Source organism: Chiloscyllium plagiosum, unplaced genomic scaffold, assembly GCF_037043375.1.
Source record: "Chiloscyllium plagiosum isolate Xiang-an unplaced genomic scaffold, Cpla_swu_hap1 HiC_scaffold_8, whole genome shotgun sequence".
Taxonomy (NCBI): Eukaryota; Metazoa; Chordata; class Chondrichthyes; order Orectolobiformes; family Hemiscylliidae; genus Chiloscyllium; species Chiloscyllium plagiosum.
Window position 1 is genome coordinate 112,437,922 of NW_028270146.1, and position 144,179 is coordinate 112,582,100.

At 44.7% G+C, this 144,179-nt stretch overlaps 1 protein-coding gene across 1 annotated transcript; it reads left to right on the forward strand.

Annotated features, from left to right (window-relative positions):
• The first annotated feature begins 10,306 nt into the window (after nucleotides 1-10,306).
• Nucleotides 10,307-79,197, forward strand: LOC148149510 (uncharacterized). Its single transcript, XM_087990230.1, has 4 exons — nucleotides 10,307-10,499; nucleotides 14,241-14,959; nucleotides 77,465-77,606; nucleotides 78,971-79,197. The coding sequence occupies exons 1-4, from the start codon at nucleotides 10,307-10,309 to the stop codon at nucleotides 79,195-79,197; spliced, it is 1,281 nt and encodes a 426-aa protein (XP_087846356.1).
• Nucleotides 79,198-144,179: the final 64,982 nt, after the last annotated feature.

Consider the following 144,179-nt stretch of genomic DNA (forward strand, 5'->3'; position numbering starts at 1 on the left):
ATATTGGGCAAAGTCGCCATGCTGAATTGCCCATGATTTTCAGGCGAGTGTAGGTCAGGTGCAATAGACAAATAGAAGGGAGCGCAATGGGTCTGAGTGGGTTAATATTCGAAGGATCGTGTGGGACTTGTTGGGCTAAAAGCCCTGCTTCCACACGTAAGGGATTCTGATGCTAAGACTTCACATCAGAAATTCAGGGAGAGCAGCAAAAGACATATTGATTGCATTGAGGATCTGTGTATGATTCCTAAATCAGGTTGGAAGAAAATAAACACTTTCCAACGCTTTTAGAATGGAAGACGAGGGACATTGGAACACGACAGACCAGTTTCCTTGCAATTTACAGCTCGGAATTTGTTTGAAACTATTATAAAGAATTGTATATTGGACACTTAGAAAGTAACAGCGAACTTTAAGAGAAAGATTATGCATTTATGTCAGGGAAGACATAATTTGCAAACGCTTTTGCTTGAAGATATCACTTGTTGACATAAAGAGTGGATAACTAATGGATGTGATATTGTTGGATATTCAGGAAGTCTTTTCAAGAGTACACACAAGCAATTAGCAGAAAAAATATAAAGAAAAGGGTATTGGGACAAGTGCAGGCGAATGTTCGAAGGTAAATGTTTGCTCTCTCTCCATGGATACTGTCTGACCCGGTGTCATCACGACATTTGTTTCTTTTTTCTGTACACCAACGGCAGTGATTTGCTCCAACAAGAAGGACTGACATCCTGCACCAGTTACATAGAGCTGTTGTTGAAATTGTACAGGAACATTGTATACAAGTTTGGTGGCCTAATCTAAGTATAATATACTGATCACATATCCTGAATGGACATTCAACAGATGAATCTCTCAGATGGCAAGCTTGTCTGATGAGAAAACCTAGTCTGTGTTCTCTCATGTTTCAAAGAATGAGAGGCGATCACAGTGAAACTTAGAAGATTCACACAGCAGGGACTGACTAACATAGTGGCATGAAGATGTGGGAGCAGGCAAGGTGAGTGCGAATCCCAAAATATTCTGCAAGTACATTAAACAGAAAAGAATAACCAGGAGCAATTAGGCCCCTTTAGAAAGCAAGGGACAATCTATGTGTGTAGCTGGAGAATATTAATCACTTCTGTTTCATTTGGGAGAATGGGGATGCAGGCACAGTATTCGAAATGATGGACTGTGAAGCTCTTGAGCAGATTCATGTAAGATATGAGTGGATTTGATGCTTTGAAATACAACGAATCCCATGTCCAAATGAATTGTATCTCAGGCTGCTGTGGGAGACAAGAGAGGAAAGATCCTGACCCAAAAATTTCAGTAAAATCTAATCACAGTGGAGGTACCAGCGGACGCGAGAATACGCTTTATTGGAAGGGCTGTGAAAATAGTCCATTGAACTATAAATCAGTGAGTATCAGATCAGTGTTAGGGAAACTGTTGTAGAAAAATAGAAAGCAGAAAATCAATCGACAGTTAGAGGAGCAAAGTTTGATCAGGGTTAGTCAGCACAACGTTTTCAGTGGGAAGTCATAGCTGACGAATTTTATCGTTTTGTTTTTACATGGAGGTCGTTAATATGGTTTTGCAGCAAGACCTTTAACAATGCACCACATGTTAAAGCAAGCAAAATCTCATAGCATCAATGTAAACTTGGCTAGTTACATCCGCAATTGTCTTAATGGCAGGAGACAGAGGGTGTTGGTAGAAGACTGTTTGTGTGACTGGAGACCAGAGACCCCGGCACACGGAATTCTGGAGAATTTACAATTTAACATGTAGTCCAGACGCTAGAGTAGCTGATTGCCTGGATACAAAAACAGATTTGAATGCGAAATTTGAAGTTTAAGTTATACACCTCAAAAACAAAATCCAATCAGGTTTGAATTTAATATATTGGCAATATTAAATGCCCCTGACGCAATCCAATGCTTTGGGGTAATCGACTGGGAAAACTTGAACTGTGGAGAGAGAATAGCCATGCCAATTACATCTGTTAAATGTGCATTTGTCTATAAATGACCAGTAGAAGAGGAATCCTAAGAAGAAGAAAATCTACAGAGGAAGATTTAAAAAAAATGGAAGAGTCAACAGCTGCCTGGGCTCGAAAGTTGAATTTTATTTTGGTTTTGTCAGACTAGTAGTACAGGAGGGAACATAGCGATATATTATTTGAAGGAGTTATAAAGAGCTGTCCGTTATATATTCTCTGTTATACTTTAAGAAGTAAAGGTGTTACTTTTTACTTTGAATAGTTCATGGTCTCTCGAATTTTCAAGATTTCTCTACGGGATAAATGTTTTCTGTGTTGCTGTTTTAAATTAACAGGCGAGGTTTACCCCGTGTCATAACAGCAATGAGATGGAAAGTCGCATTTTACAAGAAGATACAGATGGAATGTACAGATGGTCAGACCACTGACCGATAGAATATATCCCTGAGATATATGAGGTGATGTGCTTTGGAAGAAGGTACCTTACAGGGGAGCATTCGATGAATGGCAGCACACGAAAAAGCTCAGAGAATATTTTGCCACAGAGTCCTGAATGTGACTGCATAAGTTAGTTGTCGAGTTCAGAAGTCACATTGGAAGTGAGCATAGCCTTTATACATTGAGCCGCAGATTATGTGAGCAATACAGACATTTGTTTCTGTCGAAATGGAAAACTGTGCTCTGTTTTAGGAGCCAAATTACAGGAAGGCTGTGATTGCACTGGAGGGGGTTCAGAGGAGAATCACCAGGATGTCCCTGGCATGGAGCATATCACAACCATTGGAAGGTATTTGCATGAGAACTTGAAGTGTCGTAACATATCCGGCCATAGACTGGTTGCATGGGAAACTGGGACTAATGCAAATGGTGCTTTATTTCTGTCAGTGCACAGTCAATACTTCTGTGATTGCTTCTATGATTGTGGGCGGTCAAACATTGAGCAGTTTAACCCAGGAATGTTTGTGATTCTGCTGTGTATATTAACAAGGTTATAACAGTGAACTATAATGGCTTCTAAATGTATACCAATGGCAAAGGTAAGAGAAAACAAGGGCAGGTTCCTTGCAGCCTGAAACCAGAGAATCAAGAACGGGGAAATGGCAGAACTATGATCAAATTACTTCAGTTCTGTGTTCAGAGAAAAAAAAGCAGAAAAAATATGTTAAATATTCCCAGCAATACGAGTAAGCCTAAGTCTGGTGACAAAAACAAACGAATGAGATTAGTAAATAGCAGTTTTGGAGAATTTATTAGACTGAAAGTAATGGGTACAAACAGAATTAACATAGATTTGTGAATTGGGAATCGTATTTGAAAAACAGAATGCTTATGGAGAATTATGGACAAGTAATGAATGCAAAACATTTAGATTTTCAGCAAGAATTTTGGTAAAGTCACAAGGCTCGTGTGCAAACACAAATCTTATGGGATTAGAACTAATATGCAGACATAGTTTTAGAATGGGAGAGCTGGCAGGATACAGACCGTTTCCTTGTTGCTGACTTTAGTGTCAGGTTAATTTTACAGTAGAAATACAAAGAAATACAATGAAACGCTTTCATTTGTCGTCATCAAACGATGAACATTTAAAGAAAGATGTAGCTTGGGGAGAGTTCATTGGTCCTGAGACAAATCGCCTCGTTTGAAGACGTCTGGGCTGCAGTCTAACCGGAATTACATTGTTGCCAGGCTGATAGTCTTCTACGCCCTACCGCCTTGTCGCCTCCTTTGCTGGACCGACCACAATCAGATTCATGTCTCCAACCAATGGGTCAACATTATCGATGTGGCTGTGATGCCCTTCCATCATCACTTTGCCAACACCAGCACCGGACAGTAAACGATCCTTAGGCATCATCTATTATGGCTGGATCTCTGTCACTGACGTCATCAATGTCGATGTTGCAGATGGGAATTCCAAGTCCTTTGCTTGCTCCAGAAAAGCAACTTGGGGCGGACTCTCCTGCACACTGGCCCCAGCTCGAGGTCGCCTCCCTGTACCTAGCTTGACGAAAGTTTCTCTGGCCTGGCTCAAGGTCCACTCCATGGGTCTGGCTCGAGGAATTGCCCATGGGTGCAGCTCAAGTCCCCCTCCCTGGCCCCGGCTAAAGATCACCTCCCTGGGTCCGACTCCTTTCTGTTGTGTTCTTCTTCGCAGAGAGTTCTGAGGCCAGAAGTCAATACTGGAATGACATTGGCACCTGATCAGTGTAAACAGGCCTAACAATTATGCAGATGCAACATTGAAAATTATCTGGATCTCCTTATAAGTCAGTACTGAAAGGAATTTTGCAGGAACAGAAAGCAGGTAGGAAAGTAAATTGCATGTTGACCATCATTTCAAGGGGATTTGATTAAAGGAGTAAGGATGTCTTACGGCAGCTTTACAGGGCTTTGGTGAGTCCTCGAGTCGAACATTCTGCACATTTGGTCTCCTTACCTAATAAAGGACAAAATTGACCTCGAGAGAGTGCAGCAAAGGATGACCAGACTGATCTCTGGGAGAACAGGCTTGATGTGGGAGCAGAGTTTAGGTCGACTGGGCCTGTATTCCGTGGGGTTTAGGAAAATGAGTGGAGATCTCAGTGAAATATATAAAACTCTGACAGTGCGAGACAGATTGAAAGGAGGGAGGAGAATTCCCCTGACTGGTACGTCTAAAACACGGGCCCAAAGTATTAGATTCAGGCAGGCCATTCTGCATTGAGATGAGAATAAATGTCCGCACTCAACGACTGGTGAACCTGGAGAATTCCCGACCACATAAGGCTATGGAAGTCAAGGCACTGAATGGTAGCTAGGCACTAAAGAGATGGGGAAAGAGCAGGGGTATGGTGTGAACGTAATGCATCAACCGTCATTATATTGAATCGGGTAGAAAACGTGATGGACTGCAGTTGCTACTTCTCATGTTTCCGATGGTCAATGACAACAGGTCATAAATGCATTGCGTGGGAAAATTGCATTGTGGAGATGTTCGGTTAGAAACTAGAATCGAGGAGGCTCATTTCCGATGATTCTGCACAGTCTGTGGGAAAGCTCTGTAAATGTTATCACAAGCTCTAAGATGTAAAGACGGAGGTCTCTGCAGGGTCGACAGGATTGTGTTTCCCGTTCCCTTTTACAATGACGAGGCCGATGCTGGACTTTCTGTCCGGTTTTATTCATTAAGGCCTCGGAGTCGGTTTGTACAGTTCAGTGTCTTACTTGGCCATGTTTCGGTACACATGGCTCTGACTGTGGCATGTTCACGCACACTTGCCACTGAACCACGATGTTATTGATGGTAATGGCAGACTGAGGGATTATCCCGGCGTAAATAGTTTCAGGTTTTGATTGTACACAATTTTGCGTAGACTGTTGCGGTGGTTACAACGCCACATCAATGCCAGGATCTCTCTTTTCAAAGCTGCAGAGCTCGATCATTCAAAATATTTAAAAAGGTTTTTTTTATATCTGGAAATGAATTTAGGGCAACAAAGAATTGTCAACGAAAGAAGAGAAATATAGTCAAAGAGTCTTACAATATGGAAACAGACCCTTTGGCTGAAATTGTCCACGCCAACGTGGTTTCCTAAACTGAACTATTCCTAAACTGAACTGTGCCTGCATTAAGCACAACGGATCTAAACTTTTACCATCCAATTGTCCTTTAAATGATATAATTGTGGTCCCCTGTACCACATCCTCTGACAGCTTGTTACATGTACACAGTGCACAATGTGAGAAACAGATGCCTCTGAAGTATTGTTTCGGTATTGTTTCATTCCACTGATCTGAACAGTTGATATAATTTGCAACTAGTTGTGGAAACAGCACTGCTGATTCTGCCCCATTCAGTTATTACTTTCTGTTAAATTAATGAAGGCTAATTTATTACTAATTGTTCCCTGCTTTCGGATCAGTAAACAGTCCTCCCTGTATTCCTGTGCTGCTGCTGTGTACGGCTGTATGTTCCCTTCCATTTCCTGTGTAAAAGGCATGAGGTTTAGAAAATCTATTCCAATTGCTGAGTGACAGCCTTGAATGGTTGAAAGAATGGAATATAACGTGGATAAATATGTACCTGTGAATTTTTCATAAAGAATAGAAGGCGTTTTGTTACACACCCGGGATTCCTTGAACATTTCAGAAACGTCTCCTTGCTTCTGGAACTGCCCAGATGACAATAGCCACGCGGCCACTCCATCCACTACCTCCGCAGCGAATAATGACATCACTTCCACCATACCGCCCCACAGACTGCAGCCTCTGCCAACCATGCCTCACCTCTGCGATTGCGGTCCAGTCAACCACCTCGACGATCGCCACGAAGGTGAATGCCTCCGTGACCACTGCAAGATCCACTGTAGCAGTGACTGCCGCAAGATCCACCTATACCGGAACCAATATATTTAACCTGTATGTCTCTTCCACCTCTGCAGTGGCCACCGCCACAGCCAATTCAGCCCCCGGTGATGCCACTCACTGGAACATTGATGAGGACACAGCCGACGTCACGCCCACGCACAATGACGTTGTTCCAATAAACACCAGACGTCATCGAGGACGGCAAGTGTTAAAGCACTTCCGCCATCGGCCTCACTTCACCAACATTTCGAGCGTCACATCCGTGGGAGGTGTCACTCCTGAAACCATGTCACAGTCTCCAGTTGCTGTCTGCGCCCCAACTCCCAGGTCCAGCCCCATCCCATGTCCTAGCTCCCAGCCTCGCTTTGTTTTAGCAATTACCCACACCTCCCCTCACTGAGGATGAGTAATTAATCCTCAGTAACGGCCTCACCTTTATCCCACTACAATCTCAAAATAATGAGTTTGACACGTGTTGCAGCATTGCACATTTCTTCCGTCACCTCTGCCACTGGGACACTTTTCCCATCAAGACACCCCCCCTACCCTTTGGGGACCCCTACACCAGCCTCCAACGCACCACATCCATCTTGACACATGTGCTGGTCTGTTACCCGCCTTTTATCTCTTCATTTCTAACTGCTGTCATGCCATAGATCGTCTCAACGTGCCCACCACCCTCACCCACTTTAAAGTCTCAGCCTCACAATGCGCAGCCATTCGTGCACTAGCCTCGACACCTCAGATACCAGGTGCCAACTCGTAGACACCTCCTCATACTGTTCCGTGACCAAGAACTCACCTCCCATCACCAAACCATTGTCTCTCAGATCATCCACAATCTCATCACATCTGAAGATCTCACATCCACAGAATACAACCAAATAATCCAAGAAACACCACACAACCCGAATTTCCCTCCAACCCAATATCACGATCCTAACTGCCCTGGTTTATCTATTGTCTCAGCCTGCTCCTGCTGCACTGAACGCATCTCTGTATATCTTGACACCGTCCTGTCCCCTTTAGTACAGGAACATCCCACCGATGTTCAGGACAACACTCACATCATTCACCTCCTCCATTCTTTCGTTTCCCAGACCCCACACCTTATCGTCACAATGGACATCCAGTCCTTGTTCACATGCATCCGGCACGACGGAAGCCTCCAGGCCCTCCGTTTGTTATTCTCATGCTGAACGATGGCTCAGTGGTTAGCACTGCTGCCTCACATCATCAGCGTCCCGGGTTCAATTCCAGCCTCGGGCGACTGTCTGTGTGGAGTTTGCACATTCTCCCCGTGTTTGCGTGGGTTTCCTCCCACAGTCCAAAGATGTGCAGGTTCGATGAATTGGTCATGTTAATTTGCCTATAGTGCTACGTGCATTAGTCCGAGGGAAATGGGTCAGTGTGGACTGGTTGGGCCAAAGGGCTTATTTCCGCACTGTAGGGAATGTAATCTAAAACCTAAACCCTCTACTGACACACTCATTTACCTGGCAGAACTGGTCCTCAACTTCTCCAACTTCTCCTTCCAATCCTCCCACTTCCTACACTCCATGGGCCCCAGTAATGCCTGCCCCTGCGTCGCGTACCTGAAAGAGTCCATCCTCTGCAGATACCTCGGCACTATTCCCCACGTTTTCCCCCGCTACATCAATAACTGTATCGGCACTATCTTGCGCTCCCATGAGGAGAGTTTAAAGATCATGAAATTCACAAACACTTTCCTCCATGACCACAACTTCACCCGTACCACCTCGGACAACTGCTAACCGATCCTGGACTTCTCCATCTCCAGTCTCAGGTCCCAACTAAATATGTACATTTCGGAAAAAACTCTCACCAAGTCCCACAGTTACCTGGACTACATTACCTCCCAACCTGCTTCCTGTAAAAGCGTCTATTCCCAATTAGTCTATCTCCACCGCATCTGCACACAGCAGGCCCATTTCCACCAGAGATTATCCCAAATGGCCTCCTTTTTCAGAGACCACTGATTCCCATCACACGTATTTGATGATGCTCTCCAGCACATTCTTCATCACTCTGCACGCCTCTGCCTTTGAGCTCCACCACTCCAATCACAACAGGGAGCAAACTCTCCGGTCCTCAACGTCCACTCAACCACGTCAGCGACCTGCAAACATACCCTACTACGAGGGATATAATTTCCCTCCTCAGCCCTATCTGCATTTCAGAGAGACAATTCCCTCAAGCAACTCCCTTGTCAGATCCATGACTACCCCACCAGCCCATATGCCCCAAGCTCCCAGAACCTTCTGCTGCCACCGCAAGATGTGCGAGGCCTCCGCCTACACCTCCCCACTCACCTTCATCCAAAGCCTCAAAAGATATTTTGACAACAGGCAGACGTTTACCTATACTTACCCACACGTCATCTACTGCATCCAATTCCACATGATGTGTTCTTCTCGACATGAGGGCGCCAGAACGCCAACTTGTGGATCATTACAGAGAATATCTCTGGGACACACACACCAAACAACGCGTATGGACACTTCAACGCTCTCTCCCACTCTACAAAGGGCATAAAAACTCCTGGGTTTCCTCCATCGCCAAATCCTAAGAAACTGACGCCCTGCAGAAGAAAGCTTCATCTTCCGCCTTGGGACCCTGCAACGTCATGGAATCAATGTGGATTTCACCAATTTCCTCATTTCACTATCCTCCACTGTAACTCAGTTCCAAGCCTCCATCTTGACCTGTCCACGTTCGTTCCCACCAATCCGCTACACCCTCATTTCTAAGTTACCACGTTCACCTCCAAATTCATCTACCTATCACATTCCCCGCAAATTGCCCGCAGTCCCACGCCCTCCTATTTATCTCTCAACACCCCAGGCCCACAAGCACCATTCCTGATGAAGCGCGCTTGACTGAAAATCAATTCCCCTGCTCCTTGGATGCTGCCTCACTGGCTGTGCTTTTCCAGCACCACACTCTCGACCTCAAATGGCTGAATGTCCTCATTCTGTTCCTGTTTTTAGCAATCGCCTGATGGGCTGAATGAACTGAGTCAGTACGGTGTAGTTGGGAATCGTGTTAACATTATCGAACGGTCAGTGTTGTTCTGGACCAGGCCAGACCCCCTCAAAATATTTGAAGGAACCCACCCATGCCCTATCTTTGGTACTTGTTTTCTGCAGGTATGTAGTGGATATCCGAGTGTGTTTCTTCCGGGTTTTCCGGTTTCCTCCCACAATCCACAGATGTGTAGGTCAGGTGTATTGGCCATGCTAAATTGTCTATAGTTTTGGTGCCTTAGTTAGAGGTAAATATAGGGTAGGGGAATGGGTCTGGGTGTAAGAGATCATTGTCCTTCTCCACTGTCCGGAGGATCACTGTGGACTGCTTGGGAAAAATGGCCTGTTTCCATACTGTAGGAATCTAATCTAAATATGTTTTCCAAAATTACTGAATAAAACACGAACAAATGAGAACAGAATACAGAATGACTTACTGTATCCGAAAACCAAACAGATTATCCCAACTTAACAATTGTGGTCCCAAACCTTGCAAAAGTCCGCATAACCACCACTTGGCACAAATGGTAAATTCAAACACAGGGTCTTACAGGAGAGAGAGTGATGGCACGGAGATTGAACATTGAACACTTTCTCCCATGCAGCTGTTTCTTGGACTAGTAGCCCCAAAACTTGACGAGTTTGTTAAAACCAAACCAAACCAGAGTCAAACTAACCTGCGAGAACTAGTCACTTCCCTTTCATTGTACATGTATCTTTTTTACCATGAATGCATTTTGGCTCAGGCAGTATGTGTTTCTTATAATCAAACTTTCCCTAAAAACCATCCAAAGCAGACCTTTTGGCAATTCAGCGTTTATGACTCCTCTGTAGAAATAAACAAGAACAACATAACCTTGTTAAAGGACCAGCATTATCACAGTGCACAACCCACTTCTGACTTTACGATGGAGGGATGGGTATTGATACTGCACATGTTAATGGCCGGCAGTCATCGTGGATCCTTAATTTTCATTTGCTGTGCCATTTCGAAGTGAGTCCTACTTCGCAGGAGGTAGAGCCAGATAACACAGTGGGCGTTGTCTTCAATATGAGCTTGAGACCTCCCCTCCGCCAGGACTGTGTGCCGTGTTCCCAGACAGAAAAAGGTAGTTTGTGACAAGTAGCTTTTTGATAACATTTCCCTCTTGTTAGGGGGTGGGGTGTGGTGGGCGGGAGGGGGAGCTTTTCCCCATCACTTCGCACAGCCTGGCTGCTGTGTATTTGAGGCCTTGCACTGCTCGGTGGGAAGTTGGCCTGCGGAGGCAGCTTTGGTGATGGGCATTGAAGTTCCACACCCGGATTACGTTGTGAATCCTTGTCATCCTCAGTGCTTCCTCTGATTTGTTTCCAACATCGAGTGGAACCCAGTTATTGCCGAGCGGTGTTGTCGAGGGCAGCAGATGGCTATCATCAGACGATTTCCTTGACCTGCTGGCATGAGATTTTCCTTTACCTGGTACAAATGCAGTGTAACTTCTTCCTTGACTGTATAGCCCTCAGGATTGGTGCCCTCAGGATTGGTGGATCCGTCCTGTATGTGTGGACAGGATTTACCCAGGCGTGATGATTGGCCTTCATGCAAAATTACCCATTATATATAAAACCAAAGATCAATATGTTCACTTAATCTTGTCGGTTTTGTCTCCAGTTGTATCGATTTTGGAAGATTTACTCTGATAGGCTCACAGTGAGAATCACGTTGGTCCCCCACTTCTTATTGCATGCCATTGCCAGAGCAACTCCCCACCCACCAGAATTCCTTTAATTGCCCAGCATCCCGGGAAATTCCACACTGCACTGGGACAAACACAGACAGTGTGGAGCTACACTGCACAGCCTTTGATATTACGTGCACAGCACGAGATATTACTGCCATCCCCAAATGCGCAATGTGGATAAGAGCATGGATCTCCTCCTGGGTGCGGAGGAATTCAGACAATACTTCCGCTACTAGGCAAAAGTGTGGACTGCTGGTGCTGAAAATCAGAGTCTAGATTAGAGTGGTGCTGGAAACGCACAGCAAGTCAGGCGATATCCGAGGAGTAGGAAAATCGACGTTTCGGGCAAAACCCCTTCTTGATGAAGGGCTTTTGCCTGAAACGTTGATTTTCCTGCTCCTCGGATGCTCTCTGGTCTGCTGTGATTTTCAAACACCATTCTAATCTAGAATACTTCCCATACCCCAGGACTAGGATGGAAGCCATGATGCTAGGCCATGCCTGCCTACTCTGAAGCTGATTCCTGAAGAAGGGCCTGTGCCCGAAACGTCGAATCTCCTGTTCCCTGGATGCTGCCTTACCTGCTGTGCTGTTCCAGCAATAAAGTTTCAACTTTGATCTCCAGCATCTGCAGACCTCACTTTCTGCTCTGAAGCTGCCCCCTTCGGTAGAATGTACTGCATTGTAAGAGATCATTGTCCTTCTCCACTCCGCCAGTGTAAGGAAAGATCGACGGAAAATCTCACCATTCCCCTTGAGAAGGACAAACAAGAGGCAACGGAATTATCTCAACATCAAGTTCTCAAAAAACATCTTGCTGAATCCACCATTCATCACGATAAAATCATCATCACTGAAATTACACAGAAACAGTTGGGCTGGAGCTTAGAAATAAAATAGTGAAACAAATATTGGTGAGAGCTGGATGTTAAAAACCAAACTGCAGTGCAGGATATGTGCATGCTATAAGCAGCGAATTCGATCTGCAAGTACGGACATTGCTGGAAAAATTCAGCAGATCTGCAAAAATCTGTATGAAGAAATCAGAAATAACATTTCAAATCTGGGGAATCTTCAGCAGAACACTTTGTGTTTCCGATCTCGAGCATGAGCAGCTGTTTGTCTTATTTTGGACAAAGAAGCATTTTGCACACAACAGTATTAATGGATGACTTGTTCTGTGAAGCAGGGGAAGGGGTGCGGCAGCAGATAGGTGAAGGTCTGAAGGTGATACAGCTGAAGGTGCTGCACATCAGTGTTTAGGCTTGGGTTGGGAGCGGGTGAAAGTGGGGAAAACTCACCTCTCAGGTGAGGAAAACTGGGTCATATTAGAGGTATCCCATTGGAACTCAGCATCATCCGGAGAGATGTTAAGGAGATGGAGAAACTGGGAAAATGCAGTCCCCCTCAACTGATCGTGTATTCAGATGGAAAGGGAAGCCTTGGCTTGATGCCCAGAATTACAAAGAACCAGAATCGAAATCGCAGCTCCTGATTTACATATTGTCTGCAACGGGATGCGAAAATACACTCAGAAGAAAGTCTGTGTCTAAACAGGGAGAAGGCAGGAGAATGATATTTAAAACATATCGGCTCTGATGAAATAGCAGAGTCAACTCAATACGCTAAATGGCTGATTTCTGCTCCTAAAACTTATGGTCTTAGGAACAGAATAAAATTTTGAGCAAATATTTCATTGCATTCCGCAAAATTTTATTCTTGATTAAAATAGCCTCATTGAGAAGTGAACAACTGTCATTCAGAAAGAGGATCGTAACTCAAGTCGAAGCATACAACATGGTGCAATTCCACCTGGCGGTACAGAGCAGTTTTGAAGAAGACGCATTTGATTTATTACAGGAATGTGGAGACATATTTTATATTCTCGAAAGGCTGTGAGTGTTTGTGTCTCAGTGGCTCAGTGTAACAGTGGAAGCAGAGATGGTGAATATTTTTTGAGAAACAGCCAAAAAGATTCATGAATAACAGTAGGGTCAGTGGATATCAGGGAGTGGTTGGGAATGTGAAGCTCAGGACACAGTCTGATCATCCAGAATCATACTGAATGGTAGATTAGGTGCGAAGGGCTGAATGATATGTCCCTGTGATTACAACAAGCTGTATCTCCTCCATGTCATGAGGCATTTTACTGACCCTTGTGATGTTTGAAACAGGGTCAAGTAGGTGTTTCTGACTGGGACAGACTTGCTGGGCAGAAGGGCATCTGTCACGTGAATATTTATGGCTCTACCGCAATCTATACCCAAAATAGACAGAGCGTTCCAAAACTTACATTCTTGGGAGCATTCCATAATGGAGATTCTCCATAACATTTTGAATCCGCCAATATCTGGAATATTCTATGCCCACCATTCCCTTGAACATTCAGCAACTGATGTTCCTCGGAGCATTCTATACCCGATATTCCTCGGAGCATTCTAAAACGACATTCCCCAGAACATTCTATCCTCGACATTCCCCGTAACATTCCATAACGACATTGTCAAGAACATTCTATACCCGTCATTCTCCAGAGCATTCTATAACTGACATTCCCCAGTACATTCTATAACCAACTAATTTTTTTGAACGGCTAGACAATTAAAAAGAAGATAAGATCCTGAAGAAAGAGATCCCATTCTGTGGAGAATGAGACACTGGTTCGAAGTCCCCTCAGACAGTTAAAAGGGGTGAATACGTTTCCAATGCCATTACCTTTCTTCACGAAACAGGATCTATCACAATTACGACGTAAAGGCAGAAATTTCCATTTCCGTTTGTCTTGAAGGCACGGGGAGAGAATCGTTCAGGACAGCAACGTTTTCACCGTCCATATTAGGAACTGGAAAGAATGACCTCTATCTGTTCTCGAGTAATCGATTGTGTGGGAATGTTCCAGAAGCCAGCTGTACTTTTCGACGTGTGTCTGTTTGGAGAGGGAGGGATTCTTGTGTTTCACATCACATTTTAGTCAGTAATTCAGAAAATCCTATTTGTTATTTCAGCTTCAATTATTTCAATAAATCACTGAATACAGTCATACATTTGAAAATCTCATTGGGTCTTCAATCAAACTGGTGACCTTGACTCCTGGCTGATATACTACATGTATGTTTTCCTTCCTCACAGTTAACGTAGTGACGATCTACGTCATGCTTTATAAAGATTGTGGGTTATCTTCATCTGTCAGACGTTACTTGGGGGCCATGGCAATCGCGGATCTATTGGTCATTATCCTCGACCTGATATTGAGACACATTCCCATTGTTTTTAAGGAACAGTATTCTTTCCTGTTGTCCATCCGCATGTGTAATATCCACTCCGTTCTGCTTTTTGCAGCCACTGACTGTTCGGTCTGGTTCACTGTCACTTTCACCTTTGATCGGTTTGTGGCCATTTGTTACCAGAAGCTGAAAAATAAATATTGCAGTGAGAAAACGGCGGCTGTGGTTCTGGGAACAGTTACTGTACTGAGCTGTTTAAAGAACATTTTCTGGTATTTTATGCTCACACCTCAGTATTGGATGGGGAACATGCCCTGGTTCTGTGCTCTAACAAATGGTCTTTATGAATCCCGTGTCTGGGTCACATTCGAGTTCCTCCACCACATTCTAACCCCGGCTCTGCCATTTCTACTGATTCTGCTGCTCAATGTTTTCACCGTCAGACATATTTTAGTGACCAGCAGAGCCCGCAGGAGACTCCGGGATCACACCAATGCAGACGCTCATTCTGACACAGAAATGAGAAATCGAAAAAAAATCCATCATTTTACTGTTTGCGATCTCAGCCAATTTCATCCTGTTATGGTCAACGTTAATGGTGTATTCTATATGGAGACGAATGTGGTATATTGTGGATACTGGTGTATTTCTACATGGTTTGTGCAGGAATTGGGCTTCATGCTGCAGCTTCTCAGTTGCTGCACAAACACCGCTATTTACGCTGTGACCCAGACTAATTTCAGACAGCAGTTGAAGAAGGTGCTGAAGTATCCCTTTACGCAAATTTATCAAGCAATAAAATTTTATCATTAATCAATCCATCCGGGACTTCCTCATTTTAGTTAAATGTTTCAGCAGTGAAGCAGCCTTTCGCTCTGGTAACACACTACAGGGACACATTTCAATGTTTCTCTCAATTCAGGGGACCGTGAGAAAAGGCACCATCCACTGACTGTAACGATCACTTCAATGTGTAAAGAATAAAAGTGTTCATTACAAATTGCCCAGCAGCAGAATGAATTTTACTGTTGGTTCTCTTTGCATTGAGAAGCTGAGTGGGAGAGAGACAAACTTGACCCTAAGTCCGGGTCCTCATGGAACGGGAGAGGATAGGACCTGAGCTCAGGAGTTGTGTTGAAGTCACTCTGGCCTTGCTCTCACCTATGGTGTTATGTACCCTGCCCTATCTTGAATCACTCGCTGTCCCTCTTGCACTCTCACTACCACCCAATCTCATATATACTTCATGCTTGTGTTCCCTTCCATGGTAATGGATTCACAGGCTATTTCTAAGGGAAGAGATTGGGGATAGGTTCACAGGTCTTTGCCGGAAGGATAGTTTAAGAGACTGTCAGTAGGAGAACAGATGGGGGATTATTCCATTAATAGTTGCTCGAGGAACACAGTACCGATGAGTTCACCGGCCGTGAGTAGAAGATGAGAGTGTCGATGGGTTCACAGGTTGTTGCTCGGTTAGAAGAATGGGGATTGTTACATAGAAAAAAGAGTAGGGATTTTAACAGAGACCGCTGCCAGGAGAACAGAGTCGGGATGTGTTCACAGGCCATTACTAGGAGAATTGAGTGCTGATGGATTCAAATGCCGTTGCCAAGACAGCGGATTGTGATGAAGTTCACAGACCGGTGCTCGGGGAAATGAGTGGGAATGGGTTCAGAGAACATTGCCAGGGGAACAGAAAGGAGATGTCTTCACTGGCTGTTTCTTGGGAGCAGAGTGCGGACAGCACCAGAAGCCATTTCCTGAAGATCAGAGTATGGATGGGGGTCACACACCGTTGGTAGGAGAACAGACTGGGGCTTGGTTTACAGGCCATTGCTCCGTGAAGAAAATGAGGATGACTTCAGAGACAGTTGCTTGGTAACAAAGTGGGCACGAGGATGCAGGCAGCTGCCAGATGAACAGAGTGCAGATGGGTTCACAAGCAGTTGTTAGGGGAACAAAGGTGATATTGTGGTCACAGGCCGTTGATGAGAGGACGAAGTGGGGATTGGTACACAGACCGTTGCTCGTGAATAGTTTGGGAATGGGTTCAAGGCCGTTATACATGAAACAGTAGTGCTGCATTCGCAGGCGGTTGCTAGGAGAAAGAGGTGTGAATGCATTCAAAGGCTGTTGTTCGGTGAAGAGAGTGGAAGTGCATACACAGGCATTTGTGAGACAAAAAGATCGAGGATGGGCTCACAGTCTGTTGGTCGGGGTACAGGTTGGTAACGGTTCACGGGACATTGCGAGGGGAACAGAGTAGGGATATGTTCACAGGCCGTGCTCGGATAACAGGAGGGGAATTGATCGAAGGCTGTTGTGAGGGAAACAGACTGGGGTGGGAACATGGACTGTTACGAGGGGAAGAGAGAGAGAGAGGATGGGTTCGCAGGCCATTGTTAGAAGAACAGAATTGTGATGGGTTCACGGGCCGTGGCGCAGAAAGCAGTGGGAATGAATTCACATGCCGTTGCTGTGGAAACGCAGTCAGATAGGTCAAAGGATCATTGCTGATTAAACAGATTAAGGTTCACGGGCTGTTGCGAAGGGAATAGAGTAGGGATGGGTCCACAGGCCGTTGCGAGTGGAGAGGATTTGGGTCATATTCATGGACCGATGCGAGGAGAAAAGGGTAGCAGTCGATTCCCAAGCTGTTGCTAGTGAAACAGAGTGAGGATGGGGTCATATGCTATTTCAAACGAAACAGAGCAGGATTGGGATGAAATTTTGTTGTTCGGATATTAGAGTGGGGATGGGTTCACAAGTCGATGCGAAGGGAATAATGTGCAGATAGCGTCGTTGGAAGTTGTTCGGGGAAAAGCGTGTGTCTCTGTTCAGAGACTGTTGTTCGGAAAACAAAGTGTGGATCTGGTCAGAGGTAATTTCTGTGGGACAGAGTGGAAATGAGTTCCCAGACCATTGCTAGCACAACACAGTTGGGATTGCTCAGACTGTTGCTTGGAGAGCAGACCGGGGATGGGTTTGCAGGGGAACACAGTGGGAATCATTTCACAAGCATTTGCGATGAAAAGAGGGTGTGGATTTGTTCACTGACCGTTTCTTGCGGAACAGAGTATGGATGGGTTAACAGGCTGTTGCGAGGACAATAGAGTTGATTTGGGGACATAGATTCGCTGCTAAGGGAACAGAGCCAGGATGGGGTCAAGGGCCATTGCCAAAAGAAGAGGGTGCAGATGTGTTCACAGGACATTGCGATGAGCCTGGTTTAAAAGCAGTTCCTCGGACAATAGAGTGGGAAAAGGTTCACATGCCATTGCTCGGAGAATAGAGTTGTGATTGTTTCACAGGCCGGTGCAACAGAATCCGAGTTGAGATCGGTCTGTGAACCCATCACTATTCTTCACCTCTCTCTCCACCACGTGAACCCATCTTCACTTCTGTTTCCCGAGCAATTGCTAGAAGAGCAGTCTCAGGAAATGTTAATCGGACATTGCCAGAAAGAAAAACACTGGTGGTGAGTTCAACGGCAATCGCAAGGAGACAAGAATGTCAATGTGTTCACCAGCTGTTGCCAAGAGAATGGAGTGGACATGTTCACAACCTGTTGCTCGGAATACATTCTGGGGATGGTTCACCAGTCGGTGCGAGAAGAACAGAGCAGGAATAGAACATAGAACATAGAACAATACAGCAGAGAACAGGCCCTTGGGCCCACGATGTTGTGCCGAACATTTGTCCTAGCTTAAGCACCCATCCATGTACCTATGCAATTGCCGCTTAAAGGTCACCAATGATTCTGACTCTGCCACTCCCACAGGCAGCGCATTCCATGCCCCCACCACTCTCTGGGTAAAGAAACTATCCCTGACATCCCCCTATACCTTCCACCCTTCACCTTAAATTTAGGTCCCCTTGTAACACTCTGTTGCAGCCGGGGAAAAAGTTTCTGAATGTCTACACTATCTATTCCTCTGATCATCTTATAAACCTCTATCAAGTCACCCCTCATCCATCGCCGTTCCAATGAGAAAAGGCCTAGCACTCTCAACTTATCCTTGTACGACCTATTCTCCATTCCAGGCAACATCCTGGTAAATCTCCTCTGCACCCTCTCCAAAGCTTCCACATCTTTCCTAAAGTGAGGCGACCAGAACTGCACACAATACACCAAATGTGGCCTTACCAAGGTCCTTTACAGCTGCAACATCACTTCACGACTCTTGAATTCAATCCCTCTGCTAGGGAACGCAAATACAACCATAGGCCTTCTTACAAGCTCTATTCACCTGTGTGGCAACTTTCAAAGATCTATGAACATAGACCCCAAGATCCCTCTGTTCCTCCACCTAACTAAGAACCCTACCGTGAACCCTGTATTCTGCATTCTTATTTGTCCTTCCAAAATTGACCTTGACAGGGTTGAACTCCATCTGCCACTCCTCAGCCCAGCTCTGCATCATATCTAAGTCCCTTTGCAGTCGACAGCAGCCCTCCTCACTATCCACAACTCCACCAATCTTCATATCATCTGCAAATTTACTGACCGACCCTTCGACTCCCTCTTCCAAGTCATTAATAAAAATTACAAACGGCAGAGGACCCAGAACTGATCCCTGCGGAACTCCACTTGCAACTGGGCTCCAGGCTGAATATTTACCATCTACCACCACTCTCTGACTTCGACCCGTTAGCCAGTTTTCTATCCAACTGGCCAAATTTCCCTCTCTCCCATGCCTCCTGACTTTCCGCATGAGCCTACCATGGGGAACCTTATCAAATGCCTTACTAAAATCCATGTACACTACATCCACTGCTCTACCCTCATCCACATGCTTGGTCACCTCCTCAAAGAATTCAATAAGACTTGTAAGGCAAGACCTACCTCTCACAATTCCGTGCTGGCTGTCCCTAATCAAGCTGTGTCTTTCCAGATACACATGAATCCTATCCCTTAGTACCCTTTCCATTACCTTGCCGACCACCGAAGTAAGACTAACTGGCCTGTAATTCCCGGGGTTAACCCTATTCCCTTTTTTGAACAGGGGCACAACGTTCGCCACTCTCCAGTCCCCTGGTACCACCCCCGTTTACAGTGAAGTCGAAAAGATCATTGCCAACAGCTCTGCAATTTCCTCCCTTGCTTCCCACATAATCCTAGGATATATCCCGTCAGGCCCGGGGGACTTGTCTATCCCCAAGCTTTTCAAAATGCCCAACACATCTTCCTTCCTAACAAGTATCTCTACTAGCTTACAGTCCGTTTCACGAACTCCTCTTCAACAATACGGTCCCTCTCGTTTGTAAATACTGAAGAAAAGTTCTCATTCAAGACCTCTCCTATCTCTTCCGACTCAATACACAGTCTCCCACTATTGTCCTTGATCGGACCTACCCTTGTTCTCGTCAGTCTCATGTTTCTCACATGCGCATAAAATGCCTTGGGGTTATCCTTTATCCTACCCGCCAAAGATTTTTCATGCCTGCTCTTAGCTCTCCTAATCCCTTTCTTCAGCTCCCTTCTGGCTATCCTGTATCCTTCCAATGCTCTGTCTGAACATTGTTTCCTCAACCTTATGTAAGCCTCCTTCTTCCTCTTTACAAGACATTCAACCTCCCTCGTCAACCAAGGTTCCCTCACACGAACATCTCTTTCCTGCCTGACAGGTACCTACATAGCAAGGACACATCGTATCTGTTCCTTGAAAAAGTTCCACATTTCAACGACATCCTTCCCTGACAGCCTATGCTCCCAACCTATGCTCCTAAGATTATGTCTTATAGCATCGTATGTACCATTCCCCCAATTGAAAAACGTACCCTGTTGCACGCACCTATCTCTCTCCATAACCAAGCTGAAAGTGACAGAATTGTGGTCACCATCACCAAAATGTTCACCCACTAAAAAGCCCATCACTTGTCCCGGTTCGTTATCAAGTACCAAATCCAATATGGTCTCCCCTCTGGTGGGACAATCTACATACTGAGTTAGAAAATCTTTCTGGACACACTGCACAAACACCGCCACATCAAATCTACTTGATGTGAAGAGCTTCCAATCAATATTTGGGAAGTTGAAATCGCCCATGACTACTACCCTGTGGCTTCTGCATCTTTCCAAAATCTGTTTCGCAATCTGTTTCTCCACATCAGTGCTGTTACTGAGGGGCTTATAGTAAACACAAGCATTGCTGCTACTGGGGGGCTTATAGTAAACACCCAACAAGGTGACTGCTCCCTTCCTATTTCTGACTTCAGCCCATACTACCTCCAAAGGCAGATCCCCCCGAACTGCCTTTCTGCAGCCGTTATACCATTTCTAATTAGCCACGCCAACCCCGTCCTTTTTTAACCCACCCTCCTTAATCTTACTGAAACATCTGTAACCAGGAACTTCAACAACCATTCCTGTCTCTCTTCTATCCACGTTTCTGTGATGGCCACAACCTCGTAGCCCCAGGTACCGATCCACGCTTTAAGTTCACCCACCTTATTTCTGATACTCCTTGCGTTGAACATAGTTGGAATGTTGTCACAGGCCATTGCAAGGGGAAAAGAATGGGGATGGGGAAACATTCCGTGCTATGAAAAGCAAAGCAAACATGGGATCACAGGCCCGTGCTAGAATAGTACAGATGGAATGGGTGCACAGGCCATTGGTGGGGGAAGACAGCGGGGATGTGGTCACATCAGGTAGAAAAGGGAACACAGAGGGGACTGGGTTGCATGTAGTTTCTCAGAGAAAAGAGCAGAAATTGGTTCAGAGTCATTGCTAAGCAGATGGTTCCACTGGCGTTGGGAGGGTTGGCTTGACAGGCCATTGCAGGAGAAATGTGTGGAGACAGGTTCATAGGCAGTTACAAGGCGAGCAGAGTGGGAATGGGCTCTCAGTCCTTTGCTGGGAGAACAGACGAGGATTGAGATCACATGGTGTTGGTAATGGAACAGAGTAGTGATGGGGTCACAGACTATTGGTAGGGGTGCAGATTGGGGATGAGAGTACAGGCCATTGCTCGAGGAACACAAATGAGGATGGACTCACACGCTGGTGAGACAGGTAAAGAATAGGGATGGGATCACATGCTGTTGAGAGAAGTAAAGAATAAGGATAAGCTCACAGGCAAAAGTAAGCGGAGCAGAGTAGTGATGTGTTGACAAGCTGTTGCTTTGGCAACAGCTTGGGGATGAGATCACAGAAGGTTGTGAGGAAAATGCAGAGGAAACGGGTCATGGGCATTTCTGGGGAAGCAGAGGGGGGTCTGTATCATAGCGCGATACCATAGAAACAGTGAGTAGGTTGGTACAGAGGCTGTCTCTAGGCTGTTGCTATGGAAGCAGAGCGAAGATGGGTTTACAAGAAGTTGCGAAGACAACAGAGTGGGGACCAGTTAACACGTAGTTGATGGGGTAGGGCGTGGGAACAGTTTGATACGGCATTGCTAGGGAAATACAGTGGCAATGGGTACAAAGGCCATTGCAGAGGAAACAGTGTGGGTATTTTTTCACAAGCCGTTGCCAGGATAATAGATTAAGATTGGGTAACAAGCAGTTGCTGGGAGAATCTACTGCGGATGGGTTCAAAGATGTTTCTAGGGGGACAGAATGGGTATGAGTTCAGAGTTGCTGGGAGAACAGGCTATGGTTGGTTTACGGGCCGTTGCTAGGCGTACAGAGCGGGGCTCCAATCACAGGCAGAACAGTGGGGATTGTTTCACAGGTGGTTGTGAGGTGAACCGATTGGGGATCAGATCACAGGGCGGAGCTAGGAGAATACTGTGATGATATGTTCACAGGCCATTGCTGGGAAAAGAGAGTGGAGATGGTTTCACAGAACGTTGCCTGGAAAATAGAGTTGGCATTGGTTCACAGGCAATTGCTGCGGGAATGGATTGGAGATGTGTTCCCAGTCCATTGCGTTGGTTACTTTGTGGTTACGGGTTCACAGGGCGTTCCGAAGACAACACAGTGGGATATCTTTCACAGATGGTGGCTGGGAAAACAGACACATGTTGTGGTCAGAGGCCGTTGTTAGGGCAGAGTGGGGATAGAGTAACAGTTCACATTTCCTGTAGAACAGTGGGTACTGGGTTCACATTCGCTTGCTTTGGGAACAGAGTTTCACACACAGTTGCTCGGGGAATAGAGCGGGAATGCTTTCACAGTTGGTTGCTTGGCGAATGTAGTGGGGATAGGTTCACAGTCATTGCTAAGCATGGAGAGTGTGCATGGGTTCACTGGCATTGATAAAGGCACAGATTAGGAATGGCTTCACAGGCCGTTGCTGGAGAAAAGTGTGGAAATTAGTTCAAAGGCAGTTAATAGGAGATCAGAGTGAAAATGGGTTCACAGTCTGCTGGGAAAACAGATTGAGCCTGAGATGACAGGCTGTTGACATTGGTGCAGAGTAGTGTTAGTGTCACAGGAAGTTGCCAGTAGAAACACTGAAGATGGGTTTTCAGACTTTTGTTGGGTAAACGAGTGCTGGATGTAGTCATAATCTGGTGCTAACGGAACAGAGGGAGTATGGTTTCACAGGAAGTTGCGATCGGAAAAGAGTGAGGATGGCCTCACAGGCGTCTCATGGAGAAGCGAGTGGGATTGGTTGACAGGCCGATGCAGGAAGAATGGAATGGAGATATGTTCGGAGGATCTGGCTGGGACAATACTTTGGTGATGGGTTCACAGGCATTTGCTGGAAGAACAGAGTTGGGATGGTGTGTCAGGCTGTTGCCAGGCAACAGAGTGGAGGGTGGGTACACAAGCGTTGCTTGGGAACAGAATGGCATATTTCAGAGGAAGTTGCTGTGAGAACAGTCTAAGATTGTGGTTACATGTTGTTGCTAGGGGTACAGACTGTGACTGGGGTCACAGGCCGTTGTTGATACAACAGAGTGCAGATGTGTTGATAGGCTTTTGCTAGAGAAAAAGAGTGAGTGGGGGATCGGACCACAGTCTGTGCCTTTGGGAACAGAACAGAAATGGTTTCACATATAGTTGCTCAGGGAAAGGTGTGGGGAAGGGCTCACAGGTGTTGCTATGGGAACGGACTGGATATTGTTTCACAGGCTGTTCCTCGTAGAGATGTGTGGGGATGTGTTCACTGGACGTGACTTGGAGAACACTGTAGTGGTGGGTTCACAGGCGTTTGCTGGTCGAAGACAGTAGGACTAGTTTCACAGAAAGTTGCCTGGAGAGCTGAGTTGGAATTGGTTCACAGGCAATTGCTACAGTAAAGGTTTGGAGATGGGTTCACTGACCATTGTTCGTCGCAATGTGGCCAGAGTGTCACAGGCCGTTGCTATGAGAACAGAGTGGGAATTGGTTCACAGACGGTGGATTGGAGAACAGACTAAGATTGGGGACACAAGCTGTTGGTAGGAGTATGGGTTCGGAATGGGGTCACGGCCGTTGCCAGTGGAATAGTGTGAACTTGTGCGATATGATGTTGCTCAGAGAATACAGCAGCAATGTGTTCACAGGCAGTTGCTAGGAGAACAGATTGTTGATTTGTTCACAGGAGGTAGCAGGGAGAACAGATTTGAGATAAGTTAACTGTCAGTTGCCAGGAAAACAGAGTGTGGTTGAATTCATAGACCACTGTTCGCTGAACAGCGAGAGGATTGGTTTACAGGTGACTGCTTGGATTCACAGGCCGTTGTTAAGGGTACGTTTGGGGTTGGATTCACAAGCTATTGCAAGCATTATAGTGTGAGGGCTGGGATCACAGGCTGTTGCGTGGGAAACACTTCGGGCATGAATTGACAAGATGTTGCAAGGGCAACAGAGTGAGGGTTAGAGAGTACAAGTTGTATAACATAGTGGGCATTGTTTCATAGGCAGTTGTAGGAGAAATGTGTGGAGATACCTTCAAAAGCAGTTGATCGGAGTTCAGATTGTGAATAGGTTCACAGTCTGTTGTTGGGAGAGCAGTCACAGCTTGAGATCACAGGCCATTGGAATTGTACAGAGTAGGATTGAGGTCACAGGCCGTTTTTAGTGGTACACAGTTGGGATGTGGTCACAGGACGTTGCCGGTAGAACAGCGTTGAAATAGGTTCACAGTATTTTGTTAGGGTAACAAATTGGGGCATGGTATTTGAGATTGTTGCTTAACGAACAGAGCGGGAATGGTATCTCAGTCATTTGCTCGGGTAAGAGAGTGAGTATGAGTTCACAAACGTTGGTCGGAGTAGAGCGTGACTACCGTTTCACAGGCCGTTGCTAGGAGAACTGAATGGGGAAATGTTCACGGGACTTGGCTGGGAGAATACTCTGTTAATGGGTTCACAGACGTTTGTAGGGAGAGGTAGGGAATGGGACCAAAGTTCGTTGCTAGCAGGGCAGAGTGTGGATGGGATTAAAGCACGTTTCTAGGAGAACAGTGTGAGCATTGTTTCACAGTGAATCACTACGAGAATGGATGGGGAGGAGTTCTCAAGCTTGTGCTAGGTGTATATTGTGGATCACAGACCGTTTGGAGGAGAGTAAAGTGGAAATGGCTTCACAGACATTTGCTGGGAGAACAATTGGGGATGGGGTCACACACTGTTGCCAGTCCAATAGAGTGGATGATAGGGTCACGGGCTGTTGCTTAGGCAACAGAGCGAGATTGGTTTCACAGGCAGTTCCCAGGAGGACCAATTGGGAATGTGCTCACAAGCGTTGCTGTGGAAACGATTCAGAGGCAGTTGCTGCAAGAAGAGGCTAATATTGTGGTTGTAGGCTTTTACTCGGAGAACTGAGTGGGGATGGATTCACAGGCTGTTGCTGGTAGAATTGTGTGTGGTTATGTCCACAGCTTGTTGCCAGTAGAAAAAAAAGTGGGTTGGGGAATCGGGCTAGAGGCCGTTGCTTTGGGAACGGAGCAGGAAAGATTTCACAGTTAGCCACTCAGCAAATTGTGGGATGCGTTCAAAGGCACTGCGAAGATAACAGAGTGGATATTGATTCACATGCTTTAGCTCGGAGAAATGAGTGGGGATGTATTCACAGGGCGCGTTTAGGAGAATACTGTGGTTATGGTATCATAGGCAATTGCGGGGAGAAGAGTAGAGACAGTTTAACAGAATGTTGCTCGGAGAACGGAGTTGGAATTGGTTAATAGGCAATTGCTGCAGGAATGGATTGGAGATGCGATCACAGAACATTGCTAGGGCAGAGTGTGGCTCCGATGTCTCAGGCCTTTGCTTGGAGTGGGAATGGGACCACAGGCGGTTGCTGGGAGATCAGACTAAGTTTGTGGTCACAGGCTTTTGGTCGGGGTACAGATTGTGGATGGGGTCACACGCTGTTGCCAAAAGAGGAATAAGAGGATTGTGTCATAGGCTGTTGCTTCGGGAACATGAGCAGGAATGGGTTCAATTGCAGTTATTAGGGAAAAAGAGTGGGGACATGTTCAACGACAGTTGCTGAGAGAACAGAAACGAGACAGGTTCACAGTTGAAAAACAGGGAATGAGCGTGTGATTGGATTCACAGTTTGTCGGGGAACAGAGGGGGGCATATGTTCACAGACGGTGGTTGGGGGGGTACCGATGGGAATGGACCCATAACCTGTAGCCTGGGAAACAGTGTGGGGAATGTGTTCACAGGCTGTTTCTTGGGTAACAGATTGGGCATGGGTTTAGAAACTGTCGCAAGGGAAACAGAGAAGGGGATGTATTGACAGGCTGTTGCTTCGGGAGCACAGCAGGCATTGTTTCACACGCAGTTTCTCGGGGAAAAGTGGGGATAGGTTTACAGGCATCGCGAGGAAAACAGATTAGGGATGGGTTTACAGGCGTTGATCGGGGAAGAGAGAGAGGATGGGTTCACAGGCATTGCTCCAGGAACAGAATGGGGATGGGTCTCGAGAAAGTTGGTGGCGAAAAAAGTGGGGATGGGTTACATAGAACATAGAACGTTACAACGCAGGATAATTCATTTGGCCCCGATATTGAGCAGAACTGTGGAACCAATCTTAACGTCATCTCACCTACTCTATTCGATTTCATTCATATTAACGCATTAATCCTTTAAATGCCGTTAAAGTGTGTGAGTCTTTATTGTTGCAGGCAGGGCGTTCCACACCCCAACTCCGCTCTGAGTAATGATACTAACTTTGGCATCTGCCCTATATCGACCAGCCCTCAAGTTAAAGCTGTGTCCCCTCATGCTAGACTTGACCCTCCAAGGAAAAAGGTTTTCAACCCAATCTACCCTCCAATTATCTTAGAGATCTCTGTTAAGTCACCTCTCAACCTTCCCTTTAACCAAAAATAGCCTGATGTTCCTCAGCCTTTCCTCCCAAGACCTTCGCTCCATACCAGCTAGCATCGTGCTAAATCTCTTCTGCACCCTTTCCAAAGCCTCTATGTGCTTTCTATCATGCGGTGACCAGAACTGCACGCAATGCAGAAAGTGCAGCCCAGCTCTGCAGCTTATCTCTGTCTCTCTGTAACCTACGACATTCTTCAGTATTATCCACAAATCCACCGACCTTCGTGTCATCTGCAAATTATGAACAAATTATTCAACGCCCTCATCCAGTTCATTTATAGAAGTAGCAAGCAGCAGTGGATACAAAACAGACCCTTCCAGTACACCACGAGTAACTGAACTCCAGGATAATACTACACATCAACCAACGCCCTCTGTCTTCTTTCAGCTTGCCAAAGTCTAATCCAAACCGTGAAATTACTCCCAATCCCATGCCTCCGTATCTTGTGCAATAGCCTATCGTGGGGTACTCTCCCAAACACACTTCTTGAATTCCATACACACCACATCAATTGCTTTTCCCTCATCCACTTATTTGGTCACCTTCTCAAAGAAATCAATAAGCTTTGTGAGGCACGACCAACCCTTCACAAAACCATATTGACTATCCCAAATCAACTTATTCATATCTAGTTAACTATATTTCCTATCTCTTATAACCTTTAACGACAATTGAATTAAGTCTCTTTGTCCTACTTTTTACGGGGTGGTCTCTACTTGCAATCTGGAACAAGGAGACAACTTTTACTATTCTCCAGTCTTCTGGCACAATTCATGTAGACAATGACGACATGAAGATCAAAGCCAAAAGCTCTGCAATTCCCTCCCTGTCTTCCCAAAACATCCGAGGACACATCTCATCCGACCTATGGGACTTATCTTTTCTACACTTTCCAGAATTGCTGGCACCTCCCCCGCCCGGGTTAAGAGGCCATTGCTGGAAGAACCGAGTGGGATGGTTTCACAGACTGTTGCTAGGAAAGCAGAGTAGGCATTTGGATCACAGGTAGATGTTACGGGAACACAGTGGGAATTGCTTCATAGAGCACAGCTTGTGGAATAGTATCGGGACTGATCAACAGGCTTTTCTTATGAGAGCAAAGTGTGGATGGGTTGACAGGCTATTGCTAGTGTACAAGAGTGGGAATGGGTTCGCGGGCCGTTGCTGTGGAAAAAGTGTGGGCATGGGTTTTCAGATAATACCAGGAGAAGAAAGTTGATATATGTTTACAGGCCGATGCAAGGAAGAGAGGTTGGATGTGGAGTAATCGGCCGATGCCCAGGGAACAGATTGGGAATGGGTTCATGGGCCGTTGCTACGGGAATGGATTGGAGATGGGTTAACAGGCCATTGTTAGGAATACAGTGTGGATATGTGGCCACAGGCTGTTGCTTGCAGAAAAGTGTCAGGATGGGCACACGAGCTGTGCTCCTCAGAATAGAATATAGAACATTACAGCGCAGTACAGGCCCTTCGGCCCTTGATGTTGCCCGAACTGTCATACCAATCTGAAGCCCATTAAACCTACACTATTCCAAGTACGTCCATATGCTTATCCAATGACGACTTAAATGTACTTAAAGTTGGCGAATCTACTACCATTGCAGGCAAAGCATTCCATACCCTTACTACTCTCTGAGTAAAGATACTACCTCTGACATCTGTCCTATATCTATCACCCCTCAATTTAAAGCTATGCCCTCTCGTGCTCACCGTCACCATACTTGGAAAAAGGCTCTCCCTTTCCTCCCTACTTAAGCCTCTGGTTATCTTATATGTCTCTATTAAGTCACCTTTCAAACGTCTTCTCTCTAACGAAAACAGCCTCTCAAGTCCGTCAGTCTTTTCTCATGAGACCTTCCCCCCCATACCAGGCAACATCCTAGTAAATCTCCCCTGCACCCTTTCCAAAGATTCCACATCCTTCTTATAATGCGGTGACCAGAACTGTACACGATACTCCAAGTGCAGAGGCACCAGAGTTTGTACAGCTGTAGCATAACCACATGGTTCCGGAACTCGAACCCTCTATTAATAAAAGCTAAAACACTGTATGCCTTCTAAACAACCCTGTCAACCTGGGTGGCAACTTTCAAGGATCTGTGCACATGGACACCGAGATGTCTCTACTCATCTACACTACCAAAAATCTTACCATTTGCCCAGTACTTTGCATTCTGGTTCCTCCGACCGAAGTGAATCACCTCACACTTGCCCGCATTAAACTCCATTTGCTACCTCTCAGCCTAGCTCCGTAGCTTATCTATGTCTCTCTGTAACCTACAACATCCTTCGTCACTATCCTCAACTCCATCGACCTTAGTGTTGTCTGCAATCTTACTAACCCACCCTTCTACGCCCTCATCCAGGTCGTTTATAAATATAACGAACAGCAGTGGACCCAACACCGACGCTTTCGGTACACCACTGGTAACTGGACTCCAGGATGAACATTTCCAATCAACCGCCACCCTTTGTCTTCTTTCAGCAAGCCAATTACTGATCCAAACTGCTATATCTCCCGCAATCCCATTCCTCCGCATTTTGTACAACAGCCTATTGTGGGGAACCCTATCGAACGCCTTGCTGAAATCCATATACACTACATCAAGCAGTTTACTCTCATCTACCTGTTTGGTCGCCTTCTCAAAGAACTCAATAAGGTTTGTGAAGCACGACCTACCCTTCACAAAACCGTGCTGACTTTCCCTAATCAAATTATTCTTTACTAGATGATTATAAATCCTATCTCTTATCACTTTTTCCAACACTTTACCAACACCTGAAGTGAGGCTCACTGGTCTATAATTACCAGGGTTGTCTCTACTCCCCTTCTTGAACAGGGGAACCACATTTGCTATCCTCCAGTCTTCTGGCACTATTCCTGTCGACAATGACGATTTAAAGATCAATGCCAAAGGCTCGGTAATCTCCTCCCTGGCTTCCCAGAGTATCCTAGGATAAATCCCATCCTGTCCAGGGGACTTATCTATTGTCACACTCTACCAGATTTCTAATACTCCTTCCTTGTGAACGTCAATTACACCTCGTCTAATAGCTTGTATCTCAGTATTCTCCTCGACAACATTATCGTTTTCTGGAGTGAATACTGTCGAAAACTATTCATTAAGTGCTTCCCCTATCTTCTCTGACTCCACACACAACTTCCCACTGCTATCCTTGATTGGCCCTAATCTTACTGTCGTCATTCTTTTATTCCTGAAATACCTATAGAATGCCTTAGGGTTTACCCTGTTCCTATCCGGCAAAAACTTCTCACGTCCCCTCCTGGCTCTTCTGAGCTCTCTCTTTAGATCTTTCCTGGCTACCCTGTAACACTCAAGCGCCATAACTGAGCCTTCACATCTCATCGTACCACATGCCTTCTTCTTCATCTTGAACAGAGATTCCTCTTCCTTCGTAAACCACGGCTCCCGCGTTCTACAGCTTCCCCCCTGTCTGATAGGAACATACCTACCTCGGACACACCGGAGCCTTTCCTTGAATAAGCTCCACATTTCTAATGTCTCCATCCCCTGCAGTTTGCTTCCTAATCCTATACTTCCTAAATCTTGCCTAATCGCATCGTAATTGCCTATGCCCCAGCTGTAACTCTTGCCCAGTGGTACACACCTATCCCTTTCTATCACTAAATGATCATAACAGAATTGTGATCACTATCACAAAAGTGCTCACCTACTTCGAAGTCTAACACCTGGCCGGGCTCATTACCCAGTACCAAATCTAATGTGGCTTCTCCCCTTATTGGCCTGTCTACATACTGTGTCAGAAAGCCCTCCTGCACGCAATGGACAAAAACTGACCCATCTATAATACTCGTACTGTAGTGTTTGCAGTCAATATTTGGAAAGTGAGTCTTTCTCACTCTTATTGAGAATCATCTATCCTATCCTTTCCTCTACATCTCTGGAGCTATTCGGACGCCAATGTAAACCTCCCAAAAGGGTGACCGCTCCTTTCCTGTTTCTAACCTCAGCCCAGTCTACCTCAGTTGACGAGTCCCCAAACAGCCTTTCTGCAACTGTAACACTGTCCTTGACCAACAATGCCACACCTCCCCCTGTTTTACCATCTTCACTGTTCTTACTGAAACATCCAAATCCTGGAACCTGCAACAACCATTACTGTCCATGCTCCATCTATATCTCCGAAATGGCTACAACATCGAAGTCCCAGGTACCAACCTATGCTGCAAGTTCACCCACCTCATTCCGGATGCTCCTGGCGTTGAAGTAGACACCATTCAAACCAACGTCTTGCTTGCTGTTGCCATTTCGTGTCCCTGAACCTTGATTTCGGACCTCCTTTCTTTCAACCTCTTCTATACTCGAACTACAATTTTGGTTCCCATCCCCCTGCTGGGTAAGTTTAAATCCAATCCAATAGCCTTAACGAATTCCCCTCCCCCACCGCAGGATATTGGTACTCCTCTGGTTCAAACGAAGACCATCTTGCTTGTAGAAGTCCTACCTACCCCAGAAAGAACCCGAATTATCCAAGAGTCCAAAACCCTCTCTCCTGCACCATCCCTGTAGCCACATGTTCAACCCCTCTCTCTCCCTATTCCTCATCTCACTAGCACGTGGCACTGGCAACAAACCAGAGACAAACAACTCTGTTCGTCCTGGCTCTAAGCTTCCATCCTAGCTCCCTGAATTTCTACCTTAAATTCCCATCTCTCTTCCTACCTATCTCGTTTTTGCCTATGTGGACCACGACTTGGGGCTGCTCCCATTCCCCCTTAAGGATATCAAAAACACAATCAGATACATCACGAACCCTGGCACCTGGGAGGCAATGCACCAACCGTGAGTTTCTCTCGTCCCCACAGAACCTATCTATCCCCCTAACTATGGCGTCTCCAATGACTACTGCTCTGTTCCCTTCTCCCTTCCCTTCTGAGCATCAGGGACAGACTCTGTGCCAGAGCTCTGTGCCCCACTGCTTTCCCCTGGTAAGACGTTCCAAGCCGTAAGAAATGCGATAATAGTCAGAATGAATGCGTGGCTTGTGAAATGATAAATTAGGAAGGGGTTCAGATTTTTGGGACATTGGTATTGGTTTTCGCGGAGGTGAAACAATTACAAACTCGATGGTCTACGCCTAGGCCGGACTGGAGCAGTTCCTTTGGGGGTGCTTTTGTAGGGAATGATTTAACCGAATGTTTCAGCGGGATGAGAACAAACTCAGGAGGTTTGTTGACAATAAGAAGGTTGTAAAGAAAGCCTGTAGGGAACTAGGTAATGAAGTCCGTGTGACGGAGGGGAAATGTAGGCAGGGAGCAGATGATTAATGTGAAGTGACAGGTGGTCTGAGGTGACTTTGCTTTCATGCGAACAGTGTAGTAGGTAAGTCTTGGATTAGAACCTGGGAGTATGATGTTATTGTTGTTACTGCATCATGGTTGAGGAATGAGCAAGTTTGGCATCGAAGTAGCACACGATATAGCTGTCTCAGGTGTGATAGAGAGAGAGGTAAGAAGGTTTGAGGTGTTGCTTTACTGTTCAGAGTGAATATCACAACTAAGCTGAAGGAGAGCATCAGCGAGAACTCGAGCAGTGAGGCAGTTTGAGCAGAACAGAGAAATAAGAAGGGTACAGTAACAATGCTGGGGTTTTACGACAGGCCTCCCAACAGTGAGCGTGAGATAGAGGTACAAATATGTAAACAGATTATGGAAAGATATAGGAGCAATAAGATGGTCGTAATGGGAGAGTTTGATTTTCCCTACTGGGATTTACTTAGAGTTAGAGGTTTAGTCTTAGGAGAATTCGTAAGGAGCATCTAGGAAGATATTATTGAACAGTATGTAAATAGTTTAACACGGGAAGGGCCATATTGGACATCGTCTGTAGAATGAGCCCAGCCAGTTGTTTGAACTTTCGGTATGGGAATAATTTGGGCATTATGAATAATTTCCCCAAGGTTTTAGAATACTTATGGACGAAGACGAGAGTGGCCCAAAAGGAAGAGTGCTAAATTGTAGAAAGACCAACTATCCCAACATTCGGCAGGAGCTAGGAAAAATTGTTTGGGTGCAGATGTTTGAAGGAAAATCCACATTTAATATTTGGAAGACTTTCAAAGAGACATTGATTGGAGTCCAGGACAGACACTTCGCTATGAAAGTGAGGGATAGAAATTGCAAGATCTGTCGTGGATGACAGATGAAATTGTGACAGCAGCTAAGAGGAAAATTGAAGCATATATGAGGTCGAGGTGAAGGAAAACAGACGAAGCTTTGGAAGCATATCGGGAATTTAGGACTAATTTGCAACGAGGACTGAAGACGGCTAACCAGGGTTACGAAAAATCCCAAAACCTTTTATTCGTGTATAAGGACCAAGAGGGAAACTATAGAAAGGGTTGGCAAACTCAAGGACAAAGGAGCGAAGTTTTGAATGGAGTGAGAGCAAATTGGTGAGATTCTTATTGAGTGCTTTGCAACGGTATTCACCGAGGAGAGGGACATGATGGTTGTTGAGTTTAGGAATCGCTGTTTGATTACTCTCACGCAAGTTGGGATGAGTGGGGAGGATAGGTATTGGGTATTATAAAAGACATTAAGGTGGATGATTCCCCAGTCCTGCTGGGATCCAGCCCAGGCTACTGAGGGAGGCAAGAGCAAAAATAACTGGGGCCTTCACAGATGTCTTTCCAGCACCCATGAACACAAGTGATATCGCAGAGGGCTGGAGAATTGTTAACATGTTCCCCTTGCTTAAGAAGTGTTGCAAAGATAATTCAGGTAAGTATAGAGTGATGAGCCTGGTGTCAGTGGTAGGGATGCTGATGTAGAAGATAGTGAGGGATAGAATGTGTTATCATTTGGAAGAAGATCGGATTATCAATGATAGGCAGCATGGTTTTTTGCAGGGAAGGTCATGTGTCACCAAATTAACAGTATACTTTGAGGAGGTAACAATGTTAATTGATGAGGGAAGGGCTGTAGACGCCATATGCATGCGTTTCAGTAAAGCGTTTGATAAGGGTCGCTGTAGTAGGACGATGGAGAAATTGAAGTTGCATGGAGTGCAGGGTCTATTATCTTCCTGGACAGCAGGAGTCAGAGTAGTCGTGGAAGGGAGTTTTTCAAAATGGATAACTGTGGCCAGTGTTGCTCCACTGGGATCCATGCTGAGACCACTGTTGTTTGTGATATGCATAAATGATCTGGAGAATGGTATAGGTGATACGATTAGCACGTTTGCAGATGACACTAAGATTGTCAGCAGAGAGCGAAGAGGACTGTCAGAGAACGCAGCAGAATATAGATAGATTGGAGATTTGGCCAGAGAAGTGTGAGAAGGAGTTCAATATAGGCAAATGCGAGGTGATGCATTCTGGAAGATCTAATTCGAGAGCGAAATGCATGATAAATGGAAAAGCCCTGGGAACATTTGTTGTTCGGAGAGACCTGGGCTTTCAGGTCCCTTGTACCCTGAAGTTGGCAATGCAGGTCGATGAAGTGCCCAAGGAGATATATGGCATACGTTCGACGGGGTATTGAGTACAAAAGTTGGTGAATCATATTTCAGTTCTTGGACTTTATTTCGGCCACGTTTTGAATACTGCACGCAGTTCTGGTCGCCGCATTATCAAACGTTATGGATGCTATGGCAAGGGGCAGAGGAGTTCCACCAGGATATTGTTGGTATGGAGTGCACGAGCGATGAGGACGGTTGAGTAGATTGGGATTATTTTTATTAGAAAGACAAAAGTTGAGTGGAGTCGAGATTGAAGTCTACGATATCTTGAGAGGTATAGACAGGGAGGATAGTAAAATGATTTTACGCAGAATGGGGAGCTCCATTAATCGTGTTCACGAGTTCAAAGTGAGAGGGGAAATATTTTTAGGAAATATGCGTGGAGCGTTCTTTATGCAGAAGGTGGTGGGAACCCGGAATGTGTTGCCAGCGGAGGTCATAGAGGCGGGCACGATGGCGTCATTTAAGATATATCTCGACAGATACATGCATGGGTTGGGAGCAGAGGCATACAAATCCTTGGAAAACAGCTGACAGGTTCTACAGAGGATTTAGATAATCGGAGGTCTGGAGGGTCGAAGGGCCTGCTCCTGTCGTGTAATTTGCCGTATTCTTTATTCTTTGAAGCAGTGTAGAGATTGGGTCACATGCTGTTGCTTGGGGCAGAGAGCAGGAATGATTTAAAAAGACGTTGCTCGGAGAACAGAAGGGGGATAGGCTCACGGGACGTTTCTAGCATAACAGTGTGGCGATGGAACACAGGCTGTTGGACGGACAACAGTATAGCTGTATGTTCGCAAGCCGTTGCTTGCAGAGCAATGTGGGGTGGGTCACGGGCCATTGGAAGGACAACAGTTTAGGTATATGTTCGCAGGCTGTTGCTTGGTGAACAGTGATGATATTTTGACAGGCCATTGCTTAGAGAACAGACTGCGGATTGGCTCACAATGTTTGCTGGAGAAATAGAGTCGGCATGAGTTCAAAGGTCATAGCGAGTGGAACAGAGTGATGCGAGATCAGAGTGGGGTTGGGGCCCACTCTGTTTCTCTGAAAACAGAGTGGTGACGGGGTGTTGCGAGGGGAACCATGCGAGGATGGCTTCACAGGCCAGTGCTCGGAGAACAGATTGGGGATTGGTTCATTGGCCATTGCTCGGGAAACAGTCTGTGTATGGTTTTACAGGCTGTTACCAGGAGAACAGGGTTGGAATATACGCATAGTCTATTTCTCAGAGAACCGAGTGGCAATGGGTTCACAGGAGGTCGCAAGAAGAACAAAGTTGTCATTGGTTCAGAGGCAGTTGTGAAGGGATTGCAATGAGGATTGGCTTATAGGCGTTTACTAGGGGTACAGTGCCGATATGGGCTTTCAGGCTGTTGTTAGGAGAACAAAGCGGGGATAAATTCATAGGTAGTTGCTGAAAGAACATATAAAGGTTGTGACACAGGCCATGGCTAAGGATACTGTCTGGGAAAGGGTTACAGGGTGTTGCTGGTGGAACAGGCGTTGCGAGGGAAACAGAGTGGGCATCGATTCAGAAGACATTGCTCGGAAAAAAATGTCGATTGATTCACAGGCCGTTGCGATGAGAACTGACTGTGTGTATGTACACACGACGTGGCTCAAAGAATACTCGGCGATGGGTTGACAGGCTTTTGCTTGGTGAAAAGAGTCAGAACGGGGTCATTCGTCACTGATAGGGAAATAGTGTAAGGATGGGATGCAGGCCTTTTCTAGAGGGATGTTCGGATAGGTCCTCAAAAATTTGCTGGGAGAGCAGCGTTGGAATGGAAGACAGGCCGTTGCTCGGAGAAGAGAGTGGTAATGGGTTCACAGGCCATACCGAGAAGAACAGAGTGGGAATGGGATTAGAGGCCATTGCTATGGAAACAGAGTGAGGTAGGTGACACAGGCGTTTGCTTGAGCAACAGAGTGGGAATTGTTGATAGGACAACACGCCGTTGATAGGACAAGAATTTGAGGACGTGTTCACAAGCCGTTTCCAGTGAAACAGATTAGGGTAGAATCACACTACATTGTTAATGAGACAGTGTGGACATGAAACGAGTGGCGATGGGTCACAGGCCATTGCTAGGAGGAACAGCACAGAAATGGGTTCAGAGGCCGTTGCTATGGGAACCGAGTGGGTATACGTTCACAGCAAGTGGCTAGGCGAATACTATGCTGATGGGTGAACAGGCTTTTGGTGGGAGACGAGAGTGGGAATGGGGTCTTAGGTCGCCGCGAGGGGAACAGGGTGAGCATGAGTTAATACACTATTGCCAGGTGAAATAAGTGGGGGTGTGGTCACAGGCCATTGTTTGTAGAGCAGTGGGGATGCGTTCATAGGCTGTTGCTAAGAGAACAGAGTGTGGATGGCTTCACTGTCCACCACTAGAAGAATAGAATTAGAGTGGATGGAAAAATGTTGAGATTCTGAAGGGAGATTGCAGAGAGTTAGGCAGAAATTTAAAAAGGAGGTCTTCAAGGGCAGTAATATCTGGATTACTCCCAGCGCTAAGAGCTAGTGAGGGCAGGAATAGGAGGATAGAGCAGATAAATGCATGGCTGAAGAGATGGTGTATGGGAGAAGGATTCACATTCTTGGATCATTGGAACCTCTTTTGGGTTAGAAGTGACCTGTACAAGAAGGACGGATTTCACCTAAATTGGAAGGGCACTAATATACTGACAGGGAAATTTTCTAGAACTGCCTAGGAGGATTTAAACTGGTGGGGGCGGGGACGGGGGAGTGGGTGTTGTGGGACACAGGGAGACAGTGAGGAAGGAGATCAATCTGAGGCTGGTACAGTTGAGAACAGATGTGAATCCAGCAGTCATGGTAGGCAGGGACAAGTTAGGACTAATAAGTTAAACTGCATTTATTTCAATGCAACGGGTCTAACAGGGAAGGCAGATGAACTCAGGGCATGGTTAGGAACATGGGACTGGGATATCATAGGAATTACGGAAACATGGCTCAGGGATGGGCAGGACTGGCAGCGTAATGATCCAGGATACAAATGCTACACGAAGGATAAAAAAGGGAGGCAAGAGAGGAAGGGGAGTGGCATTGTTGATAAGGGATAGCATTACAGCTGTGCTGAGAGAGGATATTCCCGGAAGTACATCGAGGCAAGTTATTTGGGTGGAACTGAGAAATAAGAAAGGATGATCACCGAATTGGGATTGTATTATAGACCCCCTCATAGTCAGAGGGAAATTGAGAAACAAACTTGTAAGGAGGTCTCAGCTATCTGTAAGAATAATAGGGTAGTTATGGTAGGGGATTTTAACTTGCCAAAGTTGCCATAGTGTTAAAGGTTTAGATGGAGAGGAATTTCGTAAGTGCGTACAAGACAATTTTCTGCTTCAGTATGTGGATGTACCTACTGGAGAAGGTGCAAATCTTGACCTACACTTGGGAAAGAAGGCAGGGCAGGTGACTGAGGTGTCAGTGGGGGAACACATTGGGACCACCGACCATAATTCTATTCCTTATAAAATCGCGATGGAAAAGGATAGACCAGATCTAAAAGTTGAAGTTCTAAATTGGAGAAAGGCCAATTTTGGCGGTTTTCGGCAAGAACTTTCGAAAGCTGATCGGAGGCAGATGTTCGCAGATAAAGTGATGGCTGGAAAATTGGAAGCCTTCAGTAATGAGACAACAAGAATCCAGATAAAGTATATTCCTGTCAGGGTGCAAGAGGAGGCTGGTAGGTATAGGGAACGACGGATGACTAAAGAAACTGAGAGTTTGGTTAAGAAAAAGAAGGAAGCATATGTCAGGTTTAGACGGGATAGATCGAGTGAGAGTATAAAGGAAGTAGGAGTATACTTAAGAGGGAAGTCGGAAGGGCAAAAAGGGGACATGTGATAGCGTTGGCAACTAGGATTAAGGAAAATCCAAATGGTTTTTACAAATATATTAAAGACAAAAGGGTAACTAGGGAGAGAATAGGGCCCCTCAAATATCAGCAAGGCCTTTGTGTGGAGCCACAGAAAATGTGGAAGATACTAAATAAATATTTTGCATTAGTATTTAATGTGGAAAAGGATATGGAAGACATAGACTGTAGGGAAATAGATGGTGACATCTTGCAAAACGTCCGGATTGCAGAGGAGGAAGTGCTGGGTGTCTTGAAACTGTTAAAGGTGGATGAATCCCCAGGACCTGATAAGGTGTAACCGGCAACTCTGTGGGAAGCTAGAGAAGTGATGGCTGGGCCTCTTGCTGAGATATTTGTATTATTGATAGTCACAAGTGAGGTACCGGAAGACTGGAGGTTGGCAAACGTTGTACCACTATTTAAGAAGGGTGGTAAAGACAAGCCAGGGAACTATAGACCAGTGAGCCTGACGTCAGTGGTGGGCAGGTTGTTGGAGGGAATCCTGAGGGACACGATGCACATGTATTTGGAAAGGCAAGGACTGATTCGGGATAGTCAACATGACTTTGTGCGTGGGAAATCATGTCTCACAAACGTGATTGAGTTATTCGAAGAAGTAACAAAGAAGATAGATGAGGGTAGAGCAGTAGATGTGATCTATATGGACTTCAGTGAGGCGTTCGACAAGGTTCGCCATGGGAGACTGATTAGCAAGGTTAGATCTCATAGAATAAAAGGAGAACTAGCCATTTGGATACAGAACTGGCTTAAAGGTAGAAGACAGAGGGTGGTGGAGGGTTGTTTTTCAGACTGGAAGCCTGTGACCACTGGAGTGCCATAAGGATCGGTGATGGGTCCTATACATATTGTCATTTACACAAATGATTTCAATCCGAATATAAGAGGTACAGTAATTAAGTTTGCAGATGACACAAAATTGGAGGTGTGGTGGACAGCGAAGAGATTACAGATTACCTCAGATTACAACAGGATCTGTACCAAATGGGCCAATGGGCTGAGAAGTGGCAGATGGAGTTTAATTCAGATAAATGCAAGGTGCTGCATTTTGGGAAAGCAAATCTTAGCAGGACTTATAACCTTAATGATAAGGTCCTAGGGAATGTTGATGAACAACGAGACCTTGGAGTGCAGGTTCATAGCTCCTTGAAAGTCGAGTCGCAGATAGATAGGATAGTGAAGAAGGCGTTTGGTATGCGTTCCTTTGGTCAGAGTATTGAGTACAGGAGTTGGGAGGTCATGGTGCGGCTGAAAAGGACAATAGTTAGGCCATGGTTGGAGTATTGCTTGCAATTCTGGTATTCTTCTTATCGGAAAGATGTCGTGAAACTTGAAAGGGTTCAGAAAAGATTTACAAAGATGTTGCCAGGTTAGAGGATTTGAGCTATAGGAAGAGGCTGAACTGGCTGGGGCTGTTTTCCCTGGAGCGTCGGAGGCTGTGAGGTGACCTTATAGAGGCTTACAAAATTATGAGACGCATGGATAGGATAAATAGGCAAAGTCTTCTCCCTGGTATCGGGGAGTCCAGAACTAGAGGGCATAGGTTTAGGTTAAGAGGGGAAAGATATAAAAGAGGCCAAAAAGTGGTACATATATGAAATGAGCTGCCAGAGGAAGTGGTGGAGGCTGGTACGATTGCGAAATTTAAGAGGCATTTGGATGGGTATATGATTAGGAAGGGTTTGGAACGATATGGGCCGGGTGCTGACAGGTGGGACTAGATTGGGTAGGGATATCTGGGCGGCTGGACAGGTTGGAGCGAAAGGTCTGTTTCCATGCTGTACATTTCTATGACTCTTTGAGTGAAATCACCGGCCACTGCCATAGGAACTATGTGGCAATGTGTTTACAGGCCGTTGCTAAGAGAAGAGAATGGGAATGGGTTCAACGATTATGCCATGGAACAAGACTGGAGATTGGTTCAACGGCTATGGCTGGGGACACAGTCTGGAAATGGATTCGCAGGATGTTGCTTGGGTAGCAGAAGTGCGATGGGTTCGCAGGCATTTGTGAGGAGCACAGAGGAGAATGTTTTCAAAGGACGTTTGATGAAAAAAGTGGGGATGGGTTTCAATACCGTTGCTAGGGTATCAGAGTATGGATGAGCTTAAAGTCCGCTACAAGATGAACATTGTCGTAAAGGGTTCACAGGCATCTGTTCGCAGCACAGTTTGAAGATTGCCTCAGAGACCGGTGCTGGGTTAATGGAGTGTGGATGGGGTCACAGACGTTGCTAGCAGAACTGAGTAGCATTGGGTTCACAGGCAATTGTTGGGAGTACAGTTTACGAATTGTTTCTCAGGACGTTAGCTGGAGAACAGAGATAACATGAGTTCAGAGGCCATTGCGAACGTAACACTGAGGGGACGGGGTCTCAGTCTGTGGTTCGTAAACTGTTTATGGATTCAACTGCAGTCGTTAGGGAAACACGCTCGGTTTGCGTTCACAGGCCGTTGTTCGGAGAAAAGTGTGTAAATGGGCTCACGATTTTTTAATAATAGAACAGTGTCGGGATTGGTTCACAGGCCGTTGCCAGTGGAACAGAATGGGGATCGGTTCACAGGCAGTTGCTACGGGTACAGAGTGGGAATTGGTTCACAGGCTGTAGCTAGGGAAACTCAGTAGGATTGACAGGCTGTTGTTGGGGAAACTGTGGGAGTTGGCTCACTGGCTGTCGTTAGGAGAACAGAGTGGGGATGGGTTCAAAGGCCCTTGCTGGGAGAACAGAGTGAGAATGCATTGACAGGACGTCATCAGCGAAACGTAATGTGAAAGGTTTTAAAGGGGGTTGCTATGGGGAAAGAGTAGGAATGAGTTCTGAGGCCGTTGCTGGGAGAACAGAGTGGGAATGGTTTCGCCGGTCGTTGCTCAGAGAACACATTTGGCACGTGATCACATGTATTTCCTTGGTGAACAGATTGGGGATGGTGCCACAAGCCATTACTAGACCAGCACAGTAAGGATGGGTGCACAGGACTTTGCTGGGAGAACAGAGTCCGGATGGGGTCACAGCAATTGGTCGGAGAACAGAGTGCAGATGTTTTTTTCAGGCCGTTGCCAGGGTAAGACACTGGGAACTGTTTCACAGGCTGTTGCCAGGAAAACAGGCTGCGGATTGTATCACAGGCTGTTCCGTGGGGAAGAGAATAATGATTGTTTCACAGTCTTTTGCTTGGAGAGCAGCGTGAGGATTGTTTCAGGGAATGTTGCAAAGGGAGCATAATTGGGATATGTAAACAGAACGTTGCCAGGACAATGCTGTATCGATCGGTTGACAGGCAGTTGATAGAAGAAGAGAATGGGAATGGGTTCACATGCCCTTACTTTGACAAAAGAATAGAAATGGGGTCCCAGGCAGCTACAAGGGGAATAGTGTGCATGTAGGTTTAGAGGTCGTTTTTAGAAGTACTGAGTAGGGAGGGGATGACAGGGTAGGAGAACAGAGCGTTTATGGAATCACAGGACGTTGCAAAGCGAGCAGAGTTGGGATGAGCACGGGACGTTGCTGGGAGAAAAGAGAAGGTATGATATCAAACGCCATCACCTGGTGAAAAGTTTGGGCATAGGTTCGTAGGCCGTGGCGAGGGGAACAGATTTGGTATGGGATCACAAGAGATTTCCAAGAGAACAGTGCATGAATGAGCTAACAGGCCATTATTGGGGAACAGAGTTGGTAAGGGGTCATGGCTTATTGCAAGGGAAGCAGCGTGGGGATAGGGTCACATGCTGTTGATAAGGGAACAGAGTGGGCATGTGTCCAAAGGACGTTGCGAGGAGTAGAGAGTGGAAATGGGGGCAAAGTGCGTTACTATGGGAACAAGTGGGGAGTATTTCAGTGACCATTGCTTGGGGAATGGATTGGGAATGGTTTGATAAGCAGTTGCTCGGAGAAAAGAGTTGGGACGAGCTCACAGACTGTGGGAAGGAGAACAGAGTAGGGATATGTCACAGGTCATTGCTGGGTGAACATAATGTGGATAGGCTAACAGGCTAATGATTGGGGGACACAGTTGGAATGGGATCACAGATGTTGCTAGGGAAACATCTGGTGTCACAGACTGTTACCAGGCGAACGGAGCGGTGAAGGGTTCAGAGGCCGTTGGAAGCAGCACAGAACGGAAACGGTATTGCAGGACATTATCATGGGAACAATGTGGTAATTGGTTCAGAGGCATTTTCTTGAAAACAGGGAGGATGGGTTAGCAGGTCGTTGATACAGGACGAGAGTTGGGTTGGGCACCCAGGCCGTTGCCAGGGAAACAGCTTGAGTGTGTGTTGAGCTGCCGTTGCTAATGAGCAGAGTAGGAGCGCATTCAAAGTATTCACCAACACATTCCATGGGAACCACTTATAAATACGGAGACAGTCCCGGGAGTCCCTTGTAAATTTCGACTCAATGCATGCGATCCACCTGTGAATATCAATACATTTCTTGGAACACCGATTTAAATACTGACAGTCTCCCCAGGACATCCAGAAATACCGACACATTACCCAGGCTCTCCCTGTGACAACTGAGACCTCCCAGGACGCACTTGTAACGACCAACACATTCCTCGGGAACCCCCCCAAGCCAAATGCTGACGCAGATTCCAAAATTCAGGTAAATGCTGGCACACTCCATGGGATACCATGCATATTCTAACACTCTCCGTGGGACTCCCACGTAAATATGCACACTCTGCATAGGGCATCCGCTGTAAATACCATCACACACCCCAGGACTCACATGTAAATGAGGACAGGCTCCCTGGGAACACCCCTGTAAATACCAACACACTCCTTGACACCCAGCCTGCTAATACAGACACACTCCGTCGGCCACCCTCTAAATAACAACACAGTCCCGAAGACACCTTGCAAATGTTGACATACTCCCTGTGGCCCTCTAGAAATACCGACCCTCTGCTCCATACCCCACACACGAAAATACCGACATACATCTCTGGGGCAACGCCATATCTAAAGACACACTCACCAGCACTCTCTGCAAGTGCTGACAAGATAGAACCTAGAACAGAGAACAATGCAGTGCAGTACAGGCTCTTCGGCCCTCGATGTTGTGCCGACCTTTGAACTACTTTCGGCTCGTCCTCCTACACTAACCCATCATCGTCCATGTGCTTATACAATGAGTGTTTCAATCTCCCTGATGTGGCTAAGTTAACTGCATTGGCAGACATGTAAGCCAAGCTTACAACTCTCTCAGAAAATTCCTGCCTCTGACATCTGTCTTAAATCTATCATCCCTCAATTTGTAGTTATGTCCCCTAGTACAACCTGAGGTCATCATCCTAAGCAAAAGATTTCCACTGTTACGATATCTCATACTCTGATCATCTTTTATATCTCTGTCAAATGCACTCTAAGCCTTCATCTTTCCAATGAGAACAGATCCAAGTCTCTCAAGCTTTCCTCACAAGACCTTCTCTCCAGACCAGGCAACATTCTGGTAAATCTGCCCTTCACCTTTTCCATTCCTTCCACATCCTTCCCGAAATATAGGGACCAGAATTGTGCACAGTTTTCCAGGTGTGGCCGAAAGAGTGTTTTGTATATTTGCAGCATGATATTGTGGCTCTGGAACTCAATCTCTCTACCAATGAAATCTAACACACCGACTGCCTTCTCAATAGCACTAAACATCTGGGTGGCAACTTTCAGGGATCTATGTACATGGACACCAAGATCCCTCTGCACATCCACATTACCAATAATGTTTCCACATACCCCGTAGTCAGTCTTCCTGTTATTCTTCCCAAAGAGCATCACCTCACATTTAGCTGGATTGAACGCCAGTTTCCACCTTTCACCCAATTCTGCAGTTTATACAAGTCCCCCGCAACCTGTAACATGCTTCCAAAGTGTCCACTGCTCCAACGATCTTAGTGTCATCTGCAAATTTACTGATCCATCCACTTATGCCTGCCTTAAGGAATTTATAAAAATGACAAGCAGCAATGATCCCAAAACAGATCCTTGTGGTACTCCACCAGTAACCAACCTCCAGGCTGAATATTTTCCATCAACCACCACTCGCTGCTTGTTTTTAGAAAGCCAGATTCCAATCGGAACTGTTAAATCACTTTCAATCCCATGCTTGTGCATAGTCTCCAACAGCCTACATATGGAATATTATAAAAGGCACTACTGAAGTCTATGTATACCACGTCAACTGTCCTACCCTCATTTTCATGCTTAGTTACCTTCTGAAAAAAATCTCAGTGAGGTTTGTGAGACACGACCTGCCCTTGACAAAACCATGTTAACTATCTGATATAAAATTGTTGCTTGCTAGATGACGATAAATCTTATCTCTTATATTCCTTTCCAGAAACTTCCCTACATCAGAAGTAAGACTCACTGGTCTCTAATTACCTGGGGCATCTCTACTGCCCTTCTTTGGCAATGGCATAACATTTGCAATCCTCCAATCATCTGGTACTAAACCTGTAGACAACGACAACTCTAATATCAAAGCCAATGGCTCTGCTATCTCGTCTCTAGCTTCCTAGAGAATCCTCCGATAAATCCCATCTGGCCCAGGGGACTTGTCTACTTTCACTCCTTCTCGAAATGATAACACAAATTCGTAACTAACCTCGATCCTTTCTAATCTAACATCGCGAAACTCAGTCTTCTCCTCTGCAATATTCTCCTTTACCTAAGTGAATCCCGATGAGAAATGTTCGTTTATCATCTCTCCGATCTCCACAGTGTTCACACTCAACTTTCCACTTCTGTCTCTGACTGGCCCTATTCATATCCTAGAGGAGAAAGTGAGGTCTGCAGATGCTGGAGATCAGAGCTGAAAATGTGTTGCTGGAAAAGCGCAGCAGGTCAGGCAGCATCCAGGGAACAGGAGAATCGACATTTCGGGCATAAGCCCTTCCTGAAGAAGGGCTTATGCCCGAAACGTCGATTCTCCTGTTCCCTGGATGCTGCCTGACCTGCTGCGCTTTTCCAGCAACACATTTTCAGCTATTCATATCCTACTCATCCTTTTATTCCTCACATACCTGTAGAAAACTTTAGTGTTCTCATTTATTCTATTTGCTAAAGTCTGCTCGTGTCCTCCCTTAGCTCTTCTTAACTCTCTTTTTAAATCCTTCCGAGCTGACCTATAACTCTCCATTGCCTCATCTGAACCATCTTGCCTTAACGACACATAAACATCCTTCTGCTTAACAAGAAATGTAATTTCTGCAGTAAACCATGGTTTCCTTAGCTTATCACTTCCTCCTTGCCTAACAGGAACATAACTATCAAGGACATGCAATATCTGTTCCTTCAACCAGCTCCACATGTCTATTGTCTGCATCCCATGCATTTTGCTAACACATGCTATGCGTCCTAATTCTTGCCTTTTCGCATTATAATTGCCCTTGCCCCATCGATAACACTTAGCCTGTAGCATGCACGTCTCTCTTCCCATCGCTAAACTCAACGCAACTGAATTATGGTCACTCTCTCCAAAGTGTTCACCTACAACTGAATCAAACATCTGGCCTGGTTCATTACCAAGCACCAGGTTCAGTGTGGCCTCCTCTCTTTTCGGCCCTTCGACATTCTGTGTCAGAAACTCTCCTGTACACATTGGACAAAAAACTGAACAATCCGTTTTTCTGGAGGTGTAGCATTTCCAGTCAATGTTGGGGAAGTTAAAGTCCCCCAGAATGACCACTCTTTTCCTTTCACTCCTACCCAGAATAATTTTGCGAATCCTCTCTTCCACCTTCTTGGAACTCTGTGGAGCACTATTAAAAATTCCAACAATGTGACTGCTTCGCTCCTGATTCTAACAGCGGGAACCCCTTGTAACTACCAACACATTATTCCCGTGATTCAACCTGTAAGTAGGGACATTCTTTGCGGGACACTCCCTGTCAATACCGACACACTCCCTGGGAACCCCTTCTAAATACCGACACACTCCCCGAGACCTCCTGCATGTGCTGACACACTCCACGGGGTAGGCCATAAATACCACCAAACACCCCGGGATCCACCTGTTAAAAAAAAAGAAACACTCCAATGGAAAACCGCTGCAAGTACTGAAAAACTCCCCAGAAACCTCCTGCAAATACTGACACAGTCCCCGGGACCCCACATGTAAATACGGACACAATTCCCGGGGCCCCCACTGTAATTAGGGACACACTTCCTGGGATGTAACTGTAAGTACCGACACACTCCCCAGGACCCCTATAAATGCTGACACATTCACTGGTGCCCCCCTCTGAACATAGACACACCCATTTGTAACCTCCTGTAATTACCAACATAGTCACCGGAACCCCCACTTTTATACAGACAGACTCCCTGGGACCCTCGCTCCCAGCAACACCAACTGAAAATACGATCACTCTCGCCATGACACCTTGTAATTACTGACATGCGCCTGGGACCCTCCCTGCAAGTACGGACCCACATTCTGGGTTCCCCTTTTCAATACTGACAGACTCTCCAGGACACACTCTGTAAATACCAACACACTCCCCGAAACTGCCCATCATAAATAACAACACACTCTTTGGGAACCACTTGTAAATGACGACACACTCGCAGAAAGCCCACTGCAAATACCGACAGACTCACCAGAACCTATCTGTAAGTATAGACAAATTCAACGCCCCCTAAAAAGTGCTGACATATTCCCTGGGTTCCTTCTGTAATACCGACACACTCCCTGGTACCTCCCCTGTAAATACAGACACACTCCTGGCACTTTCCAGAAGAAACAAATCACTGAAGCATTCCATGGACTCTCCCTGGAATACCGATACACTCTCTGGTACCTGCCCTTTAAATACAGATACACTCCTCAGGACGCCGTTTGTTAATACTGACACACATCTTGCAAAACGTCTTTGATTACTGACACACTCCTCGTGACCCACTTGTAAATAACGACACATTCACCAGGTCCACACGGTCAATGCTAACACGCTTTCTGCATCCCAATGTTAGTACTGACACACTCCCCAGGAGACCTCTCTAAATACTGAAACACTCCCTGAGACTCCCTGTATTTACAGGCAGACTCCCCAGGACACAGCCTTTAATTGGGGACACATTCACTGGGACGCCCCTGTAACTACTGACACACTTCCGGGGAACACCTTGTAAATATCCACACACTCACCAAGTCCCGCTGAAAATCCGTGGGACCACCCACTAAATAATAACACAATCCCTGAGACACCCTGTAAATGCTGACACATTCCGTGGGACTCCCTGTAAGTACTGAGAGTCACCCTGGCACCCCTCTCCAGTAAATACCGGCATACTCTCCGGGACCCTCTGTAAATACGGACACACTCCCTGTGACCCACTTTGTATATACCTCCCAGGACCTCCACTTAAGTACCGACGCAATCCCCAAGAACCCATCTGGTACATGCAACCACACTCCCAGGGAATGTCTGCAAATACACACGCAGTCCACCGGAACCCCTTGAAAGTACCAACGTAATTCCCTTGCTCCCCCTGCAATATTGACACTCTCTCCTGGAGCCCCCACTTTAAATAGAGGCACACTCTGCAAGACCCTCTGTCAGTGCTGACACAGCCCCGGGACACCCTGTAAATACTAACATACTCCCTTGTACCCCATCTAAATACCGATACACTCCCCATGACACCCCATAAATACTGTCACGCCACTGGGATCGCCTGTAAATACTGACACAAACTCACGAGCCGCCACTGTAAAAACCGACATACTCCATGCCCCCACATACAAATATGGACAAACTCCCGGGTACCCCAACAGTAAACACGGACTGTAAAAACTCCCCTGTAAAAACAGTCACACTCCCCGAGAACGACCTTAAATACTGAGACACTCCTTGTGACCATCCTGTAAATGCAGACACTCTCCCTGTGACCCCCGCTTAATACCAACACATCCCCCAGAACCCACCTACAAATACTGATTCACTCCCCCAGATGACCGCTGCAAATGGTAACACAATCCCCAGGACCCCGTGTATCTATTGACACACTCTACGTGACCCTTGCCCGTAAATACAAACATAATCCACGGAATCCCTGTTGTGAATGCACACACTGTCCCCTGTAATTACCAACACATGCTCCGTGCCCTCGTTGAAAATACTGACAGATTCCCCTTGAACCCCCTGCAATACTGGCGCACCCCGCGGGACCCAGCCCCCAGTAAATACCAACGCACTCTGCAGAACACCCCGTGTAAAAACTGACAGAATCCCTTGGACACCCTTCTAAACGCTAATATATTCTGCGTCACCAACATGTACATAGCAACACTCCTTGGGACCCACTTGTAAATACCGACACATTCTCCAGTATCCCCTTCTAAAGGCCAACACATTTGCTGGAAGCCCCCTCCTGTAAATATCGACACACTCCCTGGGATCCACCCTGTAAATATAATATAATAGACAGTAGATGCAGGAGTAGGCCATTCTGCCCTTCCAGTCAGCACCACTATTCATTATGATCATGGATGATCATCCTCAATCAGTATCCTGTTCCTGCCTTATCCTCATAACCCTTGATTCCACTAGCCTTAAGAGCTCCATCCAATTCTTTCTCGAAAATATCCAGAGACTTGGCCTCCACATGCTGGCACACGCCTTTGGAAACCCTTCTAAATAACAACACACTCCTCTAAATTCGAAAGCACTTCCCCGGAAACCACTCCTGGTAAATACCGACATACCCCCGGGATCCAAACTGCACACACGGACACTCGCCAGGACAGCCTGGAAACAGAGACACACTGCCCTGAGCCCTCTTGTAAGTACTGACACCTCCCCAGAGAGACCACTGCAAATGCTGACACACTCGCTTGGATCTCTCCTTTAAATACAGACAACTCTGTAGAACCTCTGCTGTAAATGCAGATACAGTCCCCCGTACTCCCCTGTAATTAAAAACACATTCCCTGGTACATCACACAACGTATATCCTGACACTCAACCGGGACCCCCTGCATATGAGGACACACTTCCGGGATCCCCACTGTAAATGCCGACACAGAGCCAGGGACTCCCACTGTAAATACTGGCATACTCTCCAGATCACCCCCCTCCCCCACTAAATACTTACACACAGCTCAAACCCCCGTGTAAATGCTAACATGCTCCTTGGGAACACTTGTTAGTTCTGACACACTCTGCGGGAACAGACTGGAACAGTGACACACACCCGGGAAACCCTTTATAAATGCTGACACATTACCAGGTACCCCCACTCTAAAAATTGATATACTCCCCGAAACCTTCCCCGTAATTGTGGACCAATTCCCTGGGACCCCACCAGTAAATACCGACACACTCCTTGTAACTCTCTGTAAATATCGACACAGCCCTCGAGACACCACGTAAACGGTGACACACTCCCCAAGGGCCCCTTGTAAATACTGAAACACTCCCTGGGACCTAGTCTGTCAATGCCACTGTCCCCGCCCCCCCTGCAAATACCAAAACACTCCCAGGGAAGCTCTGTAAATAGCGACACACTTCCTGATACTGCCTGTAAATACCGACACACTCCCAAAGGTCCCACTGTAAATAACGGCACACTTACTGAGACCCCTATCTGACTACTGACAGTCCCCAGTAGCCCCCTGTAAGTACTGACACATTCTCCAGGATCCCACTGTAAATACCATCACACTCCCTGAGAAGATCAGCAAATACCCACACACCTCCCGTGACACCCCCTGTGTATAAAAGCGCACTCACCATGCCTCAACCTGCCTATGCCCTCCCAGGTAAATGGAACAAAGAACAAAGAAAATTTACAGCACAGCAACAGGCCCTTCAGCCGTTCAAGCCTGACCAAATCCAAATCCTGCATATGTCGATATCTATTGCCCAATTCTTAAGCATGTGTATGCCTCTGCTCCTCACCTACTCATGCATCTGTCCAGAGGCACCTTAAATGAATCTACTATACCTGCCTCTACTACCTCTGCTGGAAAAGCGTTCCATCTACCACCCTCTTGTGGGTGGCACAGTGGCTCAGTGGTCAGCACTGCTGCCTCATAGCACCAGGGTCCCAAGTTCAATTCCAGCCTCAGGCGACTGTCTGTGTGCAGTTTGCACATTGCCCCCGTGTCTGCGTGGGTTTCCTCCGGGTGCTACGGTTTCCTCCCACAGTCAAAAGATGTGGACTGCAGGTCAGGTGAATTGGCCATGCTAAATTGCCCGCAGTGTTAGGTGCATTAGACAGAGGGAAATAGGTCTGGGTGGGTTACTCTTTGGAGGGTTGGTGTGGACTGTTTGGGCCGAAGGGCCTGTATCCACACTGTGGGGGATCTAATCTCTGTATAAAGTACTTGCTGTATATATCCACCTAAAACTATTCAGCTCTCACCTTGAACACATGACCTACAATTATTGAATCCCTCACCCTGGGAAAGAATATCTATTTCCCCTGTCCTCACGTTCATGATTTGTAGATCTCAATTGGGTTCCCCACAAATCTGCTTTTTTTCTAATGAAAACAATCTAACCTACTCAACTTCTCTTCATAGTGAGCACCTTCCACACCAGATAAGATCCTTGTAAACTTTCTCTGCACACTCTCCAAAGCGTCTACATCCTTTTGGTAATGTGTCGACCAAAACTATATACAGTACTCTAAATGCAGCCGAACCAATGTGTTGTACAATTTTAACATGATCTGCCAGCTCTTACACTCAATACCCCGTCCGGTGAAGGCAAGCATACCATGTGCATTCTTGACCAATTTATCCACGTGTGCAGCCATCTCCATAGTACAATGGATCTTAGCTCCAGGGTACAATGGATCAGCAATTTTTTCCAAGGCTCTTGCATTTGCAATATAGTTTGCTGTCGAATTTTAATTCCTAAAATGCATCACCTCACATTTTGCTATGTTGAACACCATCTGCCACTTCTCCGCCCAACTGTCCAGTCTATCTATATTCTCTTGTATTCTTTAACGTCCCCTATGCTTTTTGCAACTCCACCAATCTTCATGTCAACTGCGAACTTATTGATCAGACAAGAAAGACCTCTTCCATATCATTTATATATATTACAAACAACTGTGGCTTCAGAACTGACCCCTGTGCAACACCACTGGTCAGCTTTCTCCATTTTGAGAAACTCCCATCAACTACCACTCTCTGTCTCCTGTTGCTCAACCAGTTCTTTATCCACCTCGCTAGAACACCCTGCACACCGTGTGACTTCATTTTCTCCTTTGACTTACCACGGGGAACCTTATCAAACGCCTTACTAAAGTCCATGTATATGACAACTATAGCCCTTATAAATGCCAACACACTCCCCGGGATTCCCTGTGAATACAGACACAGTTGCTGGGTCCTACGTCTAAATACCGACAGACTCACCAGGACCCACTTGTAAATACTGACACAGTCCCGCACCCACTCCTCTCCCGCATATGTCATAATACAGTCGCCTGTATTCCTATAAATGCCTACATAGTTTCCAGTATGGACACACTGCCAGGAACCCCTGTGACCACCTATGTAAATATCGACACACTCCTCGCACCCCGCCTTTGAAAACTGGTGCATCCCTCTGGATCCCCTCTAAATACTGACACATTTCGCGGGACACCTCCTGTAAATGCTGACACACACCACGTGGAACTCCTTCAAATACTGACACACTCCCTGAACAGGGAGTTCCTGAAGAAGGGCTTATGTCCGAAACGTCGATTCTCCTGTTCCTTGGATGCTGCCTGCCCTGCTGCGCTTTTCCAGCAACACATTTTCAGCTCCACACTCCCTGAACACACCTGCACATACTGTCACAGTCCCCTGGACACTCCTGTAAATATTGACACACTTCCCATGACGCTCGCTGTGAATACTGACATTCTGCCCAGGACCCTATCTAAGTACAGAGTTCCCTGGGCACCCCACTTAAATACCGCCAAACACCCCAAGTCGCCCCCTATAAATAGCAACACGTTCCTCGTATCCCCCGTCAATGCCGACAAATGGCCAGGGACCCCACACCACCTCCCAGGTAAATAATGCCACACTCACTGGACGCCAAACATAAATACTGACACACTCCCCGGGACCCCCATTATAAAAGCCGACGCAATCCGCAAACCACCCCTGAAAATATTGACACACTTCCTGCCATCTGTCCTATAATTACGACACAATGCAAGGGATGTCCACTTTAAATCTTGCCTCTCTCCTCAGGACCCCTCCTTTCAAACGCTGACACACTCACTGGAACATCCCTGAAAGTTCTAAAACATGCCCCGGAAACCCCGAATAAATGCAGACACGTTGCCTGGGAACACCCCTGCAAATGGCAACACACAGCTTGTAAATAACAACACACACAGTCCCCAAGGACAATCACTGTGAATATTAACAAACTTCCTGGACACCCCTGAAAATATCGAGACACTGCCCAGGACCATGCCTGTATCAAATTACCCATTTCCCGGGATGTCTTGTAAATACTGACACATACCTTAGTACCTACCCTCAACACACGGACACACTCCTCGGGATCCCTCTGTGAATGCAGACACAGTCCCGGGACAGCCTATGTAAATGCTAAAACACACGACTCCCTTGTGAATACTGACACATTCCCCGCTGGTCTGCTTTAAATGCAGATACAGTCCCCAGGAGCCATCCGGTAAATGTATTTACACTTTTTAGAGCTTTCAGTAAATTCTGAAAAACTCCCGGTGCACCCAAATAAAAGTTGACACACTCCCTGGCAACCTCTGTAAATAGTGACACACTCCCTGGGACCACAGTGTAAATAAAAACAGACTCCCATGACCTGCATTAATATTGGCACAATCCCTGCGACCCCCTGTAAATACTGAGTCAAGCCTTGACATCTCTCCTCTAAATGCCAACACAATCCCTGGACTTCTGCTGTAAATTCTTATACAGTATCTGCGACACCCCATAAATACCGACGCACTCCCCAGGACTCCATTTTAAATAATGACACCCGGCCAGTACACCCCTATAGATACTGACACACACCCGGGAACCCCTGTAAATACCGACACATTCCCTAGTACCTCCCCTCTAAATGGAGTCACACTCCCTGGGACACCCCATAAATGCAGAACCTCTCTCTTTTAACTGCGGGGAAATTATGAACACAGCCCTGGGACACCCCTGTGAATACCAACACACTCCATGGAAACCCCCGGTAAATATCGACACATCGCCCACCGAAATTCTGTGAATACTTACACATTCATCAGGACGTCCCTATAAATAATGACACACACCTCAGAACACCCCTGCTAAGGACCGCCCTGTAAACTCTGACACACTACCCAGAGCCCTCTTGTGATTACCGACACACTCCACATGACATCTGGAAATATTGACATGTTCCCTGGGACTCTTGTAAACATTGGCACACTTTCTGGGACCCTTGTAAATAGCGGCACACTCACTGGGACTTCCCTGTAATTACAGGCATACATCCCTGTGTCTCCCCTGTAAATAATGGCATGCTACCCAGAACACCACAAATTAAACTGACACACTCACCAGAAGCCCGCTGTAAATATCAGCAAATATCAGCAAACTCCCTATGGGCCCCCCAAAATGCCGTACATTCAGCAGGACTCTTCGCAAATACCGTGATACATACCGACATCTTCCCACACTCACCAGGACCCCGCTGCAGATATCAGCAAAATCCCTATGGGCCCCCCAAAATGGCACACATTTCTCAGGATTCTTTGTAAATACCGTGATACTCCCCGATATCTTCCCTGTAATAACTGATAGAATCCATGGGATCCACCCGTAAGTGCTGACACACTTCAAGCGACCCTCCTTTTAAACCAAAACAATCCCCGGATCCATCCAGTAAATACCGCCACGCTCCCCAGGAAAACCCTGTAAAATTTTGACAGGTGCTCTGTGAAGTCCAACATAGTCCCTGGGACCACTGCTGCAAATACTGACACAATCTCTGGAATATTCCGTAAGTACCGATACATTCCCCTAATCCCCCTCATTTCCCACACATTCCCAGGGACCCACCTTTAAATACTGACACACTCACCAGGGCACCTCCTGTAAACATTGACACCCCCCCGGACATTCCTATAAATACCGGCACACTCACCAGGACCACAGTTAATACTGACATCCTGCCTTGACACCCCTGTTAATACTGACACACTTTCCGGGACCACACTTAAAATGCTGACGCTTTGCCTGGACTCCCCTGAAAACACTGACACACTCCCCATACCTTGCTCTAAATACACACACACTTCCTGGGACCTGCCTGATAATGTTGACACGCTCACTGGGGCCCCCTTGGAAAAGCAGAAACATTTCCCATGACTCCCCCTGTAAATACCAATTTACTCCGTCGGACACATCTGCAAATACTGACACACTCACCGGGACCCACATGTAAATACTGACACACTCACTGCGATCAAAACTGTACATAACTCAACAGGACTTATCTGTAACTACCGTACACTCCCTGACAAAGAACTGCAAATACTGCCCCATTCCCAGGACAATGCTGAAATGCAGACACAGTCCCCTGGACCACCCTTGTAAGTACATACACACTCCCCAGGACCACCTCATAGATACTCATGCACTCCACAGGACCCCCCTGGAAATACTGACACCTGCCCCGGGACACTCCCCTCCAAATAAATACCGACATAGTATCCAGGAACCCCCTGTAAATATCGACACACTTATTGGGACCTCCCTGGAAATGCCAATGCACTCCCCAGGATCACTTTGTAAATACAGACACACACCTGGGAATATGCCTGTAAATAATGAGATACTCCCCGGGACCTCCCTGTAAATAACAACACACTCACAAGTAGCCCCTGGTAAAAATAGAGACATTTGCTGACTTCTCCCCTGTAAGTACTGACACAATCCCCGGGAAACCCCTGTAAATCGCGAAACACTCCCTGAGACCACCTCCCTTCAAATATTGTCACAATCCCCATGTCTACCCTATAGTTACCAACACGCTCCGCACGACTGTTGTGGAAATACTCACACGTGCCCCAGAACTCCCCTGTAAACACAATACAGTTCCCAGAACCTCCCTGTAAAGACCAACACTGTCCACGGGACCTCTGCTGTAAACACCGATACACCCTGGAGGACCTAATGTAAATACTGACGCATTCCCACGTTCCCCCATGTGAAGACCAACAAACTCTCAAGGACCCACCTGAAAATACTGACACAATCCCCATATCTACCCTGTAGTTACCGACATGCTCCACATGACTGTTATGTAAACACTCACACGTGTCCCAGAACTCCTCTGAAAACACCAATACCGTTCCCAGAACCTCCCTGTAAAGACTAACACTGCCCACGGGAACTCTGATGTAAATACTGACACATCCTGGAGGACCTAATGTAAATACCGACACACTCTCACGCTCCCCCATATAAATACCAACAACTCTCAGTGACCAACCTGAAAATACTAACACACTCCCCGGGACACCCTCTGTGAAAACAGGCACACTCCCCGGGAACCCACTGTCAATACTGACTTACTCCCCTGACATCCATGTAAATGCTTATACACTTCCCAGGACCACATTGTAAGTAATAATGCACTCCCTGGTCTTCCCTGTACTTGCTGACACATTCCCTGGACGGCTCCCTGCAAATGCTGACACACTCACCAGGACCTCCTATAAATAATGACACACTCCCCGGAACCCCAACACATATAATGCCATACACACAGGGACCACCCTGTAAATATCAACAAATGCCCTGGGACACCCTTGTCACTCCCCGGACCAGCTCCTGTGAATACGAACAGTCTCCCCGGGACCCCTCCTTTAAATACCCACAAACTACCCGGAACACCCACCACCAGTTAAAACTGGCACACTCACCGCCCCGACGTTGAAAAACTGACATACTCCACAGGAAACCCATGTAAATAGCGACACACTCGCCAGGATCACCCTTTTAAATGGAGACATACTGCAAGGGCCCCTCCTATAAATACTGACACACATCCCCAAGACCCACCTGCAATTACTGACACACTCACCGGGACTACCTGGAACTACTGGCACTACCATCATGACCACCCTTGTGTGAAACTCCCTGGGACACCCTGTACATATCAATGCAGTCACCGGTACCTCCCATGTGCATACCGACGCACTCCAAGAACACCCCTGCAAATACAGGCACTCTCCTCGGGACACTATCTGTAAATACAAACATACTCACTGTGAAGAACATGCTCCTCGGACTCCCCTGTGAATACTAACTGCGTGGAAGACCCATGTACAGACTGAGGCACTCCCTGGGACCACCCCCATAAATTGCAACATGATCCTCGAGACTCCCCTCTGAATACTGTCCCACTTCTCGGGGACCGGATGTAAATATTGAATCACTTCCTGGGATCCCTGCAAAGACTTGCACATTCCCCAGGGACCCGCTTGTAAATACAAACACACTCCCAAGGACGACCCTGCAAATACCGCCACATTCCCCGGGACCCCTCTATAATGACGGACACACTCTCCAGGGACACCGGCATGCAAATGCGGACACACCCCTCATGACCTCACTGTAAATACTGACACGCTGGGAAACCCCTGTAAAATCGAGCACACTCCCGTGATATTCCCTGTTAATACTTTCACATTCCCTGGGAACACCCCCCGTAAAATCTGACACGGTCCCTGGGACCTCCCTCGAAATACTGACATACTCTTTTGGACTCCTGTCCAAATTCTAACGCGCTCCCAGTCAAACCCCTGTAAATACAGACACACTCCCTGGGATCCCCGTGCAAATACTGACACTATGCCTGGGCCACCCTATTAATACAGTCATCGTCCCAGGAACCCCCCTGAATACCGACACACTCCCCGAGGCCCCCTAAACAAATAAACACACCCTGGAACCATCTATATACACCAATACACACCCCAGGACCCCCTGCAAATGTCAGAACACTCCCTGGGAACCAGTTGTGTTCCGACACACACCCCTGTACTACTTCATTTTTTCCATCCCACTGACTCCCCCCTCACTTTCTACCACCCTCTGACTCTTTCTCGCTCTACCCTATTCCCATTCTTGCTCTTTCTGCTCCCTTCACTCTTTCTGTGCTTCCGTCCCACACTCTCTGTCTGTCTCTTTTTGCCCACACCCACTATTTCTCTACATCTCCCACTCTCTCTACCACCCCGCCAGTCTCTCTCTCCATCCCTACTGTCTCTCTCTACCCAGAACCACACTGTGTATACCCCCGCTCCACTCTCCCTCCCTCCATCTATCACATTATCACTTTTGCTTAACCCTTCACCCACACTCTCCCCACCCTGCTGCAAATCTCTCAGCATCCCGCCATTCTCTCTCCCTCTGCCCCTTCCACACGCACTTTTCTTTTCTTTAACTTCCTCTCCCTGTCCCCACTCCACACTCTGCCAACTCTCTCTCTCCACACCTCTCCACTCCACAACGCTAACTACTTCTTTCCACTTAATCTCCACGCCCTCCCCTCCCTCTCCCTCGACCCCTTCCAAACTCTGTATCTAAACTCCTGTACATTCGCGCTCTCTACCCCTTCCCATTTTCTCTCTCTTCCCCACGACGTCTTTTTGACTTACTCGCTCTACCCATACCACGCTCTTTTCATCACCACCCCTCTCTTTTCCCTTCCCTCCCCACCGGCACTCTATCTGCCCCTATCTCTCCATGTCCAACTGTCTCTGTTTACCCTTCTCTCAATTTTTCTCTCGGTATATCTGTCTCGCTCTCTCACCTCCCACTCTCTTTCTCACTCTCTAGCTGCTCCCAATCTCTCTCCATATACCCTCATCCTCTTTCGCGTTAACCACCTCCTCTCTCTATATATATACACCCCACCCTCTCTCTCACCACCTCACAACCTCTGTTTCCAGCCCCTTCCCACACTGTCTCTCGCCCCTACCACTTTCTGTTTCTCTCTCCACTGCACTGTCTCATCCCTCTCCCTCTGTCTGTCCACCCTCCTCACACTCAGTCTACAGATTAGATTAGATTAGATTCCCGACAGTATGGAAACAGGCCACATGGCCCGAAAAGTCCACTCCTACCCTCCTAAGAGCATCTAAACCAGACTCATCTCCCTTTGACTAACGCATCTAACACGATGGGCAATTTAACATTGACAAGCCACCAGACCTGCACATCTTTGGATTGTGGGAGGAATCCAGAACGACCAGAAGAAAAGCATGCAGACACGGGAAGAATGTGCAAACAACACACAGACAGTCACCCGAGATGAGAATCGAATCCAGTTCCCGAGTGCTTTGAAGTTGCAGTGCTACCACTGAGCCACTGTGCCGCCCTTCCAAATTCCCCACTCCAATTCTTTCGCTCTCCCCCGCTCGCTCCCAATCGGTCGGTCTGCCTCTTTGTCTCTCTCTCTCTCTGTCTCTAATCCATTCACTCTCTCTCTTTACCCGGACCCACCTCTACAGACCTCTCTCTTTCTCTCTTTCCCCCACTACAACTTTATCTCTCCCTCTTTGTCTCTGCTCTGTTCCCACTCTCTCTGTCTCTACATACTCTCCCACTGCCTCTGTCTCTCTACCCCTCCCCACTCTATATCCCCTCCCACTCTCTCTACACTACTCCCCTTCTCTGTTTCTCGCTACCCCACTCTCTGTCTCTCTCTCTTTCTCTCTCTCTCTATCACGTTACCTCCCTCTCTATTTACCCCTTCAGCTCTCTCGCAACCAATTTCCTCTCTCTTTCGCTCTAACCCCTCAAGCTCTATCTCTCTATACCCCTCGCACTCCGTGTCTACCCCTCCAACTCTTTCTCTTTCTCTGTATACCCTTCTTCCTCCCTCTCTCTTTGTCTCTCCCCGCTCATTCTCTCTCCCCACCCCACTCCCACAGACTCTCTGTTTCCTCACTCCCTTTCCTTCTGACTGAATCTTCCTCCTCCCTCGCTGTCTGACATACTCTCTCTCGCTGGTCCTTCGCTCTCCACCTGACCCAGAGACGAGAGATGTTAGAGAAGCTGCGCGGTGAGGGGGGTGTGTGGGAATGTAAAGGAAGGGTGTGGTTGGAGCAGTGAGATAGAAAGAGGGTGGGAAACAGAGACAGAAGAAGAGTCAGAGAGAAAGGGAGGGAAAGAGATAGAAGAGTGGAGCCAGATGGAGAAACAGAGGGTGAGAGAGTGAGAGAATGGGAAGTGAGGCAGTGAAAGGGAAAGGCGGTGAGAAAGAGAGATTGTGCAGTGGCGGGGAGAATATGAGAATGTAGAGCAGGGAGAGGAAATTGGGAGTGATTTCAAGAAAGAGTGAGTGAGAGGACTGATAGCGAGGAATGGATGGAGGGAGGGGAGAGAGAGAGAGAGAGAGACAGATGCGGTCTGGTGGAGATTTGTTGAACGAGGTCGCCGAGATGAATTTTGTTGAGGCCAGATCGGTGTGGGGGATGCAGAGGTGAGAGCAAGGAAGAATGACTTTCCTGCAAAGATTGAACTCAGGCCACGGTCCACTCCCCTTCACTGAGAACCACGACTTGGAGCTGAGTCTGTCTCTCTCCAGCTCAGCTTCCTCAATACAAATAAAAACAACATCTTTCACTCTGCTGCTCGGCACATTTAGATGCAAAGTGTTAGTCTTTACAAATTAAAGTGACTGATGCAGTCAGTGGGATGGGTGCCTTTTCTCGCTGGCCACTGAGGTGTGAAGAACATTGAAATGTGTCCTTGTAACCCCCTGTGGGATAACGTTGAACGAACAAGCACTGCCCTCAGTCTGTTACCATAGTGGCAGGCTGCTTCATCGCTGAAAAACTGAACTGAGGTAAGAAAATGCCGGATGAAATTATTAATGAGTGAATTTGATTGATGAATTTTGGTAAAGAGATAATTTCGGCACATTCTTCAGCTGCTGTCTGAACTTAGTCTGGGTCACAACATAAATCGTGGTGATTGTGCAGCAACTGAGGAGTTGCAGCCTGAAACCCAATGCCTGCACGAATCAATCTAGATGGCCAGGGGTATCCAAAACCCAATACATCCGCTACCATATGGAATAAACTATTAACGTTGACCATAACAGGATGATCTTGGCGAGATCACGAACTGTAAAATGATGGACCTTTCTGGCGATGTCTATTTTCTGTGTCAACTGAGCGTCGCCATTTGTTTGAACCCGGAGTCTCCTGCGGGCTGTGCTTGTCACTAAAAATGGATCTGACTGTGAAAACATTGAGCAGCAGATTCAGGAGAAACGGGAGAGTCGGTGTTAGAATGTGTTTGAGGATCTCGATTGTGACCCAGACTCAAGAGAATAGAACACTGTCTGTTTCCTGACAAAACCTGGGCGTGTTCCACATCCAATACCAGGTTGTGAATGTAAACTACCAGGAAATAGTCTTTAAATAGGTCAGCATATTCGCTACTCCCAGAACCACCGCCGCATTTTTCTCACTGCAATATTTACTTTTCAGCTTCTTGCTACAAATGGCCACAAACCGATCAAAGGTGAAAATGACGGTGAACCAGACAGAAGAGTCAATGGCTGCATAAAGCAGGACGGTGTGGATATTACACACGGGGATGGAATCCCTTGAGAAATAAAACTGTTCCGGATAAACAATGGGAATGTGTCTCAATATCAGGTCGAGGATAATGACCAGTAGATCCTCCGATGTAATGGCGCTCAGGTAACGTCTGACAGATGGAGACAGTCCACAATCTTTGTAAAGCATGACATAGGTTGTCACGACATCAACTTTGAGGATAGAAAACAAACACATTATCCATCTGACTGGAGACAAAATGACCAGTTTGACTGCGGAGCCAGTGAAATATTTAAATGTGTCACAGTCTTCATAGATTTATTCAAAAAATTGGAACTGAAATAAGAAATGGCAAGGTCTGAACTGTTTATAAAAAATGTGTCATGAAACACAAGAATCCCTCCCTCCCCAAACACACAGAGACACATCAATAACTGTATCTCAACTACACCGGCACCATTCCCCAAAATTTCCTCCGCTGTATTGATGACCTCTCCCTGCCACGGGGTTTTTGAAGAATTCATCACTTCACCAGCACATTACATCCCGACTTCAATTTGATCGGGACCATCTTAGTCACGTTCCTCTCTTCCCTGGGCCGCTCCATCTCCATCTCCAGCGACTGACTAAACACGGACATTTAAAACAAACCCGCAAACTCCGACAGGTACCTAGATTACATCTCCTCCCACCTTGCCTCCTGTAAAAACGCCATCCCGTATTCGCAATCCTACCACCTCCACCGCATCTGTTCCCAGGATGACCAATTCCAATAAAAAAAATGCCAGATGGCTTCCTTCTTCAAATACCCAAAATTTTCCCTCCTATGTAGTCGACGATGCCCGTCAACGCATTTCAGCCATTTCCCAGACCTCCGTCCTCACACTCCTCCCCTTCAACCATAACAAGATCACAATCTCCCTGTTCCTCACCTTCCATCTCTCCAACATCCATACACATCCCCTCATCCAGTGCCAACTATAAATCTACCCCACCAACACAGCCCAAAACACCCTCTCACCATCGTACAGGGCCCCAAAGGAAACTTCCACATCCGACAGAAATTTACCTGTACTTTCATTCATGTCATGCACTGTATCCGTTATGGTCTTCTCTACGTCGGGAAGATCGGACACCAATTTGCTGATCGTTTCAGAGAACATCTCTGGGACAACTGCACAAACCACCCCCACCGCCCTGTGACTGCACACTTCAAATCCCCCTCCTAATCCAACAAGATCCTGTAGGCCCTGGGGCATCCTACATCGCCACATATTAACCATCCGATGCATGGAGAAAGAACACCTCATATTCTGGCTTTGGACCCTTCAACCACGTGGTGTCAACGTGGATTCAACCAGTTTCCTCATTCCCCTCATCCCACATTATCTGAGGTGCCAGCGTCCAACTCAGCTCGAACCTCTTGAACTATCCATACATAAGCCTTTCCCATATATAAGCTCCACCCTCTTTTGAGACCTATCACCTTATCCCCCATATTCATCGACCTACCCCATTCCCAGCTAGCTTCCTCCAAGCCCCACTCCCCTCTCATTTATGTCTCAGCCCCTTGGCACACGGACCTCATTCCTGATGAAGGGCTTTTGCCCGAAACATAGATTCTCCTGCTGCTCGGATGCTGCCTGACCTGCTGTGTTTTTCCAGTACAGCACACTCTGTCAGGAAATTATCTGACACAATCATACTCACAGACGCAGACCTGAGGGATAATGTTTCATGAAGCCCTATCACCGTACCTGGCTCTATCCTGTCCCGCTGCCAGGACAGCCCGACTAGTGTTGGCAAAACCCTGCAATACTGTCAGGGAAGGACTTATCCTGGAATTGGCCAACATTGATTCCAGAACACGGGAAATCTCATGGTAACAGGGCAAAAATGTTCAAGGAAAAGGCCTGATAGACATCCACTGCCCTCCGCTGCATGCCTTGACGATAACTCAGTTCCCTCGATGTTGAAAACAAATGAGTTTGATAAGGACACCGAACGTACTCTGGGTGTGGGTCCACAATGTCCATCATCAAGATTGTCTCCACATGCCCAGCACTGACTGAGCAGGGCGAGGCCTCAAATACACAGCAGCCAGACTGTGGAAGTGATGGATGAACCAAGGGATACATTCTCACCAAACCCCTTGTCATTCATGGATCTGTCCCTCAAAGCATCTGTCGGAGCACGCAGCACACTATCCTGCAGAGGGCAATTCTCAGCCTAATGTTGAAGAAACTATCCACTGTGTTATGTAGTACTACATCCTCTGAAGTAGACATGCTTGTAAATGACCGACTAAGTGGAAACTGGACATCCATGAGGCACGGTGGACTATCAGCAGCTGTAACATCAATAGCCCTCCCGCCATCATAAAGTCAGAAGTGATTTGGAGATGCCGGTGTGAAGTGCAAAGTTAAAAATTACGCAACACCAGGTTATAGCTCAACAGGTTTATTTCGAAGCACTAGCGTTCGGACCACTGCTCCTTCATCAGGTGGTTGTTGAATATAAGGTCGTAAGACACAGAACGTATAGCAGAATTTAACAGTGTGATGTAACTGTCATTATATTTTGAAAAAAAAGACCTGGATTGTTCGTTAAATCTCTCATCATTTAGAATGAACATGTTGTTTTCAGTTCTTTTATATGTCAATTGGAGAAATTTTTTAAAAGTTACATTCTCAAATGAACTTGAATTGGTGGCATGGGTCTGAAGGAGCCTGTGTGCATGTACGAGTGTGTGTGTGCGCCGGAGTATCTATGTGTCGGACTGTGTGTAGTAGTCTTGTCCGTGTCTGTCAGTGTGTTTGTGTGTCTGTGTCTGTGTGTGTATACTGCAGCGTGGTCACCTTTAGCGTGACATGAATCTAAGGGCTGCTCACATATGGTTCCACATGTGTCAGCCATTCATAGCGACACCGACACTGAAACAGACTATTCAGCCCATCAAGAGTTTTGGATAGGAACAAATGAGGCCATTCAGACATTCGATGCTTTTACTCAACGAGTGAAGTCGATCTTCTAATTTCTTATGCCTGTTACATAAGAAATGGAAGGGAGCATTCAAACTTTCAAAGCTGCTGCACAGATATGCAGGTAAGACTCGTTACTGAACAGCGAGCAGGAATAAATTCGGGATAAATCAGTTTTTAACATTTAATACAAATTTACTACTGCACTGACACAGTGACTAGTGCTGGGGCCGTAACCATTGGCAACCAATAGCAAATGTTTAGATAATTGGAACAAATGTATTCTAACTAGGATAGGCAGGGCATTACGTTATCGAGAGGAGGTATATTGGGCAAGCAATGGACAACAATTCAGCAGCTGTAATTTAACGTGCGTAACTGTGGACCTTTGAATTTTTCAGGAAGAATAGAAGGCTGTTTATTATATAAACGAAGAGAGATTACAGAACTTACTGGCCCGGTGAGTACTGGAGGATTCACTCTGACCCATTCAGAAGTGGTAAGTGTTGTTCCATCTCCCTGATGGTCTGCTCTCTGATGCTTCCAGTGGTCCCGTTGCTTACAGTACACATGAAGTTTCTGATGTTGTTGGTTGGCGGTGGAGAGTGGTGACGGGGAGGGTGTTTTGATCGTGTATCAAGTGCATGGCCTTTATCCAAGAGGGCATCGTTTCTTTCTACATGGAGACCAGAAAATGATGGGAATGTCGAACTGCTTCTAAATGAAGACGCTGTGGCTGTTGCCAGGAGACTGTATTAACGAACATGATATACTGAGCATGGTTGCACACGATATTAATGACGTGAAAAATGGAGTGTCCAATCATAAGAATGAGAATATCTTTTAATAAAATATTACAGAACAGCTGAATGAGTTAGTTATATCACATTCTCAATCCACCACAGAGGTGAATTAACACAGAGGAGATATTTGTTCAGCACAGATCAAGCCGTGCTCGGTCTAGCCCAACAATCTGTTGAGTGCAGAAAATGAGCAGACCACAGCAGTACGTTGATCTATGAACCCAGTCTAGATATCTGTCCGGCACCGGAAACTGTGCAGACCACAGACGTGTATTGGTCTATAAAAACGGATTGGATCTCTGTTCATCACTGGGAGGGATGCAGACCACAGCAGTGCATTGATCTTTAAATCTGGTCTAGATAGCAGTCCTGCACGGGGAGCTGTGCAGAACACAGAAGTGCATTGACCAATGAACCCAGACTGAATATTTGTTCATCACTGGGAGCTATGCAGAGAACAGCAGTACAATTGTATTCAGGCCATTCTGAGCGAAGCACTTTGTATGATGTTGAAATAAATTTTATTTCATTTTCTCCCGTTTTCAATTTTTTTAATGTACTCTTCCAAATTATCGGGTGACAATAGTTTGTAAAGGCTTGAACCAAATGAAATGGCAGCAATGGACATGTTCATCTCCTTCTGTTAATATCTCAGGGACTGAATTGCAAGGAATCGGACAAAATATGTCTGAGACACCAAAAGAAATTCTTCGAAGAAGGAAACCGTCATGAATTGTCCGAAAGATGGCGGCAGGGTCAGAATCTTTCCAGGCGGCGCTCCTCTGCTTCACCCACTCACTCATTGTGTGTCTCCATTTTTAAATCCTTTATTCTTGAGGGTCGTTTTTCCCCAAACGTTAACATTTTTGAAGGTACTCCGACAGGAATGAAGGAATTGAGTCTCAGGATGGAGGTTGGTGTTGGGAGGGCTGGTCGTGAGATTTGAAGTACAGAGCAGTCTGGAGAGTGGGCCTGGCATGGTCTGGAAATGGGGCCCGGCATGGTCTAGAGACTGCGCCAGTGGAGACTGGGCTGACATGGTCTGGATTCTGGGCCCGGTGCATCCAGGAGATCGGACGAATATGATCTGAAGCTGTGCTTCGTGCAGTCTGGAGACAAGGCCCAGTAAAGTCTGAAGACTGGGGCCGGTGCGGCTTGGCGACTGAGTGTGATGCTGACTGGGGACTGGGCCGGGCACGGTGTGCAGACTGATCCCGCATGTTCTGTAGACTGTGCCCATTGTGGTCTGGAGACTGAGCCCGACGCTGTCTACAGACTGGGCTGTGTGCAGTCTGGAGACTGTGATGCATGGAGCTTGGGCTCATTGTAGTCTGAAGACTCGACTGGGCATAGCGTGGATACTGGGCTCGATGCGATTGGTGGACTGGACTTTTGCAGCTGGAAACTGGGCCTTGCGCAGTCTGGAGACTGGGTCGTGTGCTGCCTGGAGACTGGGCGTAGTTTGGCCTGCAGACTGGGCCCAGTGTCGCCTGGAGTCATGGCTAGCTTAGGTCCAGAGATTGGGCGCCATGCTGCCTAGACAGTGGGCCCAGCGTAGTCTGGAGACTTGTCCCAGTGAGGTCTGGAGACTGGGTCCGGTGTGGTCGGTAGACTGGGCCCAGTGCAGCCCAGTGCAGTCTGTGAGAACTCGGTGTTCTCACAGACTGGAGTATAAGCAACTTTAATTCGATTCGGTTCATTTTTCATTTTTATTCTTCTGCTGGACTTACATTTATTATTCTTTAAATTTCGTATCGATCACTCAAGAATCTTTACCGAGGTGCCTTGTAAATACGATATCCCATAAGCGAGGACATTGCATGGTTTGTAATGCATTTATTAGAGTGCACGTGTCAATGAAGCCAATTCAACTCAAATGTGAGAGAGTCGCCGTCTTTGATGCTTTTCCCAACAAAGCTGCTCGTTCTGCACTGGCCTGGAGCAGCATGCAGTGGGTGGCCACTTCAAAAACACGGGTGACAGATTGAGAACGAGTGAGAGTGCGAAGATTTTCATCCCCATTTCAATGGATTCACTCCCAAAACAACAGGAAGCCAAATGCTCCGAGATGTAGATGCATTAATACATTGAAGCACTGACACAAAGACACATGAAAACACACACACACACACACACACACACAAACATACGTGCACACACACACACACACACACAACTATAAACACCCATACACAGATTGACACACATACACACAACCATAAAAACACAGGTATATGCAGACATTCGACCACTCATGCCTGCCTTCCCAATCAATAAGATCATGGCTGATCTGATCCTGGCCTCGTCTTTATTTCCTCTTGAGAAATAAGGCAGGACAAGTGACTGACCTGTCACACTTTGTGCACATTGGAAGCTGTGACTGAAAGTTTATGAGTTTGAAAATAGTTCCGGAAAAGGATACGCCTCTTCCACAAAGTAATTTTATAAAGTGGGGCAAGGCCAACTGTGATGGTATTAGACAGGAACTTTCGTAAGATGTTTGCGGGAAAGCTGGTCACAGGTAAAGGGACGTCAGGCAAGTGCGAGACTTTCAAAAGCGAGAGTGTTAAGGGACAACATGTTTCTGTTAGTGTGAAGTGGAATGCCAGCAGTAGTAGGGAACAGGTCATGACAGGAGATATTGAGGCAAAGAAAAAACAAGGAGGTTGATGTCAGATACGGGCTGCTGGGGATCAAGGGAATTCCTCAAGGAGTATAGGCGGTGTTGGAGAAAACCCGAGGGAAATCAGGAGGGGGAAATGAAGCATGCGATAGCTTTGGCTGATAGGGTTATGGAGAACCAAAAGAGAATCTGCAATGATATTACGGAAAAAAAAGAGTAACTCAGGAGAGAATCGCGGCCCTTAAGTATCGAAGAACATTCAATCTGTGGACTCACAGACGATGAATTCGATTAACTAGGGGCTCTGGTTGCTTCGGTTTCCTCCCAAAGTCCAAAGATGTTCAGGTCAGTTGAGTTGGCCACCCTAAATTGTCCATAGTGTTAGATGCATTAATCAGAGGGAAATGGTACTGAGTGAGTTACTCTTCGGAGGGTCGGTGTGGGCTGGTTGGACAGAAGGGCCTGTTTCCACACTGTAGTGAATCTTATCTAATCTAGGTTTAATGTCACATGTACTCACATCAGGACAGTTACATTTCTACAATAACCTCATGTGACACATCTTCAATAGAAAGGTAACCACGCACAACCCCCAAGTACAGAAACATTGTGCAATGTGGAAAAAAGAAAACAATGTTAAAATTTAAAACATTTCATCCATTCCTGCAAAATTGTAAAAGCACAGAAATAGTTAACCGTCCAACAACACAGTCCATATGTGTGTGGCCATGCTGGGTTCACACTCCTCACAAAGACTCGACCTCCTCTTACTCCGCTGCTTTACCGCCAATTCGTCCTCATTGGATGAGATTCTACATGAATATATCGCGTCAGTATTTACTGCGGAGAAAGTCATGGAAGCGAGGGAACTTGTGGACACCAAAAAGAAGGCGAGGTTTTGAAACGAGTCCTCATTTTAAAATAGGAATTGCTGCAGGTGATAAAATGCATAACCGTTGGTAAATTCCCAGCACGTGTTCCGTTGTATCCCAGATCATTGCAGCAAGCTGAGAAAGAAACTGCGGGGCCCTTAGCTGAGATATTGAATAATCGCTTAGTGCTATGAGGATGCATCACTGGATCCAAAACATTAACTGTGATTTCACTGCACAGATGCGGCCACACCTGCTGAGCTTTCCCAGCACTTGCTGTCTTTGTTTTTAATTTATAGCATCCTCATCTCTTTTAGTGTTTTATTTGCATCATTGACAACCACAGATGAGCTGCTGGAGGACTGGATGACAGCTAATGTAATCACCTGTTCTTTTTAAAAAGGAGACTGCAAGGAAAAACCAGGGAGCTGCAGAACGTTGAGGTTGATGTCGGGGTGGACAGGTGTTTGGGGGAGATTTTAAGAGACAGGATTGATCAGCATTGGGAAAGGCAGGGACTGATTAGGGGCTTTGTGTATGGTAAAACGTGTCTCACCAACTTGATTGATAAATTTCAGGAGGTGGTAATGAAGTTAGATGAAGGCAATCTACGTGGACTTAGTAAGGCTCAACAAAAATTCCTCATGGTAGCCTGGTTAAGAAGGTGATTTCACAGGGGATTAGGGAGGGCTAGTTAATTACATGCACAGGTGGTTTGACAGTATGAGACAGAGGGTAGTGGGAGAGATTTGTTGCCACAATTTGTTGTCAATGATGAGTCATTTGCCACAAGGACTAGTCTGCCGTTTTTCGTTATTTTTTAGTGATTTGTATGAAAAGATAGGAATGATGAATAGTAATTTTGGAGACGAAACCAAAATTGGTTTTATAGTGGACAGTGAAGAAGGTCACTTAAAAGGACAGTGAGATCTTGAACAACTGGGTCAGTGGGCTAATGAATGGCAGATGGAGCTTCATGCAGATAAATGTTAGGTGTTGCATTTTGTGAGATAAACCAGGGCAGGATCTGCACAGTTAAAAGCAGGGCTCTGCAGAATGTTGTTTAATAGACTGACCCGGGATTGTAGGTAGATAACTCATTGAAAGTGGAGTCGCAGGTGAGGAATGCCTACGTTCATTGATCAGAGCATTGAGTATATGAGCTTGGACATCATGTTCCAAAGCTCCACATGGAGGTCTGAATATAAATCTTGTCACTCTGCTATATGAAGGATATTATGAATTGGGAAGGGTACAAAATATTTAACATGATGTGAGAGAGACAGGATGTTTTGAGATACAAGGCTAGGCTGGGAATTTGTTCCCTTTGAAGACTTGATAAAGTTACATCAAGCCATGAGGGGCATGAATATGATGCATAGCCAAGGTCTTTATTCCACAGGTTGGGGTGTCCAAAACCAGAGAGTATAGGTTTCAGGAGAGAGAGATCTAAGAGGTAGTTGTTTCTCACATATTTTCAATATGTAGCGGGCTATCAGAGGAAGTGGTAGCGGCAAACACAACTACAACATTTAATAGACAATTGGATGGTGCATGAATAGGAAAGGTTTTTAGGGATATGTTCCCAAAGCAGAAAAATAGATCTAGTTCAGTTTAGGAGACCTGGTGAGCATGGACGTGTTGAGTCAAAGGGTATGTTTGCATAATCTATGACTCAAAGAGATTATGACTCTTTCACACCCCTCTCATCTCCGTCATTACCCTTCAATTTATTTCCAGGTAATAAACACTATGTAGATACTTCCAATGATCTAGTTTTCTGATTTTAATAGAGAATTCCTAAAATAACATGGTCCTGCAGAGCATAGCTGAAGCAGAATTGTATTCAACCACAGTTTGTAACTTTTTGCCGAGAATGATCCATTAGTCTACCGTTACCATCAAGCCGATCGAATGTTCAGAGACGAGTGAGGGTGAAAGTGCCAGAGTCAGAAACATGTGGACCTAAAACTGAACACAAACCATTAAAGCGACGGCACTTGAATGGTTACATTTCAATGTGCAGGTTTAACATCTGATGGAGAGGGCGAAATGATCCCAAGACCAACAGATCAGCTCAAATCTCTGCTGTCCCGCCTCATCCAATGTTAAATGATGATGGACGATTGAACAACTCACTGGAGGAGTTGACTCCATAACTATCCCCATCCTAAATTATTGAATATCTCTGCACATGATGGTAAAAGACAAGTATGCAGTATCTGCATTATCCTCAGCCAGAAATGTTGAGTTGTTGATCCATCTCACACTTGCCATGATTTCAGTCTTCAACCAATTTGATTCAGTGCACATGACAGGAAGAAACAACTGAACACAGTTTTTAAGACAAAGGCAATGATCCCTGACAGCATTCCTGCAATAGGACTGAAAATATGTGCTGTCCAACAAGCAGGGTCCATGGGGAAGCTGTTTCATTCCAGTTCCAACTCTGACAACTATCTGGGAAGTGGGCAATTACTCAACTATATCCAGTCATACAAGAAGAGAATAATTAAAATCTGACCAATTAGTGACCCGTTATCCTCATGATGATAGTCAAATTGGTGGAAGTTCTTTTTTGACGGAGCTGTCAGGCAGCACAGAAATAATCTACTCAGTGTGGTTTCTGATAGGTCCCCATGAAAAGATGGTGCCGTTGTGGAAATGTCACTGGATTACTAATGCAGAACAGGCTGATGCTCTGGCAGATGGTACGAGTTAAAGCAATTAATAAAATATCAAGATCTAAAATGTGGTGTCAGTAATAGTGCCCTTGAAGCCAATGTCGATTTCAAACAACGATTTACATTCCCAATGTATTTAAAGAAAGCAAATCTCCAGTGGTTTCCAGGTCAGGCCGAAAAGTGATTCCAGACTCACAGCCATGTGATAAACTGTTCAATGGTCCCTCAAACAGCCAAGCAAGACACTTAATTCTGTCAAACTGCTCCGAGGTCTTTAAGAAAAAATCCGGGCAGAATACTGGCACCAACCTCGGTATCGAAAAAGGAATGGGCAACACAGTCCTTTCGACCCTGCAGAGACTTCCTTCCTAACATCTGAGAGCTTGTGACAACATTTACAGAGCTTTCCCACAGACTGCACAAAAACATCGGGAACGGGGTATGCCATTCAACACAGAGAATCTCCCCCATGCTGGTTTTCTCTTAATGGCCATATCCCTTAATGTGATCAACCATCGTGAAATATAGGATATGAATTGCAATTGTCCCTTTTCTCCATTGATTTTTCTCCCCATTCAATTACAGGTGGTTCTCAAATGAAGCGAGTTTATTAAACAGATTTGGCTGTAACGTAATTAGTAAATTGTGGATCTTATTTTTATAAAGCAAACGCTCGTTCACTGTTACGCGATTCCATCCCTGATGCCAGCTGAACAGCAAAACCCTGCCTCAGGATTCTCGGTCGGCAAAATATACACTCAGTGTGTTCAGTTCCAACAGGAATGCAATCCGTTCTGTGAGGCTTTAAATTGAGCCTGAACTGCGAATTGAAGTCTACACTTAGAAGGAACGCTATTCCAACCAGGAGGAGAATCTTCGGGAGAACTGGAGAACCACGTCAGCGTTACGTGTTCAATCAGCTCACGCGCTTATTTGTGAAGAGCTTGATAAAAGGTAAACTGCTGTAGTCAGAGAACGCTGTGTTAAAAATATAGATTTCCTGTACTATTTCATTATAATTTATGAAATTATGAGGTTGACTTTGACTGTGCTGTCCGTTGTATTAGGCTAACTATTAATTTTGTTTTGCTTTTTACTGATATTTTTGTAATTGCGCCGAGAAACCTGCTCTTACACCGGCCCCATTATTTATATAGAATGATTTTCTATAACACTATGTTGCACGGGAAGACAACTATTGTGTTATAGAAGACCTACCGCTAATAATGCCTGATCTTTTATCTCCACAGCAAACTACTGTCTCTCACGATCCCTTCACTGTCTAGAAATCCTTATTGATACCCAATGCCTTGGCTTCCACAACCTGATGTGGGAGAGAATTTCCCAGGTTCAACAGTCTCAGGGTGCGATATTGATTCTCAACTCAATGCAGATTGGCCTGCCCGTACGTAATGCTGTGGCCCCTTGTTTAAGGCATTCCAGCCAGGGGAGTTATCACCGTTGCTTCCAATCTATCTCGTACTGTCAGAGTTTTAGATATTTCATTGAGATGTCCTCTCACTTTCATAAACCCCATGAAATATAGAATCAGTCGACCCAAACTCTGGTCTCACAACAAGTCTATCATCTCGGGGATCAGTCTGATCATCCTTCGGTGCTTACCCTCAATGTCAGTTTTGGCCTTGATTGGGTAAGGAGATCAAAATTGCACACAATACCACACGATGCCCGGGATGGATACTCACCAAGACCACGCACAGCTGCAGTAAGACAACTTTACTCCTGTACTCAAATCCCTTTGAAATGAAGATCAACACATAATTTATCATCCTAACTGTTTTCTGCCCGCGTTGTGTTGGTTTCAGTGACTTGTATACAGGGAGATCCAAATAATTTTCAATGTTACAGCTGCTCACTTGGTGGGTCTATGCACAGTGGTCAGTGAGAATTGCCATTCCCCTTATTGACTTTTAGCTTCGGACCTCACTGCCCTGGAGGTCTGCGCAGAAGAACACAAAAAAGGGGCATCAGTCTCTTGAAAGATCAATATATTTCAACCAATACATTTCAAATGCTCGGCTACCATTCTCTGATTAACACCAAAATGCACAACCTCATATCTTCACAGATTGCTCCTTATCTGCCACGTATTTGCCCATTCACTTCATTCATCTCCATTTACCCGGGTTACATTCGATCTGCCATTCATCAGCCGATGTGGCCATTCGATCTCTACCTTCCTGGAACAAAGGATTTTCCTCCTCGCTGCCAACCACCCGGCCAAGAGAGGTGAATGCAAGGGCTTAGGTAAGAGCAACTGGCCTCGACATCAAGGCTGCATTTAACTGAGGATGACATCAAGGAGCCTGAACAATATTGCACTCAATGAAAATTGTTTGTAACATCTCCACTGTTTGGAGTCATTAATACCACAAGGGAAGATTTTAATAATCGGTGAATATCAATCATCTCAGCGATGGGACAGCGTTGCAGGAGATCCTCCGTCTAGCTTCCTCAGCCCAAACATCTCCAGCTTGTCAAAAAGAATCTCTACAATGTGGAAGCAGGCCATTCAGTTCATTGAGTCCACACTGATCCGAAGTGGGGATATTCATTGACGATCACACCATGTTCAGAAACATTCCCCGCCCCAACACCAGCACTCGCTACTGAAGAAGTCAGTGAGCATGTGCAACAAGACCTGGGGAATATTCAGGCTTGCGTTATGAACATGTCGGTAACATTTATGTAAAAGCGCTGCACATTTCAACAGTAAATAAGCTGCATGGTGACTCAGTGGTTAGCAGTGCTGCCTCACAGTAATAGCGTCCTGAGTTCGATTCCAGGCTTGGGAGATTGTCTGTGTGGAGTTTGCACATTCTCCCCCATCTGCGTGGGTCTCCTCCAGGTGCTCCGGTTTCCTCCCTGAGTCCAAAGATGTGCAGATCAGGTGAACGGGCCATGTTAAATTGCCCACAGTGCTAGGTGCATTAGTCAGTGGGAAATGGGTCTGGGTGGATTATTCTTCGGAGGGTCGGTATGGATTGGTTGGGCCGTAAAGCCTGTCTCCACACTGTAGGGAATCTAATCGAAGTGAAGGAGATCATTCAGTACCTCAATCTGGTTTGACAAGAAAGCCATTCAACCTATCAGGACAAGGAGATGGACTGCCCATTCAGTCCCTGCTGTCTGATACACAGGAAGACAATAAGTCTGCTCACTCCCATTCGTCACTTACATGGGATCGGGAAAAAAACACATTTCAAACCTGGAATCATTTACAATGAAACAGGAAGAGGTGATCAGCTTCTAAAATCACAAACATGGTCCAGGAAGATGTCAGTGATGCACCAATATCGTAAGCTAATGGAGTAACAAATGCACAGATGGATTGCTCCATATTATTCCCCGTAGCTTCATTACTCATAGGGCATATGTCATATTTTGACATGGTGTTCTGGCACTATGAATGGAACCTTTTTTCATTAATTTCAAAGGCATCTTCCAACCCTGAGAGAGCTGGCCCATGGTCTCTCTGCAGGTCACAAGCTGGCGGGGAATGGCAAACTATTTCAGAATGAATGTATTCCGGCTGCTCACCGGATTGTGAATGATATAACGTTAAGTGCAGGGTCCCACAGTAACTCTGCATTAAAGTATTCAAAGTTCATTCAGAGCCTGTATCTCTCTGTCAATCGACATGAGGTCTCTGCCAGGCACATAAATTCCCAGAAAGAAAATATCCTGCAGGAAGTATGGAATTTCACACCTTATTAATGGCTGTTTCAGACATAAGGAGTACGTTTCCATAACCATCAATTGTTAACTACTTATTCTCTCACAGATCTACAGATTAAACACATTGTTACTGCACACTCTCATCATGGTAACACGATGTCAGGGTTTAATGGCACGTCTCCAATCGTGAAGTTCGAGGTGATGGAGAGAGATGACGCTTTCTCTTAACATTACGATGATTCTAGTGTGTTTTGGCAGGCTAGGAGGTGCTGGGCTCCCGAGGTTGCCTGCTACTGAACAACAAGCTTTCTGAGTCTTCTTGTTTTGTTTCTTTATGTTTCACTTCAACATTTATTTTACTATCATTTAACGGCTTGAGTGGGCATAGGGCATTTTTGAGCAGCTCCATTAGTGGCGTAGGCGGGGTGAGTACGTTCCCTTCCTTATGGGCATTATGGTCTGTGGAGTGGTGCTCTGCTTCAGTGGAGAGATGGTAAAACTGATTCACACAGAATTCTTAGTTTGACAGATCGCCAGTTATCGCTGGCATATAAGCAGGGTTGTGTGGCAGTAAATACCTCTGGTCTGCTGTACACTCTCTTTATGATTTATCTCAGAATGGCCTTTTGATGATGTGCAGTGACACTTGGTTGATTATTTAATTCAAATTCAGTTAGTTCTCATGGTCAAAAGAGTGTGATTACAAGTGAGGCAGGTAGGGCTATTCAAGAATTCAGAAATGGAGGAACCTCAGCTTTTGACTTTATCCAACAGGTATGAGATGCTTGGTCTTTGTGTGGATGAATAAAAGGGCTGCAGGGAGTATGAGCCAGCTGACGATGGCACCGTGTTGCAGAAGGCCATTAAAGAAGGTAGTTATAGGGTATCTATAATTAGGGTGATAGATAGTATCCTTTGCAAGTCGGATCGAGAGTCCCGCATGGGACATTGCATTCCCAGTGCCAAGGTGCAGGGCATTTCTGCAGGATCCAGTTGTTGTGGTCCGTGTTGAGACTCAAACAATGGGCAGCCGAGAATGGAGGACCTTTTTGGGTATTATCAATCACTCGGAACAATATTGAAGAGGTTTATGGTGTCTAGATTACTGTTCGAGCACATGCAAGTTGGTTTAGGGATACGGAAATTGGGGAACTCAACACCTGGCTAAGGGATACGTTGGGAAAGTGGGGTTCCATTTACATAAATTACTTACGTTTTCACTTAAATTACTTACTTAGATTACTTACTTACAGTGTGGAAAAAGGCCTTCAGCCCAACAAGTCCACATCGACTCACGGAAGCGCAACGCACCCAGACCCATTCCCCTATATTTACCCCTTCACCTAACGCTACGTGCAATTTAGCATGGCCATTTCACCTAAACTGCATATTTTTGGATTGTGGGAGGAAACCTGAGCACCCGGAGGAAACCCACACAGACACGGGGAGAATGTGCAAACTCCACACAGACAGTCACCTGAGGCGGAATTTGAAACCAGGTCTCTGGCGCTGTGAGGCAGCAGTGCTTACCATGGCCGCGGCATTGGCATCGGTTTTGGAACTGGGATGTCTGCAACGATGGAACGGTCTCCACCAGAACCAATATAGAAGCAGTGTTCCAGCAAAAATGATAAATAGTGTGGTTATGAGGAATCTAACCTCGTCAGTCGGAGTGAAGGGAAAGGGAAAACGACAGGACATATGATGGTCAATAAAAAGGTATGCAGCAGGTGAGCGTGCGTGCAAGAGGGTTTCGTTTCAAGGCCGACTGTGAAAGAAGGAAAAAGGTAGGAGATATTCTTCGAGATGTTTTGGAAATCATGAGGGTCAGAAAGCTGGCATAACAGCTCAATACCTGAATGCTCGTAGCATTCATAACAAGGTTCATGAGTTAACTGCACAAATCATCGTGAACGAGTTTGATGTAGGAAACATTTTGGAGACATTGTTACAGGATGGTCACAACTCGGAGTTAATTATCCAGTGGTACCAGACTATTTGGAAGAACAGACAAAAAAAGGCACGGGGGGTGGTGTAGAACTGGTATTCAAGGACAACATCAGGACGTTGCTGAGAGTATGAAAATTATTCTGTCAGTTATGTAGATAACTTTGTGTCTAATGCATGTCTGGGAGCATATTCCAGGACTCCAGTTACAGTTAATGGTAGTGTATTTTAATGGAGTACTTAAATCACTGTTGGATGACTTAATGCTGAAGACGATGTTGTTGTAATGTGGTAGGTTAAGTGTAATGTAGGAAATCAGTGTGGCAGACGATGATTAGTTTAAAAAGACAAAGCAAGCCAGCATGTTGGTTAAGCTAATGTTATCTGATAAGCGTGGGAACAACAAAAGTATGAACTGTAGAAGGACGAAGAGATTGGCGATAGTCAGGGAAGACATTTTGCTGGCTGCCACAGCTTTGATTTTGCAAGATTAAGGTTTTAATTTCGTGAATGACTTTCTGCGTTTCCTGGCTATTTTAAATAGAACATTGAGTGAATTTTCGACAATAAGTAATAATTTAAGTTCTAAGAAGAATGAGGTTTAATCCAATTGAGTGGAATTTGAAATTCTTAGAAGAAAAAGCCACTGATAGTCGTCTGTCGGCCATCAAATTAAAGATAACATTGGGGCGGGCAATAAACAAAGCAATATCTAATGCCTGTAAAAACTAGTAATGCAATTGCCATGGGGATTTTAATCGACATAGCGATTAGTCGAACCAACTCGTTCAGGCTATCCTTGAAGGAGGGAATCTTTGAATGTGCCCGCAATAGTTGTCTTGAACAGTTTGTAATGGAAACGATGGGGGAGCAAGCTATCCTGAATCTGGTCCTATGTGATGAGACGGGTATAATCAATGGTCTCATTGTCAGGAATCTTCTTGGAAGGAAGGGTGACAATGTGGTTGAATTTACGATACAGATGGAGAGTAACAAAGGAGACTAGAATACAAGGAGGGTGGATTTGGATAAAGTAGTCTGGAGATTAAGACTTTATTGTGGGACAGATGACGAGGAGTAGAGGACTATCAAAGCAATTTTTCAAAGTGATCAGCAAAGGCATATTTGAATGATAGACCCGTTAACTGAACCTCTGTAGTGGGGAATATGCTTGTGTTTATTACCAAGAAAGAAAGAAATAGCATGGCATCTCGATTGAAATTGTCCCATTGGACAGACGCACTATGGATCATGAAGAGCAGCACATGCTTAAAGATGTTTTTAGAATTCTATGAAGAAATTACGACCATGGTGGACAACAGTGTATCAGTGAATATGGTGCACCAAGATTACCAAAAGGTCTTCGACAAGTTGCTGCACCAAAGGCTGCTGCAGAAGATGTGGACCCATTATGTTATGGAAAGAGTATTAGGCTGGATAGAGGATTGACTGACAGGAAGCAAGGTATGGGGATGCATGAGTGCTATTCTGGCTGACAAACAATGACTAATATTGTGCCTCAAGGATCAGTCTGGGGAACGCAATTAATCACAATTTATACAGACGATTTGGAGTTGGGGACGAGGAGTCGTATGTCAAAGTTTGCACATGACTCCAAGATGAGTGGCAGAGCAAAGTGTTCAGCGGACTGTGAAACTCTGCCGAGGAACGTACATACTTTAAGTGAACAGGCAGGTGGAATACAATGTTCAGAAATGTGAAATATTCCATTATGTTGGAGTAACAGTAAATGGATTATTGCTTGAATGGTAAAACGTTGCAACACGCTATTATGCAGTGGGACCTGTGTGTCCTTGTGCATGAAGCAGAGAAGGTTGGTCTGCAGATACAATAAATAGGAAGGCAAATGGAATTTTGTCGTTCATTGCAAAAGGCATTGAATTTAAAAGCAAGGTGATTATGTTGCACCAGTACAGGCTGGTAAGACCACAACTTCAATTTTGTGCGTAGTTTTAGTCTCCTTATATGAGAAAGGATGTATTGGCACTGGAGGAAGTGCAGAGGAGGTTTACTAGAATGATTGTGGAGTTGGCGCTGTTGGCTTATGAGGGGATTCTGAGTAGAGAAGGATCATATTTATTGGAAGTAAGCAGAATGGGGATATCTTATGGAAAAAAATGATATTACGAAGGAAATGGATATTTTAGAGTAGAGAGTATGTTTCCATTGGCAGGTGAACCGAGAATAAGAGGACATAGCCTCAACATTAGGAGGAACATGTTCAGGGCTGCATTGAGAAGGAACTTCTTCCCCCAGCGGGTTCTTCTTCTATGGAATTCATTGCCTACTCAGGTAATTGACGCTAGTCCACTGAATGCTTTTAAAGCTAAGCTAGATATTTTGATGGTTACAGTGAAAACGCGATTAAGTGGAACTATGTCCACACAATTATCAATCATTATCTTACTGAATGTCGGAAAAGGCTTGAATGTCCAGATGCTCTACTCCTGCTTCTGTTGTTATGTTCTTATGAGCGCAAATGAATTCATCTGTATAGCAGGGCCAGTTATCCTGCCAGCACGTATAGCTGTATGCACCACACCATTACATTGTTTAATGGCAGACCTTTGAAAAGAGGCCGATTGGAACGTAGGAGTACAGTATAAAAACGTATCTGGTATCTAGGCAGAGCGCACGTTAAGCAGGAGGAGACACGGGACTGCTGGGAAAGTGAGGCTTTACAATTGGGCGATTGCTTTACTGGAAACTTTGCTCGGGTAGTTTCCCCACCCATCCTCCTCCTCTTACCAAAATATAAGATTCTGTGCATCGTATTGATAAGGTGACTTTCTTTTTCATCTCTTTAGTTTTCAATCGGGCCTTGGGAATTTCGAATAGTGAGAATGGAGTTAGGGCAGTTGAATATTCCTCCTGCAGAATGTGGGAGCAAAGAATCACCACTTATATCCATGCTGACTGCAGGAAGGTCAGTCAACTCCAGCTTTTCAAAAATAGAGTTCGAGAACTGGAGCTGGATGAAATTCGGATCATTCAACAGGCGGACGGGGTTATTGAGAAGAGCTACGGCAGGTAGTCATTTCTCAGGTTGAAGAATAAGGCATATGGGTGGCTGTCAGGTGACGGAAAGTAACCAGCGGGCAGTAGAGGTGTCCTCTGTTGCCGTTCCCCTCAATAAAAAGTATACTGTTTTGAATACTGTTGGGGTGGACGACTTACCAAGGGAAAGCAATGAGCGGCAGGTTTCTGGCACAGAGTCTTTCCCTGTTGCTCAGAAGGGAAGGTAGAAGAGAAGCAGAGAATGAATCATTTGGGACTCCATAGTTAAAAGGACATAGGCACCAACGACACAGGTAGGAAGAGAATTGGTGACTTAAGGAAGACATTCAGGGAGTTCGGGTGAAATCTTAGATCTAGAACAAAGAGTGTAGTTATCTCTGGTTTGTTGCTCGTGCCACGTGCTAGCAAGGTGGAGAATTGGGGAGAGAGGGCTTCAACACGTGGCTACATGAATCGTGAAGAAGGAAAGGTTTTGAACGCCTGGATAATTGGGTTGCTTTCTCGGATTGGTAGATCCTCTGCAAACAAGATGGTCTTCACCTAAGCTGGGCTTCACCTGAACCAGAGGGGTACCAAGATCATGGGGAGGATATTTGCTATTGTTCTTCGGGTGGGCTCAAACTAATTCAGCCGGGGGATGGGAACCTAAATTGTAGTTCAAGTATAGAGAAGCTTGAGAGTAGGGAGGTCTGAAATATAGTTCCAGGGTCGCAAGACAGCACCGACAAGCAAGAAGTTGGTTTGAAGCGCGTGTATGTCAACGCCAGGAGTATCCGGAATAAGGAGGGTTAACTTGCAGCAAGGGTCGGTACCTAGAATTGCGATGCTGTGAACATTTCAGAGACATGGGTAGAGCACGGACAGGAATGGTTGTTGCAGGTTTCAAGACGTTGTAGATAAGAACAAAGACGATGATAAAAAGATGGGGATGTCGCATTGTTAGTCAATGACAGTATTAAACCTGCAGACAGGATATGTGAGGACTCTTCAACTGACGTAGAATAGGCTGAAATTAGAAACAGGCAAGAAGTGGTCACCTTGTTGGCAGTTTTTGATAGTCCTCTGAATCGTTCCAGAGACATAGAAGAAAGGATAGCAATTATGATCCTCGATAGGAATGAGTCACAAGATAGTTGTTATTGCGGACACAAACTTTCCAAATATTGACTGGGAATGCATTCAAGTATTCTAGATTGGTCCGTTTTGGTCCAATGTGTGCAGGAGGGCTTTCTGATACCGTATATTGACAGGTCAACAAGGGGCAAGGCTACATTAGATTTGGTACTGGGTAATGATCCCGGCCTACTGTTAGATTTGGAAGTCGCTGAGAACTTTGGTGATCATGACGACAATTCGATTACGTTTTACTTTAGCAATGGCAAGGGATAGATATATACCGGAGGGCAAGAGATACAGCTGGACAAAAGGCAATTATGATGCAAAGAGACAAGATTTAGGTTGCATAGGATGGGCCAAGAAAAAACAGCAGAGATGGGCACAGCAGAAATGTGGAGCCCTTTCAAGAAACAGCTACTGTATGCCTTGATAAGTATGTATCTGTCAGATAGGAAGGAAGATGTCGAGCGCAGGGGCCGTAGTTAAATAAGGAAGGTAAATCTCTTCTCATGATGTGGAAGAAGGTTTATGTTCGGAAGAGACGTAAAGGCGCTGTTTGGGCGATTCAAAGTGACACGGTAGCCAGGAAAGACCTCAGCTGTGAGCTAAAATGCGCGAGGATGGGACATAAGACGTTTTGGCGGATAGGATGATGTAAAACCTGAAAGCTTTATCTCATTATATCAGAGTTAAAAGAATGACTGGAGTAAGATTAGGGCCAATCACGATTGTAGTGGGAAGTTGTGCGTGGAGTCTGAGGAGATAGGGGAAACGCTAAATTCATATGTTTTCGACTGTATTGACACTGGATAAAAATAATGTCGAGGAGAATATTGAGAAACAGACTACTAAACTAGATGCGATTAGGGTTCACAAGGAACCGGTGTTAGATATTCTGGGAAGTGTGAAAATGGCTAAATCCTCTGGGCCCGAAGGGGTTTATGATAGGATTCTCTGGAATGCCAGGGAGGAGATTGCTGAGCCTTTGGCTTTTAACTTTGCGTCGTCATTGTCGATAGGAATATTACTAGACAACTCGAGAATAGCAAATGATTTTCCCTTGTTCTAGATGAGATTAGAGACAACCCTGATAATTAAAGACTTGTGAGCCATACTTCCGTTGTGGGTAAAGTGTTGGAAAAGGTTATAAGAGATAGGATTTACAATAATCTTGAAAGGAATAAGTTGGTTAGGGATAGTGAACATGATTTTGTAAAGGGTAGGTCGTCCCTCACAAACCTTATTGAATTCTTCCAGAAGGTGACCAAAGAGGTGACGAGGGAAAAGTGCTTGATGAGGTGTATAGAGATTTCAGAAACGGCGTTTGATAAGAATCCCTGTGGTCGGCTACTGCACAAAATATGGAGGCATAGGATTGAAGGATATTTCGTGCTTTCGATCAGAAATTGACTCGCTGAAAGAAACAGAAGCTGGCAATGGATGGGAAATGCACATCTTGGACTTAAATTGCCCGTAGTGTTAGGTGAAGGGGTAAATGTAGGGGAATGCGTGGGTTGCGCTTCGGCGGATCAGTGTGGACTTGTTGGGCCGAAGGGCCTGTTTCGAAACTGTAAGTAATCTAATCTTAAGTCGTGTACCACAAGGATCTGTTTTGAGTCCATTGTTATTTGTTATTTTTGTAAACGCCCTGGATGAGTGCGCCAAAGGAAGGGTTCAGTAGGTTTGCGGATGACACTAAGGTTGGTACAGTTGTGGAGAGTGTCAAATGATGTTGTACGTTGCAGAGGGGCATAATTAAGCTGCAGAGCGGGGATGAGAGGTGACAAATGGAGTTTAATGCAGAAAAGTGTGAGGTGATTCAGTTTGGTAGGAGCATCAGGAACCCATGGTACTGGGCGAATGGTAAGATTGTTGGTAGTGTAAATGAGCAGAGAGATCTCGGTCTTCATGTCCATAGATCCTTAAAAGTTGCCACTAAGGTTGAAAGGTCTGTTTAGAAGGCATACAGTGGGTTGACTTTTATTATTCGACGGATCAAGTTTCAGAACCATGAGGTCATGCTGCAGCTGTACAAATCTCTGGTGCGGCCGCACTTGAAATATTGCGTACAAGCATGGTGACCACAGTGTAGGAAGGATGTTAAAGGGTCTGAGGGTTTTTTCGAGGAAAAGTACCTGATATGCAGGGAAGGTCTTACAAGGAAAAACTGAGGGACTTGAGGCTGCTTCGTGAGACAAAAGTTAGAGTGGTGTCTTAGTTGAGATATATAAATAATCAGAGGGTGAAATCGGGTGGACAATGAGAGCATTTTACCGAGTAAAATAACGAGGGGTTACAGCTTCAAATTCAGGGTTGATAGATACAGGACAGATGTCAGATGTACTTTCTTTACTCAGAGAGTAGTAGGGGCGAAGAATGCACTGCCTGCAACAGATGCAGACTCGCCAACTTTACGTGCATTTAAATGGTCATTGTATAGACATATGGCAGAAACTGGAATAGTGTAGGTTAAACGGGGTTCAGATTGGTTTCACAGGGTGGCGCAAATTCGAGGGCCAAAGGGCCTGTACTGCGCTGTAATGTACTATGTTCTAACATTGTGTTATATTGTTGCCCAGCGTGGGGAAACTTGCAGCCCAAAGCCGAAAATGACAGGATTATAGTTCCAGTCCATTTAAAGTTGAATATGCCCATTGTGCCATGGCAGGGGGCGCTGTAGGTGTGAAAATCACTGCCAGGGAGAGATGGCGGGGAAGTAAGTTTAAATACCAGCAAATGGGAGGGAATTGGGAAGTACAAAAGGAGGGGGAAAGAAGAAACAATGTCATGGAAGGAAATGTTCACCGGTTTCAGAATGCTGAAATGAAGACTTTTTGATAGAATTCTGCAACGTGAGCCAATGTCTCGAGGAATGGTGACCCTTATGTCTTGTTCTAATCTTTAGTCATTTAATCGTAAAATATCTGCGCCATATTGAATAGCCAACCCTTGGTAAAAGACACCTGTCATTCAGCATAGCTGTACCCTTCATGATATTATAAACCTCTTTAACGTCATCCCAACCTTCTACTCTCCAATGAAAACGTTCCAGCCTATCCAGCCTCTCCTTATACCTCAAACCCTCCACTCTCAGTAACATCCTGTTAAAACTATTTTGAATCGTCTCCAGCTTAATAATGTCGTTCCTGTAACAGGGCAAGCAGAGTTGGACACAGTCGTCAGAAGAGAACTCACCAATGTCTTGTAACATCTCAACACAACTTCACAATTCCTGTATTCAAAGGACTGAGTAATGAAGGCAAGTGTGCTAAATTTACTAAACGTCTTCTGCAGCACACTTCTATATGTGATGCAAACATCAAATAATTCTACCTGACAATTTAACTATTTGTTCCATCCGACCAAAGCCTAGTTTTAATTGTATAAGTCCTGCCCCTTGTTTATTTTACAAAATCGAATACCTCGCGTTCATTCACACGAAATGGCTGTCACTCCTCAGCCCAGTGAGTGCCGTTTCAGCCCCTTATCCTCTCCCTTCAGTTTTAATAGACTCTCTCTCTGCAGGAGACTTACACACAATTGCCTTGATTACGTGAAGACCCTGAGCATGGTATAGCTTGTGCGGGCAGAAGGAGGAGGGAATGGATTGCAGACCCAGTCAGCGGGGAGTAGAGGCTGGAACGAAATCAGCTGTCTTGTATCACTTCACCGTTTCAAAAGAGGGCGTTCACACTTTAGTGGTATGAAGTTGTGATTAGTGTTTGAGGCCAGAAATTATTCTCTTCGGTTTTCCCTTGTGTTCAGTAATAATATTTATTCGAGATCCTTCAAAGCACAGGATGTGTCTGAAGTATTTGTTTCCTTAATATTGCAGTTTACAGAACATAGCCATTTACGCTGAAAGTTATACTCAAGCAACTGCAGTTGTTAATGGAACATAGAACATAGAACAGTATAATACAGTATCGGCCCTTCGACCCTCGATATAGTACTGATCTAAGTTTGTGCGAAGATTTGTAGCTCGGGTGCTCGTTGCTGTGGTTCTGTTCGCCGAGCTGGAAGTTTTTGTTGCAAACGTTTCGTCCCCTGGCTAGGCGACATCATCAGTGCTTGGGAGCCTCCTGCGAAGCGCTTCTTTGATGTTTCCTCCGGTGTTCATAGTGGTCTGTCCCTGCCGCTTCCAGTTGTCAGTTTCAGCTGTCCGCTGTAGTGGTTGGTATATTGGGTCCAGGTCGATGTGTTTGTTGATGGAGTTTGTGGATGAATGCCATGCTTCTAGGAATTCCCTGGCTGTTCTCTGTCTGGCTTGCCCAATGATAGTAGTGTTGTCCCAGTCGAATTCATGTTGCTTATTGTCTGCATGTGTGGCTACTAAGGATAGCTGGTTGTGTCGTTTCGTGGCTAGTTGATGTTCATGTATGCGGATTGTTAGCTGTCTTCCTGTTTGTCCTATATAGTGTTTAGTGCAGTCCTTGCATGGTATTTTGTACACTACATTTGTCTTGCTCATGTTAGGTATCGGGTCCTTTGTTCTGGTGAGTTGTTGTCTGAGCGTGGCTGTTGGTTTGTGTGCCGTTATGAGTCCTAGGGGTCTCAGTAGTCTGGCAGTCAGTTCCGAGATGCTCCTGATGTATGGTAGTGTGGCTAGTCCTTTTGGTTGTGGTATGTCCTCGTTCCGTGGTCTTTCTCTTAGGCATCAGCTGATGAAGTTCCACGGGTATCCGTTTTTGGCGAATACCTTGTATAGGTGTTCCTCTTCTTCTTTTTGCAGTTCTGGTGTACTGCAGTGTGTTGTGGCCCTTTTGAATAGTGTCCTGATGCAGCTTCGTTTGTGTGTGTTGGGGTGGTTGCTTTCATAGTTTAGGACTTGGTCTGTGTGTGTGGCTTTCCTGTATACTCTTGTAGTGAATTCTCCGTCTGGTGTTCTCTGTACCATCACATCTAGGAATGAGAGTTGGCTATCCTTTTCTTCTTCTCTTGTGAATCGTATTCCTGTGAGTGTGGCGTTGATGATCCGGTGTGTTTTTTCTATTTCCGTGTTTTTAATGATTACGAACGTGTCATCGACATATCTGACCCAGAGTTTGGGTTGAATTTGTGGTAGGACTTTGTGTTCTAACCTTTGCATAACTGCCTCTGCTATGAGTCCCGAGATTGGTGATCCCATGGGTGTTCCGTTGATTTGTTCGTATATCTTGTTGTTGAATGTGACGTGTGTTGTGAGGCACAAGTCCAGTAGTTTAAGTATACCGTCTTTGTTGATAGGTTCAGCGTCCCGTTTTCTGTTCTGTATGTCCAGTAGGTTGGCTATTGTTTCTCTGGCTAGGGTTTTGTCAATCGAAGTGAACAGTGCCGTCACGTCGAATGATATCATGGTTTCTTCTTTGTCTATGTGTATATTTCTGATGATGTCCAAGAATTCCTGTGTTGATTGTATCGAGTGTTTGGATCCGCTGACCAGGTGTTTCAGTTTCTGTTGTAGTTCTTTGGCCAGTTTGTGTGATGCTGTCCCTGGTAGTGATACTATGGGTCTGAGTGGGATGTCTGGTTTGTGAACTTTAGGTAATCCATAGAATCTGGGGGTGTTGTTGCTTTCCGGTTTCATTCTTTGTAGATCGGCTCTGGTTATCTGTCCGTTTTTTTGTAGATTCCTTAGTGTGTTATTTATCCTATTGGTGAGCTGCGGGGTGGGGTCAAAATCCCTCTTTTGGTAGGTGTTGGTATCTTCAAGTAGTTGTTGTGCTGTTTGAATGTAGTCAGATTTATCTAGGATGACCGTCATTCTGCCTTTATCTGCTGGTAGTATGATTATGTTCTTATCGTTTCTTAGTGATTTCAGTGCTTCCCTCTCCTTGGTGTTGAGGTTATGTATTTGTCTTTTCCTTATTTTCATAGGTACGACAGTTTGTCTCACTGTTTGTTGTGTCTCTTGTTCATTGTTCCTGAGTGTGCCTTCTAGTGCTGCTAGGAAGTCTGCTGTCTTGGCGTCCCTGTGGATGTAGTTGAGCCCCTTGGCCAGTATTGTTCTTTCCGTGTCTGTGAGCTGTCTGAGGGAGAGGTTTTTAACCCAAATGTGTGTTGTGGTGTCCTCTTTGTTGTGTGTTAGTTTGGCCATTTTTTCTTTTAGTGCCGTTTTTTTGCAGAGTGTAGTCCTGTTCTGTCCTATGGTGACAGCGTGTTCTATGGTCCGGGTCCATTCCTGATTCGTGGTTTTTGAAATTAACGACTTTTGGCGCGCAATTTCTTGTCTGTATCTGTGAAGTCTGTTGTGAGCGTCTGTAATCATTACCTGGATCATCCTGAGTCCGTTCTGTCTGGCTGTGTCCCTGGCTTGTGGATTGTTGACTGGCGGTCTGTATCTGACACATTGTGGAAGGATTCGATTCTTTCGGCATTCGTGTAGGAACGGGAGTTGTTCGTATGTGGCGCTTAGTCGGTTAGCGCAGGATTCCCATTTCCTGGCTTGTCTCAGCGTCTCTCGCCCGTAAGTGTTCAAAGTTTGTGCGAAGATTTGTAGCTCGGGTGCTCGTTGCTGTGGTTCTGTTCGCCGAGCTGGAAGTTTTTGTTGCAAACGTTTCGTCCCCTGGCTAGGCGACATCATCAGTGCTTGGGAGCCTCCTGCGAAGCGCTTCTTTGATGTTTCCTCCGGTGTTTATAGTGGTCTGTCCCTGCCGCTTCCGGTTGTCAGTTTCAGCTGTCCGCTGTAGTGGTTGGTATATTGGGTCCAGGTCGATGTGTTTGTTGATGGAGTTTGTGGATGAATGCCATGCTTCTCGGAATTCCCTGGCTGTTCTCTGTCTGGCTTGCCCTATGAGAGTAGTGTTGTCCCAGTCGAATTCATGTTGCTTGTTGTCTGCGTGTGTGGCTCCGAAGGAAAGCTGTTTGTGTCGTTTCGTGGCTAGTTGATGTTCATGTATGCGGATTGTTAGCTGTCTTCCTGTTTGTCCTATATAGTGTTTAGTGCAGTCCTTGCATGGTATTTTGTACACTACATTCGTCTTGCTCATGTTAGGTATCGGATCATTTGTTCTGGTGAGTTGTTGTCTGAGGCGTGGCTGTTGGTTTATGTGTCGTTATGAGTCCTAGGGATCTCAGTAGTCTGGCAGTCAGTTCCTAGATGCTCCTGATGTATGGTAGTGTGGCTAGTCCTTTTGGTTGTGGTATGTCCTCGTTCCGTGGTCTTTCTCTTAGGCATCTGCTGATGAAGTTGCGCGGGTATCCGTTTTTCGCGAATACCTTGTATAGGTGTTCCTCTTCTTCTTTTTGCAGTTCTGGTGTACTGCAGTGTGTTGTGGCCCTTTTGAATAGTGTCCTGATGCAGCTTCGTTTGTGTGTGTTGGGGTGGTTGCTTTCATAGTTTAGGACTTGGTCTGTGTGTGTGGCTTTCCTGTATACTCTTGTAGTGAATTCTCCGTCTGGTGTTCTCTGTTCCATCACATCTAGGAATGGGAGTTGGCTATCCTTTTCTTCTTCTCTTGTGAATCGGATTCCTGTGAGTGTGGCGTTGATGATCCGGTGTGTTTTTTCTATTTCCGTGTTTTTAATGATTACGAACGTGTCATCGACATATCTGACCCAGAGTTTGGGTTGAATTTGTGGTAGGACTTTTTGTTCTAACCTTTGCATAACTGCCTCTGCTATGAGTCCCGAGATTGGTGATCCCATGGGTGTTCCGTTGATTTGTTCGTATATCTTGTTGTTGAATGTGACGTGTGTTGTGAGGCACAAGTCCAGTAGTTTAAGTATACCGTCTTTGTTGATAGGTTCAGCGTCCCGTTTTCTGTTCTGTTTGCCCAGTAGGTTGGCTATTGTGGCTACGTCCTACCACAAATTCAACCCAAACTCTGGTCAGATATGTCGATGACACGTTCGTAATCATTAAAAACACGGAAATAGAAAAAAAAAACACCGGATCATCAACGCCACACTCACAGGAATCCGATTCACAAGAGAAGAAGAAAAGGATAGCCAACTCCCATTCCTAGATGTGATGGTACAGAGAACACCAGACGGAGAATTCACTACAAGAGTATACAGGAAAGCCACACACACAGACCAAGTCCTAAACTATGAAAGTAACCACCCCAACACACACAAACGATGCTGCATCAGGACACTATTCAAAAGGGCCACAACACACTGCAGTACACCAGAACTGCAAAAAGAAGAAGAGGAACACCTGTACAAGGTATTCGCCAAAAACGGATACCCGTGCAACTTCATCAGCAGATGCCTAAGAGAAAGACTACGGAACGAGGACATACCACAACCAAAAGGACTAGCCACACTACCATACATCAGGAGCATCTCGGAACTGACTGCCAGACTACTGAGACCCCTAGGACTCATAACGGCACACAAACCAACAGCCACGCTCAGATAACAACTCACCAGAACAAAGGACCCGATACCTAACATGAGCAAGACGAATGTAGTGTACAAAATACCATGCAAGGACTGCACTAAACACTATGTAGGACAAACAGGAAGACAGCTAACAATCCGCATACATGAACATCAACGAGCCACGAAACGACACGACCAGCTATCCTGAGTAGCCACACACGCAGACAACAAGCAACATGAATTTGACTGGGACAACACTACTATCATAGGGCAAGCCAGACAGAGAACAGCCAGGGAATTCCTAGAAGCATGGCATTCATCCACAAACTCCATCAACAAACACATCGACCTGGACCCAATATACCAACCACTACAGCGGACAGCTGAAACTGACAACCGGAAGCGGCAGGGACAGACCACTATAAACACCGGAGGAAACATCAAAGAAGCGCTTCGCAGGAGGCTCCCAAGCACTGATGATGTCGCATAGCCAGGGTACGAAACGTTTGCAAGAAAAACTTCCAGCTCGGCGAACAGAACCACAGCATAGTACTGATCCTTTTTTAGACTCTGGGATCTGACTACGTCACATCCCCTTCATTTCTCTCTTCCATGTGCCCATTGAAGAGCAACTTAAATGTCGCTAATGTATCTGACTCGACTACCACTGCTGGCACGACATTGCACGCACCCACCACTCTCTGTGTAAACATGCTATGTCTGAAACCTCCTCTAAACTTTCCTCCTTTAAATTATGCACACTTATGCTAAGACATTTCCGCCATGGGAAAAAGTTCCTTGTTATCTACTCTCGCCATGCCCCTCATGATCTTGTACACAGCTATCAACACACCACTCATCCTTCTTCGTTCCAGTGAGAAAAGCCCGAGCTCCCTCAACCTTTCTTCATAGAGCATGCCCTCCACTCAAGGCAGCATCCTAGTAAATCTCCTCTGCAACCTCTCCAAAACTTCCACATCCTTCCTATAATCAGGCGACCACAACTGAACACAATTTTCCAATTGTGGTCTAACCAGGGCTCTGTAGACCTGCAGCAAAACCTCATGGTTCTTAATCTAAAACCCCTGAAAATGAACGCTGTCACACCATAATGCCTTCTTAACAACTCTATCAACTTTGTGGTAACTTTGACATATCTATGGACATGGATCCCAAGGTTTATTTGTTCCTCGACTCTGCCAAGTATCCTGCCTTTAGCCTTGCAAACTGCATTGAAATGTAACTTTTCAAAGTGAATCACTATCCAAGTTGATCTTCAACTGCCAATTATCATACCAGCTCTCCATCCTTCTTGTCCCGTTGCCATTTTTAACACCTCTCCACACTTACCACAACTCTACCAACATTCGTTTTATCGGCAAACTTACTAAACCACTCTTCCACTTCCTCATTTCAGTAATCTATAAAATTACAATGAGCAGAGGTTGCAGAACGGATCCCTGCCGAACACCACTCGCCACTGAACTCCAATCTGAATATTTCCCATCCACACCACACTTTGTCTTCTATGATCTAGCCATTTTTGTATGCAGACAACAAGATTTCACTGTATTGCATGCCCTCTTAATTTCTGAATGAGTGTACCATGGAGAAACTTATCAAATGCCTTGTTAAAATCCATTATACAGCACTTCACTACTCTAACTTCATCAATGTGTTTTGTCACACCCACAAATAATTTAATAAGGTTTGTGAGGTATGTCCTGCCCTCACAAAGCCATGTTGATTACCTATAATCAAATTATGCTTTTCCAAATATTCATAAATCCTGTTTCTCAGATTCCTGTCCAATAATTTGCCCACAACTGACGTAAGACTGACGTGTCTGCAATTCCCAGAGTTATCTCTACTCCCTTCCTTAAACAAGGGGCTAGCATTTACCACCCTCCAATCATCTGGTAATACAACAGAAGGCCACTAAACACAATGCAATAAGGGGGTACGGGAGTGCAGTGAAGATGAAACATGTGGGTAAAACAGCAATTCATATAACAGATTGAAAGACTTTCTTTTCCTTTAAAGTTATGTAAAAATGAGAGAAGAACGGATAGACATTGGTCCACTGAAAATTGAGTTTGCAGATTTAATAACGGAAAGCAAATACATGGCGTAGGAAATGAGTTGCTCGTTTGCGTGGGCCATCAAGGTAGAAGACCCCAGTAGTGCATGAGAACATCAAGAGAAGCTGGGGTGCAGGTGAGTGCAGTGGCCATCCCAAATGAAAAGATGCTGGAGACGTTTGGGAGGCGGGTCGATCACCCACATGAGATGCACAATATTCCAGAGTTCTGAAGGGCAATGCTGAGGAGACTCAAGATGCATTTTTGCTGATCATTGAAGAACCAGTTGAGTCAGGGCGGGTGTTAGGATGGAATGCCGAAAATATCAGCCGAGTGCCTGGAATTCACTTCGAGCATCAAACAGTTTATTATCATGATAATAATGGGGTCAGATCCTCTAAAAATCCAGATCATTCTGCAATGAAGAAAAAAACATATATTACTGCCCACTTCTAAAAATTACAGAACAAGCATCATATTATATAGTTCCATACACTTCCAACTGAGCTAATCATATGACTGCACGGATAGATACGGACAGGCTTGTGGTGAAGAACGGCATTGCATGGTGTCATGATGTTTCCCAGTCTTCCTCCTTTTCACTTTTTGGGGATTTTCACAATGGACACTACATTTGAGTACACTCCTTCCCAGTTATTTGCCACATGCACTATGTTAAGTGCCAACAAATTGAATAGTTGCCCATCACTTCATAACTTTTAATTCCTTCACATTGTTTAATGATCTAACTCCAATATCTGCAAAAGGATTTCATTTTTACAAATTGTTATAAAAATTGTGACATTAGTTCCAATAAATCTATAGTTAGAACTGACGTTAGAATTCTGCAGCTACCAAGTTATCTGCCGTTCTTTATTGCCGTTTTTAATAGAAACGCTCTATTTTTATTGAAGTGTACCACAAAATGCAACCATTAAACCCACATTCCACTGCCTGCTAGTTTCTATACCTATGATTCAATTATCGCAAAAAAATGATCTGGAGAATGCTTTTACAGTCTGAGTCCGGCTTGTTCATGCAATTCTTTATGATTTCCCCCCTCTATTCTATTACTTTGAGCCTGCAGAAGTATAAAGAAACATTGAAACACCGACAATAGGAGCGGGAGTAGGTAATTTGGCCCTTTCAGCCTGCTCCTTCATTCATCCCCATAATGGCTAACCTTTCAACTCAACAGCCTAATCCTGCTTTCTCCCCATGACCTCTAATCCCTTTCGCCCTAAGTGGCACTGTTGTCCTAACTTATGCAGGTTATATAAAGCAAATGTATTTCCACACTTAATAAGAGTACTGTCAGTCATGTTTCGACTGCTTTTGCCAGGGCAGTCTGCCGCCATCATGCTCTGACTCGTTATGGATAGCCATAACAGGTGATCATTCCAACTGTAAAATAGCGACATTAATAACTCTGGTTAAGAAGCGCAGGAGGTTGAAGACAGGAAAGTACTGGCTAGAAGCTTCTTGGATGCTACCTGAACTGCTGTGCTCTTCCAGCACCACTAATCCAGAATCTGGTTTCCAGCATCTGCAATCATTGTTTTTACCTGGCTAGTTAGCCTTACCGACGCTATTGTCACGATTTCAGAGTGTATTATTGAGTATGACATTTGAAGTAATTTCGTAATGCATGGTTAAATATGGCTGACATATCATGGCTTTGTCAATGGAAAGTGAAGCATGACAAATGTTTGCGAGGAGGTAACTTGCATTTTACGTAAAAATGGCGACTGAATGTGATCTCGTCGGATCTCCAGAAGTATTTGACAATGTCCTTCCCAGGAGACTGCTGAATAGGTTAATAGTCTATCGAGTTCGGTGGAAGGTACTTCCATTGATGGAGAAATGGTTGAAATGTTGAGGGCAGAGACTGGAGTTCAAGCCATCTTTTTGTCAGAATTGAAGCCAGTTACTCTTGGAGTTCTCTGGGGATCCATGTTCGGATCATAATTATTCATGATATACATTCATTATCTGGATGACGGAACTCGGCGCATTGTTGCTGTAATTACAGATAAAACAAAGATGAGTGGATGACAGATAGTGTTGAGAAAGCAAGTCAGCTTCAAATGCAAATGGACGGAAGACGAAAGTGGGCAAAGATGTAGAATGTGGAAGAAAACATGGAAAAAGGGTGATAAATTCAGGTGAAATAGTGACCTGCAGAAAAGTTAAGATGAAAACTTATAACATTAATAGTCGAATAATATAGATTGGGAAACTGATAAAATTAGTGCAGCACTTGGTGGAAGGCTGCTGTGAAGACTCGTAATTACTTTATCTGGGTCAGCACTTGTCTGATGCTTCTGTTTACAGAGAGCCGATCCAAACCAAAACAACAAAATATATCCGAGATGGTCATTGGAACGAGACAATAAAGGTCATTTAACTCATACAAAGACACAAATAAGTATAATCATGATGTTTTCAACTCAGCAACTCATTTCGAAAACATCCGTTAAGTCAAAGAAGAATTTTTTTCGTTGTGCTAATGAGTTCAGCTATGTGCAATTGGGCAATGGACGAAAGGCATTGATTTGACCTTCTCACACACACACAAAGTAAATTACTCAAACTCTATGACTGTGAGTTGAGTAAACAGATACATTGCAAGACAATGACAAAATGAGAAGATGATGATCAAGAAATCAGAAAACCCTAAGAGATAAAATATGTCTTAACTGCATGTCCGTACTAACTATCAGCAGGTTGAAGTTAAATTTTCCAGGAATATATTCAGAATTGCTGGAGGTAATGTTCATACTGATAGTATAAACATACTGATCTGAAACTGTACAATTGAAATAAAACATTTTGCTATCATTGTAAGTATGCTGAACAGGAAACATTCACACGATATATTAGTGGTCTGAAATGCACGTCTTTATAACGGTCATAAAGGTTCATAGCTAGATCTTTGCATTATAAGTTTAAACTACTGTCTCTGGAAGTAATGACCATGGTATCGCGTAGTTTGAAGCCATGTTCCATATGAACTATCTTTACATCGATTGAATATTAATCTGAGGAGGAAGCTTGTTTGTGTTTGCCTTTTGAAGCATAAAAAAAGCTTTAGACGGTTCATATCTTTTCGTGAATACAATGAAAAAGATCACAGAGCAGGTGAAAACGAGCAATTTCTCATCTGCAGCTGTTTTTGATTTCATTGTCTGAAATATGCATAATTCCATACTTTCTTGTTTTCTTTATCTCTCATCTTACAACTGAATATAACGCCTTGAGGTACCTTCACCTCTGTGAAAACAGGCCATAACAACTGCAGTGCCCCTCTTTCGCTCATTAGGATAATTACTGAATAAAGCAAGATGAAAAAAGCTAATTATCTCCCTGGAGCCCGACATACAGTACAAATCTGACAATCATTCAGTGCAACGCAAAACGGATGCAGACTATCTAAACGAAATGCATGGAACACCAAAGGGTTTGCTCTACGCAATTTACTATCCAATCATTGCAGCTATTGGTGTTCCAGGTAAACACGCTTTTTGATATTAAATTGAATCATGATGATCTGTATAAATGTTCCAGTTTCCCAAATGAATTTTGTGTTCTGAAGAATTTCTAACCTCCAAATTCATGGAAAAGGTTCCCGCTTATGATGGGATTATTTGGTCTCGTAACTATTTATGCAAGATTTTCGGAATCTGCATGATATCCCATAGTATTCCTGACTGTGTCACTGTTAATTTTTCAAAAAAAAATATTTACCCGATAAGCACAATGCTGGATCAGCCAGTCCTTAATTGTCCAGAGGACAGTGAACAGTGAAACACGTTGCTTGGGTTAGGAGTCACATGCAGCCTCCAAACACTCGGTATGGTAAGAATGGCAGTTTTCTTCTTTTAAAGATGGAAATAGACCAGCTGGGGTAGCCGACATTACAATTGATTCATGCTTATCACTCGATTCGTGATTCCAGATATTTGCTGAATTAACATTCCACTATCTGCTTTGATGGGATTTGAACTTGAGTCTCAAGATTAATACCTCAACCGCTGTGCTAATATTTCAGTGATAATGCCACTCAGACATCGATGCCCCAGTGCATCTTATTTTGTGTTATTGAAATTAATTCTGCCTCGAAATTGTTCATGGTGTGAACCGAAGTGTACAGTGCTTTTGTCACTGTTACTCTTTGAGGATGCTCGGGAGCGTGGAGGAACAAACGGATCCTTGGGTCCATATTTTCCACTGAAGTTGAGACTGTTGTCAAAAAGGTACGTGGTGTGTTGGCTTTCATTTGCAGAGGGATTGAATTTAAGAGCTGTGAGGTTATGCTGCAGCTCAAAACAACCCTGGTTTGACGACACTCGGGATATTGTTTCCAGTTCTGGTCGCCTCGTTAGAGGAAAGATGCGGAAGCTTTAGAGAGGGTGCAGAGGAAATTTACGAGGATGTTGCCTGGATTGGAGTGTATGTCTTGTGAAGAATGGTTGAGGGAGGGAGGGATTTCCTGTTTGGAAGGAAAAGGGATGAGACGTGAGTTGATAGAAGTGTGCAAGATGTTAAGAGGCATAGCTAGAGTGGATAGTCAGAGATTTTATTTTCCCATGGTGGGAATGTCTATCGTGAGCGGGCATAATTTTAAGGCAATTGTAGAAAGGTTGAATGGAGATGTCAGAGTCAGGTTCTTTGCACAGAGAGTGGTGGGTGCATGGAATGCACTGCCGGAGTGGGAGTAGTTTCAGAAACATTAGGGACATTTAAGCGGCTCTTGGATTGGTATGTGGAAGAGAGTGCAATGTAGGTTATGTAGTTTCGTCCGAACTTGGAGTGGTAAAAGACGCTGGCCGAAGGACATTTATTGTGCTCTGTGGTCTCTGCTCTTCTCACATTCTAAAACGGTGTAGTAGTTTGACAATTTTGGGAATTAGCATTTTCTGTGTTTGCAGTATTAGATTGTCCTACAGATTTGGATTTTGCTGTCGTTTTGGGTTAGCGAATTTACCTCTGCTACCACAGCCTATTTCAGACCTATTGCCATTTGAATAGTTACAGTGATGGATTAATTTCTGGAAACAGTTAATTAATTAGATGCTTCAGCGATTAGATGATTTTTTCATGGATTTACTAAATTAATTGAGTGAATGGATAATATGCATCGAATGGCTTTCACATAAAACCAGTAATTTATTTGTGACCATGAATATAACCTTTCTACTGTAAGAGTTTGAGACATTGGATTCCCACTTCCTCCTCCTTCACATTATTTGATGAAGACAATTTGGCAATTATCACTATTTGCATCTGTCTTTTTTACCTTCTTCACCTACCATCTGCCAATACATGTATCTTACTTTCTTCAACATTTGTGAAGTAACATGGACATTAAAAATGTCACTCGCATTTGTGGTCTAATATTCACCACTAAGTATCTATTTTCTGCACACAATTAGTTTTCATTCCTAAGCATCGGGCAGTACTGAGGGACTATGCTATTTGGAAGGAAACGTTTATCTGTGTAAATCTGCAATGATCTCAATCTTCCTTGTGCCAGATGGGCAAGTTAACTCTCAAACTACTTTGGATTTATCACTTCGACTAAATCAATGCCCCTCGAATCAAACACCATTGAAGCTCCTGCATAATGATGCTTGATTAGTTTATGTTATTTTCCAATCAAATTATTTTGAGAAATATACATGTTTAGAGTGTACAAACACAAGTATTCATCTGAAAGCAGTAAACCTGATACCAATCTAGTGGAAAGGTAGATGTTTTACCATATTAACCCACCTTTTGATTTCAGGATCCAAGGTTTCTTCTTTCGATAAACAGAGCCTTACTGAGACAACACCTGGCCAATTGTTTCCCGTCCCAATTTCCATGTCTCCATGTTTCATATTTTCACTGTTATCACTTCCTCTTTCACCTTAATTCATACAGATATGTGTTCTTACAACATCTCCTCTTCTCTCTTCCTATCTGTTCTACAGCAAACATTGCCGTTATTGTTATCCTGGTTCGAGGACGGTGCGGACTCTCCAAATGTATTACCTCCTATCTGGTGTCCATGGCAGTGGCAGATCTGTTACTCATTATCACCGCTGTCGTACTAAGTCGGATTTTTGCGATTTTCTTGCCATTTAGTGTCTTATCTCTAACACCATTATGCAGAGTCCGTATTGCATTTATCTATGCTGTCATCGATTGCTCTGCCTGGTTAACAGTTGTTTTTACCTTTGATCGATTTGTTGCCATTTCTTGTCAGAAGCTGAAAGCAAAATACTGCACCATGAAGATGGCTCAGCGCGTCATAGGAATAATTTATATTCTTAGCTGTCTGAGGAATACGTTTTTGTATTTTATATATGAACCTTTATACATCATTGACAATGTTCCCTGGTTCTGTGCCATTAAGTTAATATTTTGTACGTCAGCTGCATGGGCCACATTCGACTAGGTTCTTGTTTTTTTTTTACTCCTTGTCTCCCTTTCATTCTAATATTGTTGCTCAATGCCCTGACCGTCAAGCACATTCTGTTCGCCAACAGAGCTCGCAGGAGACTCCAGTTCCAAATAAATGGAGGAAATGAGAATGATCCAGAGGTGCAGAAGAGGAGAAAGTCAATTGTTTTACTTTTTGCTATCTCTGGCAGTTTCATCCTGTTATATCTGTTATATTTTATAACTATTGTCTATGTTCGGGTTGTCGATGTTACTTATTTCTCAGGGGCTAATTTCAGTGACACAACATTCCTTTTGGAAGAAAACGGATACATGCTTCAATTTTTGAGTTCCTGCGTTAATCCATTTATTTATGGAGGAACACAGAGCAAATTCAGGGACGAATTAAAATATGGGTTAAAATATCCACTCAGACGTTTGAAACAGTTCAGTAAAAATTAAAAATGTAAGACAAAACATTAATTCTCTCCTAATTTCTGCATCTCGTAATTCTTATAGGTCTCAGAAATGGCTCAAATTGCAACATGTGTAATTAATTGCTTTGGGATCTTTAACGCCCTGAATTTAATAATGCGGAGCATAGCATATTCTAAACACAATGTGGAGCCATAACTTCAAATAAATTAATTTCAAGTTCCAACCATGTTGCTCATGGCGTGCTTGTTGCACATTGCCGTAAAAGTTATGCTTTCCACTCGCAGTCTGACCTTTAATTTTTCATGAAACAACAAATACCTTTGGCTAAGGAAGGATCTCTAATTTCTATCTCCATAAACATCCCATTAGTGCATATTTGTGTCCTATTTTTAGGTGTATGCGAAACTTTTTTAAAAAATATGTGCGTTGTTCAATATGCAATGTCCAAAGATCACGTATCTATCACCATAACTTATGGCAAAGAAGAAGCCAGAGGTGGAGTGTGGAGCGTTGCGGAAAGTAATTACTGTGCATTTTACTTGTCACTGATTGCAGTCAATTCGTATTAATTCATTGGACAATCAAACGGTTCCCAATATATGGTTAATTATGTTGAAATATGGCAAAGTACAATTGCAAATTGGGCCATCATGAAAAGCACAATGCATTTCTATAATTAGTTTTAAATTTATTAGCAGTGAACGGTACAAAAACTTTACAGGGGTGGAGATCAAGGGCACTCAATGAATTGCAGGAATGCAACCCAACCTGTGGGCTGGAACTTCCGAACCCAGACAACCGTCTCTGAAACACAAGTCTGAATTCTGCTTACACTGGTGTAACAGTGCATCTTTGGAATTCCAACTGTGTGCAAACTCTGAAGAAATTGCACATGAAATTGAATATTTCCCATGCGACTTTTCTTTGCCTGAAATTGTATGAAAAATTCATATCAATCGTAAATCCCACGAGGTCTATTGAAATGAAATAAATCGTTATTCAGAAAAAGTCAGATACTTAAGAACATTATATAAACATCTCTGTATATAGTCAACACGCCCCTTCCTAATCTAACACACGACGACTAAAACCTCCATTGGATCCTTTGCAGCCATCGGTAACTGCGAGGGCCGCAATGCTCCACCGTGTTCTCCAGCATATGGAGTCCCTACAATCTCCCAGTTCATTTTAAAACTCCTGCGAAGCCTCTTCCAATGATGCCTACCTTGTAGAAGTTCTCCTCCCTCTCCACAAGGATACCAGTGAGTCTCTCTCTGCCTTGAGGTTCTTCAGGCATGTTTCAAGCAGACTCGCTACTATTGCCACATCTCCTTCCCCAGTACTTGCCGACAGAGTCGACTAATCACGCATGTACTCTTGAAAAGTACGATTTGGAGCTCAACAGGACAACAAGTACATATGACAAATCTGAAAAATTCAGAAATGGTTTTTCTTTTGGATCCTCCATTCTGCACTCGCAACTATGTGCTGCCAATTCCCCTCCTTACTGTCATTACTGTCTCCCCACAGGGCCACAGTATCACAGACATGCAAAGGACTTCTACTGTTTTACATTCTCAGAAGTATTCACACGTTAAATAAATGTTTTTTCTTCACCATATCCGCCATAAAAGAACGTACGTTAAACAAACGTTCATGAACTTAACTCGAAACTCGGATTTGCTTGACCATCCCAGAACCTTCTCTTGGCTTCTTGAACCAGTCAGATGCAATTAGCGACTCAGCCGCTTCAGGTACGACGCCGTGGAGAATTATGACGCCACTTCCCCACCCACTGAACCAAAGATCGCAGCTATTGCCAATGCGCCTCCTTCACGATCGCCATCCAGACAACAAACTTCATTATCATTGGGAAGATGACCCCCTCCGCGACCGTCGCAGGATCGCCTTTTCCTCCGCTACATCGATGTCTGTATCGGCGTTGCCTCGTGATCCCACGAGGAGGTTGAACAATTCATCCACTTTACCAACACCTTCCACCGCGACCTCAAATTCACCTGGACCGTCTCAGACTCCTACCTCCCCTTCCATGACCTTTCCATTTCTATTTCAGGTGACCGAATCAACACGACCGACTCCCACAGCTACCTAGTCGACACCTCCTCCCACCTTGCCCCTGTAAAAATGCCATCCCATATTCCCAATTCCTTCATCTCCGCCGCATCTGCTCCCAGGAGGAGCAGTTCCAATACCTAACAACCCAGATGGCTTCCTTCTTCAAATACCGCAATTTCCCCCAGACGTGGTTAACGATGCTCTCCACCGCATTTCCTCCACTTCCTGCTCCTCCACCCTTGAGCCCCGCCCCTCCAATCGCCACCAGGACAGAACCGCACTGGTCCTCACCTACCACCCACCAACCTCCATGGACAACATATCATCCGTTGTCATTTCTGCCACCTCCATACGGACCCCACCACTAGGGATATATTTCCCTCCCCTCCCCTATAAGCATTCCGAGAAGACCATTCCCTCCGTGACTCCCTCGTTAGGTCCAACCCCCCAGCAACCCAACCTCCACTCCTGGCACCTTCCCCTGCAACCGCAAGAAATGCAAAATTTGCACCCACACTTCCCCCCTTACTTCCCTCCATGGCCCCAAGGGATCCTTCCATGTCCACCACATATTTACCTGCACCTCCACACACATCATTTATTGCATCCGCTGCACCCGATGTGGCCTCCTCTATATTGGTGAGACAGGCCGCCTACTTGCAAACGTTTCAGAGAACACCTCTGGGACACCCGGACCGACCAACCCAACCACCCCGTGGCTCAACACTTCAACTCCCCCTCCCACATGCAGGTCCTTGGACTCCTCCATCGCCAGACGTTAGCAACACGACGGTTGGAGGAAGAGAGCCTCATCTTCCGCCTAGGAACTCTCCAACCACAAGGGATGAACTCAGATTTCTCCAGTTTCCTCATTTCCCTCATTTCCCCACCTTGTCTCAGTCAAATCCCTCGAACTCAGCACCGTCTTCCTAACCTGCAAGCTTCTTCCTGACCTCTCCGCCCCCACCCCCACTCCGCCCTGTCACCCTCACCTTGACCTCCTTCCACCTATCACATTTCCAACGCCCCTCCCCCAAGTCCATCCACTGTACCTTTTATCTTAGCCTGCTGGACACACTTTCCTCATTTCAGAAGAAGGGCTCCTGCCCGAAACGTCGATTCTCCTGATCCTTGGATGCTGCCTGACCTGCTGCGCTTTTCCAGCAACACAGTTTCAGCTCTGATCTCCAGCATCTGCAGTCCTCACTTTCCTGACGGAAACTGGATGTCTAAAATATGACAAAGGAAAGTCAATATTGTCAATGAAAAAAATTTCCTCCAATAACTATAACTTTACAACATTTCCCAGGGATTAATTTTAAAAATTGCATATCTTAGAAATTGGGAAATATTTATAGTCTTCAATGCAAATGCATTTCAAGAATGACCATGCCATAGTAAACGCATTGGAAATGCTGAAAAATCCGATTTCCTCTCAGACGAATTTTTTCTTCGGCCAAATAAATCCCATCCACCATACTATCAAACATAACTGGTAGCCTTTACTTACAAGATACGCCTTGAATATGGAGGGGACAGTTATACCTGATTTTGATTGTCTTATTTTCTGACACAGGTTAAAGTAACACTATCAGCAATTGGTGTAAAAAAATACTATGTTGAAGTTTCCTGTTCTGATTTAGCAACTAACTTGCGTCGTCAAATCTATACAATATAAAATACAAAGAACAAAGAAAATTTGCAGCCCAGGAACGATCCAAATGTACTTTCTAAACCTATCGGTCAATTCCTAAGATTCTGTATCCCTCTGTTCCCCACCAACTCATGCATCCGTCCAGAATCGACCGTGTCTGCCTCTGCAACCTGTGCTGGCAACACGTTCCAGATGCCCAACACCCGCTGTGAGAAGTACTTGCCTAGTTTATCCCCCTTAAGTTTTCCAGCTCTCACCTTGAAAGCGTGACCTCTTGTTGTGGAATTCTTCACCCTGGCAATAAAATCCTTGTCTCTATCCACCCAGTCTATACCCTTCATGATTTTGTAAACCTCAACCAGGTCCCCTGTCAATCTCCTCTTTCTTAATGAGAATAAACCTAACCTACTCAACCTATCATCATAGCATCTTCCCCACGAGGCAACATCCTTGTAAACCTTCTCTGCACCGTCTCGAAAGCGTCCACCTTCTTTTGGTAATGTGGCGACCAGAACTGTATTCCAAATGCGGCCGAACCAAAGACCTGTAAAATTTTAAGATGACTTGCCAGCTATTATACCCCGTCCAATGAAGGCAAACATACTATATGTCTTCTTGATCACTCTATCCACCTGTGCATCACCCTTCAGGTTACAATGGACCTGCATCCCCAGATCTCTCTGCCCATCAACTTTTCACAAGGCTCTGCCGTTCATTGTATAATTCGCTCTAGAATTAATCTTACCTAAATGCATCACCTCACATTTGTCTGGATTGAAATCTATCTGCCACTTTTCCACCTAAATCTCCCGTCTATCTGTACCCTCCTGTATTCTTTGACAGTCCCTTATGTTCTTTGCTACTCCACCAATCTTCGTGTCATCTGCAAACTTGCTGATCATACCAACAGTACCCTCTTCCAGATCATTTATCTATATTACAAACAACAGTGGCCCCAGCACTGACCCCTGTGGAACACCACTGCTGACCTTTCTCCATTTCGAGAAACTCCCTTCAACTGCTACTCTCTGTCCCTTTTTGCTCAACCAATTCTTTATTCACCGAGATGGAACACCCTGCACACCATGTGACTTCACTTTCTCCATTAGTCTACCTGGGGAATATATCAAACGGCCCCATCTTTGTGTAAAATGTTTTGCAACATACATATTCTGACTTTTTTTGTTTTCTTCGCAAGCATGGTATACAGCCAATTTGTACTGATTCATCTGAAATTTCCTTTCATAAATAATATTGGCGGTTCACGAATAGTGTTATTTGAGCCACCTGAAAAATAAATTCTTCGGTTTCATTTTCTACATCTGTAACTCAATCCATCTTTTCGTAAAAGTAGTTGCAGAAATAGCTTTTCGGGACTTTTGCGTACTGTGTATCATCAGTTGTCATTCCGAATTTCTACAAACTCTAATCATACTGTTACGAACATAATTTCCTAGTTGAACAAAATATTCTTCCAAAGATTGTTATATTTTCATCTTCTGTTGTAATCAACTCCCCAGCTGGTCTTCCTTATTTGTTCAATTAACAAATAACATCCATGCCAGTTTTCTTTTCTATTAGCTCTATACACATTGTCATTTATCCATGAAATGTGTTATAGGTAAATGTGCAAATAAATTCCAGCTACTCCTTCACCTCGTTTGCCTTTGCGTATTGGATCTCTTTAAAATCTGCTATGGTATTTCAGGATCATCTATGCTCCTTCCATTAACTTTACATATGGCAGCAAGAAGTCGCAGGGTTAAGGCGCCATTCAATCCTTCACTACATGTCAACCTGTAGTCACGAAGGACGATCGCAATTTTTGTGGTATAAAGACATGCCCGGACTGTAAGTTAGTTAATTAATTATCAATTCAAAGAAACCCTACAGGCTGGAAACAGTCGATTCGGCCCAACAATTTCGCATCGAGCCTCCAAATCCCAAACTACAATGACTCCCATCACTCTACACCTATCACAGAAGAAGGAACCAAACCTACACATCCTGAACACTACGGACAATTTAGCTCATCCAATTCACTTAACATGGACTGTGGAAGAAATTAGAGCATTGGACGGAAACCCACGAAGACACCGTGAGAATGTGCAAACTCGTCATGGACAGTCGCCCGAGGTGGAATTGAACCCTAGTTACTGGCGCTGTGAGGCAGAAGGCTGCTCACTGAGCCACTGTGGCAAATTTTCAGCGTGTTTGGACACTGTTTGCAAATGTTAAAAATCATCATAAAGTAAGGATGATGGACCAAATGAACGGGGTGGAATGGAAATTTGACTGGTTATTCAGGGAGGTGTTAAATTCTTGAGGGCATATGTTTGTAAAGAAAAGCAAGAGGCGATGAGGCAAGTGTATTAACTTCCTATGAAGACATAAGTTTTTACAAAGACTGATTAATTTATGAAGTGGCACCTTTGTTAAGGAAATAAGAAATGGAAGTATGTTACGAAATTGTGTGGAGTGTGTTTTTAGTGGCAGGCTGTAAGCCAGAATTTGTCAGTAAAAATGAATGGAAGGGAAGAGTGCGCTGTCAGTAAAAGAGGTGATGAGCTTTTCAATAGTTGGAGATTTTTTTTTAAATTTGTCTACAAACAACTGACATTGCCAAAATGAAACGTATGCATTAATTGGCTGAGTGCTTGGGAACCTCAGCTTGTTTTGGTGTGCCGGCAACTGGTTTGAATATTAGCCAACTAATTTAAACCAGGATCTCGAAAACAAAACCATTTTATATTTAAATCTGTTAGTTATCACTGCCTGAAGCAATCGCTTTTAAATAAATTAATATGTTAGCTGTTGAAATAAAGTGAAATTTGAAAATGAGAGGGAATGCCAACTGCCACCTGAGGTAAAAAAAAGAGAACATCTCGTTCTGACATGAATTTTTCAATCTCTCTAAAAATTGACCATCCGGCCATGAAGGTGTATGGTACATAAAGATAATATTCCTGACACCATAATTCAATGAGATACGCTTCCAGAACAGAAAACAACGTCCCATAGAGAACATCCATGAAGGATGAATCAGCTGAAAGAGAAGCGTTTCTGACTGGAGAGACAGAGAAACATTCCAGAAGACATATCCAGTTTGGAATTTGAGATTCTAAGTTTTAAATCATAATTTTATTCCTGCCTGGGTGTACTGGAACAGGATACCGCTATAATTTATTTAATATAACATGGAACATAGATCGTTACAGCGCAGTGCAGGCTCTTCAGCCCTCGACGTTTCACCGACATGTGAAATTAATCTGATATCCATCTAACCTACACAATTCCATTATTATCCATATGTATGCCTAATGAACATTTAAATACCCTTAACGTTGGCTAGTGTACTGCTGTTGCAAGCAGACCATTCCACGAGCCTCTTATTCAGTGCATAAAGATACCTCTGTTATGTATCCTAAATCTATAATCCCGCAATTTAAAGCTATGTCCCCTCGTATTAGCCTTCACAATTCGAGGAAACAAAACGGTCTCAATGTCCACTCTGTCTAACCCCCTGACTTTTTCATACGATTCGATTTAGTCACCTCTCAACATTATTCTCTCCAACGAAAACATCCTCAATTCTCGCAGCTTTTCTTCATAAGACCCTCTATCCATACCAGTCAACATCCTATTAAACCTCCACTGACCTGTTTCCAAAGCTTCCACAATCTTCCTCTCACATGGTGACCTGAACTGTACGCAATACTGCAGGTGCGGTCTTACCAGTGTCTTGTGCAGCTGAAGCATCACCTCGTGGCTATGAAAACCCCTCCATCCTTCCAATGAATGTCAATGCACCATATGCCTTCTGAACATCTCGATCAACCTGAGTGGCAACTCCCAGAGATTTATACACCTGGTTTCCGAGATTTCTCTGTTCACCTCCACTGTCTAGAATTTTACGATTAACACAGAACTGTTAGATCTTCTGAAGTGAACTACCTCACACCTTTCGGCATTAAACTCCATTTGCCACTTCTTAGGCGAGCTCTGCATCATATCCATGTCAGTCTGGAACCCACACAAACCTTCGGCATTTTCCGCAATGCATCATTCACAAATTTACTTACCCTTCCTTCTGCGCTTACATTGAGATCATTTATTTTAAAAAAGTGGTCGTAAAACAGACCCTTGTGGCACACCACTGGTAACTGTGCTCTAGGATGAACATTTCCCTTCAACCACCAACAACTCTCTTTTTTCAGCTCGCTAATTTCTGATCCAAATCGCTCAATCGCCTTCAATCTCAAAACTTCGTATTTGGTGCAAATGCCTAACCTTAGCAAAACCTTACTGAAGTCTATATACACTACATCAACCACTTGACTTCCATCCACCTGTTTTGCAATCTTCTCGAAGAACTCAAGATCGTGGGTGAGGCACGACTTACACTTCACCAAACCGTATTGACTGTCCCTCATCAAATTGTTCCTTTCCAGATGATTATAAATACTATCTCCCAAAACCTTTTCCAGCACCTTACCCACAATCAAAGTAAAGCTCACGGGCCTCTAACGTCCTGTCCACAATTATACATGAAGGTCAAATCAAAATGTTCTGTAATCTCCTGCCTGGCTTTCCAGAGATTCCGATGTAAGTCCCATTTGGCTCAGGGGTCCCCTCTATTTTCAGATCTTCCAAAATTGCTAATTCCTCCTCATCTTTGTCAACTGCAATCCCATCTAATCTTGTCGCCTTTATCTCCGTATAACTACCAACATTGCCGTTTTCCAATGTGAATACTGACGAAAGGTGTCATTAACAGTTTCCAATTGTGCAGAGGTGCCACATACAACTTCCCTCTACTATAGTTGATTAACACTAATCTTACTCAAGTCATTCATTTATTCACGATATACCTATAGAAGGTACTTCTCATGTACCCTCTGGATGTTCTTCCCCCTCTCTTCAGATCTTATTTGGCTAACTAATAAATCTCGACATTTGCCCCCCACCCCCCCAACATGAGTTTTCATTTCTCCTCCTCACATAAGCGTTTTTCTTCCTCTTAATAAGAGCTTCAACTTCTTTATTTAACCGTGGCTCCCTCTCTCGACAAATCGACAAATACCTCCCTGCCTGATAGGAATATAATTATCAAGGACCCACACTAGCTGTTCCTTGAATACACTCCACATTTCAATTATTTACATCCACTGCAGTTTCCTTCCCGATCCTGTGCATGCTAAATCTTGCCTAATCACATCATAATTCCCTTTCCCCCAGTTATACCTCTTTCCCTGCCATATTGCTGTTGTAAATATAACTGAATTGTTGTCATTATCAACAAAGTGATCACCTATCTCCAAATGGGCGGCACGGTGGCACTGTGGTTAGCACTGCTGCCTCACAGCGCCTGAGACCCGGGTTCAATTCCCGCCTCAGGTGACTGACTGTGTGGAGTTTGCACGTTCTCCCCGTGTCTGCGTGGGTTTCCTCCGGGTGCTCCGGTTTCCTCCCACAGTCCAAAAGATGTGCAGGGTCAGGTGAATTGGCCATGCTAAATTGCCCGTAGTGTTAGGTAAGGGGTAAATGTAGGGGTATGGGGTGGGTTTCGCTTCGGCGGGTCGGTGTGGACTTGTTGGGCCAAAGGGCCTGTTTCCACGCTGTAATGTAATCTAATCTAATCTAAAATCTAACACCTGGCTAGGTTCATTCCCCAATACCAGATCCAATCTGGCATCGCCCCTTGTTGGCCTGTCTACCTACTGTGTCAGAAAACCCTCCTGCACACACTGAACAAAAACTGACGCTTCTAAACTACTCGAAGTATATTTTTCACAGTCAACATTGAAAGGTAAAGTCCCCCAAAACAACTATCAATCATCATCTTTGTTATCCTTTCCTCTACATCACTGAAACAATTCGGAGGCTATAGAAAACTTCCAACAGAGAGACCTATCCTTTTCTGTTTCTTACCTCAGCCCAAACTATCTCAGTAGACGAGTCATCAAACGTTATCGCAGCTGCTGTAATACTAACTTTGATTAACAATGTCACACCATCACCCCCTTTTACTATCTTCTCTGCTCTTATTAAAATAACTAAATCCAGAAATCTGTAACAACCACTCATGTCTTTCGTATATCCATGTCTCTGAAGTCGCCACAACGTCGAACTCCTTGGAAGCAACCTATGGGCATGTTCAGCCAACATATTCTGGATGCTCCTGACATTGAAGTACATACATTTCAAACTGGTGCCCTTTCCTGACCTTGGAAACCTGTCCCTAATCTCACTACCCTCAACCTCTTTTCCACTGGAATTAAAATTCAGGTTAGCATCTCCATGATGCATGAGTTTAAAACCCCGCGAACAGCATTAGCAAAGTTCACTCCCCCACAATTTTGGTATGCCTCTGATTCAGGTGAAGACCATTCTGTTTTTCGATGACCCATCTTCCCCAGAACGAAGTCCCATTATCCAAGAATCCAATGTTCCCCCTCCTGCTCCATCCCTGCAGTCACGTGTTCGGTTCCACACTCTCTCTCTCTGTTCCTCGAATTACGAGCACGTGGCACGGGCAATAAAACTGAGATAACAACTCTGTTTTTTCTAGCTCAATGTTTCAATCCTTGATCCCTGAATTTCTGCCTTAGATTCCCACTTGTTTATTGTATAGCTGTTGTGAGGTAATTTTGATTAGCACAGTCGGACATGCTGATAAGCTAGCAAAAACATAATAAGATTGATATAAAGAACCACCGACTCTAAAGTTCGTCGAGATTCAAGAATTTGGTTTCTAAGCGTCACAGTTTTTTCTTTGCAAATACTTCCGACCTGTGTCGTTGGTGCCTATGTGAACCACGACTTGGGGCTGCCCTCCCGTCCCCGTCAAGGATCCCAAAATCTCCATCAGAGACATCACGAACCTTGCCACTTTTCTTGAGGAGCTGGAATTCGGTGCAATTCCCAAAATGAAGTCAGTAGGGACGAGGGGTGACGCTTACTTTCCACATACTGCAGGAGGAAAACACAATTGACCCAACATCCATTCCCACTATTCTAAATCCCCAAGTAAGAGCATAAAACCATAACGCATAAGAGTGGAAGCAACGACATTGGGCTAATCGACTTCACTCCACCGTTTGATCATGGCTAATGGGTGCTTCAATTCCACTTACATGCAGTCTCTCCGTAGCCCTTCATTTCTTGTGAGATCAAGACTGTATCAATCTCTGCCTTGAAGATACCCCTCCTCCCGGCCTCTTCTGCGCTCCATGGCAATGAATTCCAGAAGCCCGCAATTCTCTGGTTGATCATATGTCTCCTCATTTCCATTCTAAATTGAGCCCATCTAGTTTTAAGGCTCTGCCCACGTGTCCTAGCCTCCACACCAAATGGAAACATCTTTAGAGCGTCCTCCCTTTCTAAGCCATGCATTAATTTGTACGGTTCTATTAGATCTCCCGCACCTTCTAGACTCTAATGATTGCAAACCCAGGATCCTCAACGAACCATCACATGTTAGACCCACCATTCCAGGCATCATCCTTGTGAATCTCTACACCAGACGCCCAAGTGCTAGTATATCCTTCCTGAGGTGTGGAGCCCAAACGTGGACACAATATTTTAAATAGGGCCTGACTAGAGATTTATAATATCTCAGAAGCACGTTGCTTTTTTTTATTCACATCCTCTTGAGATATGTGACACCATTACGTTTGCTTTCTTAGTCACGGACTCAACCTGCAAATCAATCTTCAGAGAATACAGGACTAGCACTTGTCGTGGATGAAATGTAGGGAATCACCAGGAGACGCGGAAAGTACTTCAAGGCGAAGGTCTTTTATTTGCAAAGAAAAAACCGTGACACTTAGAAACCAGATTCTTGAATCTCGACGAACATCAGAGTCGGTGGTTCTTAATATCATTCTTTTTATGTTTTTGTTAGCTTATCAGCACGTCCGACAATGCTAATCAAAATTACTCACACCAGCTATACAATAAACAAGTGATGTTAGTTCCCATTATCTCTTCAGTTGTGCCACTGCAGTTTCTCCTACATTCTACTTAATGTCATTCTAATGTCAAGAATTTTACTGTCAAGGGTCTCAAGCACGCTGACTCTACTAACTATTAATTAGATATTTATTGTCAAGGGTCTCAATCAGGCTAACTCCACGAATTTAATGTCGTGTTCCAAACATTTATTATTATAACCTTTCCAATCCTACCATGATTAAATTTGGCAGGCGAGGTTGACTTTGCTAATTCTGTTATTTCATTCCGCTATAGTGAACTGTCAGTATCCACCTTACTTTGTTAATTGGTGTAAGAGCAGTGCCCTATTCTTATCCCATCATGCCGCAGCAATAGAACATAGAACATAGAACAGTACAGCACAGAACAGGCCCTTCAGTCCACGATGTTGTGCCGACCATTGATTCTCATGTAAGGTAAACCTAATGTACGAACCCTCAAATTTCTGTGACAATATGCATGTCCAGCAATCTCTTAAATATCCCCAATGACCTCGCTTCCACAACTGCTGCTGGCAACGCATTCCATGCTCTCACGACTCTCGGTATAGAGAACCCGTCTCTGACATCCCCTCTATACTTTCCGCCAAACAGCTTAAAACTATGACCCGTCGTGTTATCAATTTCTGCCCTGGGAAAATGTCTCTGGCTATCAGCTCTATCTATGCCTCTCATTTTCTTGTACACCTCAATTAGGTCCCCTCTCTTCCTTCTTTTTTCCAATGAAAAGGAGCCAAGCTCAGTCAACCTCTCTTCAGAAGATAAGCCCTCCATTCCAGGTAGCATCCTGGTCAATCTCTTCTGAACCCTCTCCAAAGAATCCACAACTTTCCGATAATAGGGCGACCAGAACTGGACACAGTATTCCAAATGCAGTCTAACCAAAGTTTTACAGAGCTGCAACAAGATCTCACGGCTCTTAAACTCAATCGCCCGGTTAATTAAAGCCAAAACACCATATGCTTTCTTAACAATCCTGTCCACTTGGGTGGCAATTCTAAGGGATCTATGTAGCTATATACCAAGATCTCACTGTTCCTCCACACTGCAAAGAGTCCTGTCTTGAATCCTGTACTCAACTCTCAAGTTCGACCTTCAAAATGCATCACCTCGCATTTATTCAGGTTGAACTCCATCTGCCACCTCTCAGCCCATCTCTGAATCCTGTCAATGTCACGCTGAAGCCTACAACAGTCCTCTATACTGTTAATGACACTTCCAATCTTTGTGTCGTCTGCCAACTTGCTAACCCATCCTTTAATCTCCTCATCCAATTCATTAATAAAAATTACAAAGAGTAGAGATCCAATAACAGAGCCCTGTGGAACACCACTCACCACTGACTTCCAGGCAGAATACTTTCCTTCCACTACCACTCGCTGCCTTCTGTCGACGAGCCAATTCTGTATCCAGACAGCAAAGAATTCCCTGTATCCCATTCCTCCTGACCTTCTGAACGAGCCTACCATAGGGAACCTTATCAAATGACTTGCTGAAGTCCAGATACACTACATCCACCGCTCGACCCTCATCAACGTGTCTAGTAACATCCTCAAAGAACTCAATAAGATTTGTGAGGCATGATTGGCCCCTCACAAAGCCGTGCTGACTGTCCTTAAGCAAGCCATGCTCTTCCAGATGGTCTTAACACCAATCCCTCGGAATCGTTTCTAACACCTTGAAGACTACAGACGTGAAACTGACTGGTCTGTAATTGCCGGGGATTTCCCTATTTCTTTTCTTGAAGAATGGAATTACATTTGCCTCCCTCCAGTCCTCAGGTACGGCTCCGGTGGAGAGCAATGATGCAAAGATCTTCACAAGCGGCGAAGCAATCACATTTCTCGCTTCCCAAAGCAGCCGAGGACAAATCTGGTCTGGCCCTGGCGACTTGTTAATCTTAATGTTTGTCAAAGGTTTCAGCACATCAGCTTCCTCAATCTCTATCAATTCTAGCATGCATACTTGCTCCTCAATGGTTTCATTCACTACAAGGTTGTTTTCTTCAGTAAAGAGAGAAGCAAAAAACTCATTTAGGGCTTCCCCAACCTCCTCAGATTCTATACACAATTTCCCTATGTTATCCCTAATCGGCCCTACTCTTTCTTTGATCATTCTCTTATTCCTCACATACACTAATCTTTTGATTAGTGTAACATTCCACAGACCCTTTGCAACAGACCACCAGTGGTCTGCATGTTTTAACTCTTCCCATGCTTTTATGCTCTTTATTTTTACGTATTCCCCTCTTTGAGGCCAACTAATCTCACGGAGAGAAAGAAGACAATAATTTGAGCCACTCTGGTGCCCAACACAGGCAATGTAGTTCCCAACACGGTCTAAATAATTTTCGCTGTCCGAGTCGTAAAGAGTTCTTTCTCCGTTCGTGGAGTCCCTTGCGTGAAAACTTCTCCTCGAATAACCTGAACTGGAAACATGGCCAAGGTCCCTCATAATCTAGGACCTGCGCATTCATCACAAGTATAATCAATGTCCTCATGTGGACATATTCCTTGCACTGTGCTGGTCATGAGATCATAACAGCAGAGCCGTGGGGTTCCGTCAGAGGACGAAGCACTTCCTGGGGTCGTTGAACTGACCACTCGTTGCCGTGTCGTGACACGAACTAAAAAAGACTTAATAAAAGGTAAGACACAACAAAAGACGAAAGCAGCAAGAAGTAAAACCGTACTTATAGTGAGACCAATCTTGACAACCATGCTCCCCAAGACCCTAATATATTATTCAACCAATCAAACGCCTGATGAACAAACCCTGCATTGTCTTCTAGCTCCTGTCTTAGATTCTTTCGTTTGTCCATCCCTTTAGTTAAAGATACCCCAGGGCTTGTGTTGTTAGGTACAAAGCGATGACCCCAAACATCACACACACCCCGGTTTTTCTGCCAATATCTAATCTGATACCTGTCTGTTTTGCCATGCCATTTTTTCAGGAGCATCCAATTTACTTCAAGTCCACAAGGGCATCATTAGTATAATTGATAAATCTCTCCTGTTTGTAATAAATGTATTTAACCCATTCACAATTCTTGCTCACCTCTATCCCTGGATTGAAAGCCTCCCAGGATGACATTGGCAGGCAGCAACTCCAATGGTGCTGTGGTTATAGAACCCCGTAGTCCACCACAAGAGTGCCTGCGGCAAATTCATTGCGAGCATTTAACTTATTAGGAATTCCTCTTGGCTGTCCTATGCTATGAATCTGAATCATTGTATCAGGAACATCCCGTCGCTCAGTTCGGAGCAAAGCTGACTGTAACATAAAGGTGTGCATGTGATGATATGACTATTTCGTGTTGGAGAATTACACGGTACAGCTGCCACTCCATTCAGCAGGCAGCGGCGCATGCAACCGTCCTTTCCTACCACACATACAGCAAGTATATGCCAGTGGGACGATTTGACAATTTTAGATAGGTCCAAATGTGGTGTCTACCTCGGGTTGAATCGTATTCCCGTAAAGACCCTTAAAATAAGATACTGGTGTGGAACCATTTTGCTTTAAACATTGAAAACTTAACTCTTGCCGTATCCTGAAAGCAGCCACGGTGAACGTGTAAGTAATCTTGCTGGTGGACCACGGGATACGATAGCTGCAACACTATTGGAGTTGCTGCCTTCCCACATCATCCTGCTGGTAGAACATAGAGGCCTGAATTAGGAGACACAAAAGGGGGCAACGTGATTGCATGTAATTTGATGAATCATCCGGATTAAGAGGTCAGCTAGAGTGCTGCAAATGCCATTGAGTACAGGTAATATAGTTATAGGGCATGGCGAGAACAGAGTATGAGGTGGTCGCCTTAGTGCACAAGAAACAGTCTTATCCAGCCATTATTACGGCCGTGTAGTTTGCCCATTGAAACCAATGATTGTCACGGGCGTGTACCCATGTTAGCGCAGCAAGGTTCAAAGTTTGTGAGAATACTTCTGGCTCGGGTGCTCGTTGCTGTGGTTCTGTTCGCCGAGCTGGAAGATTTTGTTGCAAACGTTTCGTCCCCTGTCTAGCTGACATCCTCAGTGCTTGGGAGCCTCCTGTGATATATTGGGTCCAGGTCTATGTGTTTGTTGATGGAGTTTGTGGATGAGTGCCATGCTTCTCGGAATTCCCTGGCTGTTCTTTGTTTCGCTTACCCTATAATGGTAGTGTTGTCGCAGTCAAATTCATGTTGCTTGTCATCTGCGTGTGGGGCCACGAGGGATAGCTGGTCGTGACGTTTCGTGGCTAGTAAATGTTCATGGATGCGGATCGTTAGCTGTCTTCCTGTTTGTCCTACATAGTGTTTTGCGCAGTCCTTGCATGGTATTTTTTTGCATGGCCACTACAGCGGACAGCTGAAACTGACAACTGGAAGCGGCAGGGACAGACCACTATAAATGCCGGAGGAAACACCACAGAAGCGCTTCACAGGAGGCTCCCAAGCACTGAGGATGTTACCTAGACAGGGGACCAAATGTTTGCAACAAAAATCTTCCAGCTCAGCAAGGTCTACATTTCTAATTTTTGTCTCCCTGGTATTAGAAGTCCTGGTCTGCCAGGTTAATAACCTCCAAGTCTGCGCATGCTGGCCTGGCATCAGAGAAGAGAGTATCAGGGACTTCTCCCTTGTCTTCCCTATCTCCGCTGCCAGGAGAAGAGCTATGCTCCACATCTACATCACTATCATTTCTGGAATGGTCAGTATCCCCAAGACCTGCACCTGTACCCTGTTTGGAACCCTGCTGAGGCGTTGTTGCCTCCTGTGTGCCCGCCCCGTGTCCACGTTCCTGGGCCTCATTTCCACTTCCTCAATGTCAGAGTTAATTTGTGCTGGAATGAGAGCTTTAGCATTATGGTTAAGGTCGTACCATGCGTGTTGTCCTGTCACTTGGATGGCTGCAGGTGATGCCTTAGTCATGACGAAAGGTCCTTCTCTCCTAGGCTCATTCCAGCATCTTCAGAAGCCCCGCACGTGCACTCAATCCCGGCCTTAATAGATCCTTCTTCGTTGTCAAGTATTGGCTCCCTTTGCGTTTCCTGCATGTGGAAATTCTCATGCAGCACAGTTAGCTGCTGCATATATTGCTTAAGTTCTAGGCTTAACTGCTCGAAACGAGGCACTTGGTCGGGGCCTCTACACTTTGGCACTGGCATAGGTCTACCTGTGAGCATCTTATACGGCGTTAAATTGGACATGCGGTTATTCTGCATGTGATAACCCATTGGCGCCAGCGGTAGCGCATCGACTCAATTAAGGTTGCTGCTTGTTCAGATCTCGTTTAATTTGCATTTCAATGTTCCATTAATCCTTTCCACTATACCCTTTGACTGGGGGTTGAACATGCACCCAAACATCTGATTCTCAATAAGTGCAGAACCAACTTAACTATTTTCTGAATGAAGGCAGGCCCATTGTCTGAACCGATTTCTGACGGTGCATCAAACCTTGGGATAACTTCCTTCGTCAGAAATGTCACCACTGTCCCAGCTCATGCAACTTTAGAAGGGACAGATTCTACTCGTCGGCAAAACTTATCAGTCACTGCTAACATGTATCTTTTTCCTCTCACCTTTTTTTTTATCATGTCCGCATCGTCAATTACGAAATAGTTAAATGGCCTTTCAGGTCATGGTATGTTGTCTGTAAGTGTCGTTATCCCCTCCTAACATTATACTGTGCACACATTGTGACAATAAATAGCCCACCAAAGCCTGCAGATACGATTACCAGAAACCATCCCGCATTATCTTCATTAACACTTCCCCTGCGCGCACAGTGATACAATCCGTGCGTCTCTGAAATAGGAATTGTCAAAGACGGGGTGTGTCCTACTCATACACCTTCCTTTGTGGTCCATAAACCTTTTTGATTCTGTCTCACACCCCTCTGAATCCATAGGGTTTGCTCAGCCAGGGTAGCCCTCCCTTGTATTTCAATGAGGTACCTTGGTTCTGAATCTAACTGCACCTGAGGCGCAATAACAGATGAACAAGCTATCCTAGCTGCCTCATCTGCTGCCTGATTACCCCTTATCACCATGTCACCGACTTTTCTGTGTGCCTGGCACTTAATAATACCTCGTGCCTTTGACTTCATCATTTCAGTCTTCTGTTCCAAAATCTGAGGGCAGTTTTGCATGTGATCCCCATTACTCTTCGTCAAGTCTCTTTACGTCCACACTGCCTTAAATAGGTGGCATAAACCATGTGTATAAACCGAATCAGTATAGATGTCAGTTTTATTTTACGCTCCATTATTTTACAGACCTCCATCAATGCCTTAAATTCAGCCAACTAAGCTGAGCACGGCTGTTGTCAAGTTTCCAGTTTTATTGTCCGATACTGGGACTGGTCCTGCCTTACAACCGAATACTCTTCATGATTCCCGTCATAATCCCTATAGCAAGAAACCTATCATCATCAGGCAGTGGCTCGGACTCAAAATCAGCTTTCAGTTTGAAAAATGCAGTTATTTCTTTATACAGTCATGGGGTCTCCCTCATACTCAAATGAGACATAGTCCGCTATGGTCCTTGTTGTGCACCTCTGTATGGTTATGTCGGGAAATGTCAGCAGCATCCGATATGCTAATCCTCTAGCTGGCGTCAGTACAAATTTTCCGTTCCCCAATAATTCCGCCACCTTAGGATGCATATATAGGATGACTGGGTAACCCATTGTTACTGAGGATGCTTTTTCATACTCAAGATAGGCAGCCGCCAATCAGTGATAGCACAGTGGATGGCCCTGAACTACTTCATCTCGTCGGGTGCAAAAGGAAGCAATCGGCTACACAGTTCTCTCTACACTCAACCTCCTGCATCAGTACTGCAACGGTGTATCCTGTCCACCTATTTGACATATAAAGGTAAAAAGGTTTGTCGTAATCAGGCAAGGCTAATGCTGAGGCTGGCCTCAAGGCTTGTTTAAGGGTATTGAAAGCTGTCATAGCCTCTTCATTCGACTGCAAAACGCACCTTCAACATGGATGCCCGACATCCTTCATCATCTTCCGTAACGGTGCCACAATCTCAGCATACTCCTCAATCCAATCTGCGCTAAATCCTGTGATGCCCAAAAATGTTATCATTTGCCCTATTGTCTCTGGTCTAAGAATTGTACCATTTGCTTCAATCTGACTTGGTGCAATTGCCTTCATTCCCTTAGAAACCAGCCTACCCAAATACTCGACCTGCAGCTTTTTCCTGGATACTTTATGCCCTCCATCCGCCAGTATTTTCAAGAGGAAAAGGGTATTTTGCGCACACTGTTTCTGACTATCTCAACAGACAAGCAAATCATCAACATACTCTTCAGCGTACTTTCTAAAGACGTACCCTCCAGTTCTGACTTCCATACTTGCTTGAAGACGTGCAGTGAACGCTTAAAACAATGGGGCATTCTAGTATAAGTGTATTGTTGACCTTTGTATGTAAACGCAGCAGATACTGGCAGTGCTCTGCTACAGAAAGCATAACATAAATCTACAACCGAGACCAAGCTGCCTATGGAGGCATATTAGTCAGCAGTATGTGCAGATTAGGAAGAACTGCTGCCCAATCCTCCACAACCTCATTTATTGCTCTTAAATCATGTACAAATCTCCATTTTGAGCCGTCTACCTTTAAGAATTGTAACAAAGGAGAATTGCAGGGATGACAAGTTACTTTAAGTACCCCTGCCTTCAGCAATACTTGTATTGTAACTGCTATTCCCTCTACTGCCTCTGGTTTTAAAGGATACTGCGGTCTCCTAAGCAGAGTAGCTCCAAGTTTCAATCCTTTTTCCACTGGGCTAGCTGATTTCACTCTTCCCACATCTGTCTATTGCTGTTACCCCCCACAAAGTGGTTGGCAATGTATCCAATTGCTCATTACCATATTGACTATCTTCCTGCACTGTCACTGGCATTCTCCGCTGGGGTGTTACCTTGACTTTCTTCGGAATCCCTGTCATGTTGCAGCATGCTAGGATTTTAATATAGCTGCCATCCTCGAATTCCAAAACCACTGTCATAAGTATATGCCATTCCCGAACTGTTTCTACATGCCTGGCCAGAGGTACTAAATTTTTATTTTGATATCCTTCATTTACCAGTGCGGCGCCTAGCACACTGTACCATTTTTCCAGGAACACACCTCTCTTTATTTGCAGAATCACTAGTGGCTCCACTGATACTATTGCTTCACGTCTGAAATGTTGTGGAGCGGTGACTTCCAGCTGCCACTGTCTCTCGAATGCCTCATCCTGAGGCTTATCAACTATCATGTACAGTGGACCTCAGACTAAGGTAGTCATGCTCTAGGCAGCATCGTCAACACTTCTGCTTCCCATATCTCCCAAATGTCTTGAATATCACTTGCTATATTCCCTATCCAATAAACATTAATATCTCTAACTTCTTGCATCACTAATTGTGTATTAGCCTTTTCTACAACCGAGCCCTGCTGTTTGCATTCCAATCTTACCTCTAACGAGAGTAACGTATCCCTACCAACAAGTTAATTGGCGTCTGTTTAGGCACTAATATTATTAATATTGGCAGAACATTTCCCTAAGTGCCATTTCTAACCTTACTGGAGCTGTAAATCGATTTAACCGTGATTTCCCTGAGACCCGTACAGTTTTAACAAATTCGCTGGACATGGGAAAGGGAGAGGCATATTGCGACTGTACACAAGTGAATGTAGCTCCAGTATCTATCATCACCGGTGCCTGCTGCCCTTCCATATTAACTTGTACTGCTAGTTCTTGATCAGCCTCCAATGCTACTACAAGATCGTGCCACTGCCCACCCAGGTTCTCAGGGCATCCAGAGCATATCTCATTCGTGTAAACAGGTTCTGCTGGACCTACAGGTATCTGGTAAGTGGACTGGGGACTCCCGTCATCTAGGCCTGTTCTGGGGCAGCGAGGGCCCAATAAGGGCAATTCCTCCTTATGTGGCCGGGTTGATGGCATCTCCAGCACATCATTTCGGCCTCTCCCCTTGAGCCTGAGTATTTATTATGACCTTAGTCCCTTTTCCTACGCCGCTGTCCTTGGGGATCCCAGTTCTGTTTTGGCTGCTCTTTAAACGTGCCCTGCCCTGGATACATCACCAGCACGAACGTTTTTCAAAAAACCTCCATTGCTGGCATGGGACTTTCTGGCCCATGGCCACCTACCTGGTGGAACACCCCTTGCACCAGCACTTGGTTCAGCCAGTGTTCATTACTGTGTCGGTTCTTACTGGCAACACATTGTTAGCCTTCTCTTTTTCTTTCTTTTGAAGCTCTTCAAGCTGCATTTGCCCCAGCTGCATTTGCACCTCCTCCTTCTGCTCAGATAATTTCTCTTGGTCTTTTTGAAAGCTTTCAACTGCATGAACAAGGTGATTACTAAATTCCTCATGGCTCAATGATGACGTCACACCCTCAACGTCCTCCCAATGGATCCGCTCTTAACGCCTGAGGGCCGATGTTTGGTGGATTACAGTGTCTTTAGGCCTGCCATACTCGATCAAACCCGACCCTGTCAACCATTGGATTGTCTGCCACATTTTCAAACGGCCTCGGACCATTATTTCCTTTAACTTATTGAGCCATACTAACCTAACCAGCAATGCCTTCAAGACTCCTATAACCAGCAATCGCCCTGTGGTTTCATCTTCAGACCCCGATGCACTTTTCCGCTCCCTCATGTAAACTGGGCAGTGCAGTTTCCAGCCGTTCCAGATCCTGAGTTCTCCAAGGAATGTATTGTGGCATTCTCGCCTATTTAAAAAGCAGCGGTAACATCTTTCCCTGTTGGTCGTTTTTCCCTTTATCTGTCCTACTTCTCAATAATTCCCCCTTGGACTCTGAGTCCGATGCTATTTCCAATTCCTCCCATTCTTTAGGCACTCGGTCATTTTTCTTTCCTTGTCTCTCTTCATCACTTTCGACTTCCTTTGCGTCACCTTCTCTTCTTCTCTCCTCTGCCTCCCTTCCATTAAGCCAGTATTCCACAACTGCCTTTTGTTCCCTTACCCCAAGCAGTACCTCATGTTTCAGTTTACCCCTAACCTCATGTTTCAGGTTTTCTTGCTCTCGTTGTATGGCTTCCATTTGCTCCTACCTGTACCTTTTCTTCCTTTCTATTTTTTCCCCTTAGTTCATTTTTGTCTTCTGCACATCCGTCCCACGATTACTCTCCATCTATTTCTGCTATTCCGTTTATTACTGGGCACTGCTTCAATGCCTCTTCATTCGAGTAAGGAGGGGGTCTATTCAAATCCTCCACCTCTCTGTATAAGGCGGTGTGTGGGGGTTGGTGCTGATTCCTGCTTTTCTGTTTCCAATAACTGCTCAGCTTGTTCTTTTGCAGCTTGCTGAGCCACCACAAGTGCTTGATAAGCTACATTCAGTTCCTCACCCTCTTTCCAAAAAACGTTTCCGAATGACCATGTCCTGATCCTTCCTTTGGTTCCTATTTTATATTTATCTTTCAGCTTATAATTCTTAATTAGTCCTTCCATCTCATTGCACATGTGTGTATCAAAGTCCCTTCTTTTGCCCCATTTAGTCAATAACTCATTAGTTCTTTCTTCCTATTTCTCAGAAATGTTTACAATATCATTACTTGCCACAGGAAATTTCTTACTCAGTACCTCAACTGCTGTCTATTTATTCAACCGAACATATATGTCTTTCCAGCTAATGTATTAACTCTGCTCTCACACATCACTTCCTCATGCCCTTCAAGTCCGGTAGGGCTTCGTTAACAGTATAAACAACCCCTTACTCTATAACTAGCAATGGTTCCTTACTAATCGATCAATTCCTAAACGTCCTTAATTGCAGCTAGTTAATACAAACAAGCTATTCTCATTCGTTCAGCCTAAACCAATCAAGCACTGCATCGGCAAAATACAATAATCACTAACAGTTTCTTGAAAAATCTCTCTCTCTAAAATAAAACTTAAATTCTTACATTACAAAATAAAATCAAAATACCCAGGATTTGAACTCAAGGGAAACAAAGAATAAACATTTAACTATCAACAAACAATTATGCATACAAACAAGGACACAATTATTAAACTAGAGTCTCTCTCTCCCAGAAACATACAAATGCAACCTTTCTGCACGCAGCCAAGAACTCAGTGTTAAATCACTATCTCTCTCTGTCAGACAGAGGCTTGCTGCAAGCGGACGCTTTGTTCATTTCCAATAGTGCAGTCTAATTATCATACAGGCCTTGTCTTAGGCATTCAACATTCTAATAAAACTTTAACACTATGAACATTCTCTACTACATTACATTTAATTATTCTCTACCATTCTGCTGGATTTCGGAATAGGTCTATTAGCGCTTTTAATAAAACAAAATCCCTTTATTTATTTTGCCCTACCTGTTCAGGCCCTCTTTTCCTGCGAAGCGGTATCGATTGGGTCTTACGTTCTCCACGTGGAATGTTTACTAACACCACGTGGACCTTTTACTAACACCACGTGAACATTTATTAACAACACGTGGAATTTTCACTACCACCACGTGGACTTTTATTAACACCAAGTGGAATTTTCAATACTACTATATGGACTTTTATTATCACCACGTGGAATTTTTACTCAGGCAATTGCTACGTTCCATTCTTGCTCACCTCTTAGCCCACTGACCAGTTTTCTTGAACAATTCGCACGTCCCCGTCAGCTGTAATTTATCCCTCGCTTTTGGATCTTGGATCGGAGACACCCTCCACCAGATTCCCGCACCTCCGAGCCCGCAAGGACCACCCCAAACCCACAGAATATACGCCAAATATCCTAATCATTTTTTGTTTGTTACCCTCATTCTGTCAGTCTCAGGACTGCCCCCCGTGGACTGAGAACCGCCCTATTATTGCTGTCCTCGTTCCAGGTAAGTCTCTGCACGACCCAGCTCGCTGCACCAAATCTGTCATAGAGAAACTGTAGTGAATCACCAGGAGAGGCAGAGAGTTCTTCAAGGAGTAGATCCTTTATTTGTAAACAAATAATCGTGACAGTCAGAAAGCAAAATCTTGAATGCCCCCGAACCTCAGAGTCCATGGTCCTTTATATTTTTTAATCATGTTTTTGTTAGCCTATCAACATGTCCATCTGTGTTAATCAGAGTTGCCTCACTGCAGCTATCCAATAGACCAGTGATGTTAGTCCCCATTATCTCTTTAGCTCTGCCACTACGGTGTTACTTAAATTCTACTTAAAGTTATTCTAATGTCACGATTCAGCATTTGGTGTCACCTCTGAACCTCCATCTCAGACTAACCTGTCATGAATAGATATTTAGCTACCCCATCTATTACAATGGTTTCCTTTCTCAAGCTGACTCTGCTAACAGCTGATTAGATACTTACTGGCAAAGGTCTCAATCAGGCTGACTCTACTAACTATTAATTAGATATTTAATGTCATGTCCCAAACATTTATTTTTATCTGCCTGTCCCAATCCTGCCATGATGATATTTAGCAGGTGAAGCTGACTTTATTAACTGTGTTACCTCATCCTGCCATTGTGACCATTTTGACTAGTGTAGCATTTCACAGTCCACTTGCAACATATCGCTAGTTGTCGTCATGCTTTAACCCTTCCCATGCTTTCTTGCTCTTTACTTGTCATAGTAACAACTTTGATGGATTTATGCACTTTAACACCAATGTCCTGCCGTTCTTCCACACTGCCAAGAATCCTATTTTTAATCAGCATTCAAGTTCGCCCTGCCAAAATGCATTACTTCACACTTATCCAAGTTTAACTCCATCTACCATTTCTCAGCCCAACTCTGCATCCTGTCTATGTCACACTGCAGCCTTCAACAGATGTGGATGCCATCAAATGTACCTCCAACCTTTGTATCATCGGCAAATTTACGAACCCACCTGTCAACATCCTCATCTGAGTCATTTATAAAAACTGCAAAGAGCAGAGGCCCACGAATATAGCCCTGCAGGATACCACTCACCAGTTACCTCCAGGCAAAAGTCTCCAACCACTCTCTGCCATCTGTCGGCCAAACAGGTCTGAACACCGGCAGCCAAATCTCCCGGTATCCTACAGTTCCTGACTTTACGAATGAGCCCACCGTGGGGAAACTTACCAAATACCTTGTTGAAGTCCATATACACCACATCCACTGTTCGACTTTCGTCAACCTGTTTCGTCACGTCCCCAAAGACCTCAATGACATTTGTGAAGCGTGACCTGCCTGTCACAAAGCCATGCTGACTACCTGACATCACGTTATGGTTTTCCAAACAGTCTTAAATCTTTTCGCTTAGAATTCTTTCCAAACCTTTGCTGACTGCAGACGCAAGGTCGGCTGGGCTGCAATTTCCAGGGATTTCCCATTTGCACTCCTTGAAAAAACGTTCAACATTCGCTCCCTCCAAATCTCCATTACGACTCCCATGTAGAGTGGTGAAGAAAAGATCTTCGCCAGTGGTTTCGCAGCCCCCTTTCTTGCCTCCTGGTCCTTCCTAGATAAATCTGATCTCGCCCTGGGGACTTATCGAAATTAATGTTTGACAAAATGTCCAGCTCATCAATTTCATCAGTCTTGATCTGTTCAAACCTATTTACCAGCTCCTCAAAGTTCTCATTCACAGCACAGTCCCCCTCCGTAGTGACAACCAAACCGAAAAGCTCATTTATGGCTTCCCCTACCTGCTCAGACTCCACGCGCAAGTTTGCTCTGCCACCTCTGAGAAGCCGTACCTTTTCCCTGATCATTTTCTTATTCCTCACGTATGACTAAAATGAATTTGGGTTCTCCCTAATCCTTCCCGCCAAGCTTTGTTCTTGCTCCCTGTTGGGTCTCCTGAGTCCACTTCAGAAGTACTTTCCCGCAAGGCTGAAATCGGCCCAAGCTGTGCTAGACCCTTGCTTTGTCCACCTTACATAAGCTACCTTCTTCGGTTTGACAAGAAACTCCTCTGCTCTCGTCATCCAAAGCTCCTTACTCTTACCCTTTCTTGCCTGTGTCAGAGGAATAGAAATGGAAAAGTCACCATAGACGTTGTGGATTGTTATTCGAGAGAGAGGATGAGTGGTGGTTTACTCTGAGGAACACCATGCTCAGATGAGCAAAGAAGTTGGAAAGGAGAGTCATTAGCTGTACATGATGGTTTTAAATCCCGGGTGATGGCATTGTAAGGTAAAAAGACACAAGGCCTTGAGAACGCTTTTGCCTTTCAGAAATGTTTTCAAGGAGGAAAACGTAGAGTTTCTGTTCCAAGAACTGACAATATATCCTATCATTGGTTAAAGAAACTGTGTTTTTTTCCATTGAAGCACTCAAGACATGGAATAACTATTTAGATGAGCATTTAATGCCTTATAAAACACCAGGCCTATTGGAAATTGCGTTTAGTAGTGCGATGCTTGATGACTGAAGGGACTGACCCATTCCTGTTAAAGCTCAGTAACTCGATAATTTTGAAACTGAACAAAAAGCCAAAAACCGTGTCAAGAAGAAACGTTGCAAGCATTGTAACCCCCAAGTTGTTGGGCTTCAGTCCTCTCAATGATGATTCCGGGTTTTGATTCCAAGTCAGGGAATGAGGATTTATTGTCAGAGTAAAAACTCTGAACACATGAATTCCTGACATTAAAACCAGCAAAGGGAGTAGCTCCATCAGACTCGGTGAGAGTTTCACATCAGAGGTTAAAGCAAATGGAGATCAAGCTGAAATCCATTGCCTTGCCTTGCTTAGACGCAGTCCAACAACAAATGCTCCTTTTTAAAACATACAAGTTCTTTGCAGAGTTAACTTCATACATGCAGAAAGGTTTGATCCTTCCAGGAGAGCATAGTAACAGAGAGCCTAATATCAGAACGGGGGTTATACATTTAAGATAGAGATGAGAAAGAATTTGTGAGCAAATTACTGATGCTGCTGGAATCATTACTGAAAACAAAAAAGAAATGCTTGAATTCACAACGGTTTATGGCACCGTATATGGACAGAAAGGAAGCGACTGTTTTCAGTCTTGGTGATACTTTATCAGAGCTGATGTGAAGTGAGGAGGTGGCAGTATTTTTGCAATAGTGCTGTCTGCTGCGGGAGAAAGAATGCTAATACTTCAGATTAAGTAATTGGAATGTGAGAATGGAAGAACATCGGTGTGATTATGAAACCACTGCCACATCTCCTCCTTGCCTTTCTTTTAACTTTACCTGGTACAGTGTCTCTCACCGTGACCTCTCCCCTCCCCCACCTTCCAGTGTCTCTTTTTTCCAGTCTGGCAGTTAGACACACCATCGTTCTACCATACTGATATTTCAGTAGAATTCTGCACATGGGCTGTCGGGTCTGGGTCATTCAGTATGTGCAAGGCTGAGATCGACAGAGTTGTAAACCGTACAGGCACGAAGGTGTTTGAAGAAAGGCAAGACCACAGTGAGCTTGTCAGAACGGCCACGAGCTCATTGAGTAGCGGAACAGACTTGGGCTGAATGACGTTTTCTATTTCTTAAAATTAAATATGTTAAAATGAATCTGCAGAACTGCACGGAGTGACGTTTGTCAGGTTAAAATGCATGGATCCGCTCAGTGGACTGATCCATCATGAGATGTGCAAAGGACAAAACACAAAGGACAGTCAACGTGGATGATTGATCCAGAGTGAATTGTACATCAGGGTAAAAAGGAAGAGTGGTCTTCAGCACCACATTAAGCCTGGCTGCCCTCTGCCCACAGTCATTTCTCACAAACAACCATCGCCCTTCCCTTTTACTTACTCTCCTCTGTTCTTGTTTAGAACTGATTGCAGGTCAGCCAATATCAGCTGACATTGGTGATGTGGGACTGAGTTATGTAGGGAAGCGATTCTAATTGCTGCAAAGCATCATACTGCTTCTAAGTGTCAGTGAGTAATTAATGTTGGTCTCTGTAAATGTTTGCCATTAACAGGCTATGAGAGTGAAAGTTTTGAATCCGAATGACTGACGACCCGGGAAGAAATCTCTTTATATCAACCTGGTCAATGTCTGCATTCTCCAATTTGCCTGCGTTTGATCCACTCGACTCTGTATCATTTTTGTTATCTTGACTTGGTTTATGACATAGGCCATCCATTCATCTATTAACTTGCATGAGATCTTTTCTGTCAGATGGTAATGTGCTGGGTCAATCGCTCAACGGTTAGAACACTGGCCTTATAAACCAAAAGTGCTGTTGAAATATCCCATTCCTGTTTGTCTTTCCAGTATTTTGAGGAATACCTTTCGGAAGGAGAGGAAGCAGCTGACGAGTGTAAAATTCTAATTTGGCAGAAAGAACAAGGTGAGACAGTATGAATTGCAGAGTGAGGGGGAATCAATTAGGAAGGAACACGCGCAGGAGAGTGACTATATGATTTCTTTCCTTGCTGTAACAACACTCTGGTTTTGAAGTGTGAAATTGGACAATATAAGGCAAGTGGGTGAAATCCTACTTTCTGAGCATTGGGACCTCTGTCACTCTCGGGGCAATGTGACTGATTGATTCCGTCTGTGGGTGAAAATTAGGTTGAATTCATCGAAGGGGTGCGTGTACAATTTTATCATATGAAACTTCAGTCCCATACATTGTGCAGTTTTAGATTAAAACGTGGCAGGGAACTTATGATTGGGTCGAACATTTGGAACGTCAGCGTACATAAGGCTACAGGACAGATTTGGAAAATTGGGATGATGTTCCTTTTTCCATGCTGTAAACACTCGATGACTCAACCATTTTGGAGGAGAAACTTAACTCCGGTGAAAAATGAAGTCAAAGGCTGTGTCATGAAGAAATGATGCAGTGATTCGGATTCGCCACTGGTGATTAGATTCCCTGCAGTGTGGAAACAGGCCCTTCGGCTCAACCAGTCCACATCGACTCTCCGAAGCTTACCCCACCCAGACTAATGCACGGAGCACCATGGGCAATTTAGCATGACCAATTCACCTGACCTACGCATCTTTGGACTGTGGCAGTGATTGACAGAGCATAATTTCCAGGAATTCAGTTTGTTCATGGGAATAATTTGGCTGGACCAAAGATGGGAGTGGCACACCTTGTTGTGGAGAAGCCCAAAGAAGACCACGAAACTGAGGCGTTAAAAGAAAAATATCCTGATATTGTCCCAGATTATGTAGTAACCAGATCCCACTATCGTAAGTCACAGCAGGAATTGAAAAGTAAAGAGAAAAATGAAGGTGTTGAGATCCACTGAGCAGATACCTTGCTTGACTTAATGGTGCAGGAAAAAAATAACTGAGCAGGCAAAGGGTCCGACAGAAGTGTTTAATCTTGAAAGGCTAAGAGACTTGCAACAGCAAGACAAGACTATAAGAAATACACATGTGGATGCATGAACTGACATGGAGGCAGAGAATGTTCCGGAGGGTATTTTATCCAAAAGATAGAATCCTCAGACAGAAATGGAAACCACGGCAGGTTCGTGCAGAAGAGAAATGTGCTGTAGTGCATTCGATTGTGTTGCAGGTGGATGAAACACAGAGAGCATTATGCGTAACATCTGAACTATCACCGAAGGTTGTGAAAGACTCAGGCTAAGATACAAAACATTTTTGTTGACCAAGACTGCACAACAATGTGGTCAATTTAAATCATACGAGTCTTACTTGCCAAATAACAGGTAAGCCACAGGCGATAATGAAACCAGCACCTCTACTTCCAATGACCACATTTGAAGAACCTTCCACGTGGCTGATATTTGATTGTGTAGGTCCCCTCCAAATAACTAAAAGTGGGAACTAGTCCTTGTTAACCGTAATGGATGTGTCTACCAGATTTCGAGAAGCAATTCAAATGCAGATTATTAACACAAAAACGGTAGAAGTGCAGTTAGCAGTTTTGATCACACGGTATCGGCTGCCCAGGGAGATTCAGACTGACGAAGGGTCAAATTTTAATATAAGGCTGTTTAAGAAGGTTATGGATAGCGTAGGTGTGCAGAACTTTAAATCCAGTGTTATAATCCTGAATCCCAGGAAGATTTAGAAAGATGGCATCAGACCTTGAAGATCATGTCAAGAACATACTGTTAGGATTGCCCGAATGATTGGGATAAAAGTATCTCATTGGTATTATTTGCCATAAGAGATGTCACAAACGAATCTACTCAGTTCACTCTCTTTGTGTCGATCATGAAGTGAGAGACCCTTTGAAATTAAAGAAAAATTGATAGGACCAAAGTCGGAGATCTCAGAATTCGATTATGTATCTGACGTGATGGAGAGATTAAATTGAGTAGGAAAGTTAGCTATACAGCAGCTAAAGAGGGCTTAGCGCAGATTGAAGCAGGTGGAAGATTAAAACTTCTGAGCCTTGGACGTTTCCTCAGGGGATAAATTGATAGTACTGTTTCCAATGATAGCAGATATCTTCAAAGCCATGTTTAGTAGTCCCTACCAAATTGAGAAAAAAATGAGTCAGGTGAATTATTTAGTAAAGATGCTATCAATGAAAAGTGGGTATCAAGTATGTTGAGAGAAGACGTTGAAAACATACAGCAGAGAGACAGAACTGGCGAAACAGGTGTTAGTTACTGCCCGCAGAATGAGGAATCAAATCCAGATGATATGGATTTTGAGGTAACTCGGAATAGATTCAAAATGACGAAGTCCTTGAGGAGTGGGATAGATTGCTAAGCTATCTGTCTCAGGAACATAGAACGATGTTGAAAGAGTCGTTACTATAGTATAAGGAACTACGTAAGAATCATATGAGGAGGACGAATACTATTATACATGAAGTAGATGTAGGGAATACTGTTCATATAAAACAATCGGCTTAATGCTTACAAAGACAGGCAGGTCCAGATGGAGGTAGAGGGCATGCGCGATTAAAACATCATTGAAGCAAGCCAGAGTTAGTGGAGTTTGCCGATCGTCTTAGTAACCAAACCGACGAGACCCAACGAGTCTATATGGATTATTGGAAGGTCAACATCATTACAAAATCTAACTCATATCCAATTCCGACGTTGGGGGACTGTATGGAGAATATCTGACAAGCCGGTTACACTACCAAAATTGGACTTAATGCGTGGTTACTGGCTGCTACCTTTCGTAGAGCCGGCAAAATAAATTTCTACATTTGTAACGCCAAATTGGCGACATTAGTTTAAAGTGATGCCCTTTGGAATGAAGAACGCTGCTGCCACATTCCAAATATGCAGGAAGAGAGTTTTGGCTAGGTTATCGAGCTGTGCAGTCTATTTGGACAATGTAGTGATCTTTAGTAAGTTCTGGAAAGATCACTGGGCACAGTTGGCAGAGCTCGTTGAATAACTACGAGACACAAAACTGGTGGTAAACTTAAATAAAACAGAATTCGTGGAAATGGAGGTGATGATCTTGGAACATAACATCGGTCATGGAATGTTGACCCCCTTCCCTCGGAAGCCATAAAGATGGCTATCGATACATTTCGATGACCAACTCGAAGAAAGAGGTGCTTAGATTTTTAGGACTCAGCGAATTCTGTCAGAAGTTTGTTCCAAACTTCAGCAGCGTACTGGCACCACTAACAGATTTTCTGTTTCGGTGGACATAACCATGCCAGGAGGCATTCAACCATTTGAAATCGATATTCACCACCAAACAAGTTTTAGCAACACCAAAAATTTCATAACTAATAAAGTCGCCATCAGTGGGGCTTGGTCACAAACCCATTTCCTGATTGGTCACGACTCAGACCACGCCTCTATCTTCCTGATTGTTTGGACGATCAGCAGCTCAAGCTCGGTCTGCCAACTCTGTCTCTCAGTGTCGCTTGGAGGAAGACGAGCAGCTCCAGTTCGGTCCTTCATTTCTGCTTCTTGCTTCCGACGAATCTGTGACATCATCGGGCGTGAGCGGCTGGTACTGGAGCATGCGAAGAATTAATGGGGATTGTGCCTCCAGTAAACTGGAATGAAGTGCTGCTCTCTCCCAGCCCCAGGCGGTGAGTGATAGTTAAAAGGGAAGTCAGCACGACGAGTAATATTCCGGTGAGTGAGGTTGAGAGGGAAGGGCTGTGCGAGTAGCTGTATTCTGGTGAGTAAGAGATGAAGGAGAGGGCAGCGTCAGGAACTATATTCGGGTGAATGAGGTTTAAAGGGGACGTCAGCGCCAGGAGCTATTTTCCGGTGAGTGTGGGCTAAAGGAGATGGCAGCGACAGGAGCTATATTCCAGGAAGTAAGGGTTAGAAGGGAGGGCAGTGCCAGTAGCTCTAATTCAGTGAGTGAGAGTTCAAGGGGTAGGCAGTGTGAGGATCTATGCTCCGGTCAGCAAGTGCTGCCTGAACTACTGTGCTTTTCCATCACCACTCTAATCTAGGCTCTGGATTCCAGCATCTGCAGTCCTTGTTTTTACCGAATAATCGTTAAAGGCATGGGCAGCGCCAGGTGTTATATTCCGGTGAGTGAGTGTGAAAGGGGAGGACAGCACCAGGACCTATATTCTGGTCAGTGAAGGCTAATGGGGAGAGCAGCACCAAGAGGTATATTCCAGTGAGTGACGGTTAAAAGGGAGGGAAGAGCCACGAGCTCCATTCCGGTGAGCAAGGGTTCATGGTGGGGGTAGCGTCAGGAGCTGTATTTCAGTGAGCAAGGATTATAGGGAAGGGCATCAACAGGACCAACATTCCGCTGGTCGAGGGTTACATCGAGAGCGGCGCCAGGAGCTACATTCTGTTTAGATGTTTCACGTTTGGTCAGTGCAGGGTTTGAGACCCAAACATGGTTTTGCCCGGGCTGCGGTTTAAGTCACAGAGAGCATCAACTTCTTCCTTGAAAAATGTCCTTGGCAGGAGCCACTATTCTTGGTTGCGTTTTATTTGGCTTTTTCTTTATTTAGCGCTTCACCCTTTGTTAATCTCACTTTGGTGTTAATGGGATGAAAACAAAGGTCATTAGGTTAAATCATTCCGTTCTCCCTGATGCGTATGTGCTCTTGGGAGACCGTTGTGTATGCTTTGGTGACTGATATTGATGGGAGCATGACACCATATGCATCTCTGTCACTGAGATGTCGTCAGGGAAACTGATGTGCAGTTCCAGTGCACAGGAGGTTGAGAGTAGGGAGGGCATGGACAGAATTTCATGGCTACGTGAGTGTGCGGCAGACAGTAAGCTAGTTTAAATTGTGTTTACTTCAACACCAGAAGTATCCAAACTGAGGTAGGTGAGCTTGCAGCATGGACAATTGCCAGGGACTTCGATGGTGCGGCCATTTCGGAGACATGGATAGTGCACGGTCAGGAATGGATGTTCTAGGTTCCACGATTGATGTCTTTCATTAAGAAGAGGCAAGGCGTTAAAAGGGGGGAGTTGTGGCCTTGTTAGTCAACAACAGAATAACGGTGGCTGAGATAACTTTTGCTGACCCGTCTACTGAGATCGATGGGCTGTGGTTCGAAACGGGAGAAGAGAGGTCACACTGACGCGAGTTTCTGAATGGGCTCCCGGAGGGTTCCAGGGATGTGAAGGAGTGGATTTTCAAAACGATTCTAAGTATGAGTCAAAGGAATAGGGTAGTCATTATAGGGGACATTAACTTCCCCAACATTGACTACAAATGTTATAATTCTAGTACGTCGGATGGATCAGTTTTTGTCTAATGTGTGCAGAAGCGTTTGCTGAAAAGTATGTCAAAGGGCCGACAAGACGAGAGGTCAAACTGGCTCTGGCGCTTGATAATGAATCAGGCCAGGTGTTTTATTTAGCGTTGGTGTGCATTTTGGAGAGAGTGATCATAATTATGTTACGTTTAATTTAGCTATGGAACTGGATGGGTACATGCCACAGGGCAAGAATTATAGCTGGGGACAGGCAATTATTTTGCGATCAGGCAAGACTGAGGATGCATAGAATGGAGTAGCAAAATGCAGATGTGGGGCCAATCGAAATGTGGAGCTGGTTTAAGGAACAGATATTGCGTGTCCTTGAATGGCATATCCCTGTCAGGCAGGGAGGAAGTGATAGGATAAATGAACCGTGATTTACGAAAGAAATTGCATCTCTTGTTAAGCAGAAGAGGGAGACTTATATGAAGTTGAGTCGAGATGGTTCAGATGAGTCGATGGAGAGTTGCAGATTAGCTAGGAAGAATTTAAAGAGGAAGTTAAGAAGTACAAGGAAAGCACATCAGCAGTCTTTAGCAGGTAGATTGGAGGAGAACCCTGAAGCTTTCTATAGGTATGTGAGAAATAAAAGGATGACTATGTTTGGAATAGAAAAGAAGAAGTGGGAAGTTGTGTGTGGACTCTGCGAAGACTGGAGAGGTGCTAAATCCATATTTCTCATCTGTTTTCCCTCAGGAAAAGGAGAGTAATATGGAGGAGAAGAATAAGATACGGGATATTAGACTAGAAATGACAGAGGTGAGTGAGGAGGAAGTGCTACCAATTCTAGAAGTCTAGAATGTAGACTGGTCCCCTGTGCTGAATGGGATTTATCCGATGTTTCTCTGGGAAGTGAGGGAGATGTTAAAGCATTTGGCCTGGATCTTTGAGACGTCATTGTTTACAGGTTTAGTACCAGAGTACTGCTGGATTGAAGATGTTGTGCCATTCAAGAAGAGCAGTAGAGATGACACAGAGAGTCTTCCATTTGTTGTACAAAATGTTTTGGAAAGGATTAACAGAAATAGGATTTATAATCATGTAACAAGCAACAATTATATTGCAGATAGTCAACATGGTTTCTTCAAGGGCAGGTCATGTCTCACAAACCTCATTGAGTTTTTTCTGAGGATGTGACCATGCATGTGATTGATGTTAGGGCAGTTGACGTGGTGTACTTGGATTTCAGTAAAAGCTTTTGATAAGATTCCTCTCAATTGGCTTTTGGAGAATATCCAGAGGCATTGGATAGAGGATGATTTAGCATTTTGGATTCGGAACCGGCTTTCTGTAAGAAGACAGCAAGTGTGGTTGATGTAAAATGTTCAGCTCGGAGTCCGTTTACAAGTGGTGTGCCACAAGGATCTGTTTTGGGGCCACTGCAGTTTTTATTGTTATAAATGTCTTGGACGCAGGCATAGGTGACTGGGTCAGTAATTTTGCAAATGACAGTAGTGTAGTGGACAGTGTGGAAAAATGTAGGTTGCAGGGGGCTTGGATAAAACGCAGAATTGGGCTGAGAGGTGATACATGGAATTCAAAGCAGATAGATGTGAGGTGATTCCGTTTGTAAGAATAACAGGAAGGCAGAATACTTGGTCAATGCAAAGATTGTTGGTCGTGTGGATATGCAAAGGGTTCTTCGGATCCTTGAACATAGATTCATGAAAGCTGCCAAACAGTTTGATATTGCTGTTAAGAAGGCATAATGTGTGGTAGGTTTTATTGGTAGCGGGAATGAGTTCTGGAGCCTACACAATTGCTAATGCGGCCACACTTATAATATTGTGTATAGTTTTGTTTGACCCATTGCAAGAAAGATATGGAACGATTGGAAAAGTTGCAGAGGGGATTTGCCAGGATGTTATCTGGTCTAGAGGGAAGATCTTATAAGGAAAGCTTGAGAGACTTGGCTCTGTTCTAACGGGAAAGAAGAAGGCTCAGGGGGATTTGATAGAGACATACAAGGCGAGAAGAGGTTTAGATAGGGTAGACCGTGACAGTCTTTTTCCGAGGATGATGACCTTAGCTTGCAGAGTGCGCAAAGCTCCAAATTGAGTGGTGATAGATTTAAGACAGATGTCAGAGACAGATTGTTTACTCAGAGCGTGGAAATGGATTGGAATACCCTGCTTGCCAATGTCGTCGACTCATCAACATTATGGGGATTTCAACAATCCTTGGATAAGCATATGGATGTTGATGGAATATTGTAGGGGGATGGGCTTAGAGTAGTTCACAGGTCGGCGCAACATCGATGTCCAAAGGGCTTATTCTGTGCTGTATTGTTTCATGTTCTATGAGCTTGCTGTCAACGTGACAGAGGCTGAGAGAATCTAGCATGATTGGGGGTGACAACTCGTAGAATTGCAGCTTTGCTGTTGGAAACTGGGGGCGTTATTCACCCGCTAACCCAGCACAAATTTCAAACGTTTTTTCTCTCATTGCTGCTCTTCCCCACATTCTTCCCCTTCCTGTCCCGCTCACACTTCCATTAGATGATTTCCAAAGATTACTTTCTTACACACTGCATTGCTTTTGTCACAATTAGCAAAAACTTGAAAACGGGATCGAAAATTTGAGACATTGCAGCCAGTCCAAAAGCTTTTAATGTGACTCTGCATCCTATCGATCACCTTGAACTGCTGCAGGCTGTGTGGTAAAGCTGTTCACAGATTGCCATTCCGTGATGAGCTATAGGATTTTTATCTAGTCTAGGTAAGTTAGTGCTGATATCTGAGTCAATTACAATCATTATTTTTTCATATCAAATTTACACGAAAAAGAAACATTCAAAATAGAAACAAAAGTAGGTTGACGTTGTATTCGCTCCAGCTCTGATCTTCAATGTGAATACTGTTGTTCACACTATTCAGTAGCCTGCTACGATTTGAGACTCATTACGTTTGATCCCTTTACCACTCAGAATTATATGGACTGCTTGGAAACATTCCATGTTTTGGCTTTAACATCTTTCTGTAGCAGAAAATTTCACAAAGTCACCAGTCTGAGAGTGCCGTTTGACTGGCCGCGTATTTGTAAATTGTGATCAAACACCCCGCTTCTGGCCCCCCGGTAATTGAGGGCATCGTTCCTCCAATATCCGTATTTATCCTGATGGAATTTCAATTGTTTCTGTAACATCCGTCTTAACTCTTCTAAACGCCAATGGATTTCATCCTAACATATCCATTCTCTCAAAATAGGTCAGTCCTGCCAATAGAGGAATTGGTATGGTAAACCTTTGCTGTGCAGTCTTCATAGCCAACACTGCGAACAACACTTCAGATATGGCCTCACCAAGACACTGTACAATTTCAGCACGACATCCCTTTTACTGTGGTCAAGTCCTCTGGCTACGAACGGCAACATACATTTTGCCTCCTTTACCTCCTCTTGCACCTACATGCTTACTATCAGCGATTTGTGTACAAAGGCGCCAGGAATTGTTTCTCATTTCCCATTCGGAAATGCTTCCTGACTGACTCTGTCCAATCCTGTCACCGTTTTCTAATATTAGTCTAAATCGTCTATTATTCCATGTTGCAACTCCACCTCCTTTTTTGAATCGTTTCGTCAAATTAGCTTCCTTCCAATCCATAAACATCGTTGCAGTATCTATAGAATCATGGAAGATGGTCAGATGACTCTTTTTTCCAGTTCAAGCTTCTTGTTTCAGATTGCATCCATTAACTCTTCGCTCACTTTGTTGAGTACTGTTGAGTGGAGGTTGCGACCTGCTGTGCTTTGTTTGCTTTTAATCCCATCAATTTCTCAAAGCCATTTCCCAACTAATGCTTATATTCTTCAGTTCCTCCCTCTCATGTGCTCCCCAGGACTTCAGGTATATTGTTTTTCATCCTTTGTGATAAAATAATGAAATTCTCCCTTTAATTCGTTTGCAAATCCTTTACTCCACATTATAACTTCCCCTCTGTCTGCTTGTAAGGGATTCATTTCCATTAATATTTTTGTCTCTTCATATACCTTACGGAGTTTTTACAATCAGTTTGTATTTTACAATCTTCCGCTTATATTTTGTTTTCCCTCTTAATCAAGCTCTTAGTCGTCTTGTGCTGAACTCTGAACTGCTCCCAGTCTTCAGGTCTGCTGTTCTTTTCAGCTAATTTGTACGCCCTTCCCTTGGATCCAGTATGATCTCTAATATCAATTATTGGACATGGTAGAGTCACCTTTCCCGTTTTAAGCTGCAGCAGATAGGAATGAACAATAGTTGTACTTCCTTCAAAGTTTGTATAAATACTTGCCATCCATTTAAGTTGTGCTCGCTTATCTATTGTAACCTGCTCGTGCTTCATATCATCATAATTTCTTCTATTTAGAATTCGTTCCGCTCTTTCAGAATCAACTGCCCCTCTCCATCATAATGAAGAGTTCCATCACTGTATTCTTCACTCTTTCAAAAGGGGCCTCACGCAGCTTGTTTACCAATTATTTATTTGTCAAGACACAAATAACATTATGAAATTTAAGTTGCAGTCCCCAATAGACCATCGGAATGCTGTCTCACCTGAGTGAAAGAGGGAGAGAGAAGAGCGATGTGGTCACTGCTCCTCAGGCAAGTGGCAACTTTAAGAATGTTCGACCTTCATGGTGAGCTCAATCAGTTCAGGGATTAAGCATGTGCATTCGGATCGAGCCATCCATCCATCTGAGCTAACCGACACCCAGCATTAAGTAATATTCAGTCAAGGCTGGCCTGCCCTCCATTAGTGTCTTTGAATTATTGGTCAATAAGTCTATCTCGTACACACCCAAGGAATGTGCCTTAAATGGCATTGTTACTGATATGATTTCCTGGATCTATATACAGATTGAAGTCACTCATAATAACCATAATTGCACAAGATATCGGACGGAAATGACTATTCGGCCCACCGAGTCTGCTCTGCCATTTGAAAGTGAATGATATGTTTCTCATACTCAGTCTCATGCAATCTCCCTTAACTGTTGGTCCGCTTACTAATCAAGAAACAATCTATTTCTGTCATAAAAACACTCAATGACTTGGCCTGCATAGCTCACTATGTCGCCATGAGTTCCATGGAATCACCACCCAATGCCTGGAGAAATTCCTCCTCGTCTCAGCTCTGAAGGGTCATCCCTTATTTATGACGTTGTACCTTGGGGATCTCGTCTCTGCCGCCAATGGAAATATGTTCTCCATGTCCACCTATCCAGGCTCTCAGTACACTGCAAATTTCAACCACATGCAGAATCAGACAGCATGGAAGCAGATTCCTTGGGCAAACTACTCCATGCTGAACGAAGTCCAAAACGAAAGTCGTCAAATCTGCCTGCACTTGGACCGTATCTCTCAGAATATTTGTTCGTAATATACTTATCCCTAAATGGCTTTAAATTTTGTAACTTACCTGTATACCTGACTTCCTCTGTTCATTCCACACACAACTCTCTTGTTAAAGCAGCTATCTATCCTCTTATTTTCAACCTTTCTCCTCCCATATTATATGCCCCACACGAGTGAAAAGGCATCTGCCGTTCACCTTATCTGTATCTCACACAAGGGCAGTACTTGTGCAATTAATGGTAGGGTCCTGGGTGGTGTTATACTTTGGAACATTTGTACCTAAGATGGTGCTGTAAGTAGCGACTTGTCAGCTTTTCCTTGTATTCACGTGAGTAAATGTGACAATAAGTTATTTCATTCAATTACAAATATACCCTCGAGGATTGAAATCTCCACACTAGGGAAAACATACCTGTGGTTTCCTACTATCTGTAGCTCTAAGAAAATTATAAACCTCATCAAGGCAACCCTACCCTACTATGCTCCTGTGAAAGAAGTGCAAGCCCTTCCAGTCTTTCCCTTCAACCCAAACCTTCTATTCTCAGCCGCATCCTGTTAAATAATTTCAGAATTCTCTCCATCTTAATGTCCTTTCTATAACAGAGCGATTAGAACTGGACACGGTACTCCAGAACCGGCCTCACCAATATTCTATACAACCTAAACATGACGTCCCAACTCCTGTACACAACGGTCTGAGCAATGCCGGAAGTGTGCTGAATACCTTAACCACCCTGTCTAATTGTGACACAAACTTTAAATTCAGTAAGTCCTCCCCCCCCCCCCGTTTGTTTTGCCAAATGCAATACCTCATATTTATTCAATTTAAACTTCATCTGTCATTCCTTCTCCCATAAATTAAAATACAGAGTCAGAGAGTCATAGAGATGTGCAGCACAGAAACTGACAAAGTTTGTGAGAAGATTTGTAGCTCGGCTGCTCGTTGCTGTGGTTCTGTTCGCCGAGCTGGAAATTTTTGTTACAAACGTTTCGTCCACTGTCCCCTGTCCCCTGTAAATCTTCTCACAAACTTTGAACACCTACGGGCGAGAGACGCTGTGACAAGCCAGGAAATGGAATCCTGCGCTAACCGCCTAAGCGCCACATATGAACAACTCCGGTTCCTGCATGAATACTGAAAGAATCGAATCCTTCCACCAAGTGTCAGATACAGGCCACCAGTCAACAATCCACAAGCCAGAGAAACAGCCAGACGGAACGGACTCAGGATGATCCAGGTAATGATTACAGACGCTCACAACAGACTTCACAGATACAGACAAGAAATTGCGCGCCAAAAGTCGTTAATTTCAAAAACTACGAATCAGGAATGGACTCGGACCATAGAACAGGCTGTCACCATAGGAAAGGACAGGACTACACACCGCAAAAAAGGCACTAAAAGAAAAAATGGCCAAACTAACACACAACAAAGAGGACACCACAACACACACCTGGTTTGAAAACCTCTCCCACAGACAGCTCACAGACACGGAAAGAACAATATTGGTCAAGGGACTCAACTACAACCACAGGGACGCCAAGACAGCAGACTTCCTAGCAGCACTAGAATGCACACTCAGGAACAATGGACTGACAGAAGAGACACAACCAACAGTGAGACAAAGTATCGTATTCCTGATAACAAGGAAAAGACAAACACATAACCTCAACACCAAGCAGAGTGAAGCACGAAAATCACGAAGAAACGATAAGAACATAATCATGCTACCAGGAGACAAAGGCAGAATGACGGTCATCCTGGACAACGCAGAGTACATCCAAAAAGCACAACAACTACTTGCAGATACCAACACCTACCAAAAGAGGGAGTTTGACCCCACCTCACAGCTCACCAATAGGATAAACAACACACTGAGGAACCTACAAAAAAAAAAGGACAGATAACTAGGTCGGACCTACAAAGAATGAAACCTGAAAGCAACAACACCCCCAGATTCTATGGACTACCTAAAGTGCACAAATCAGACATCCCACTCAGACCCATAGTATCACTACCAGGGACACCATCACACAAACTGGCTAAAGAACTACAGCAGAAACTGAAACACCTGATCAGCGGACCCAGACACTCTATAAAATCAACACAGGAATTCTTGGACATCATCAGAAATATACACATAGACAAGGAAGAAACGATGGTCTCATTCGACGTCACGGCACTGTTCACGTCTATTGACAAAGTCCTAGCCAGAGAAACAATAGCCAACCTGCTGAACAGACATAACAGACAACAGGACGTTGAACCCATCAACAAAGACGGCATACTTAAACTACTGGACTTGTGCCTCACAACACCCTTCACATTCAACAACCAGATATACGAACAAATCAACGGAACACCCATGGGCTCACCAATCTTGGGGCTCATAGCAGAAGCAGTAATGCAAAGGTTAGAACAAACAGTCTTACCACAAATTCAACCCAAACTCTGGGTCAGATACGTGGATGACACCTTTGTAATCATTAAAAACACGGAAATAGAGAATACACACCGGATCATCAACTCCACACGCACAGGAATCCGATTCACGAGAGAGGAAGAAAAGGACAACCAACTCCCATTCCTAGACGTGAGGGTACAGAGAACACCAAACGGAGAATTCACCACTAAGGTACACCTGAAAGCCACACACACAGACCAAGTCCTGAACTATGAAAGCAACCACCCCAATACACACAAACGAAGTTGCATCAAGACACTATTCAAAAGGGCCACAACACACTGCAGCACACCAGAACTGCAAAAAGAGGAAGAGGAACACCTATACAAGGTATTCGCAAAAAACGGATATCCGCGCAATTTCATCAACAGATGTCTAAGGGAAAGACAACAGAACGAGGACATGCCGCAACCCAAAGGTCTAGCCACACATACCATACATCAAGAACATCTCTGAAATGACAGCCAGACTACTGCGACCACTAGGACTTATAACAGCACACAAACCACTCTCAGACATCAACTCAGCAAAACGAAAGACCCGATACCCAGCATGAGCAAAACTAATATAGTGTACAAAATACCATGCAAGGACTGCACAAAACACTATATAGGAGAAACAGGAAGACAGCTAACGATACGCATCCACGAATATCAACTAGCCACGAAACGACACGACCAGCTATCCTAAGTAGCCACACACGCAGACGACAAGCAACATAAATTTGACTGGGACAACACTACCATTATAGGGCAAGCGAAACAAAGAAAAGCCAGGGAATTCCGGGAAGCATGGCACTCATCCACAAACTTCATCAACAAACACATAGACCTGGACCCAATATACCGGCCATGACAGCGGACAGCTGAAACTGACAACCGGAAGCGGCAGGGACAGGCCACTATAAATACCGGAGGAAACACCACGGAAGCGCTTCACAGGAGGCTCCCAAGCACTGAGGATGTCACCTAGACAGGGGACGAAACATTTGTAACAAAAACTTCCAGCTCGGCGAACAGAACCACAGCACAGAAACTGACACTTTGGCCCAACTCGTCCTGGCCGATCGTATATATTAACCTAATGTTATCCCATTTGCCAACACTTGGCCCATATCCCACTTAATCTTTGCTGTTCAAATACCCATCAAGATGCCTTTTAAATGCTGTAATTGTACCATCCTCTCCCTCTTCCTCTGGCAGCCCATTCCATAATGCATCACGCTCTGTGTGATATAATTGTTCCTTCGGTCTCTTTTACGAATTTCCCCTTTTACCATAAACGTATGCGGACTAGTGCAGGACTCTACCACCCAAGGGAAAAGACGAACCTAGTTCGATCGATCTGAAATATTTACTCTGTCTCTCTCCACAGATAGTGCCAGTAAATTCTCTATCAATTATTGTTTTTGGTTCATATTTCCAACGTCTGCAGCTCTTTGTTTTATGTTAACCTTAATAACGTTTGCTTCGGAAGATCAGTCAGTAATACTGGTACAAAGATAGGTTTGCAAAACAAACCTCCCATTCCCTGACCAGGAATACAACCCTTGCTGTGGCGGTGAGAGCGCTGAATAGATTACAAGGGAAGGTGACAATTAGATTCACTGCAGAAATTGTCTTCTAGTTTTTCCAGAGTGGAAGAAGACCATTCAGCCCAACATGCATGTGGCTCATCCTCCATTTATTCTAGACAGATTTTCTAGACAGAACTTATGTGTTCTGATCTTTACAGTGTAACTTTTAATGAGGTTCTCCCTGTGATCTTAAGTGTCACAACAACTCGACTGAAGTTTGTCATGCATGCACTGTGTTGTAACCCGCTTGAGGAATTCATCCTCATTTTCATAAGCAGTGTAAGACGGAGACATATACCCTAGGATACAGTGTTGTCAGGACTATATCAGATTGTTGTGCTTCACTTCCGCTCTCCGTGCCCACACGCAAGTTTCTCCCACAAAAGGCAGCTTTCTGTGGAAAGTAAGCCTGTTCTGCCGACAATGACAGCCGTTGTGCTGAACTGAGATTTAAAATGGACAATAGACAAATATGTAACTTCGAATATCCATTGATCCAAACTCTGCATGTCCAAACAACAGGTAGCGGGGACAAAGCATGACATTGCACTCGAGCTCGGTAGGATTTAAACGTGCAAGCATCAGATCGGAGATCTGACGCGTTATCTATTAAGCCACTGGCCCAATGCTCAGCGAGGAGTGTGACAGCTTGTTGATATGAAATGTAAACATGGTCATCGTGGGAAACATCATACACAACGAACAAAGGCAATTACCTCCCACTACTACACTTTGAAGACCCACTTTGTGAAGCGGTACCTTTCGCTGACAAACATGTTTGTCCTCAGGTGTCTCCATCAGGGTCGCTTGCGCCTCTACTGGAAGGTTCCAAAGTTTTCAACACACTCGTTGCGCGATTTCATGATCCACTCCAGTGAAATGTACATTCATATTTTGATTCATTGGCTTTTCCACTCAAGACTCAGAACAAATTCAGCGAGAACTCCCTGCTCATTTCTCGACCGGGATCTAGAATCAGACGAGTTGAACGATGCCTTTGTATATGCCGCCCCTTCACCGCAACCCATCTCCTCAAAACGAGCCCCGGTTAAGTAAACAAGCATCAACCTGTTCGTACATTCCTGCTGTGCATCTGCTGAACAACACCAAGTTAGCATTGCTGCCATAATGTGGTTATGATGCAAAGGAAAGGCACAAGAATGCGGCTAAGTCAGGTGGCAAGGGTTTCTGTCAGCATCACTTGGGGGCTTTGCTGCTTAGGAGCCTGAGTTTGCTTCACCCAGACCTGGATACATTTACTATCAGGAAATGAAGAGTTATTTCTCTTCCTGTGAATTGTCTGAATGAAAACGAGTTTCTGATTAAACACAGAAAACACTCCCACATCCTGCTGGAATCAGTCCAGTCATTGTTAGCAATCGTCCAGAAGGACAGCGGCAGCAGAGACTGGGGAAAATCACAAATCAAATCCCAATACAGTCATCTCAACTTTCTGAGTTGTAAATATCTCGCTGTTGTTTCAGTGTCACTTGGTGTAAACCCTGGATCTCCCTCCCTCACGGCCTCATGGCTGCACCTCCATACCCAGGAGTTCAAGTTTTCAGGAGAGGAAATCATATCTCCATCTCTGGGATAATTAATAATGGGCAGCGAATCTTATCCTATTGAGTGAAATCTAAATCCCAGGAATGCATTTGTAAAAGTTGGGCGTTCTACTCGGACACCTGCAATCAGTCGGGAATAAATTGAGACTTGGAGCAGGGGAAGGAAGTAAAAGTGAAAGGCATTAACGACTGGGAGGCCGGAAGTGAGGGTGGCACTGGTGGAACAAGGCTCAGAGTCGGTGCTAATGGTTCAGCCTTTACTGCCCCAATGTTTACATTGACTCATACACCAGTCCTGGTCAATTCACCACAATGACTCAGCTACTCTTGGTGTGAGGCTCCTTCTATATGTATTGAAGTGATTATTGGGCCCCGACAGAATGAACATATCCTTGTTATCCAGTCTGTTTAAAAGAGTAAAGTAACAGTTTGAAGCCGTTACAAGCGGATATATTCTTTTTTCTATATTTTCTGTAGGGCAGGCTAAGCCATGAAAAAACTGTTTATTTTTGCAAGAGCGGTATTGATTACAATTCCGATCGAGCAACATTAAGTTAGAAAATGCATTTCCGAATTACTGTGACCAAATAGGTAAGAAACTGCCCGTGTGGATAAGTAAACCTGGTTGTTGCATGGCGCCATGGCTTAGTTGAGTAAAGTGCCTGTCCAATAAACAGAAGGCCAAGGGTTTAAATCACCGTGGTGTCGACTGGTTGAACCGAAGTGTCTTTACTTCACCTTCTCGTGAAACTCGGTTTGCTGATCAAGTAATTCCCCGCCCTTTTTGAGTTTCAGCGTGTTATGATTGGGTGATCCCACTTCTGGTTCCTGGTTTAGCTCCAGCAGAGAACGTTCCTTCTTTCTAATGATTAATTCAACCAGATGGTTCTCTCCCCTGTGCCACATGCACTGACACTTCTCCTCCTCTTTCATTCTCCCTCCTTCATTCTCAGTTTGACAGGAATAATGATGTGAGGCAAGAGAAACTGCAGAATGTCCGGAGAATATTGTGGTAATGACACAGGCACCTACAAATGATTGCCCTCACTCTCTGCTGTCACTGTCCATTTACAATACAAAATATAGACATTTTGTTCTCCTATAGTTGTAGTTTAATTGCGTTTTTTTCCTGATGGTGGGAAGAAGTTAAGGTGAATACATACCGATAAAGACAGCCAAATGAAGACTCATATTGAGATAGAAACTGAAAGATGCAATTCTCCCTTCGACATGGCTGCTAACTGACAGAAAGGAAAAAGAAAAAGGCAATCATTTAAGCACAGCCTTTCACCAGCTCAGAACAACGGATGCAGCCAATGAAGTCGTTTAAGTATGTAAAGGTAAAGGTTGACAGCAAATATCGGATTTTAATGAATAGGCTAAATCCACACATAAAGCTAATTGTTTCCCTGGCATTATAACACAGAGATACATAACTAACCTGGTTCTATCGATCTGAAACATTAACTCGGTTTCTCTGCACAGATACTATCTGCCGTGCTGAGTTGCTCGATCATTCCTTGTTTTTGTTTTAGATTTCCAACATCTGCAGTTCTTTGTTTTATGTTCACCTGAATCATGTTTCGGACAATACATTGATCACTTCCTAGCTAGGTACTTCATTTCCTGCTTCAGGGATGTCGTTATCACGATAACCGTTTAATGGAAAATTCCCATCCTGGTCGATGGAATGGACAATCAGCTAAAAGCAAAAGCAGAGCTTACGGGAAAATCTCAGCAATTCTGGCAGCCTCCGTGGAAACACAATCAGAGACGAGTTTCAGAAATTCTGCAGAACTTTATCAGAACTCCATTTTCTCACGCAGGCACAGCCAAACCTGCCACATTTCCCCAGCAATCTTGGTTTATGTTTCAGATTTCAACATGTTCAATATTTTCCATTAGCCTTTAAAATCTCTTTGTGGTTCTGGATACGTTTTCTGCTTGGGGAACATTTTCCTGACCCAAGTAAAAACCTGGAATTGCACAGAATAGAAAACAAATGTAGCGAGAGCATTGGCAGCGCCGTCCCTGGGTGGCTCCAAGCAACGCAACTCACTTTAACAAACAAACACACCGACCCACTGCACGATGGAGTCTCATTACATAGCCCTTGCACGATCCCCTAAAGCAGGCTTTTAGTGAATTCAAGCTTCAGCCAGTCCCTACTAGAATAATTATTGCTCCAAAGCAGTTTTACTTTACCAAAATAAAGCCTGGGGCATTCGTTGTGGAGAAACACAAAGAGGGCGGGTCTCTCGCGCTGTGAGCCTCAAGCGACTCTCAGTGTGGAGTTTGCACGTTCTCCTCATGTCTGCGTGGGTTTCCTCTGGGTGCTCCGGTTTCCTCCCACAGTCCAAAAATGTGC

What these genes read in the sequence shown, in the direction of transcription:
- LOC148149510 (XM_087990230.1), top strand. Translation starts at nt 10,307, where the DNA reads ATGGGTATTGATACTGCACATGTTAATGGCCGGCAGTCATCGTGGATC. An exon ending in TCTATATGGAGACGAATGTG is followed by an intron (nt 14,960 to 77,464) that starts GTATATTGTGGA and finishes GGTGGACAACAG; the next exon opens with TGTATCAGTGAATATGGTGC. An exon ending in ATTGACTGACAGGAAGCAAG is followed by an intron (nt 77,607 to 78,970) that starts GTATGGGGATGC and finishes TCATCTCTTTAG; the next exon opens with TTTTCAATCGGGCCTTGGGA.